Here is a 144,179-nt window from a genome sequence, read left to right as displayed (position 1 = left end):
CATCTCAAAACTCGCAATTGCGAAGTACCGCGAGACGTGATCTCGGCGTACTCGCGTTGACAAACGCTCGCTGCAAAAGTTGGCAAGCCGCGATTACGTAATCGCGCTTGCCAAATTCCCGCGGGATCCCGCAGCAAGATCCAAAATGGCGCAGCACTCGCAAAATATCGAGAAAAACAACTCGGCAAACGATGATAAACACCGCGCGCCGCAAAATTGTATCACCAAGAAAAAAAAAATCCGCTGCGTGCGAATTTGCGGATTTTGCGGGAAATTCGCAAATCTCGCGGATTGCGAATTTACCGAAAATCCGCAAAATCCGCGAGCGTAACGGATTTTCCGCCCATACTTAATAATAAACCTTCGGGATTTCTGACTTCTGCTTGAGATTAGATAACGTTCAAATGATACAAGGGCTAAATCACGTTAAAACACTTTGTACTAATTTGGACAAGCCAGAGCTATTTTATATTCCAGGATCATTTACTTGATCCATCAAAGGCATGGTTAAGACCCTTGTTATAAACTGGGTAGTGACGTTAGAGCTTGTACAGAATCCCCCAGGCCATTTTTCAGAGCGTATTCCAATATCAATAGGCAGAAAAACTCTGTCCTTCAGGGTCCCGCAGGGTCCATTCTTAGCGCACTGCTTTTTAACACCTATATGGCACCCTCTCATTGGTGTTGACACAGAATATTGAGTTGGAAATGTCGACTTACACAAATATTGAGTTGGAAATATCGTGATTCAGAAATATCGACAGCAAGAATATCGTGGTTAAGAATATCAAATTTAAGGTAAGAAATATTGTTTTTAAAAATATAGAAGTCATTAATATTGTTTGGAAAAATATAGTTGTTTAAAATATCGACTTTTTAAATTAGTGTTATGTATTTCGGTTTATATTTTAAATGTATGTGATGTATGTTTTTGTATAAGTATTGTTTTTTTTTAATATATGTGTTAGATTTTTAGTAGTTATGAATTTTATTTTAATAACATTTTGCATTTTTTAGTTCCATACCGGGTTGTGAGTTTATGGGGGAATAGGGTGGGAAGTAATTGAATTATAATAAATTAATGATTATTTTTTGTTTATTTCATTTAGATTTTATATGGTTAATTGTGGGAAGTAAGTTATTTGTAATTAAATATTAATTGGTTGTTAATTAATATTATTTAATTCATTGATAATTATGGTATTTGTGTAATTTCTTTTTTAGGCACAGGTTGTGGGGTCTATTGGGTTAAAGGGTGGGAAGTAATTTATATTTGATTAATTAATAATTAGTTGCTAATTTATATTAATTAATTGATTGGAAATTAATGATGAAATTGTGTAATTAATTTTAGGTGTGGGTTGTGGGGTTTATAGGTGTAAAGGGTGGGAAGTAATTTATGTTTAATTAATTAATAATTAGTTTGTTAACTTATATTAACTAATTATTTGATAATTAATTATGGTAATTGTGTGATTTTATTTTAGGTGTGCGTTGTGAGGTCTATGGGGTAAAGGATGGGAAGTAATTTATGTTTAATTAATTGATAATTAGTTGTTAATCAATATTAATTAATTAATTAAAAATGTAATATGGAAATTGTGTTATTAATTTAAGGTATGTGTTGTGGGATTTATAGGGGTAAAGGGTGGGAAGAAATGTATGTTTAAGTCATTAAAAATTAGTTGATCATTAATATTAATTCATTAATTGGTATTTAATTAGGCTCTATATATATATATATATATATATATATATATAATTTTGAGGTGTAAGTTTTACTGTTATGTAGGTACAGTGTGGGGAGTAAATTAATTTGACCTACTTTATAATTAGTTGTTAAATACTGATAGTTTTCAATTGAAAATAAGTTTTAATTGTATAATTAATTTCTTTACAGTTTAATTTTAACTGTGGTTTGTGGGGATTATAGGGGTAAACTGTGAGAAAATAATTTTTGAGTTTTAATTTGTTTTTTAATTAATAATATTTAATTGATAATTATGGTAATTAAGCAAGTACATTTAACTTTTAATGAAGGTGAAAAAGTACCAATTGCATACAAATCACCTTTGTGTACACAAGCCGAAATGCGCTTTACTTCAACAGAAAAAATTCTGAAAGCAGTTCAAACCGCTGTAGCAAAAGAAAGAGCTCTAGCTCTGGGGAAACAAATATTTGTCGTGACTCCAGTACCAGCCTTAGAGGCAGTTACAAAAGTGTGCATTCCGAATGCAAAAGCTTTACATCCAAGATGAATACAATGGGTTAATTCTCTTGCTGCAACAGATGTTGAATATGGTTTTGATCCTTATTTAAAACCACAAGCGTTCCTGCAATACGAACACAAATGTATTTTGCCTATTGAGATTCTCCCTCTTGATCAGTACGAATGTATAATTTATACTGACGGATCTGCACAACCCGTTATGGGAAGTAAGCAAGATTATAGTGCAGCATGCGCGATCGTTAAAGGTTTGTTGGACAGGCCACATGAAGGGCCGCTCTCCCCCGGCTCAACCAGGCCCGAGCCCGGTCCCGCAAGTACCACACACCACCATTGCACGTCCTCCGTCCCCTCAGGGACCCCTGCCCCCGAGCACGTTAACCTCGTGGATCCGATCCACTGCCGGCCCACGCGCCCAGCCCGGGCCGCCATCTTGGACACTTCACCACGAGGCCGCCTGGCCCCCGATCGACCTCAACCCGGGGCCTAGCCCGGCCTCAGACATTCCGGCACCACCCTCCACCCAGGAGGTGAGCGGGCTACTTGGCAAGTCAATGGGAGAAAGAGGTGCCGATGGCTCTCCCCCGCCAAGTGCCGCTCGCCCATCGCCTCCCCGGGCGCTGGCTCCACCCCCCTGCTGGGTGTCTGGACTCCCTCATCCCGGACCTCCCGACCTCCAAGTGCGAGGGTCCGGACATCAAAGCACACCAGCCCTATAACTGGGGCAGCTCCAGAGCAGGAAGGCAGTTGTATCTTGGAGTCGAGAGACGTAAAGAGGAACTCATCCTGGACGGACTACTGGCGCTGCCATAGCTCTGTCCTGTGCACCATCGTCCTGCCTGTTGGCGCTGCCACAGCCGTCGTAACCTTCATCCTTCATCGTCGTCGGGATCTGCTGGCGTGGCCGCGGACCGTTGTAACCGTCATCTTTCACCGGGACCTGCAGGCTCCGCCGCGGACCGTCGTCCTTCCTTCATCCATCTCGGGACCTGCTTGGCTCCTCCACGGCCCGATCATCTAGAACGCCGAGCTCGAGGATTGAGAGCTATTTTGTACTCATTGGTAACTAAGACTGTCCCGCTACCCCCTTTCCTCAACCAAAGACTAGAACCGAGGGGACCCCTGAGTCCAGACCTCCTTGTATCATACCACGTAACCTAAGAATTGCATATAAAGTCTCGTTAACCTTCAATCTTGTGTGGTGTCCGTCTGTGGGGGGGAAGTTACTTGTCTGTACAGTCGTTGGAGACGGCTCTCCCCGGAGACCTCTCCCCGTAATCTCGGCCGACCCTCCCGGTCCGTCTAACATTGGTGGCCAGCGGCGCGATCCGAATCACCGCATAACGTACAGAGAGTAGCTCACCCCACAACGAACCACAATGACAACTAAAGAGAGCGGATCAACTGAGAAGTTCCAAATGGAAAAACTAGAGGAGTACAGCCATCGTGAACTAAAGCAGTTCTGCATCGAACTAGGTATCGCTACCACCGGACTGAGTACCAAGGACGATTTTAAGCATGCCCTAGAATCTTGGGCAGAGACCGGGGCTGCCGGAACCCCTGATCAAAGCACCGCAGAAAAAACGACCACGGCCCCTGAAGGACAAAGAACGGGTCTCTCGCAAGACGAGATCCAGGAAAGAGAAAGAACCCGACTACACGAACTAGAAATGGCCCGACTCAAAATGGACGTTGAACTTAAATTGGCCGAACAAAAAATCAACTTAGAGCACCTGCGTCTCCGAGAAGAAAGAGAGGAGAAACAGAGACAAAGGGAGCTCGAGGAAAAGAAACTAGCGTACGAACACGAACGGAACCTAGCCGAGATCAACCTACGCAAGCAGAATAAAGAAGCAGGGGTGCCCGAGCGACCCCCCACCTCAGGGGCCACAGACAAAAAGGTACACATCCCCAAGGATGTTGTCCGAGAATATTTCAGAGAGGACGACATCCAGCAATGGTTTAAAGCCTATGAAATCGCTATGACTGCACACCGGATCGATAGAAGCGACTGGGGAGCCGGTCTCTGGGGAAGATTCCTCAATGAGGGCCGCGACACCCTGCTACAGCTCCCGGACCACCAGATGACCTCCTACGACCATATGAAAGCGGCACTCCTCACCCGCTATGGTCTCACACCCGAGATGTACCGTCAGAGGTTCCGAGACTGCACCCGCATCCCGGGTACAACTTGGGTGGACTATGTAACATACTTTAGCCGAGCCTTCGAGGGCTGGATCCGGGGAAGCAACGTCACGACCTACGAGCAACTATTTAATCTGATGGTATGGGAGCATCTGTCGAACAATTGCTTCATTGAACTCCGCCAGCACCTCCTCGACAGCAAGTTAACCGATCCCCGGCAGCTCGCAGCCGAAGCTGACCGGTGGGAGATCACCAGAGTGGGCCGGAATGGGTCCTACGAGCAGAACAGGAACCACAATGGTCACCACCGACCCAGAGGAGGAGGAGGGGGCCAAGGACGAGGAAGAGACAACACTCCGGCCGCCCCCGTTACCAGCACCACCCCCCCGGCCAACCGGGGCAGCACCCCGGCGCGACCGGGGTACAGAGCCAATGTCACGTGTCACCGATGCCAACGAGTCGGCCACTATGCAAACGACCCAAGCTGCCCGCAGTATCAGAGTCCAAAACCCCGCCATGTGGCCGCCGCGGCACTAGGGGAAGAACAGATCTCCGAGGAACAAGAAACAGACGAGCAAGAGTATCAAGAGTGGGAGCCAGCCGCCATGACTCTCGCGTGCTTAGGGGGAAGAGACATGGTCCCGCGGGTCCCCCTACCCGCTAACACCCAGAAGTACAGCCAATGGGTGAGCATCAATGGACAACGGGCCGAAGCCCTTCGGGACACCGGGGCCAGTGTGACAGCCGTCCGCTGTCACCTGGTGACCCCAGAACAATATCTACCGAACATTCTCTGCCCTGTGCGATCAGCCGACAACTCGGAAAGTCTGTGTCGGATGGCCTGCGTCCCCTTTGAATGGGGAGGGGTCTCCGGCATGTTGAAGGTGACGGTCCGAGACGACGCCCCCGTGGACTGCCTCCTCGGAAATGACCTGGAGAGCTCCCCGTGGGCAGCCGTGGAGCGAAAAGAACACTTGGGGATGTTGGGCGTCCCGGACTGGGCGTGCGTCACCACCCGGTCCATGGCCGCCCGTGCCAACCATCACCCGGAAGAACCAGAATGGCCGGCGCCACCACCTCCGGTCGCCCCAGCCGAGACCCCCGACCATGACACCCCCCTCGAACCTGCTCAACCTTCCGACCTCGCTAACCTTGACCAGTGGGCCCAAGAGGGGGGACCCACACAAGAACAATTTCGCCAGGAACAGAAGACCTGTCCCTCCCTCGAGGGACTCCGCCAACAAGCGCTCGCCCAAAGCGCAGGGGATACCTCCGGAACTCATTGGGTCTACTGGGACAATGATCTGTTGTACAGCGAGCAACGAATCGCCGAGCTGGGGGCCAACCGAGTACTAGTAGTGCCCCTCCGCTTTAGAGACTTCCTGCTAAACCTGGCCCACGATGTCCCCCTGGCAGGGCACCTGGGACAAGATAAAACCTACAGTCGCCTAGTGACCCACTTCTTCTGGCCAAAAATGAGAAACGATGTGCACCAGCACTGCCGATCTTGCCCCACGTGCCAAGCCAGTGGGAAGAGCGGCCGCAAACTAAAGGCCCCCTTGCAACCTTTTCCAGTAGTCACGACCCCATTTGAGAGGGTCGGAATAGACATTGTGGGACCCCTGGATCCGCGCACAAAACAAGGCCATCGCTTCATTCTGGTGCTAGTGGACCACGCCACCCGCTACCCTGAGGCTGTTCCTCTCCGGACCGTGACAGCCCCAGTGGTCGGCCGGGCCCTGATGGGGATCTTCTCCCGTGTAGGGTTCCCCCGAGAAGTCGTCAGCGACAGAGGCACGAACTTTATCTCTAAATACATGAGATCCCTCTGGCAACAGTGTGGGGTCACCTACCGATTCACGACCCCCTATCACCCCCAAGGGAACGGACTTGTTGAGCGGTTCAACCGCACGCTAAAAGGGATGATCGGGGGATTGGAAGAGCCCCTCCGTCGCCAGTGGGATGTGCTGCTGCCGTGCCTCCTCTTCGCCTACCGAGAGGTCCCACAGAAATCCCTAGGCTTCAGCCCATTCGAACTGCTATATGGGCACCCAGTGCGGGGGCCGCTCAGCCTGATCAAAGAAGGCTGGGAGATGCCTCCGGCCAAGAGCCCTCCAGATGTCTTCCGGTACCTCCTCACCCTCCGCAACCAGTCCCGGCGGTTCAGAGACCTAGCAAAAGCCAACCTAGAGGCCAGTCAAGAGGACATGAAAAAATGGTATGACCAGAACGCCTCATCCATTGAATTCGAGCCGGGGCAACAGGTATGGGTAATGTCCCCCACGGAGCCATGCGCTCTCCAAGACAAATGGACGGGACCCTTCAAGGTAATCGAGCGCAAGGGTCCTGCCACCTATCTGATCGATATGGAGTCCTCCCGGAACCCACTCCGAGTCCTCCACACCAACAGACTGAAACCCCACTTTGCACGAACAGAACTCAGCCTGCTGATGGCCACAGACAATGGGGTTGAAGACGACTCCGAGCCTCTCCCTGACCTCCTGCGGACCCAGGAGCAAGACGGCTCCGTGGATGGGGTCCGACTCTCGGAGACCCTCACCAGAGAACAACGCCAAGAGTGCCAAGCCCTCCTGTCACGGTTCGCCAGTCTGTTCTCCCTCACCCCAGGTGTCACTTCCTGGTGTGTGCACGATGTGGACACCGGAGACAGCCCTCCTATCCGCCACCGGGCCTACCGCGTACCTGATCGGGTACGGGCCTGCATCCAGGCGGAAGTGGCTAAGATGCTCACGCTCGGGGTCATCGAGCCATCAGACAGTCCATGGGCCAGCCCGGTCGTACTGGTCCCCAAAGCAGCCGCCCCCGGGACCACACCAGAACTCCGGTTCTGCGTCGACTACCGGGGCCTGAATGAAGTCACCAGAACGGACGCACATCCCATCCCCCGGGCAGATGAACTGGTCGACCGAATGGGAGCTGCCCGCTACCTCAGCATCTTCGACCTGACAGCAGGTTATTGGCAGATCGGCCTCACACCCCGAGCACAAGAACGTTCTGCCTTCTCCACCCCCGATGGCCACTACCATTTTACGGTCATGCCCTTCGGCATGAAGAATGCCCCAGCAACTTTCCAACGGCTCGTCAATCAGGTCCTGGCGGGGCTCGAAGGGTTCAGCGCCGCCTACCTAGACGACATCGCTGTGTACAGCCACCATTGGACCGAGCACCTCCACCACCTCCGAGCCGTACTGCAAGCCCTTCAGCGAGCTGGCCTCACGATCAAGGCCAGCAAGTGTCAAATTGGACAAGGGTCTGTGACCTACCTCGGACACCAGGTGGGAAGCGGCCTAGTGGCCCCTCTACAGCTGAAAATTGCCGCCATCCAGGACTGGCAGCCCCCTATCACCCAAACCGAGGTACGAGCCTTCCTGGGCCTCACGGGCTATTACCGAAGGTTCGTGAAAGACTATGGTACCATAGTGGGGCCTCTCACCGAACTCACATCAAAGAATCAGCCCAAAAAGGTGAACTGGACCCCAGAGTGTCAAGCGGCATTCGAACAGTTGAAGGCCGCCATGTGTTCCGCTCCTGTGCTCCAGGCCCCAGACTACAGCCGGGAGTTCGTCGTCCAGACGGACGCCTCCGACCAGGGCATTGGGGCGGTCCTGTCTCAAGTGAACACCGAAGGCCTTGATCAACCGGTGGCCTTCATCAGCCGGAGACTCCTACCACGGGAGCAACGCTGGAGCACCATAGAGAGGGAAGCCTTCGCTGTGGTATGGGCCCTCAAGAAGCTCCGGCCCTACCTTTTTGGCACCCACTTTCGGGTGCAGACCGACCACCGACCCCTGCAGTGGCTGATGCATATGCGGGGGGAAAACCCAAAGTTGCTACGCTGGTCCATCTCCTCGCGAGGTATGGACTTCACAGTCGAACACCGGCCTGGGTCAGACCACGCCAACGCGGATGGCCTGTCCCGGTTTTTCCGCCTCGACGAGGAGAGTCCCCAAGAGGATGGGTAACTCTCCCCGCCTTCAGCTGGGGGGGACGCATGTTGGACAGGCCACATGAAGGGCCGCTCTCCCCCGGCTCAACCAGGCCCGAGCCCGGTCCCGCAAGTACCACACACCACCATTGCACGTCCTCCGTCCCCTCAGGGACCCCTGCCCCCGAGCACGTTAACCTCGTGGATCCGATCCACTGCCGGCCCACGCGCCCAGCCCGGGCCGCCATCTTGGACACTTCACCACGAGGCCGCCTGGCCCCCGATCGACCTCAACCCGGGGCCTAGCCCGGCCTCAGACATTCCGGCACCACCCTCCACCCAGGAGGTGAGCGGGCTACTTGGCAAGTCAATGGGAGAAAGAGGTGCCGATGGCTCTCCCCCGCCAAGTGCCGCTCGCCCATCGCCTCCCCGGGCGCTGGCTCCACCCCCCTGCTGGGTGTCTGGACTCCCTCATCCCGGACCTCCCGACCTCCAAGTGCGAGGGTCCGGACATCAAAGCACACCAGCCCTATAACTGGGGCAGCTCCAGAGCAGGAAGGCAGTTGTATCTTGGAGTCGAGAGACGTAAAGAGGAACTCATCCTGGACGGACTACTGGCGCTGCCATAGCTCTGTCCTGTGCACCATCGTCCTGCCTGTTGGCGCTGCCACAGCCGTCGTAACCTTCATCCTTCATCGTCGTCGGGATCTGCTGGCGTGGCCGCGGACCGTTGTAACCGTCATCTTTCACCGGGACCTGCAGGCTCCGCCGCGGACCGTCGTCCTTCCTTCATCCATCTCGGGACCTGCTTGGCTCCTCCACGGCCCGATCATCTAGAACGCCGAGCTCGAGGATTGAGAGCTATTTTGTACTCATTGGTAACTAAGACTGTCCCGCTACCCCCTTTCCTCAACCAAAGACTAGAACCGAGGGGACCCCTGAGTCCAGACCTCCTTGTATCATACCACGTAACCTAAGAATTGCATATAAAGTCTCGTTAACCTTCAATCTTGTGTGGTGTCCGTCTGTGGGGGGGAAGTTACTTGTCTGTACAGTCGTTGGAGACGGCTCTCCCCGGAGACCTCTCCCCGTAATCTCGGCCGACCCTCCCGGTCCGTCTAACAAGGTTGTATGCGCGATTGTAAATTCCGACTTATGGTCACAAAAACTCAATGTCTAGGAGATTGTACAGCTCTGTGAGCTGAACTACAAGCATTCAAATTGGCACTTGAAAATAAGGTTCGCGAATTCCCCAAACTTATAGTGTGCGATTCTTTTTACTGTGTTCAGTCATATAATGAATATTTACAGAATTGGCTTCAAAATGGTTACAAAGATGCAAAAGGTGACACAATCAAGCATAAAATGCTTTGGGAACAAGTAGTTCAGTTGCACAACGGACTACAAAACACTCACGCGGTACACACGCTGAGTCATCAACATGATGGCGTTCACGTTGCTGGGAATTCATTGGCTGACAAAGCCGCGAAGGGGGCTGTGCAAACGGCTTTCGTAGCTGCGATCACTTTGTTATAACCACTATGGTCATCATTTTTTGCATAAATCTGCAACACCTAGTGTATAACCGATGGGAACATAGTCCTATACTACCAAGGGGTAGCCCAAAAAACGTTAGCAAAGAAATTTCCATATTTTTCAGGGTACAATATATCCAATCCAGAAGCCTTTTACTTTAAAAATGTGAAAACAACAGGAATGAAAAATATGTTAACCAATACAAAACAGAGTTATTCTGCAGCCTTTATTGCCCATCTGTCTAGAAAAGGATCCGACTTTTGGAAAGACACAATTGATACAAAATCTGTCTGGGGAACAAAACATTGGCAAGTGCTGGGGATAGAAGCTTTGTTTAGAGCCTGTATCATCCCACAGCTAATAATGTTTTTTAATGACACTCTCCAACAAACGTCTTGCCTTGGGTTAGCTAAGATCAAAGACATGAACACTCCACCTATACCCGCACCTGCAAGTAATAGCACTACACAGGGGGAGATCGACGTACACACTATTTTACAAAACAACAGATCAGATCCTGAATGGGAAAAATGTTTGCTCAGGCCTTCATAAACAAACATCTGTCAAGAACTATTCCTGAACAAAATACAGGGTTTCACTATCAATAGGCCAGACCTACGCTATGTCCAAAGACAGCATCCAGGGGTAGTAACAACATACAGTGTAGGAAAATGATGCCTTGATTGGCTACAGAAATCTACACTATAGGATGTGAAACAGCACTTCTCTTTACTTACAGAAGGCGCAGACCTTAGGGATTTCTTGCTAGGACCAAGAATAAAGCGGCAAAAATGTTTCATGTATGCCAGCATCTATGCTGCTTATAATGAAATATGTAAAGTTACAAAAGCAGACTCCACAGAAAAAATATGAGAAATTGATCGTATTAATTTAGAGAAATCTCTTGCTGTGGTCGACAATGGGTTAACGACTCCAGGGCACTGGGCACCATTGTATATTCTGCTATAGACATCATGGAACAAGACTTGGTCATGCTGCAACATGGTCAGTCTCAATTACATTCTATTATGCTACTAGGCTGGACGCTACATAACTTGCGTGCAGGCTATGTGCCATGGCGTTTCATCAACACGTCGTCTGTTTACAGAATACAATCTCACTGATAAACAGATCAAATTGGCGCAAAGGGAAGTGAGGTATACAGTGTTGAGCATTGAAAAAGTGGGAAAATTGCCATTTACGGTAGCAGAAAAAACAGCTACAGAATGGATCATTCTTGGCAAAATAACTGCCTGTTACAACTTTACATTTTCAGTATTGCCTCAAACAAATGCAAGCAGGAAAATATGAAAGGTTGGGTAAAGAATACATCAAAACATCCTGGGATTTACCTTACACACACAGATGTTGGAGTGGGGGGCGTTAAGTGTTTCTTAGCACACTGTACACACACACGGTACACACTGTGAAAATGCACTGAGCGGTTCTCTCCTATGTTGGGATATTAGTTTACACGGGCCTGTAGCGGTTCTACTGCAAACCTATCTTGAAACTTGCAAGGTTCATCGGCCGCTGTAATTAATCCAATGTTTGGACAACTTTCAAACGGAAGTTACCTCATGTTGAATGATCACAGCTGTTGTGGCATGTTGCCAGGCATCCCATATCTAGTAACTGTTACTTCCAGGGTCACTTGTTGTATGCAAGTTTTGTTCCCCCTAAGAATCACAGTCAGGGAGTCACCGTTACGGCCTTCACTGAACAGCTCTTCTATACGATTTGATACTTTAAGCAGAATGAAAGCCATTCTTTTATACCAAACCGTGCCTTTGACCTCGGCAAAAGAGACCTATGATCTAAAAATTGCAAGGACTTTGGCTGAGAAACAGGCTCTGTTAAGTACAAACTGCCCTACACATTTCACAGAAATGTTGGGACTTATCTTAAACATGTCTGAAACGAGCGGTATTGTGCATGTATTTAAGACCAAATGTTTAGGACTATTAACACCTTTTCAAGCAGGCCTCGGAATTATTCCAAACTTTGTGCACTCAGTGTTTGGTGGTCTGCTGTTAATTCCAGCATTCGTTTTACTCCTACTGCTATGCTACGGCAAGCCAACCCACCAGCGTCACTCCCAGACCCTTGGAGAAGGCTCTCCTGGAAAGGAAGTGGTGTGAGCGCATAGTACAACTTTTGGGTTTACCTCGTCTATGAGAAGTAAATACCACATGGTTTCTGTCATTCAGACCAATCTGGCAAGATTGCATCTTACCTGTTCTACGCTGCCTGCTTTGCGGTGAGGAATGCGTGCTAGACATCTGTCTAACACTCCCATCAGTCATGCCAACGGATATATCGATACTCTGCTGGACCCAATAATGGCCCATGCTCTGTGTTGTCCCCAGCGGCTACCAATCCTGATGATGGCATTCATTGAGCTCTCACAGATGCAAATTGCCACTGCTGAGGTACGAGAGGAATCAACGGGCACACAGGTAACATCGGAAACAAACATTGCTGTTGCTTCCAATGCTGAAGGCAACGATTCGCATCTATGTGCAGTTAATCTTCCAAACGAGGTATTCCAACTATCACATACATCGATAGATGACTTTTTGTCTACAGGAATAGAGGATTTTATGTTTTCTCCAGCCCCATACACTGACTTGTGATTCAGCACATAGTGTACTGGGAAAACTCTGATTTTGGCCTTCATTTTTCATAAACAAAGACAAAACCTTGGAACTTTTCCTATGATGAATTTTTTTTCCAAATTTGTATTTTTCTTTTTTATGGCAAAGTAATCTGCTTAGAGTAGAACTATTCATAGACAACAGACTTCTTTGAACACTTCAGAGACAAATTGTCATCTTTTCACACCAATTTCATTTATGTACCATGACATGAAATGGCTTTGAACTATTTCTTCTGTAATCATGCACCATTTCATCATATGTATATATATGTTCATTCATTTAGCATTCACTGTAAATATATGCTTAGAATGAAACATTGCTTTAATATGTACACCACCTTTGCATTTCATGTTTAGCAAAGACTTGTTTTTAGTATGCTTTTACAAATGTTTTAGCAACCTATGGTACTCACTAGTATATGTTTAGCATTAGCATGTTTAGCATTTAGTAATATCGATCATTCGAAATTGGAGTGGGTGATGTGTTTCGATTTAGATACCCGTACATGGGTTTCCAAATCATGTCCTTATATAGGCACAACTCACATTGTCCTTATTTAGACATAGAATCCCAGTCCTTATTTAGGCATCAGCCATGCTATCCAAATACAGACATGGTCACCTACATCCGTCCATCCCACGCCACAACTAGTTCTTAGAAACCAGACCCTTAAGCCTTTGGGATTTTCCCTGCTTGGATTACTGATTTACTGTTATCACATTTTTGGAACATATACATTTTGATTGGAGGTTTTCTAAAACACATTGTAACAGATAATGGTATTCAATTTTACTTCCAATGCATGTGTTCTACTGTCCATCGTCAAACAGTCTTGTGGAAAGCTATCATCGTTTTTTGAAGAAGAGTGTTTAGACTTCTTTGCCTGCTGGTCTTGATGTTAACAGTTATAAACAAAAAAATTGACCTAAATCACCTCTCACACTCTGTAACAGGTGCTTCACCTTTCAATTAAGAAGCTCAAAACCCAAAACCAAATTACTGCCCGAATGATTGAAGGTTCTTGTACGTCAGAATTAGGGTTACCTTCTAAAATCAATAAAGATAAAATGTGTACTAGAGTATAGACAAAAAGAAGAAATTGTGAAGGTCTATTTTGATACCAGGAGAAGAGCAAGAATCTGGAATCTGTGTTGGTGGTTGGGTACCCCCAAAAAACAAGCATTTGCAATGCAATAGGTCTCGCATTTGCGAGAGTTGAGGTAATGGCATTGTAAATTACAATGCCTTTTATTTATCTTTTTTGATAATAAACACATAAACAAAAGGCATTGCCATTTACAATGCCAACAGCTCAAACTCTTGAGACCCATCTCAAAGAAGCAGACGCCATTATCCCAGGCTGCTTGGCAAGTGAAAGTGCACATGGCGCGCTGAATGTTGCACTAGGAGAGACTCATTACAGAAACTAGTGCTTGCAGCCTAAATATGACATACTGTGTAACAACAGAAGTAAAAGGGCCAGTCCTCATGGGAGCTTACAAATGAAGACAAGGAGGTACTAATGAGGGACCAACAAGTCTTTTAACGAATCAGAAGCCAGCATTTACGAAGGACAATCACACAAACCAATGACAAATATGGGCTGAGAGTGGGCGGGGCTTCAAGCCCATACTCTAATTCAGCATGCCTCACAGCGCAGCGCATGCGCTTCGACCTAAAAAGGGATCAATCAATCAATCAAGGCATTTATATAGCGCGCTACACACCCGGAGGGTCTCAAGGCGCTTGGGGAAGGAGGGTCCGCTACTGCTCGAACAGCTAGGTCTTCAGTTGCTTCCTGAAGGCGAGGTGGTCCTGGGTCAGGCGGAGGTGGGTCGGGAGGGAGTTCCACGTCTTGGCGGCCAGGTAGGAGAAGGATCTTCCTCCTGTGGTGGCTCTTCGAATGCGAGGGCGTGGTTGGTTGATCGAAGCTGGCGTGTGGGAGTGTAGAAGTTGAGGCGGCTGTTGAGGTAGCTCGGGCCTTGGTCGTGTAGGGCTTTGTGTGCGTGGGTGAGGAGACGGAAGGTGATTCTCTTGTTGACCGGGAGCCAGTGCAGGTCTCTCAGGTGTCCGGAGATGTGGCTGCGACGGGGGATGTCCAGGATGAGTCGTGCTGAGGCGTTCTGGATCCGCTGGAGTCTCTTCTGGAGTTTGGCGGTGGTTCCTGCGTAGCGGGCGTTGCCGTAGTCCAGACGGCTGGTGACGAGGGCCTGGGTGACCGTCTTCCTGGTCTCGGTGGGGATCCACCGGAAGATCTTACGTAGCATGCGCAGGATGTTGAAGCACGACGAGGAGATGGCGTTGACTTGTTTGGTCATCGTGAGGGAGGAGTCCAGGATGAAGCCCAGGTTGCGTGCGTGGTCTGTCGGTTTGGGTGCGGTGCCCAGGGCAGGGGGGCCACCAGGAGTCATCCCAGGCGGAGGGCGAAGATCCCAGGATGATACTATTGCTTACAAAACCCAATCAATTCTGTTGCAAAATAGACCCTGTGGTAGGGGCTTGCACTCGTGGCTTTTAAAACAAACTGAACTGTGCTGGTAAAATCACTACAAATGTATCAAATCAGATGTCAGGCCAAGCAGATGCCTCCGCGCGCCTCGGAGTGGGATGTCCATAAACTGTAATCTGAGGGATGTGCCAATGCCTTCAATGGGATCTTCCATAAAGTGCAAATTGCACATACAGAATCTATGAAATTAGTCAATCCTATGCATCAAATTGTTATTTACGGAGAGAGAATCTACACATGTTTAAATGAGTGCTCAAACCCACCCAGACAATGAAGACACAACCTCGTGTTCACCAGTTGAAAGTGCCGCAGCTTCGAGGTGGGCGAGCCGGCAGATTAACAGGGAGAGCCCGAGCCGAGGGTCTGGCTCGGGCCTTAGAGCCCTGGAAATATTTGCTATGTAAATCATACAGCGAAGATCGCGTCAAAATATGACGGCCTCTTTAAAAAAAAGTGTCGTTCTTTAAAATGTGAAGGCTTGGTGTTAATACTGCACGTTATCGCTCTGCGCTGAGAAGTTTTTCTACAACTGGGAGCGCACATGTTTCAAAGTGTTTTCATACACAAAAATGGAAAAAAACGCGATTCTGAAATAAGATATTTGCCCAAGATCACACAATGTAATCGGGGAAGCCTAGATTTATACAATGTTTCTGGTTTCGTTTTGTACAAATCAGCAGTAAATAGACAACTATTTTGTCAAGGCTTTGTTTTGACCTCTTAGGGCATTTTCTGGTGTTTTTAAAGTATAATGTGAACTAGACACGAAGGCATCGGAGCACTTTATTTCTATAAGCACTAGAAACATTTCACAGGGTCACACGTGCATTGTTTGTAGGCTTTGCGGGATCAAGTGATTTGCCCGGAATCACAGGATGTTGTTGAGCCCCGGCTGAGACTTGAATCTGGTTCCCCAGTCAAGCAGTCTGGCCGTAACGCCACATCTTGTGGCAAGGAGCCAGCCAGGCAGAACCCACGTGAAGGCTCGGCTCGTTATGGGCTCAACGTTCCAACTGGACCTCGAGCCGAGCCAGAGCTGGGCTTCAGGCTCGGGTTTCCGGTGGCTCGCCAACCTCTCCCACAGATGGGAAGTGGGAAGTACCAGGAGCCTACATCTCACACAGGCATTACTAAGCGCTACAATTGACCCACATGTGAACGGGTTACGGGTGAGTTGCTGCTGGTCGCAGCATTGTGTGCGGAAGGAACCACACACATGCAGCGTTAGTATGTGTTAAAACGACAAAATAGTGAAGTGGCAGTGCCGCAGAAACAGAATGCGACCTACAATGCCGTATAATTTACTTTTAGTCAAGCCGGCCTTTATGTATCCGTGGTGTCTGCAAGGCGGTGTCCTGCCACCCTCCACTCTGCCCCCGGCGGTGCCCTTCTGTCCGTCCCGCCCCCTCGTGCTAAGGCTAGTGTGATCACCAGGACCAGGCGGACCTGTTCCGGGACAGGAATGTGCGCCCGGAGGGGCGGGTGCATCCTACCGGGAAGAGGGGGGAGGGGAGGACCTCCCTCTGTACCGGGAGGAGCTGGCAGGGTCCGGGGGCTCCTGCTCCAGGGCACACGGGCAGCACCTCCTGCGTCATGAGAGAGGGTTCCGCCTGGCACGGCCCAGTCTACCTCTCATCTTTCCGAAGTCGGTAATGTGGGTGCCATTAAAATGGAAAATAATAAGTGTTATATACAATGCCTAAAACCGGCAGAACGTGACTTCCGAGCGCTATATGAAACAAGTATCATGTGTGACATGATCGGGAAATCATTGAATTGAAATAAGATGGGCGCGTAACAGGAATCAAACTACATTGAGCTGGTTTCGGGAGAAGTCTGAAATCCTTTCTCAGCTAAGCTTTGAACGTGCACCAGCGTTGAACATGTTTGCAGCATACACCAACACATCATCCACCGAGGCCCCCACAGAAAACAAGCATTCACAATGCAATGGTTTCGCCTTTGGGAAAGTTAGAGCTATTGGCATTGTAAATGACAAAATGTATATTTATGTATTAGTTTTGGAAACAGATAAATAAATGGCATTGTCATTAGCTTAATCTCTCGCAAATGTGACTATTGTACCCTACGGACGAGCTCAGCAGACAGCAATTACTACCACACACACACACCCAGAGCCACACACACCCACACACCCAGAGCCCCCCACACACACACACACACACACACACACACACACACACAGAGCCACACACACACCCAGAGCCACACACGCACACACCCAGAGCCCCCCCACACACACACACACCCAGAGCCACACACACACACCCAGAGCCACACACACACACCAGAGCCCCACACACACACACACATCCAGAGCCACACACACACACCCAGAGCCACACACACACACACACACCCAGAGCCACACACACACACCCAGAGCCACACACACACCCCAGAGCCACACACACACACACACACACCCAGAGACACACACACACACCTAGAGCCACACACACACACCCAGAGCCACACACACAGAGCCACACACACACACCCAGAGCCACACACACACACCCACACACACCCAGAGACACACACACACACCTAGAGCCACACACACACACCCAGAGCCACACACACACACACACACCCAGAGACACACACACACACCTAGAGCCACACACACACACCCAGAGCCACACACACACCCTGAGCCACACACGCACACCCAGAGCCACACACACACACCCAGAGCCACACAAACAGAGCCACACACACACACCCAGAGCCACACACACACACCCAGAGCCACACACACACCCAGAGCCACACACACACACCCAGAGCCACACACACAGAGCCACACACACACACCCAGAGCCACACACACACACACCCAGAGCCACACACACACACCCAGAGCCACACACACACACCCAGAGCCACACACACACACCCAGAGCCACACATACACACACCCAGAGCCACACACACACACACACACACCCAGAGCCACACACACACACCTAGAGCCACACACACACACCCAGAGCCACATACACACACCCAGAGCCACACAAACAGAGCCACACACACACACCCAGAGCGACACACACACACACCCAGAGCCACACACACACACCCAGAGCCACACACACAGAGCCACACACACACCCAGAGCCACACACACACCCCCAGAGCCACACACACACACACACACACCCAGAGCCACACACACACACCTAGAGCCACACACACACCCCCAGAGCCACACACACACACACCTAGAGCCACACACACACACCCAGAGCCACACACACACACCCCCAGAGCCACACACACACACACCCAGAGCCACACACACACACCTAGAGCCACATACGCACACACCCAGAGCCCCCCCCCACACACACACACACCCAGAGCCACACACACACACCCAGAGCCACACACACACACACCCAGAGCCCCACACACACACACACACATCCAGAGCCACACACACACACCCAGAGCCACACACACACACCCAGAGCCACACACACACACCCGGAGCCACACACACCCACACACCCAGAGCCCCACACACACACACCCAGAGCCACACACACCCAGAGCCACACACGCACACACCCAGAGCCCCCCCCCCCCACACACACACACCCAGAGCCACACACACACACCCAGAGCCACACACACACACCCAGAGCCCCCCCACACACACACACATCCAGAGCCACACACACACACCCAGAGCCACACACACACACCCAGAGCCACACACACACACACACACACCCAGAGACACACACACACACCTAGAGCCACACACACACACCCAGAGCCACACACACAGAGCCACACACACACCCCCAGAGCCACACACACGCCCACACACACCCAGAGACACACACACACCTAGAGCCACACACACACACCCAGAGCCACACACACACACACACACACACACACCCAGACACACACACACACACCTAGAGCCACACACACACACCCAGAGACACACACACCCAGAGCCACACACACACACCCAGAGCCACACAAACAGAGCCACACACACACACCCAGAGCCACACACAAACACCCAGAGCCACACACACACACACACCCAGAGCCACACACACACACCCAGAGCCACACACACAGAGCCACACACACACACACCCAGAGCCAGACACACACCGCCAGAGCCACACGCACACACACACCCAGAGCCACACACACACCCACCCAGAGCCACACACACACACCCAGAGCCACACACCCAGAACCACACACACACACACCCAGAGCCACACACACACACACACACACACACACACACCCAGAGCCACACACACACACCTAGAGCCGCACACACACACACCCAGAGCCACACACACACACCCAGAGCCACACAAATAGAGCCACACACACACCCAGAGCCACACACACACACACACCCAGAGCCACACACACACACCCAAAGCCACACACACAGAGCCACACACACACCCAGAGCCACACACACACCCCCAGAGCCACACACACACACACCCAGAGCCACACACACACGCCTAGAGCCACACACACACACCCAGAGCCACACACACACACACACCCAGAGCCACACACACACACACACCTAGAGCCACACACACACACCCAGAGCCACACACACACCCCCAGAGCCACACACACACACACCCAGAGCCACACACACACACCTAGAGCCACACACACACACCCAGAGCCACACACACACCCAGAGCCACACAAACAGAGCCACACACACACACCCAGAGCCACACACACACCCAGAGCCACACACACACACACCCAGAGCCACACACACAGAGCCACACACACACACACCCAGAGCCAGACACACACCACCAGAGCCACACACACACACACCCAGAGCCACACACACACACCCAGAGCCACACACACACACACACCCAGAGCCACACACACACCCCCAGAGCCACACACACACACACACCCAGAGCCACACACACACACCTAGAGACACACACACACCCAGAGCCACACACACACACCCAGAGCCACACAAACAGAGCCACACACACACACCAAGAGCCACACACACACACACCCAGAGCCACACACACACACCCAGAGCCACACACACAGAGCCACACACACACACCCAGAGCCAGACACACACCGCCAGAGCCACACACACACCCAGAGCCACACACACACACCCAGAGCCACACACACACACCCAGAGCCACACACACACACACATACCCAGAGCCACACACACACACACACACACACACACAGAGCCACACACACACACACACACCCAGAGCCACACACACACACACCCACCAGAGCCACACACACCCACCAGAGCCACACACACCCACCCACAAATACTGTGTTTTCATCATGAAAGCAATGTATAGCACAAACAATACAATAAAATTACTAGTAAGTGGAAGACTGTGTGCAGCTTGTTACATATAGTGCTGGGCAGGAGGTCTCCTGCTAGTTGGAGAGGGACATTTTTGGGGAGGCACAGTTTTGTAAATGTAATTTTCTGTTTAAAAAGACTGTGTTGGACAGGCCACATGAAGGGCCGCCCCCCCTCTGCCCGACCAGGCCCGAGCCCGGTCACCCAAGTGTCACACACCACCACTTCACGTTTTCCGTCCCCTCCGGGACCCTTGCCTCTGAACTTATCGACCTAGTGGGCCCGATCCACTACTGGCCCGCGCGCCCAGCCTGGGCGCCATCTTGGACACTCCGCCACGAGGCCGCATGGCCCCCGATCGACCCCAACCCTGGGCCTGGCCAGGCCTCAGACATCCCGGCACCACCATCCACCCAGGAGGTGAGCGGACTACTTGGCAGGTCAATGGGAGAAAGAGGTGTCGATGGTTCTCCCCCGCCAGATGCCGCTCGCCCACAACCTCCCCGGGCGCTGGCTCCACCCCCCTGCTGGGTGTCTGGACTCCCTCATCCCGGACCTCCCGACCTCCAAGTGCGAGGGTCCGGACATCAAAGGGCACCAGCCCTATAACTGGGGCAGCTCCAGAGCAGGGAGGCAGTTGTATCCTGGAGTCGAGAGACGCAGAGAAGAACTCATCCTTGACGGACTACTGGCGCTGCCGTAGCTCTGCCTTGCGCACTATCGACCTGCCTGCTGGCGCTGCCGCAACCTTCGTAATCCTTCATCGTCATCGGGACCTGCTGGCGTGGCCGCGGACCGTTTGTAACTACCATCTTCATCGGGACCTGCTGGCTCCACCGCGGACCGTCGCTCCTTTCGTCCATCTCGGGACCTGCTGGCTCCGCCGCGGCCCGATCATCTAGAACGCCGAAGCTCGAGGATTGAGAGCTATTTCCAGCTATTGGTAACAAGACTGTCCTGCTACCCTTTTCCCAATCCAGAGACCAGAATCGAGGGGACCCCTGAGTCCAGACCTCCTTGTACCATTCTACCGTACTTAAAGAATTGCTTATAAAGTATCGTTGAACCTTATCCTTGTGTGGTGTACGTCTGTGGGGGGGAAGTTACTTGTCTGTACGATCGCTGGAGACGGCTCTCCCCGGAGACCTCTCCCCTTATACTCGGCCGACCCTCCCGGTCCGTCTAACATTGGTGGCCAGCGGCGCGATCCGAATCACCGCATAATCGTACAGAAAGTAGCTCACCCCACGACGAAATCACGATGACAACCAAAGAAAGCGGATCCACCGAGAAATTTCAGATGGAGAAATTGGACGAGTACAACCATCGTGAATTAAAACAATTCTGCATCGAACTAGGTATCGCTACCACCGGTCTAAGTACCAAAGACGATTTCAAGCATGCCCTAGAATCCTGGGCAGAAACCGGGGCCGTCGGAACCACCGACCAAAACATCGCAGCAGTAGAAAAAAACACCACGGCCCCCGAGGAGCGAAGAACGGGTCTCTCGCAGGACGAGATCCAGGAACGAGAAAGAACACGACTACATGAACTAGAAATGGCCCGGCTCAAAATGGATGTTGAACTTAAGTTGGCCGAACAAAAACTGAGCTTAGAGCACCTGCGTCTCCGAGAGGAAAGAGAGGAAAAACAGAGACAAAGGGAGCTCGAGGAAAAGAGACTGGCATATGAACACGAGCGCAAATTAGCTGAGATAGACTTACGCAAGCAGAACAAAGAATTAGGGGTGCCCGAGCAACCCCACACCCCAGGGGCAACGGAGAAAAAGGTACACATCCCCAAGGATGTCGTTCGAGAATACTTCCGAGAGGACGACATCCAGCAATGGTTCAAGGCCTACGAAATCGCTATGACCGCCCACCGGATCGATCGAAGCGACTGGGGAGCCGGTCTATGGGGGAGATTCCTCAATGAGGGCCGCGATGCCCTGCTACAGCTCCCGGACCACCAGATGACCTCCTATGACCACATGAAAGCTGCCCTCCTCACCCGCTATGGGCTCACACCCGAGATGTACCGTCAGAGGTTCCGAGACTGCACCCGCATCCCGGGTACAACTTGGGTGGACTACGTGAACTATTTTAGCCGAGCCTTCGAGGGCTGGATCAAAGGAAGCAATGTCACAACTTACGAACAACTCTTCAATCTCATGGTGTGGGAGCATCTATCAAACAATTGCTTCATTGAGCTCCGCCAGCATCTCCTCGACAGCAAATTGACTGATCCACGGCAGCTCGCAGCCGAGGCTGACCGGTGGGAAATCACCAGAGTGGGCCGAAATGGGTCCTATGAACAGAACCGGAACAACAACGGTCAGCACCGTCCCCGAGGAGGAGGAGGGGGCCAAGGACGCGGAAGAGACAACGCTCCGGTCGCCCCCGCTACCAACACCACCCCGCCGGCCAACCGGGGCAGCACCCCGGTGCGACCGGGATACCGAGCCAATGTCACGTGTCATCAATGCCAACGAGTCGGCCACTATGCAAACGACCCAAATTGCCCACAGTACCAGAGCCCAAGACCCCGCCAAGTGGCCGCTGCTGCTCTGGGGGAAGAACAGATCTCAGAGGAGCAAGAAGAATATGAGCAAGAGCATCAAGAATGGGAGCCAGCCGCCATGGCTCTAGCATGCTTAGGGGGGAAAGACATGGTCCCGCGGGTCCCCCTACCCGCTAACACCCGGAAGTACAGCCAATGGGTGAGCATCAATGGACGCCAGGCCGAAGCCCTCCGTGACACCGGGGCCAGTGTAACAGCCGTCCGCTGTCACTTGGTGACCCCAGAACAGTTCCTACCAAACATTCTCTGCCCTGTCCGTTCAGCCGATAACTCAGAAAGTCTGTGTCGGATGGCCTGCGTCCCTTTCGAGTGGGGAGGGGTCTCCGGCATGTTGAAAGTGACGGTCCGAGATGATGCCCCCGTAGACTGCCTCCTGGGAAATGACCTTGAAAGCTCTCCGTGGGCAGCCGTAGAACGAAGAGAACACCTGGGGATGTTAGGCATCCCGGACTGGGCGTGCGTCACCACCCGGTCCATGGCCACCCGTGCCAATCCCCGAACAGAGGAACCCGAATGGCCGGCGCCTCCGCCCCCGGTCGCCCCAGTCGAAACCACCGACCGTGCCGTCCCCCCAGAACCAGCTCAACCTCCAGACCTCGCTGGCCTCGACCAGTGGCATCAAGAGGGGGGGCCCACACAAGAGCAGTTTCGCCAAGAGCAGAAAACCTGTCCCTCCCTCGAGGGACTCCGCCAACAAGCCCTCGCCCAAAGCGCAGGGGATACCTCCGGAACACATTGGATCTACTGGGACAATGATCTGCTATACAGTGAACAAAGGATCGCGGAGTTGGGGGCCAGCCGAGTGCTAGTGGTGCCCCTCCGTTTTAGAGACTTCTTGCTAAACCTGGCCCACGATGTCCCCCTGGCTGGACACCTGGGTCAGGATAAAACCTACAGCCGCCTGGTGACCCACTTCTTCTGGCCCAAAATGAGGAACGATGTACTCCAGCATTGCCGATCTTGCCCCACGTGCCAAGCCAGTGGAAAGAGCGGCCGCAAACTAAAAGCCCCCCTGCAACCATTTCCCGTGGTCACCACCCCGTTCGAGAGGGTTGGGATAGACATTGTGGGGCCCCTGGACCCTCGTACAAAACAAGGACATCGGTTCATCCTGGTGCTAGTGGACCACGCCACCCGCTACCCCGAGGCTGTTCCCCTGCGAACTGTGACAGCCCCGGTAGTCGGCCGGGCCCTGATGGGGATCTTCTCCCGTGTGGGCTTCCCCCGAGAAGTCGTCAGCGACAGAGGCACGAACTTTATTTCCAAATATATGAAGTCCCTCTGGCAACAGTGTGGGGTCACTTACCGATTCACGACCCCCTATCACCCTCAAGGAAACGGACTCGTTGAGCGGTTCAACCGCACGCTCAAAGGGATGATTGGGGGGTTGGAAGAGCCCCTCCGTCGCCAGTGGGATGTGCTGCTGCCGTGCCTCCTCTTCGCATATCGAGAGGTCCCCCAGAAGTCCCTCGGCTTCAGCCCGTTTGAACTGTTGTATGGACATCCCGTACGGGGGCCGCTCAGTCTAGTCAAGGAAGGCTGGGAGATGCCCCCTCTAAAGAACCCTCCAGATGTCTTCAAATACCTCCTAACCCTCCGCAACCAGACCCGACGGTTCAGAGAGCTGGCAAAAGCAAACTTGGAGGCCAGTCAAGAGGACATGAAAAAGTGGTATGACCAGAATGCCTCCTCCATCGAATTTGAACCTGGGCAACAGGTATGGGTGATGTCCCCCACCGAACCCTGCGCCCTGCAAGACAAGTGGACGGGACCCTTCAAAGTAGTCGAGCGCAAGGGTCCTGTCACCTATCTCATCGACATGGAATCTTCACGGAACCCCCTCCGGGTCCTCCACGCTAATAGACTGAAACCCCACTTTGTGCGTTCAGAACTCAGCCTCCTGATGGCCACAGACAATGGAGCCGAAGAAGACTCCGAACCCCTCCCTGACCTCCTACGGACTCGGGAGAAAGATGGCTCCGTGGATGGGGTCCGACTCTCGGAGGCCCTCACCCGGGAACAACGCCAAGAGTGTCGAGACCTTCTGTTGCAGTTCGCCAGCCTGTTTTCCCTCACCCCAGGTGTCACTTCCTGGTGTGTGCACGACGTGGACACGGGGGACAGCCCCCCTATCCGCCACCGGGCCTACCGCGTACCAGATCGGGTACGGGCCTGCATCCAGGAAGAAGTAACCAAAATGCTCACGCTCGGGGTCATCGAGCCCTCAGACAGCCCCTGGGCCAGCCCAGTAGTACTGGTCCCCAAAGCAGCCACTCCCGGCACCACACCGGAACTCCGGTTCTGCATCGACTACCGGGGCTTGAATGCGGTCACCAGAACAGACGCACACCCCATCCCCCGGGCAGACGAACTAATCGACCGCATGGGAGCTGCCCGCTACCTCAGTATTTTCGACCTGACGGCGGGCTACTGGCAGATCGGCCTCACACCCCGGGCCCAAGAACGATCTGCATTTTCCACTCCTGATGGCCATTATCATTTCAAGGTCATGCCCTTCGGCATGAAGAATGCTCCAGCAACATTTCAGCGGCTCGTCAATCAGGTCTTGGCCGGGCTCGAAGGATTCAGCGCCGCCTACCTAGACGACATCGCTGTGTACAGCCACCATTGGTCCGAGCACCTCCACCACCTCCGAGCGGTGCTACAGGCCCTTCAGCGGGCTGGCCTCACGATCAAGGCCAGCAAATGCCAAATTGGTCAGGGGTCCGTAACCTACCTCGGACACCAGGTGGGAAGCGGCCTGGTGGCCCCTCTGCAGCTCAAGATTGCCGCCATCCAGTCCTGGCAGCCCCCCATCACCCAGACCGAGGTACGCGCCTTTCTGGGACTCACGGGCTATTACAGACGGTTCGTGAAAGACTATGGTACCATAGTGGGGCCCCTCACAGAACTCACGTCCAAAAATCAACCCAAGAAGGTCAACTGGACCCCAGATTGTCAAACAGCCTTCGAACAACTGAAGGCCGCCATGTGCTCCGCCCCTGTGCTCCAGGCCCCCGACTACAGCCGGGAATTCGTCGTCCAGACGGATGCCTCCGACCACGGCATTGGGGCGGTCCTGTCTCAAGTGGACACCGAAGGCCTTGATCAGCCAGTGGCCTTCATCAGCAGGCGACTCCTACCTCGAGAACAACGCTGGAGCACCATCGAGAGGGAGGCCTTCGCTGTGGTATGGGCCCTCAAAAAGCTCCGGCCCTACCTCTTTGGCACACACTTTCGGGTGCAGACCGACCATCGACCCCTGCAGTGGCTGATGCAGATGCGGGGGGAAAACCCGAAACTACTACGTTGGTCCATCTCCCTACAAGGGATGGACTTCACTGTTGAACACCGGCCTGGGCCAGATCATGCCAACGCGGATGGCCTGTCCCGCTTCTTCCGCCTCGACGAGGAGAGTCCCCAAGAGGATGGGTGACTCTCCCCGCCTTCAGCTGGGGGGGACGCATGTTGGACAGGCCACATGAAGGGCCGCCCCCCCTCTGCCCGACCAGGCCCGAGCCCGGTCACCCAAGTGTCACACACCACCACTTCACGTTTTCCGTCCCCTCCGGGACCCTTGCCTCTGAACTTATCGACCTCGTGGGCCCGATCCACTACTGGCCCGCGCGCCCAGCCTGGGCGCCATCTTGGACACTCCGCCACGAGGCCGCATGGCCCCCGATCGACCCCAACCCTGGGCCTGGCCAGGCCTCAGACATCCCGGCACCACCATCCACCCAGGAGGTGAGCGGACTACTTGGCAGGTCAATGGGAGAAAGAGGTGTCGATGGTTCTCCCCCGCCAGGTGCCGCTCGCCCACAACCTCCCCGGGCGCTGGCTCCACCCCCCTGCTGGGTGTCTGGACTCCCTCATCCCGGACCTCCCGACCTCCAAGTGCGAGGGTCCGGACATCAAAGGGTACCAGCCCTATAACTGGGGCAGCTCCAGAGCAGGGAGGCAGTTGTATCCTGGAGTCGAGAGACGCAGAGAAGAACTCATCCTTGACGGACTACTGGCGCTGCCGTAGCTCTGCCTTGCGCACTATCGACCTGCCTGCTGGCGCTGCCGCAACCTTCGTAATCCTTCATCGTCGTCGGGACCTGCTGGCGTGGCCGCGGACCGTTTGTAACTACCATCTTCATCGGGACCTGCTGGCTCCGCCGCGGACCGTCGCTCCTTTCGTCCATCTCGGGACCTGCTGGCTCCGCCGCGGCCCGATCATCTAGAACGCCGAAGCTCGAGGATTGAGAGCTATTTCCAGCTATTGGTAACAAGACTGTCCCGCTACCCTTTTCCCAATCCAGAGACCAGAATCGAGGGGACCCCTGAGTCCAGACCTCCTTGTACCATTCTACCGTACTTAAAGAATTGCTTATAAAGTATCGTTGAACCTTATCCTTGTGTGGTGTACGTCTGTGGGGGGGAAGTTACTTGTCTGTACGATCGCTGGAGACGGCTCTCCCCGGAGACCTCTCCCCTTATACTCGGCCGACCCTCCCGGTCCGTCTAACAGACTGAAATATAGCTTTTTTACAACACAACTAAGTGTATTGCGCAGCAAAATAAACATAAAAATAAAAATGTTAGGGGAAAAAAGCGAAGAACCTGGTGTGGGGGGGGGGGGCTTGTCGAGAGATACTTTATAGGGAAGTAAAGTTTGGGAGATTTTTTAGCAATTTACAAGGCATTGTATGAAAACATGGATGTATAGCAGAACATTAATTAAGGAACTGCTTATGATAGAGCGCGCAGGTCACCCGGCTCTGATTTTACCAGATTTTCACACACTTGGGCCCATGACGTGATTGAATTTCTATATTTTGCGAGTCGGGCAAGTTTACGCACTACTATCAGTATTTTGAGGGTGTACTCTGAAACCCTATTACCATGGCACCTGATTTACCGCAGGTACTTACTCTTCCTGATAGATCAGAAGCTATTAGAGTGTAGGTGACAAGATAATTCTAGACATATATTCTTTTCATTAAATACCACTTTGTAAGTCTTTCAAAAGACCACAGACACCTGAAGGGTTTTTAAGAGTTTATATAAGGAGTAAATTCAAAGTGACAAGAATACAAGGCAGATGCAAATCAAAACATCAATAATCAGGATTACAAGAATGATATAACTATGGATAAGGGCAAGCACCATTGAGTGCAAATGGGAATTCTATTGGGTAAGGGTAACAGGGAACATGCTATTAAATTTCAGGCTTATACTAGGGACGATAAGTTTATACCACATTAGTCAGTGAATTCTTCAAGGCCTACAAGTGATTCAAACCCTAATCTTAAACTGTCTAACTTAGATCCTAAACATCAATAATATTCATCACACTATTCAAGCAAAGCAGTTTCAATGTGCCCTATAGGAAGGGGAAAAATGGAACATACTAATAAACAGTTAACATAGGCAATTTTAGAGAGGTCAGAGAGAATATCATGGGCATAGAGGCTTTATTAAAGAGCAGGAAGGAAAGGATAGCATACGGACACCCACGGATATATTTACCTAGGACAGGAATGAGGACTAACCCTGGCCACGGGTCAGCTTCGGGAAAAGACAAGGACAAGGACCCTCAAGGATTTAGGACATCAGTAGGTGAGCAGGTACAGCTCACGGGAAATCAGGACAGGATACCCCTCAGGACTTTGGGTCAGGACTGGGCTCACCAAAGGGCACGACCAACACCTGCAGCTTTGGATGCAACGCCTGCGCTACCCCCTCTCTGCACGGAATCCACCAGTAACCCCGATTGGGTTCTCGAATCTCTCAGCAAAGTGCTTCGCCAGCACTTAAGACTCTTTCCACCCCTTGGAGTTTGTGGAAATTTGGACAGAGCGCTCCGCAGCCCTCTGTATCAATCACCTATAGTGTCGTGGGGTCGGTGACAGGTCAGCTATTCGGACAGGTCGGACAATTTTCCCTAACTAAACTAGGCTAGATATACCCTTTTTTGGGTCCCCAGACCACCAACAAATGTTGCAAGTGACAAGGTCCCAACTTACGATTGGTCAGGGGAGGTGGTTAGGTCATAGTCACCACCTAAAATTCTGGGTTCCCATATTAAATATTCAAATGACAGTACCCACCCCTTACATTCCAGTTCCCAGGGTATGAGAAAGGTGTAAAACAATAGAGTGCACTTAAGAATATACATTTGCATCAGTTTTAGGTACAGCCGAATTCTCTTCCCAGTGCATGGAAGATGTTCTCAGGCGCATCTCAGCTTCAGGAGCCAGCTGGCTTGGGCTTGCTTCTGCGCGGTTCGGCTTTTCCCTCATCACGTGACAGGGTAGTAGGAGGTTTCAAAGATGGCGCCGCTCCCCACTCCCAGGCCCCAAATACACGGTACATGAAAAGTAAGCGAAAACAAATTAATATGTTTAGTGTTCCAATTCATCCTGATAGTCAGTATCTCTTCGGATTCAGTTTAAATGGACGAAGCTTTAAATTTACGAGAGCTCCCCAAGGTTTTACAGAGAGTCCTAGCATTTACAGCCAAGCATTAAAAAGACAGCTAGACAGTATTCATATGCCTACCAACACTGCACTGCTCCAATATGTAGACGACATCCTAATTACAGCACGATCAGAACCAGACTGCGAAAATGCATCACGGACGGTTTTACACTTTCTGGCAGACAAGGGGCACAAAGTGTCCCCTTCGAAGTTGCAATTCTGTGCACAGCAAGTGATATACCTTGGACACTTGCTGTCCAAGAGGGGTAGACAGCTGACACAAGAACGTATTCAGTTAATTGCTAGCCTTTCACAGCCCAAGACACAAAAGGAAGTACGGGCCTTCATTGGCCTCACTTCATACTGCAGGCAGTGGATTCCCCAATATGCCTATCTAGCCAAACCACTCATACAATTGACAACACAGGAGGCAGCGTCTTCGACTGTCCTCCCTTGGACACAAGAACATACCTTGGCATTTGAGGAATTAAAAAGAGCATTATGTCAAGCGCCAGTTTTAGCGACTCCAAGTTACAGCAAACCCTTTATGCTTTTCGTAACTGAACGGGATGGAACAGCATTATCTGTCCTCACACAAGATCAAGCAGGAAAACACAAGCCTTGTGCTTATTTTTCTAGTACACTGGACCCAGTGGCCCAGGCTCTGCCTGCGTGCCTGAAATCGGTTGCAGCAACAGCCCTAGCCATAAGACAAAGTGACTCGATAGTGCTGGGACACCCCCTGACAGTACAGGTACCGCATGCAGTGGAAGTTCTCTTGAACAGGACACAGACACAACACTTGACCGTAGCGAGACTGACAGGATATGAACTGACGTTATTTCAACCACACATAGAGATCAGACGATGTAACATTCTGAACCCTGCTACACTTTTGCCCTCAAGTACAGTAGACACCGCACCACATGACTGTGTGGAAGTAATGAATATAGTGACGAAACCAAGACAAGACCTGACAGATGTTGCACTTCCAGACCCTGACCTAACACTCTATGTAGATGGATCATGCATGAGAACGAGTGCAGGAGAATTAGTGGCGGCATATGCCGTGACCACTGCTACTGAAGTCATAGAGACACAAAGAATAGACACACTGTCAGCACAAGCAGCAGAGCTCATCACTCTGACACAAGCCTGCATAAGAGCTAAGCACTTGAAAGTGAACATTTATACAGATTCACAATATGCTTTTGGCGTAGTTCATGACTTCGGAGTACTGTGGAGGGAGAGAGGTTTCTTGACCTCTCATGGGGCCAAAATTCAGCACGGCCCGCTTATTCAGGCCCTGTTGGAAGCAATACATTTACCTGCAGCCATAGCTATCCTGAAATGCAAAGCACACACCAAAGTTACAGACACCATTTCCCAGGGTAATGACCTGGCAGACCGAACTGCTAAACTTACAGCCCAGACACCAACAGACACGACAAGGACAGAGGTACAACTACTGACAAAAAGCATGACAGTCAGGGATCCTTCTCAAGATGTACTCGACATACAGACACATGCCACTTCAGATGAAATAAAGAAATGGACTGAACAAGGAGGGGTCCAGACTGACCAAGGTTGGATGACTAAGGGAAAAGCCACATGGTTTCTTCCAGATTCCATGGTACAAGTGATCATAAACACAACACACAGTCCAGCACACTTGGGAGAGAAGGCAATGATAGACAGCTTACAGAATATCTGGTTTAACAAGCACCTGCGTGCAGCAGCGAAACAAAAAGTAAGAACATGTATGATCTGTTGCCAGTTCAATACAGGTAAAGGCATTCCGGTGGAACAAGGCGGATTTCATCCTCCTGACCACCCTTTTGAGGTCCTCCAGATGGATTATATCCAAATGGACAGATGTAGAGGTTACAAGTATGTCCTGGTAGTTGTGTGTGCACTATCTAGATGGACAGAAGCGTATCCAGTCTCAGATTATACTGCTGTGACAACCGCCAGGCAATTGGTGCGCAAATTCTTCCCTAGATACGGATTGCCCCGTGTCGTTTACTCAGACAATGGTCAGCCTTTTTCCTCTGAATTAATGAAACAAGTGTCTCTTCTGTTAGGATATAACTGGAAGTTCCACTGTGTACGACACCCTGAAGCAGCAGGCCTTGTAGAAAGACATAATCAGACAATAAAGACGAAACTAGCAAAGATCTGTGCAGAAAAAGGCGTGGATTGGATGGTAGCCCTGCCGGTTGCCCTCTTTTACATGCGTATGGTAGCCCATTCCAGAACAGGCCTATCACCATATGAAGTGGTTTTCGGTAGACTGCCGAATATGTGGGGTACGCCTATGCCTAAGAAAATAACTGATGTTGACAGTAACATGCTTACAGATTACCTGGCTTCCTTGATGTCTGCACTACTCTCTTGTCGTTCACAGGTTGCCGCCGCCTTCCCTGACAACACCCAGGTCAAGGAGCACGCCATAGCACCAGGCGATTTCGTGTTCGTCAGGAACTTTGATCGATCAAGCCCCCTTGAACCGCGTTGGAAGGCGCCGAAGTTAGTGTTACTAACAACGAGGACAGCCATCAAAGTCGAAGGGTGAAAAGGATGGCTTCATGCCCATCATTGCAAAAAGTACTTTGGAGACTCTGGAACTTTGGTAAAGAATAAAGACATTACAGACTTTGAGCCCCCTTTGCTAGAAAAGACTCCACAGCAAGAGTACAGGTCCAAATTACGATCTAGAAAGCCAGACGACGTTTAATTGTTTAAGCCCACTAGGTGGTGAATCGGTTAAACAAGATTTCTGACGTGTATAAGATTGCGGACAATAATAGTAGAAAGAGCAAAATGAAAGAGAAATACTACAAGATATTACGTAGTAGATGTATAGTATCTTTGATTCTTCTTTCTCTTCTGTGCATCACTATAATCTGTGTCAGCTTAATACTACATGTTTTCTTTCCTCCTGTTGCCTCACATATACACTTTTCCATTAATGACACCGTAGAGCATACATTTAGTGAACTGCCACCCCATGAACTGTCATATCGACTAGCCCTGCGCAACAATACTTTCATTCGAATGTTGCACCGCTCTCATTAGACCAGCAATGCGACCGATTGCTGGGTATGTGGTCAACTCCCGCCTTATCAGAAGACGAAGGGAGTTCTGCCCTTCTTCCCTTTTCCGTTCTCCCACAATGGCTCGTGCGGAGCATGGTTTGCCTTAATGTCATCACTAGACAGAAAGTCCATAGTTTACCAGGGTGACTGGATATACGGAAACTTGAATAAAGTAATGAATGAGGCATGTTTTCCAGACGAAGACGGACTCCCCCAAAGGAAGGGGACCGATCTAGAAAATGAAGAGTACGAGCAAGGAAATGCTTCCCTCAGCTTTATAATGCTGAATGTTCAGCCCATGCAAAATGTAGGTCCACCGTTTATTTCAGTCCTACCAGTAAAAGGTGATTTGTGCGTTAGAAAGAAAGGATCAGTACATATGGGACACAGCGAGTGTAATGCTGTAGTAGAGTTTAATGATAAAGGAAAGTCTTCTTTCAAAGCATCTCGCCATACCTATTGCATTTGCGGTCAGACAGCCTATGTACATCTGCCCTCAGACTGGGGTGGGACATGCTATATAGCGTTCCTGCTGCCACCCATCTTTCTGGCCCCATCCCATTATCATCGAGATTCACGACTAGAGCATGTTAGACACAGGAGAGAGACCGATTCCTCCGAGATTGATCAGACTGAGACAGCTTGGGAGCAATATACAGATTTCAACAAAGGATTCTTTTTCTTCATAGGTCCCGTCCAAAACAGTAAACTCATACGCAGGTTAACAAGAACTCTGGAAGCAGTTGTGAATCAGACTGCATCTGCCCTGGCGAACTTGACCCAGGAGCAGTCTGCCATGAGACTTGTTGTTCTTCAGAACCGCCTTGTTCTTGACGTCATCCTGGCGGATAGGGGCGGGCCTGTAGGGTGATCGGCTCTAGTTGCTGCGTTTTCATACCTAATAACGTGCCATCTGTGTACGCAGCAATAACAAGGCTCCAAAAGATTGCTCATGATATACATCAAGACCCAGGCACATGGATTTTGTCCAGTTGGCTCTGGGGTGTAATATCGGCTTGGGGATGGAAAGTGTTGTCGTTCCTAGGAATAATACTGCTTATGATATTCGGCTGCTGTCTCTGTCTGCAGTGTGGCCCGGCCATTTGCGGCCTGTGTGCGAATGCCTGTGTTCCACACCCACGTATACAAAGGATCAAAGATGAACAAATGATGCTGTATGATCAAATATACGGTCTCATGAAAATAGATGTGTCCTGAAGGGAACAGTAGGGGACAAGGAGGGAATGAGGAAAAAGACATTTTACATGGCCAATGTGTCCCCTGCGTGTACCCCAACGTTTAGTGTATGTGCATGTCTCCCATGCATTTTCCCTTAGTGGCCTGAATAATGAGGCCTCTGCATTTACGTCCCACATTAGGATGCCAGTCACCAAGTCTTCCATAAAAGAAACGTTAATTTTGCATTGAGGCCCAAGTGGCCCATGTGTTTGCATTGTGCACTTTTAATATATCGTGAAGAACCCATTTTGTGACTCAGCCAGAGCTAGTCTCCGAATTAAGGTTTCATGGCTCCAGACACTCTGAGAGCTACAGCTCGTGTCCCTGAACTCGCATACCTTTGGCTAAGCCGAGTAGGGGCCCAGCACGGGGTGCCAAGACAGTATCTTGCACAACAGTTATCGGCTTGCTCTACAGAATCACATTCCTGCCTGGTGAAGGAGGTAAACTGAACCTGCAGAGATAGGGCCTAGCCTTTCTGTCTCCGTTTAAATGATTTGCAGAGCTCGCATCCATAGAAAGCCCAAAGCCCCACGCAATGAACGAAGAAATATATGCCCACACCGGCTCTTGGTGATGAGCGACCTTTGCTTCAGATAATACATCCCCGGACATAAGATATCAGATAATACCAGACGTGCTGGTCGCCCTGACACTGAAGGCCTCCCTACCAGACCAAAAGTCAGCTCCCCCCAGTTACACGTCAGTTGCACGTCATGATCAAGTTGTGCACAAAAGTAGGGCAAAGTTCTAGCTGGCCATGCAACCCCCCTCCATGTATCCACCCACCTATGACTCAACTATGACTCCTCAAGTGAACGCCCACAAGTACGCCCTCATGCACGCCCACATGTTTCTTATCTCTCTTTCTCTTGCTCTGCCTGGAGCGCTCCTCCCTATGTACGAATTGAATGTATAAATATTGTACTCTGTGAATAAAGTTTAGAAGACCCTTCCTGAACCTTAGTGGTGATGGAACCGATTCTCCCCTAACTCGAGTTATTGAAATAAAGCCCTTATGAATCGGACACCACGGACTCTGCCTCTCATTTTATGCATGACCCTTTGTTTAAGTATAGAAATTATGACAGGGTAATACTTTATTTACCACATTATGTGTGGCAACCATGATGCTCTTTCCACTGTTTGGTACGGAGCTGCATTGAAAGTGCTCCCAACTCTCATTGAAGATCGTTGAATACTTCAGAAAAGATCCAATCGAGAGAGGTCATCTGGATTGCATTGCATGCTCGGTTTAAGGCAAAAACTCTGGTGCATAGACCCAAGATTTTATTATCTCCTAGGTCTACCACCAACATGGTGAGGGGACACTTTCCAAGCGAGGACATACCTGCTGCCCCTGCTGACCTGCACAGTTGCTCCTGGGTCCCTCATGCTGTAAGTCTCCTCGCCGCTGTCCTACACCATCGTGCGGCAGGAGACTACAGCTCCCAGCGAGCTTCGCGGACACTTCCGGTTTTCCGCCCTCAGTGCGCCCGGAGGCGCTACTAAAGCACAGAAGCTCCCTCGGTGGAGCGGGGGGACACTTTCCAAGCGAGGACATACCTGCTGCCCCTGCTGACCTGCACAGTTGCTCCTGGTTCCCTCATGCTGTAAGTCTCCTCGCCGCTGTCCTACACCATCGTGCGGCAGGAGACTACAGCTCCCAGCGAGCTTCGCGGACACTTCCGGTTTTCCGCCCTCAGTGCTCCCGGAGGCGCTACGAAAGCACAGAAGCTCCCTCGGTGGAGCAGGGGGACACTTTCCAAGCGAGGACATACCTGCTGCCCCTGCTGACCTGCACAGTTGCTCCTGGGTCCCTCATGCTGTAAGACTCCTCGCCGCTGCCCTACACCATCGTGTGGCTGGAGACTACAGCTCCCAGCGAGGTTCGTGGACACTTCCGGTTTTCCGCCCTCAGTGCGCCCGGAAGCGCCACTAAAGCACCGACGCTCCCTCCGCGTCGCGGAACGCGCGCGGGACCAGCCGGGCTAAGCCCGGGCAAAGGGCGGGCCCTCTGTGGCCCTCAGAGGCACGAGGAGGACGGGACGGGGCCACCCCCTTGACTTCATCACAGCGCCAAGGCAATGACTTTCCGATTCCGCCTGACATTCTGGTAAGGGATTACCGCACTGGACATCAGTCGAAAACTCCCAAATATCCCCAGTTTGTCTTGTGGCCTTGCTATACTCTAACGTTAGTACACCCCATGATGCCTCGTAAGGGGGTGACCAATAAACCTACCAGCCAGAGAGGCTTACGTTCTGGGTCACAAGATCGTTGTAGATCATCTCCGCCCACCGCTATTACGAATGAACCTTGTAATAATACAGATAGCATATCCACCAACCTATCTCCTGACCCAACGAATGGTATAGCGCAACACCTCTCGCTGTTGGACGGGTTAAACTCCCTCTGTAAAACTAGTTATGCCACTGTGGAAGTTAGAAATGAAATCAAAAGTCCCCCACCCTGCTCCGCTAAACGAATCAATATATCAACACCTATTGCCAGCGCACTGGAACACCCTCTATTACCCAAAAACGCAAATACACAATTTAAAGTACTTCCCCAGTCCTTATCCAGCAAAAGGAAGTGGGAAGGGGTCAATCCGTTAGGGAATAAACCAAAACTACAAAAATGGGCGTTCTAGCCCCCATTGACTGCAACTAACCCTCCTCTAAACTTGGAAGAAAAATTAGACCAACTGGTAACTTCCTTCAATTCGAAATTTTTGTCCAAAATTGAACAAATGGTTAGATCGCTCTTCTCCCCACTGATTGACAAAATTACCACTCTTGAGGATAGGCTGCTGGGAATAGAGAAAAGTATTAAGGTCAACCTAACTCCCATTGCAAAATCTGTAACACCAATCTGTTCCAACCAACCTGGCACAAATAGTAACAATCAAACTCATCCCCTAGTCTCTAATTTACCACCCCCTACTGCCCCTAAAGTCTACCCCAAACCTGGTCCTTTACAATACACTGCTACAAGAGTTTAGCTTTATAATACAACTCGTATACAGCTACCTCCGGAGGCGGCACCCTTCGTGTGTGTTCTTGCGGGAGTCCCAGCACTCAAACATGGAAAAACTGAGTGGGAACAAGACCTACTAAATAAAGTTACGCATTGGCTAACTAAAAATAGGCCCCTGCCCCTAGATCTTGATGGTACAATCATGTCTGTTAGAAGGGTGGGTTGGCTAGGCCCCCTACAAAAAGATATTGACAGTGACCTAGTTCTAATAAAATTTAGAATCAGTCTAATCGTTCCCTACCTGCAAACTTTGTGTCCCCGTGAAGGTGATGGCCTTATATCCATCTGGGATCTACATGATTTTTATCCAAGCATGGCATACCCCCCTCGCCTAAAACTAAAGGCAGAGACAGCTTACTCGAGGGGTAGAAACATCCGTGCATTGAGCGGCCGTGGCTTCTCTGACTTCAATTACCCTGTAACAATGCACATTGGCCATAAGTATGGAAAACTATGAAGCTAAGGAACTTACTCCTGCAGCTTGGACAAATGTTTTTATCTTTATGTCATTTTGTGCTTTTGTATGTAACTTTTATTATGATTGCTGTTGTTGTTTTTTTAATTGTAGGCTTTTATGATTTTAAAACCAAAATCGAATAAAGCTAAAGAAAGAAAGAGGTTGTCAGAATTAGAAAAAACATTAGAGTTCTATATTACTAGAAAATGGGTTTCTCCGATGACCTTGAGGCAGAGAAAACTTAATGAGAACATAGAGATCTAGACCTTAAAGGCACTCCACTCCTGGCGACCCTAAACCTATTGTGCCCCATGCCCAAAAGCCATCAGAGGGGTCCAAGGTTAAAACACCTAGGCACCACCTAAGATGCCTAAGCACAAGTCCATAGAAAGTTCAGCCCTCTCCTCCCCAAAAAGTCAGCAGTTGGAGAAGCTCGAGAGTCCTTCCAGACGAGGCAAGAGCGATGTAGAGGATGCACTGAGGGTATCACCTGGACTTCAGATTATAGTCAAGTGTGAAAGGGTAAGGAGTGACAGGCTCTCTCCAAAGGGACAGTAAAACTTGGGACATTGTCTACGTCGAGGGAAAGAAAAGCCATTTGGGGGTGGAATTTGAAAGGCTAATTCGGGAAAAAAGAAATAATTAGAGGAAACGTTGGCCCTAAGGTGCTGGTTATTGAAAATCCAGCACATAGAAGGGGTGGAGTGCGCGGAGGTGTATTGGGGCGGGGGGAGAAATTCACTCTCACACATGGGCTTGACGACATGGGATTTCACATACGCAAGGACGAAACTTTGTTGGAGGATATTGAGGTAGAAGAAACAGACGCTACACCCCGAGGCCAACTCCCCAGATGACCTCACAAGGTACCACAGGGCAGGTAAGAAGGTAGCGGATACTTGTGGATTGAAGATGGAAATAGAAGAAGGCACGGTTTCTCCTGGAAACCTTAAATTCGGTGTAGAGAAAAAAAGTCTTACCCATGCTACCAAGTATAGTAAAGCGGGTAGAGATGTCTTTCGTTCTTGAAGAGCTTGACTATAATTCAACCAAAATATAGAGCCAACACAATGTATCCCAAATATATATATATATCCAGGGATAAGTTGAGGCAGACTCACTGATAGTAAGCACAGCAAGAAACAAGCATTTGCAATGCAATAGGTCTCGCATTATTTAAATTTGAGCTATTAGCATTGTAAATGGCAATTGTTTTTTGCTTTGTGCTATAGTTTTTTTTACATAAAAAGCTACATATAAAATATGTTTTATTAAAGTTATTTATGCAGTATCTAAATTTTGTTTGCATAAAAGAGTACAATAATATCTTAGTAAAAAAGTCAAATATTTTAATGGTAATTCACCAAATGTTCATTTATGTGTTGGTTTTGAAAATAGCTAAATTAATAGCTTTGTCATTTACAATGCCAATAGTTATAACTTTCGCAAATGTGACACCTATAGCATTTGTAATGCAACATTTGTATTTACGTGACTTAGATGTATTGATATTACAAATAACAATGGCTTTTCATTTTTTTTAATACTTAATAAAAGTGATTGTAATTTATAATGGCAATAGCTTAAACTTTTGTAAATAACTTTTGTGAAGATTATGTTCAGTGTATTTTATTGTAACGAAATCCAAGAACAGAAGTGAAATATTAACATCTTTTTGTGACATTTGTAATAAAGCTTGAAACATTGAGAGAACATATTTGTGCTGTGGTGGTGCTGAGTGATGCTGTGGTGGTGCTGAATGGGGCTGTGGTGGTGCTGAATGGGGCTGTGGTGGTGCTGAATGGGGCTGTGGTGATGCTGAGTGATGCTGTGGTGGTGCTATGGTGGTGCTATGGTGGTGCTGTGGTGGTGCTGAGTGATGCTGAATGATGCTGTGGTGGTGCTGAGTGGTGCTGTGGTGGTTCTGAGTGATGCTGTGGTGGTTCTGAGTGATAATATGGTGGTGCTGAGTGACTGTACTCACTGTCACTCTGCACTCACTGTCACTCTGCACGCACTCTGCACTCACTGTCACTCTGCACTCACTGTCACTCTGCACTCACTGTCACTCTGCACTCACTGTCACTCTGCACTCACTGTCACTCTGCACTCACTCTGCACTCACTGTCACTCTGCACGCACTCTGCACTCACTGTCACTCTGCACGCACTCTGCACTCACTGTCACTCTGCACTTACTGTCACTCTGCACTTACTGTCACTCTGCACTCACTCTGCACTCACTGTCACTCTGCACGCACTCTGCACTCACTGTCACTCTGCACGCACTCTGCACTCACTGTCACTCTGCACGCACTCTGCACTCACTGTCACTCTGCACTTACTGTCACTCTGCACTTACTGTCACTCTGCACTTACTGTCACTCTGCACGCACTCTGCACTTACTGTCACTCTGCACTTACTGTCACTCTGCACTCACTGTCACTCTGCACTCACTGTCACTCTGCACTCACTGTCACTCTGCACTCACTGTCACTGCACTCACTCTGCACTCACTGTCACTCTGCACTCACTCTGCACTCTGCACTCACCCTGCACTCACTGTCACTCTGCACGCACTCTGCACTCACTGTCACTCTGCACTCACTGTCACTCTGCACTCACTGTCACTCTGCACTCACTGTCACTCTGCAGTTACTCTGCACTCACTGTCACTCTGCACTCACTGTCACTCTGCACTCACTGTCACTCTGCACTCACTCTGCACTCACTGTCACTCTGCACTCACTCTGCACTCACTGTCACTCTGCACTCACTGTCACTCTGCACTCACTGTCACTCTGCACTCACTGTCACTCTGCACGCACTGTCACTCTGCATGCACTCTGCACTCACTGTCACTCTGCACTCACTGTCACTCTGCACTCTGTCACTCTGCACTCACTCTGCACTCACTGTCACTCTGCACTCACTGTCACTCTGCACTCACCCTGCACTCACTGTCACTCTGCACTCACTCTGCACTCACTGTCACTCTGCACTCACTGTCACTCTGCACTCACTGTCACTCACTGTCACTCTGCACTCACTCTGCACTCACTGTCACTCTGCACTCACTGTCACTCTGCACGCACTGTCACTCTGCACTCACTGTCACTCTGCACGCACTGTCACTCTGCACTCACTGTCACTCTGCACTCACTGTCACTCTGCACTCACTCTGCACTCACTGTCACTCTGCACTCACTGTCACTCTGCACTCACTGTCACTCTGCACTCACTGTCACTCTGCACGCACTGTCACTCTGCATGCACTCTGCACTCACTGTCACTCTGCACTCACTGTCACTCTGCACTCTGTCACTCTGCACTCACTCTGCACTCACTGTCACTCTGCACTCACTGTCACTCTGCACTCACCCTGCACTCACTGTCACTCTGCACTCACTCTGCACTCACTGTCCCTCTGCACTCACTGTCACTCTGCACTCACTGTCACTCACTGTCACTCTGCACTCACTGTCACTCTGCAGTCACTGTCACTCTGCACGCACTGTCACTCAACACGCACTCTGCACGCACTGTCACTCTGCACGCACTCTGCACGCACTGTCACTCTGCACGCACTGTCACTCTGCACGCACTGTCACTCTGCACTCACCCTGCACTCACTGTCACTCTGCACGCACTCTGCACTCACTGTTTCTGCACGCACTCTGCACTCACTGTCACTCTGCACTCATTGTCACTCTGCACTCACTGTCACTCTGCACTCACTGTCACTCTGCACTCACTGTCACTCTGCACTCACTGTCACTCCGCACTCACTGTCACTCCGCACTCACTGTCACTCCGCACTCTGCACTCACTGTCACTCTGCACTCACTGTCACTCTGCACTCACTGTCACTCTGCACTCACTGTCACTCTGCACTCACTGTCACTCCGCACTCACTGTCACTCCGCACTCACTGTCACTCTGCACTCACTGTCACTCTGCACGCACTCTGCACTCATTGTCACTCTGCAGTTACTCTGCACTCACTTTCACTCTGCACTCACTCTGCACTCACTGTCACTCTGCACTCACTGTCACTCTGCACTCACTCAGCACTCACTGTCACTCTGCACTCACTCTGCACTCACTGTCACTCTGCACTCACTGTCACTCTGCACGCACTGTCACTCTGCACGCACTGTCACTCCGCACGCACTGTCACTCCGCACTCACTGTCACTCTGCACTCACTGTCACTCTGCACTCACTCTGCACTCACTGTCACTCTGCATGCACTCTGCACTCACTGTCACTCTGCACGCACTCTGCACTCACTGTCACTCTGCACTCACTGTCACTCTGCACTCACTGTCACTCTGCACTCACTGTCACTGCAGTTACTCTGCACTCACTGTCACTCTGCACTCACTGTCACTCTGCACTCACTGTCACTCTGCACTCACTGTCACTCTGCACTCACTCTGCACTCACTGTCACTCTGCACTCACTGTCACTCTGCACGCACTGTCACTCTGCACGCACTGTCACTCTGCACGCACTCTGCACTCACTGTCACTCTGCACTCACTGTCACTCTGCACGCACTGTCACTCTGCACGCACTGTCACTCTGCACGCACTCTGCACTCACTGTCACTCTGCACTCACTGTCACTCTGCACTCACTCTGCACTCACTGTCACTCTGCATGCACTCTGCACTCACTGTCACTCTGCACGCACTCTGCACTCACTGTCACTCTGCACTCACTGTCACTCTGCACTCACTGTCACTCTGCACTCACTGTCACTGCAGTTACTCTGCACTCACTGTCACTCTGCACTCACTGTCACTCTGCACTCACTGTCACTCTGCACTCACTCTGCACTCACTGTCACTCTGCACGCACTGTCACTCTGCACGCACTGTCACTCTGCACGCACTCTGCACTCACTGTCACTCTGCACTCACTGTCACTCTGCACTCACCCTGCACTCACTGTTACTCTGCACGCACTCTGCACTCACTGTTTCTGCACGCACTCTGCACTCACTGTCTGCAGGTGCCTCAAGTCGGACTTTTGCTGGCACCTTCAGCATCATCTGTGCCCCTTAAACCTGGAACAGGTCCAGAGCCAACTCAATGCTGACCTCAGATCCATCATTCACAAACACATTTTCACCTCTGTGTCTTGCCCCGAGGCCATTGAATTCCAATTGCCTTCTAGGTTACTGCTCTCATGCTCTTTAGGACACAGTGGCACATGTTTTACCGGCTGTTCCAAACGACCTTTAGGCGTCTCTCATCCAGGCTATTCAAGATTGTTGCAGTGCGGTGAAGTTACTTGTACATTCTGGCATGAACACAGCTGACCTGCTTAGGGCGAGCAATGGGCATTAGTGTGACTCTTCGATGCAACGACGGGATGAGGTCTACAACCTTCCGCGCAGTTGTCCAGGTGAAATGCATTGGCTGTGTTGCACATTCCATTTTTTTCAAATGATGAATAAAAGGGTTCACGAGAAAGTTAAGGAAAACTTGCCTCTGCCATCGTGATTTTGTATTGACCTTTGAATTAACCCAAGGACTGTGTTTCAGAAGTCTTTGTATATGTGCCTCTCTTACTCTTTGTGTGTTGATTTCCCTCACAATGTACTTAACAGCCATCAGAAATGCATGTGGTCTAAATGCTACTTCCCTTGCTGATTCTGCGGCTATGGTGCGAGTCTGGTGGCCTTCCATAACGAGCCATCTGCACCCGAAGTTCGCGCCCATCCAGTACGGCTCCGTCCATGGCGTCCATCGCATCCTCGGCATCACGTTTGTCATAGAATCTTAAAAGGAAGTCAGGCAGGCCGGGGGCGGTACTGCGGGACACCTCTGTGACGTCATTCCCGGGCCGCGCTCTGATTGGCTGCTGGCCCGGGACCTGACGTGCAACCAGGAAGAGGAGCCGGCAGCAGGAAGTGGCGTGAGCATTGCGGCCCCGGGGCTCCCGTGACCAGGAAGGAGCCCTGGATACTGTTTCCCTTAAAGTCCCGGTCCCGAGATGGGGGACCGGGTGAAGACCCGCGGGGCGAAGCGGGCGCACTGAGGAGGCGGGGCTCCCATGTGGAGAGAGAGCCCCGCCGAGCGCTACCACCGCCCGGCCACAGAGAAGCCTTCTGTCCAGCAGCGGCCCCCGTGATGTGGGGAGAGCCTGCAGCTGCGGAGGAAGGGAAGGAGCCTGGAGACCCGGGGAGCGCCCGCCAGACACCGGTGAGTGGAGCCGGGAGGAGAGGGGCTGGTGTGTGTGGAGGGGTCTCTGTGTATGCGTGTAGGTGCGGCGGCGGCGACGGGGGTGTGCCTGTGTATGCGTGTATATGTGCGCATGCGTGAGTGCTGTGTATGCGTGTGGCTGTGATGTGCGCATGCGTGAATGTTGATGCGCGTGCATGCAGCTCAATCCAGCCAAGGATAAGCTCGTCACAGTTTCTTGTCCTTCATTCCCCTGTGTCAGACAGCTTTAAGTCTCCAGCCTGGACGCATCCTTCGGATGGGATTTCCAGGCGAGACCTAAAAAGGCTCGGTTTTCAGCGTCCATGGCGCCTCCGACAGTTAAAGAAATCAAGGGGCTACAGACAGTAGGAATGAAGCCTGCCACATAGTGGTGAATAACTACCTCTAATTCACTGTTTAGTAGATACGCATATCTGCACTACAAGTTCATGGAGGACCTTATGTCTCATTTCAGAGAAGAAATCCAGAAGAGAGTGAGGAACCTGGTGGAAGTAGAGGGAAAACATGGTCAACTGCTGTCTTAAGTCGTCATTCGATGCAGCTGATGCAGCTAGCAAACAATTCTAACAAGGCATGAGCGGCTTTGTATCTCCGGTTATAAACCACAGTTGCAAGTGGACATTACCATGCACCACTAGGAGCTCAGCTGTTTGGCTCAGGAGTAGGTAACCTCCTAGAGGCAATGCAGAAGGTGAATGAAATTGCAAAAGCCATGAGGTGGGCACTGAAGACCTTCAAACCATCTTTTAAAGAGAACTTCCCTCAGACAGAAGAGGGCAAAGGAGACTTTTTTGGTACACAACTACAAACGCAAACCGGTGGTTCCCAGCTCTCAGCTTCCAAACACTGGCAGCAGCAACCACACGAAAAACTGAGGTAGAAGAAAACAGTTGGGTGAAAACTCTAGGGCAGTTGTCTCCAAACAAGACATAAATATGCAAGCAACCTGTTCTAGACCTGAGATTTGTAAACCGGTCAATAGAAATGCAAAAGTATAAAGGACAACTTGACATGATGCCCTTCCATTGCTGGCGACAGCAGATATCAAAGACCATTACATTTCACAACCCATAAACCCCTCATGCAGACAAAACCTAAGGTGTCTGATGCAAGGAGAACATTGCCAGTTGAAGCTACTGCCATTCAACATGAGATCTGCACCCAGTTTTCACAAAGACACTAGCGGTGGTGGCAGCACACCTGAGGAGACAGACCCTACATGTCTACCTTAACCTGGATGAGTGGTTACTAAGGACAAACACCTACTACCGCTGTCAACAAAATCACACAAGGGTGGTAGCAGTGTTACACAAGTTAGGAGTCACTATCAATTGGAGGAAGTCATCTTCTATCTCGGGCAGAAGGAACACTTTTCTTGGAGTGGATCTCGACACAGCCAGTGCAATCGTTCACCCAACTGCAGAGAGTACCGCCAATCCTAGGGCAGGTCCGCGTTCATCAGAAGTCACGAGCTCTTGACTGTGGGTACAATCGGAAGTTATCAGGCATGATAGGATCTTGCTCTCACCTCATTCCAAACACAAGGCTATACACGTTATGAGTGGTTATCATCCAAAAGTCTCAGACAACAGGGAGTTGGGAAGATGGTTGTAACTACTAAGATCAGCGATAAAATCAACTGATGGAATACAACTAACATGTTGAAGGGGAGAACATTCACACCAAAGCCCATTATAACAGATGTAAATGTAAATGTATTGCGACTTATATAGCGCACGTATCACCCGAAGGCATCAAGGCGCTTGCCTTGGGAACCCGTCCTGGCTTTTTCCCTGTGAGATAGCCCCTACTGGGCATCCCCAAGGTGAAAGCCAGGCCTCCCGCAGCGGGTGGGCCACCGTAGTGGAGATTAGGCAAGCTATTGCCCAGAGTTACAGCGTGGGACCCCATGATTAGAGTAGGCACCGAGGCAAGAATTATCGAGTCCGTGGACATTTTTGGGCTCAGGACCCTGCCGCGTCGGGAATTGAACCCTGGTCCCGGGCCAGACCTCTGCATCGGGGTCTGCCGCTCTAATCAGTGAGCCACACTCCTCCACAGATGTCTCACACATAGGGTGGGAAGCACATATCAACTACCTGGCTTTGAAATCCATCCAGTTTCAGAAAATATTTTAAGAGCCAAATACAACACAAACCAACAGTATTATTCTACCGAGACAAACAGGCCCTCTGTCCCAACTGCTTCAGACCATCTGGAAAGGCACCACTATAAAAAAAGCACTTTGCTAATAGCAAAGTCTGTCCCAGGTGTAGAAAACACAGAGGCCCATGAGCAAAACAGAAGAACAAGCTGCGTTCATGACTTATAGTTGAAACTGTAGCAGATGCAGTCATCCAGCACTGGGAGTAGCTCAAGTAGACCTTTTGGCAAACAGAAAACAAAACATGTCAGTCCTCGCATCCAGACATTACCAACTGCAGTCTCTGGTCAATGTCCTTTCAGTCAGTTGGTGCAGGATACTTGTGTACCGTTGATTCCAACAATTTCATAGAGTAGTTAAGTGTCTCCCACAGGACTATGATCTGATAGCACAAACATTTCCGTGCCAGCCATGGTTTTCAAACCTACCACAACTGTCTGATCACAAATGTGTCCAAATCCCATTACAGAAGGACACTCTAACCAGGGCAAGAAGGGGGGATTCTTCGCTCCAATCTGGGATATCCACAGTTTAGGCTGTGGTTCCTGAAGTAGCTGAGTTTTGGCACTTACCCAAAGTGACATTACATATTATTACGAGGTAAGGAAACAAGCAACTTGAAGGCGATGCACCCTTAATGGGGAACAGCTACTTAGCATAGTGCAAAGATAAATTCCAATTCCTTTTTGCCTCATGACACTGCCCTAGTTCCATGTCTCCCACACCTCAATCAATATAAACTGTTTCACTGAGAGTAAATGTGTCAGCTATTGCTGGTTGTGAGAAGAATGCACACAAAACAATTCCTCACTGTGCCCTTCATGAAAAGATGCATAGAACAATCAAATGTACTTTTTCCTATGAGGACAGTACCTACCCTTCAGTGGAACCTTAGTTTGGTGTTAGCATGGTTAATGAAGGCCCTTTTTGAGCCCACACACAAAGCCACACTAAAAAACCTCACTTTAATAAGCCTTGGCAAAGCCCAATAGCTCTTGTCTATGCGCGAGCTATTGGCTTTTACAATTTGTTCTAGCTAATGTGAACACCAGCATGACTGCTGTTCAACACGGTAGATTGGGTTAGTGAGCAAAGATTGGGGTAGTAGAGTATATGGGAGTGTAGTGGGGTAAATTGGAGTGGGGTTTCTGGTGTGGAGTGCGTGGCACATATTGGAGTGGCAGCAGCGTCGAAGCGTGTGGTGGAGTGTTGTGGAATGGAGTGGCAAGGCATAGAGTGGGAGGACATTGAATGAGCGGCATAGTGTGTTGTTTGCACAATGTGGTAGTGCACTGCCATTACAGGCACCAAAACACGTTTTCAATTGAAATGACCATTACATTTGCACCGAAATACGGTTTAACTGCACACAATGTGTGCAAACGTCATATCTTAGTGTATTGATGTGTTTTGATCATATTCTTTTTTTTTTGAAAATTCTTTATTGTCAGGAGTTTAGAAGAGATATTCATATCGACATTTTATAGTTGCAACGACATATCATCATTATGGTCCCCCAGTGGGGAAAGGATTGAACACAATTTGCATCAACAGTTATCATTTCCATTAAAGGCCAAGTAGTTGAAAAGTGAATAAACAGTCATATGCATTACAAGGCCTAATTTTACCCCTTCTTCTTAACACCCATCCCGTCCCTACTATTTCGATTCAGTAGGCTGACTTCTCCCATACGTGGTATTAGCGGGAACATATAAGAATAAAGAAAACAAGTCTAAAAACCCAACATCGGTCATCAATATACCAATAAGTGTGTACGTTCACATATATTACCCTACAGGCATATACATTCAGCATTCCGTCTGCAGTAGTGGTGCACACCCTCCGCCTCCCGGCCCCTCCTCTGTTTACGCTAGCACATCCTTAGCTACTAGTCCTCGTCTTCCTCCGATTCCGAGTCCTCACCCTCTGGCAATGCCTCACATGGGTCACCCCTATATGCGTTCCATGGCATCCACACCCGATTCCATTTGCGGGGGCAGGCTCTTAATACATATACTGCTCTCTCCTTTACCATGAGGAGGTCCATGTTTCTTATCCACCCTGCCACCGTCGGCAACTCTGGAGCGCCCCACCTTTGTGCAATGTCTCGTTTGGCCACTGTCACTGCTAGGGTGACCCACAGTTGTCCATACCTGTTTAAGTCTGTAGGGTCCCAGATGTTCAACAGGCATTTACGAGGTTCCGGTAGGACAGAGACATTGATGGCCTGAGAGACTGTGCGCATAATCTGTCGCCATAGTTCCCTGATTTGTGGACATTCCCATAACGTGTGTAGGAGAGTCCCTTCCTCCCCGCACCCCCTGAGGCAGTATGGGTGTGGCGCTCTTTGTATTTTGTGGAGTAGTGTGCGAGTGTAGTAGGTGCGGTGTAACACCTTGAGCTGTACCAGGCGGAATCTGGCTGATATGCCCACTTCCTTCGGCGAGGCCAATGCCTCATTCCACTCCGCTTCATCCATGTCGCCCAATTCTTCCACCCACTTCTCTTTAAGTTTGTGTGTGGGATCTGGCATGTTGTTAATCAATTTTTTGTACGTGAGTGAGGTCGCTTTTTGCTCCATGAATTCGGTGAGTAGCCTATCCTCAAGTGGCGATGATTCTGGGAGTGTGGTGTCTGGTGGGATCGCTTGCAGTAGTGCATGCCGGATTTGTACATATCGGTACGTTTCAGTGGGCCCCAGGCCGTATTGTTGCTGGAGGTGCTGGAAGGGAATAACCGTGCCTTTGTCCCAGAGGTCTCCCACTACCGAGATCCCTATGTCGTCCCATCTCGCAAATCCCTTACAAGTCCGTAGGTTACCCAGTGTTTTAGTGTCCCATAGCGGTGTTAGCCTGGTGATTTTACCCTTCCACCCTAGGCGTGATTGCGCCGTATGCCAGATTGTCGCTGTGTGGAATGTTGGGCCAAGCAGGGTTTTCACCTGCGGGTAGTTGTACAGCACCGAGAGCATGCCCTCAGTCCCCAGTTGCGACCAGTCCGCCTTATATGCGTGGTCTTCCCGTGAGGCGTGGATCCAATAATTAATAACCTTAAGCTGTGACGCCCAGTAATATAGTTGGAGATTGGGTAATGCAATACCCCCCTCGTACCAGCTCTTCACCAGTTTTGCCTGCGCTATCCGCGCCGGACCATTACTCCACAACAGGCTGGAGACCAACGCCGCTACCCGTCTAAAGTACTGTGGGTTAACCACATATGGGGAGTTTTCTAGCACATACAGAAATCTCGGGAGAGCCATCATTTTATAGAGCGCCGCGCGCCCTAGGAGGGTCAGCGGCAGTGCCGCCCAGTATTTGACATCAGCACGCAATCTTTGCAGAGGCGGCAGCAGGTTTTCGGTATAGAACTGTTTAGAGTCCTTCGTCACATAGATACCCAAGTACTTAAAGGAGGAGGTGGTTACTGTGAGAGGACAGTCAGCCGACAGCACCGGAGCCGGGCCCTTAAGGACATAGAGTACAGATTTGGACCAGTTCAGGGTATATCCCGAGGCCCTGCCATGTTCATCGCAAACTGCCAACAGGGCGGGGACCCCTTCAGTTGGGCCGGTCATGTATACTAACATGTCGTCGGCGTATAGGGAGACCTTGTCCTCCCACCCGTCGCTCCAAGTGATTCCCCTGAACAACGGCGTCGATCTAAGCAGGATTGCCAGTGGCTCCAGCACTAACGCAAACAACAGGGGCGACAGCGGGCACCCCTGCCTAGTTCCCCTCCCCAGTGGAAAGGCCGAAGATATGCGACCATTTGCAACCACCTGTGCCATCGGTTGGGTGTATAGTAGTCGCACCCATGCCAGATATTGGGGCCCGAAACCCATGCGGGTTAGGACAGCAAAAAGGTATTCCCACTCTACCAAATCAAATGCCATTTTAGCATCTAGGGAAAGTATCACAGCCTGCTCCGCAAGAAGATGCGCCTTCGCCAGTACCCCCTGGACCCTCCGTAGATTCAGCGCTGTGCTTCTGTGTGGCATAACGCCCGATTGGTCAGGGTGTATCAGGGTACTCAGATGTTTGGTTAGGCGACTGGCCAGGAGTTTTGCCAGGACCTTTGCTTCTGTGTTGAGCAGGGAAATGGGTCGGTATGAGGCACTGTCCGTCGGTGGCTTGGTTGGTTTGGGGATGGCCACAATGGTGGCCGTGCGTTGGTCGAGCGGGAAGCAGCGCCTTTTTTGCGCTGTCTTTATACATGTCTAAGAGGGGCTTGGCCAGCACAGAGTCCATCGTCTTATACCATTCCACAGGAATTCCGTTTGGGCCTAGGGCCTTGCCTGACTGCAGCGCCTGTATTGTCAACTGGACCTCTCCCTCGGTCAGGTCTGCATCAAGTTCCTGCTGTGCTTCAGGTGTGAGTACGGGGACAGGAATGTGACTAAGTGATTCTGTGGCCTCCCGCTCAGTGACTGGCCGTGTCGGTGTGTAGATCCCCTGGAAGTGGCGAGCTAGAGCCTGGATTATTTGTTCCGGGTGAGTTTGCAGCACGCCGGCTGCATCGTAGAGCCCGTGTATCCCCTTGTTACTGCCACCTCGTTTGTCCAGCCATGCCAGCATCTTCCCCGCCTTATCGCCCACATCATAGATTCTGTGCGCAGTGTTCGCGAGGTGCCCTTTGGTGATCACAGTGAGGTGTGCCTGGTGTTGCTGCTGACGGAGCTGTAGTTCATGGACCGTCTCAGGGGTGGGGTTTGCCATATGCGCAGTGTTCGCCGTGTGTAATGCTAATTCCAAATTGGCCAGTGTAGCCCTAGACTCCCTTTTATACCCAGTAATGGCTGATATGGACGCCCCTCTGAGGACCGTCTTGTAAGCCTCCCACAGGACTGAGGGTGAGGTGACCGACCCTGTGTTCTCAGTGAAATAGTGTGTGGTGGTTAACTTGAGTTTTTTCCTAATGTTAGGTACCTGCAGATAGTTGGGATAGATCGAGTACAGCCTAGCTCGTTTACAATCTTTGGTAGAAAGGTGAAGGGAGACCGGGGAGTGATCGGAAATGCCTCGTGGCAGGATATCAAGGCTATCCACAAAGCTCAGTCCAACCCCTAGAAAGAAGAAGTAGTCAATACGCGAGAGGCTATTGTGGGGTGCCGAGTAGTGTGTGTATTGCTGCGCTGTGGGGTTCAGGTGACGCCAGACGTCTGTGAGGCCCATAGCTGACAAGAATCCCGGAAGTGCGGCTGTCCCTCTCTGACGACCCCGCAGGGGAAAGGTGTCTAGTAGGGGGTCTGTGATGGCATTGAAGTCTCCCCCCAAGATCATGTCCCCTTCTGGGAGATCAATAAGGAATCGGCTAAGTGCTGGCAAGGCTGTAGTGTGCAGTGCTGGGGGGATGTATACAGATATCACATTTAGGGCCCTCCCCTCCCACTGGCCTGAGAGTGCTGCGAACCGCCCCTGATCATCTGTCTTGTGGCCAGTGACCAAGAAGGGGGAATTGTTTCTGAGGAGTATCCCGGTGCCCCTGGAACCCGAGGTAAACTCGGAGTGGACTGCCATGGTGTACCCACGCCTGTTCAGAGCCTTACAGGCGGTCCCTGCTAGATGTGATTCCTGCAGCAGCACTAGGTCTGACCGATTACGTTTAATAGTTTGCAGCACCAGTCCCCGTTTAATTTTGTCCCCCAACCCTCTGACATTCCATATAAGGAGCTTCAATGGGGGCACTTTTGTCGTTACAGGGGTACCTACAGCGGGTGTATCTCGATCATGTTGTGCCATTTGAGTGTATGAACCGTGTACACCATGTGCAGCAGGATAAGGAAGCCAGAATGCGGAGGCGGCGCATGCCGCCCGTAGTGAGCAATGTTCCTGTGCCTTGTAAGATCGCAATGATGATGACCAAAAAACTTAACTTTAACTTGAACCTCGCAACTCCCATCCCTCCACCCCCTCCCTGCTCTCCTGCACCACGGACGAATTCCCGCCCGCATCCCCAACTTGGCAGAGTGCTTTTGTCCCCCCCCTATCTAGTCTTACTTGCTTGTGGGGTTGGTGAGTCCCCTACAGGCTCCGGCCATAACCGGCCCTACTCAGTTCCATCGGCCCAAGGTCCCAAGGGCTGTGTCCAGATCTTGTCGCTCCCATTGTAGTCATTCAGCCCCTGCTAGGCTGACCAGAATCAAACGGGTCCCTCTCAAGGTCGGATTCCAGGCCCCCGGCCGCGCCCTGCTCAGTGGCCGGGCTGGCCGCACGGTGTTCCGGCGTCCTCTCACTACGGCGGTCCTGGCGGTCTTTGTGCGGGCGTTGAGGCTTGCCCGCCGGTCTCCAGCCATCCAGCCATTCTCGTGCCACCTCAGGGTTGTCGAAGAACCATGTCCTCCCCTCAGCCACAATCCGCAGTTTGGCGGGGAAGAGCATTGAATAGGGTAGCCCCCTGTCTCGCAGCGTCTTCTTGACTTCAGTGAAAGATTTTCGACGCCTGGCCACCTCGGCTGTGTAGTCTGGGAAGAATGCCAGAGCGGAGTTCAGGATTTTCACCGGCGGCGCCACCCTGGCTGCCTGCAAAATGGCGTCCCTGTCCCTAAAGTTGAAGAGTCTGGCCAGCACCGGTCTCGGCGTGGCCCCTGGTTTGGGCGCACCCCCCGGGACCCGATGAGCCCTCTCGACGGAGAAGAAGGCGGACAGGCCTTTAGGCTGCAGTTTGGTCTTAATAAGGTCTTCGATGTACAGGTCCATGGCCCCCCTCCCCTCTGATTCCGGAAGGCCTAGGATGCGGACGTTATTTCTTCTCGAGCGACCTTCCTGGTCATCCAATTTTTCTTGTAGTTGTTTAGTGGTCCTTTCCAGTCGCTCCATCGCCACCTGAAGATCTGAAGTGTCTTCAACGAGGGATTTCGTGACTACCTCCACTTGCGACACCCTCTCCGACATTTTCTTAAAATCTGCTCGCAGCAGGTTCACCTCGGTGGAGATGGTGCCTACCGGTTCTCATTATGGCTTCCAGTGTGACTTTTCCAGTGCCATTGGCGTCAGAGGAGGCACCGACGGAAGCACCGGCGGAGTGTCGTCCAGGCCCCTGTGAGTGGCCGCTCTGGGCATAGGCAAATTTATCAAGCTTTGCTTGCGTCGTTGTCGTGCTCCTCGTGTTTTTGCCCGTCATGTTGTTATGCTTGGATCTGCAGTGTCCGGTCTTTCAATTGGTTCCGGCCCGGCCACCTACCGTGTATGCCTTCCCATTGGCGTTCGCCGTCGAAGTAGCCGGTATAGGAGCGGGTACCGCAGGGCCCAGGTCGATCCCCGCCTGAAGTTTTTAGCCTTACAGTGGCTGCCGTTGGAGTCAGCAGAAGGGTTCTCGTTGTGTTGTTGGCTGCGTGTGCACCACTCGCATACCGTTACGTTTCCCCGCTCCACGTGGGCCGCGCCGCCGCCTTCTAGGGCTGCAATGGGTGGCCGGAGACTGGCGCCACCACGGTGTATTCGGCCCTTCTGCCCAACGGCGGTCCGGAGTAATGTTCAGAGCTGCGGGGGGACCGCGCCGACCCAGGCGTCCTCCGCTCTACCTTGCCGCATGTGGCTGGGCGTTCGCCCGGCAGCGCAGATCCAGAATTGCTTCAACGCCGTGCGGGGCCTCGCCCGCCCTTGATGTCATCGAAGTCTTGGCTCAGGGGGACCGGAGGTCGTTCCCAGGTGTAGCGTTATTTGAGCGCCTTGGTGGGACTTGGCGCCAGGCGGGGAGGTGCGGGCGCCGGCTGAGGTTGACTTCTTCCGGCCGGGCAAGGTGCGCTTCCGGCCGGCCTGCTCCCGTACTTTAGGCCGGTGCTGCTGAGCTGTCGCAGGCCTCGCCTCGCTGCTGGCGGATGGAGCACTTCCCGGCGTCGGATTTGCGCCGGGGGCGGCTTGATGGGCGCCGCTTGGTTCCCGGCGCCGATTTCACCCCTTCGGGCAGGTCAGTAGGCGGATGTGCATGCGGATTATTGCGCGGGCCGGATTGCCTTGCGGAGCTCCCGAGTTAAGCTGCCGCCATGTTCGGCAGTTGGCCACGCCCCCCTGTTTTGATCATATTCAAATGTTTCCCTCACACTTCAGAATTAGAAAACAAACCTGCTTCATTTGTATTCATTCTGGTGCATCGGCACAATTCATTTGTTTTTGTGTGCTTGGAAAAAAAAGCATCCTACACACTCTCCTCCTGCAATGTGAAGTCAGAGAAAGAAAGGTAAACGGCAAGCCCCCATGGAGGAGGGGGATTGACATTTGACCTCTGCCTTTGAAATGCACAGCAAATGTGACCAGATAAGAGCAAGATTTACAGACCTGTTTACAGAAAGTGAGTTTGTGGAAAAATATAGTAAACAAGGTTTGGGCAACGGGAGGGACAAGCCCATGCTGGACAGCCTAAAGCAAATGAAGCCAGCAAATAAAAAGCAAGAAATGTGAGCTACAAACCACAAAGCCAATGGTAACAACAGGTGAAATGCATTCCGTGGTCAGCTTTCTGCATGTCCCCAAGATGTCTTTAGCAAACGAGACAGCTGTGCTGATACCTAAAAACAGTCTATTTAGTGGCCGATACCTCATTAAGAAGAGTGAGTTTTGTTAGTCTTATCTGTACATGGACAAGGTAGTAGTGAGAAATCGCCCAAAATTTCTACCAAGATCATATCTCCTTTCCTCATGAATCCTACTACTTCACTACCTGGTGTTTTTTTTTATCTCCAGAAGCCATCAAACTCCACTGAGAGACCCTGCACAATTTGGATGTCGTGAGGGCCGTTATGCATTACATAGAAGTTACCAAAGACATCAGAAAGACCAATTCGTTCTTTGTAGGACACTCTCCGCATGCTTTAGAGACTTCAGTGACACACAATATTATTGCTAAATGGATTGTTCAAACTATTGAAATGTTATTCACTAGTTAATAATTCCTTGTGCGCCAAACCAGGGGTGCATTCAACTAGGAAGAAAGGAGCTGCTATGGCCCTTCTAGCTAATGTGTCCATGCAAGAAATCTGCAGCGCCAACACACAGTCCTCCAAACACACCTTCACAAGGCACAACTGTATCGACTGAGTCGCTGCAGGAGGAAGCAATGGGTCAAGCAGTTTTACTTTCACTCCCTCTTCATACTGACCTCCCGAGAGGAGGTAATACCGCAACGTGTTCTGTGTAAAGCTAGAAGAGATTTCATACTGTAAAAGAAATGAGTAACTTACTTATCTGTAATTATACACATGCGACACTCCTGCCTCACTTTCGAGGAGGTTCGTAGAAGGAAAAAGTGGAGGAAGAAAAAAATGTAACATGGTCGGTATGTACAAGGGCATTGTGGGAAAACAGTTGGCGTCATTATATCATCTGGCACTCACTAATCAAGAAAGTTTTACAAGGCCGTACACTCATAGACCCAACTACTAGGTGCATTTGAAGGTGAGTTTCAAGCTGCAAAACAAAAATTACAGGTAGTAACTGGTTTTTAGGTCGAAGCCTAGCGTAAGACTGCACACATGCGCAGTCTAGCTGGCGAGATTTAGTGATATTGGTCAGATTCACTTTCGGGCTTTAAGCCCCGCCCCGCTTTTCCATTGGCTGGCATCACCGTTTATGCTAAACGGTGGCCAGCCATTGGAAAAGCGCTTCCAGTGACGTACACTATTCTCTTTTAGTGCCGTCCCCAGACTTCCTACTGGCGTAAAAGTTTTGTTATCTTCTTTATGGGTCCAAACAGATGGCCCCATAAAGAAGATAATAAACCTTGTCCGGCCGAGCCCGTCCAAGTGGGACAGCAGAAACAGAAAAGTCGTGGTGAGCGCTTCTCTTGGTCAGTTCTGCTGTGCCTCTGAAAAACTGTGCCTCTGTCATCTCAGGCTTCCGTGTATCATGCATCAGACAGCACAGCCTCGGCCTCCTGCTCGCTCTGTCATCTTGCCTCCTCCGGGCGCTCTGGATTGTGTTTCAGGGCTGGAGAGACCTGTGGAAGTGTGTCTTCAAGATCCCTGGCTATGAACACAGGCCGATGATGGTTCTGTATGCCGGGGGTGCCCTGCGGAAGGGGTGATGTATTCAGGCCGCCTGCAGGTTAGGATTCTCGTTTCAATACCAGTTCCATGAACTCTTCCAGAGCAACATGGCCCTCACATCAGTGTTTTTTCCCAAGACTGCAACTGTGTGCAGGGCTGTGGCGAAGGGCTGTCCTTGCTGTGCTGGCGCGTTACCCCTCCCAGTTTGGTCTTAATTCACTTTCATGCAATTATGTGAAAGTTTGGGAGAAGTGCATGAAATTGAACACAATTACGCCTAATCATGTGAAATGCTTTTTTTCCCACATTCGGGTTTGGCAAATGGCGAAGTCAGACGCGTGTTTATTTTCCCATCGCGCTTTTACTTAAATCTCTATGCGAAAATAAATATTCGGCTGCGGTATCGCGCTTGTTTGTCTTTGTTCCGTGCCCACTACGAACTCAGCCATTTCTGGGAACAGCCTCCCTCTACATCCTTTCCAAATCCTGTCTAAAGCTGCCCGCGCACCAGGGTGGAAGCTGCCACTGCCAACGGTGCTTTAATCTGAATTTATCCTCTCTAAATAAAGCCTCTTGGCGGTACCACTGCCCGGGACCACTACTAGGGGGCCGAAGTGGCCTCATGTGGGCTAGCGCGACGTCCTGAAGTGTGCAGCGGGGGGAGTGGCGCACGCCCAGGTTTTTAGGGCTGAGAGTGAGTGAGGGTGAGAGGGAACTCTGCCAGTTTGGCTCCGTGCTTTGAAAATGTAGCCTGTTTATCCAGCAACGGATGCATAGCGTTGAATTAATCTCTGTGCCCCTCAATGGAGCGGTCAAACTCTCTTCATTCCAGTCGGTGCGTGCCCCTTTCCCATCCTGAGTCCCACCTCACGCCACCCCCAACCTTTCCACCTCCAGCCCCACTTTGCCATCTTTTATCTCCCGCGACCTGGTTGTGTGTTGCGGTCTCGGTGTTAGGGGGGTTCCCAGCCCCTCGCGCATATGTTTCAGCCGGGCTGACCATCGTTGGCCTCACCTCATCCCACGGTGTCTGTGCAGAGAAAGTTGAGAATTGATCACCTGCCTTGCCGTTGAGCAGAGAGAACAACTTATCGATTCGAAATGCCTGTAAAGCGTATATCAAGCTGACGAACGCCTCGTGTCCAGAGCGCGCCTAGTGTGTTTTATGCCACATCATTTGGACTGTGACTGCTTTTGGGGGCATCTCCTGGTTGTCATAGGCTGCAGAAAGGTAAATTCAGTGAGCTCGGACCCCACTCTTCGCACTCTTTCTTTCCCCTTATCAGAGCAAGCAGTCGCTTTGCGAAATGCGAAGCAAGCGCCAGATCTTCAGTTTGCACCAGAAGGCGGAAAAAACTTCAGACTGTACATGGTTCTCACCATAAAAGGAAACATTCATATTTCATATCTGAAACGGAGGGTTTTTGGGCGAATACAGAGATACTCTTAAATGGCGTCAAATGCAGATTCGAGGAATCCTTTCACGAAATCCGAAATGTTTGTGGTAATGTTGGGGAAATAAGCAGTAAAACTGGCCCACTAGGCCATACAAAAGCCCACAAACAGCCACAATTGCCATATATTGGCGTGTCAGACCAGAGCTCTGGCACAAACATTACCTGTAGCAAGCACAAATACACACAGTCTATCAAAGCTTGCAAATCTCTTATATGCAGCATATCTTTGCGCACTTAAAAGCGCCTTGCTTTGTAACTATGGGAACTTTTTTTAGCTCTCTTAATTCTCTAATGGGGCACTTTTATTTCAACGCCACAGACAATTTTCTGTCTCAGTCTAACCCTGCAGGTGTTGGAACTCAGTTATAAGCGGATGAATTTATTTACCCAAGATCAATCTGGTGGTCATATGGAAGCTGGGATTGGAGCGTGCAACTCCTAGTTAAACAGCTCCGATTGCTGGTACAACACGCAGTATAATGCTTTCTTAGCGCTCTTCTTTTAGTTCATCAGTTGCCCAAAAAATATATATCTGACTGTAAACAAACGAGAATGTTGTGCATCCTCCGACCCACCGCACCCCCCACCCCGCGTCTCTCCAACTTTGCTCTATGGCCCACTGCGTTTTCTAGAAGGTCTCAGACCCTGCGAGATCTCAACCCATCTCCGGCCCTGATGGCTTATTGTGCAATGTGCCCCATTCAGAAATGACCCCTCCTTGACGTCTGCCATCTTGTGAGGGGGGTCCTTGAACCCCGGTTCATGGCATGGACGTGAGTGAAGCCTGCTGCGCCTCCAGTCTTCTCACGGATCCTTTCTGTGGGCTGCACTTCCGCCGTTACCACTAGGAGTGCCCTGGTCATAAGAAAAAAGAATGTGAACGTCCCCATTATATCATTACCCAACTGTATGCTTTGATGTTGATGACGTATTAATGTATGTGGGGTTTTTGATTCATGAGCAGCTGGTAGAGTGCAACAACTCCATCGAAGTGGCATTGTGGCACTTTGTTCATTTTTGTTATGTAAAAAAAAGAAATGTCCCTCCAAAGGATGTAAGGCTCGGCCCCTGCAGGTGTGATATCTGAGCTCTCCGGTTACTATAGCAACCAGCCCCCGCCTGGCTGGCTGCATCCATTGGCTGAACCAAAGAGCAATCGGGTGTCAAGAGGCTGCACATGTGCGCGCCTGGTCTGTGCGGGTGATTTGAAATGATCGTTCTGTTGATTTGTGTGCGGTCCACACAACGTACAGTATCTTGAATCTCGAAAGGCTAAACCCGTTACTAATAGGACTTGCGCCGCACGCTACGTGTTCTGTGAGCCTTGCAGGAAAGGTTGAAAGGCTGAGTTTGCCCTGCGTGTGAACTGCAGGTGACCATCAGGGATGTGTTTTGCTCAGTCTCGTCTGAAGAGCCGTGGTCGGGCCCTCCACAAGGCCGGGAAGCAGGAGTCGGCCCAATGCCCTCACCCCGCGGAACGCCCATTGCTCGGTTTGATTCAGCGGTTGTGGTGGGACAGGGTGAGGGAGTTGTTACTATATAGAAACCTCAGTTTACCATATTGTCTTAAATGTCAATACAAATGTATACATAAAAGAAAGGTACTGATGCACGCTGCTCATGTGGCCTGGGCAAGGTTTCAAGCTGCGCAAGAACATCGGCATCTCCGGGATCGATCGGGCTCCGGTTCCGGATCTATCGGGATCCGCAATCTCCCGGATCGATCGGGCTCCGGTTCCGGATCTATCGGGATCCGCGGATCCGGGCTCCGGTTCTGGATCTATCGGGATCCGCAATCTCCCGGATCGATCGGGCTCCGGTTCCGGATCTATCGGGATCCGCGGATCCGGGCTCCGGTTCTGGATCTATCGGGATCCGCAATCTCCCGGATCGATCGGGCTCCGGTTCCGGATCTATCGGGATCCGCAATCTCCCGGATCGATCGGGCTCCGGTTCCGGATCTATCGGGATCCGCGGATCCGGGCTCCGGTTCTGGATCTATCGGGATCCGCAATCTCCCGGATCGATCGGGCTCCGGTGTGCGCTTTGCTGCAGCATTGTGTGTGTGTTTGAATGAGCGCTGGCTAAAAGTTGCTTTCAGTAAGACTAATTATGTAAGCAAGCTGTCAATAAGTCGGTAAATACCGTGTTTGGCATCGAATTCCAGCGAGAAGCACCAACATGCCCAAGAGCACAGGGTTTGTTCGTCCGTTGTGCCCATCTCTGAAGCCAGTGGACGTCACCTCCTCGTTCTTAGCTTCATCTGTCTCCGGGGCGAGGGGGGGAGCGTCTTCCATGAAGCGCACAGTTCTCGCCCCCCTCCCCTCGCCCCCCCACACACTCCTGCAGAGATGCGTCCATATCCAAGCGGCCCACTGTGAGGGCCCAGGCCATCGGGGCGTCGTGTGGGGGCGGGGAGGGGGAGGGGCACAGTCTCACCAGTCCCCCCTGCAAGGTTATCTTCACCCTGGCCCAGTGGTTCCCAAACTTTTGTGGCCCGCGGCTCCCTTGACCGGGTTGGCGGTTGGCCGTGGCTCCCTTGACCGGGTTGGCAGTTGCCCGTGGCTCCCTTGACTGGGTTGGCAGTTGCCCGTGGCTCCCTTGACCGGGTTGGCGGTTGCCCGTGGCTCCCTTGACCGGGTTGGCAGTTGCCCGTGGCTCCCTTGACTGGGTTGGCAGTTGCCCGTGGCTCCCTTGACCGGGTTGGCGGTTGCCCGTGGCTCCCTTGACTGGGTTGGCAGTTGCCCGTGGCTCCCTTGACCGGGTTGGCGGTTGCCCGTGGCTCCCTTGACCGGGTTGGCGGTTGGCCGTGGCTCCCCAGCATTTTTTTGCCGGTGGGTCAGGCAGTGCACTGTGCTAGGCACGGATTTTTGGCTTGAGTGTTTTAGGCCACGCCCTTTGTTGCATCGGTCACGCCCCCTTAAGACCCCCCCCCCTTTTTTATCCAACTTGGGGCCCTGCATTTGAATGTGTGTAGGATGCTTCACCCGTCCTGCTCCCAGCTGCATGGGTTTTTCCTCCAGGCCTCAAAGATCCACCCAAATGCACAGGGTACAAGGGAGCAAACTCAAAAGCTGCGAGGGAGGAGTGAGGAAGGAGTTCCAAGCCCTGCATAATGAGTAAGCAAGTCCTGCAACACTATATTAACAGGAATACAACTTAAACTGCTTGATCTGCTTACAAACAACTTTTAGGTTTAATCAAATGCAGAACTAGAAAGTGAAACTATGTCTCTGACACATGCTGAGTCGTTCCATACGACCGGTCGTTCCGCAGCCAGACCCATACCCAGACCCTGGCTCCTCTGTGTCTGTGACTTTGGTAGCTTGCCCACCCCTGGATCAGGACGCCGTTGACAGGCTGCAGGTGTTGTGTTCTCTTTCAGCCTTGCCCCCCTTCTCTCCGAGCCCAGCCGCCTCTGCTCCTGCAGTCAGCGTGTTGGACAGGCCACGTGAAGGGCCGCTCCCCCCTCTGCCCGACCAGGCCCGAGCCCGGTCCCTCAAGTGTCACACACCACCCCTTCACGTTTTCCGTCCCCTCCGGGACCCTTGCCTCTGAACATATCGACCTCGTGGGCCCGATCCATTACTGGCCCGCGCGCCCAGCCTGGGCGCCATCTTGGACACTCCGCCACGAGGCCGCGTGGCCCCCGATCGACCCAACCCTGGGCCTGGCTAGGCCTCAGACATCCTGGCACCACCATCCACCCAGGAGGTGAGCGGACTACTTGGCAGGTCAATGGGAGAAAGAGGTGTCGATGGTTCTCCCTCGCCAGGTGCCGCTCGCCACAACCTCCCCGGGCGCTGGCTCCACCCCCCTGCTGGGTGTCTGGACCCCTTCATCCCGGACCCCCCGACCTCCAAGTGCGAGGGTCCGGACATCAAAGGGCACTAGCCCTATAACTGGGACAGCTCCAGAGCAGGAAGGCAGTTGTATCCTGGAGTCGAGAGACGCAGTGAAGAACTCATCCTTGTCGGACTACTGGCGCTGCCGTAGCCCTGCCTTGCGAACCTTCGTCCTGCCTGCTGGCGCTGCCGTAACCTTCGTAACCTTCATCGTCGTCGGGACCTGCTGGCGTGGCCGCGGACCGTTTGTAACCACCATCTTCATCGGGACCTGCTGGCTCCGCCGCGGACCGTCGCTTCCTTCATCCATCTCGGGACCTGCTGGCTCCGCCGCGGCCCGATCATCTAGAACGCCGAGCTCGAGGATTGAGAGCTATTTTCATCTATTGGTAACAAGACTGTCCCGCTACCCTTTTCCCAATCCAGAGACCAGAATCGAGGGGACCCCTGAGTCCAGACCTCCTTGTATACTTCTACCGTACCTAAAGAATTGCTGATAAAGTATCGTTGAACCTTATCCTGGTGTGGTGTCCGTCTGTGGGGGGGAAGTTACTTGTCTGTACGATCGCTGGAGACGGCTCTCCCCGGAGACCTCTCCCCTTGTCCTCGGCCGACCCTCCCGGTCCGTCTAACATTGGTGGCCAGCGGCGCGATCCGAATCACCGCATAATCGTACAGAGAGTAGCTCACCCCACGACGAAATCACAATGACAACCAAAGAAAGCGGATCCACCGAGAAATTTCAAATGGAGAAATTGAACGAGTACAGCCATCGTGAACTAAAACAATTCTGCATCGAACTAGGTATCGCTACCACCGGTCTAAGTACCAAAGACGATTTCAAGCAGGCCCTAGAGTCCTGGGCAGAAACCGGGGCCGTGGGAACCACCGACCAAAACATCGCAGCAGTAGCAAAAAACACCACGGCCCCCGAGGAGCAAAGAACGGGTCTCTCGCAAGACGAGATCCAGGAACGAGAAAGAACACGACTACATGAACTAGAAATGGCCCGGCTCAAAATGGATATTGAACTTAAACTGGCCGAACAAAAAATGAGCTTAGAGCACCTGCGTCTCCGCGAAGAAAGAGAGGAAAAACAGAGACAAAGGGAGCTCGAGGAAAAGAGGCTGGCGTATGAACACGAGCGCAAACTAGCTGAGATAGACTTACGCAAGCAGAACAGAGAATTAGGGGTGCCCGAGCAACCCCGCGACCCAGGGGCAACAGAGAAAAAGGTACACATCCCTAAGGATGTCGTTCGAGAATACTTCCGAGAGGACGACATCCAGCAATGGTTCAAGGCCTACGAAATCGCTATGACCGCCCACCGGATCGACCGAAGCGATTGGGGAGCCGGTCTATGGGGGAGATTCCTCAATGAGGGCCGCGATGCCCTGCTACAGCTCCCTGACCATCAGATGACCTCCTATGACCACATGAAAGCTGCCCTCCTCACCCGCTATGGGCTCACACCCGAGATGTACCGTCAGAGGTTCCGAGACTGCACCCGCATCCCGGGTACAACTTGGGTGGACTACGTGAACTACTTTAGCCGAGCCTTCGAGGGCTGGATCAAAGGAAGCAATGTCACAACGTACGAACAACTCTTCAACCTCATGGTGTGGGAGCATCTATCAAACAATTGCTTCATTGAGCTCCGGCAGCACCTCCTCGACAGCAAATTGACTGATCCACGGCAGCTCGCAGCCGAGGCTGACCGGTGGGAAATCACCAGAGTGGGCCGAAATGGGTCCTATGAACAGAACCGGAACAACAACGGTCAACACCGTCCCCGAGGAGGAGGGGGGGGCCAAGGGCGAGGAAAAGACAACGCTCCGGTCACCCCCGCTACCAGCACCACCCCCCCGGCCAACCGGGGCAGCACCCCGGCGCGACCAGGATACAGAGCCAATGTCACGTGTCACCGATGCCAACGAGTCGGCCACTATGCAAACGACCCAAATTGCCCGCAGTACCAGAGCCCAAGACCCCGCCAAGTGGCCGCTGCTGCCCTAGGGGAAGAACAGATCGCCGAGGAGCAGGAAGAATACGAACAAGAGCATCAAGAATGGGAGCCAGCCGCCATGACTTTAGCATGCTTAGGGGGGAAAGACATGGTCCCGCGGGTCCCCCTACCCGCTAACACCCGGAAGTACAGCCAATGGGTGAGCATCAATGGACGCCAGGCCGAAGCCCTCCGTGACACCGGGGCCAGTGTAACAGCCGTCCGCTGTCACCTGGTGACCCCAGAACAGTTCATACCAAACATTCTCTGCCCTGTCCGTTCAGCCGATAACTCGGAAAGTCTGTGTCGGATGGCCTGCGTCCCTTTCGAATGGGGAGGGGTCTCCGGCATGTTGAAAGTAACGGTCCGAGATGATGCTCCCGTGGACTGTCTCCTGGGGAATGACCTTGAAAGCTCTACCTGGGCAGCCGTAGAACTAAGAGAACACCTGGGGATGTTGGGCGTCCCGGACTGGGCGTGCGTCACCACCCGGTCCATGGCCGCCCGTGCCAATCCCCGACAAGAAGAACCCGAATGGCCGGCGCCTCCTCCCCCGGTCGCCCCAGTCGAAGACACCGACCGTGCCGTCCCCCCAGAACCAGCTCAACCTCCGGACCTCGCTGGCCTCGACCAGTGGCATCAAGAGGGGGGACCCACACAGGAACAGTTTCGCCAAGAGCAAAAGACCTGTCCCTCCCTCGAGGGACTCCGCCAACAAGCCCTCGCCCAGAGCGCAGGGGATACCTCCGGAACACATTGGATCTACTGGGACAATGATCTGCTATACAGTGAACAAAGGATCGCGGAGTTGGGGGCCAGCCGAGTGCTAGTGGTGCCCCTCCGTTTTAGAGACTTCTTGCTAAACCTAGCCCACGATGTCCCCCTGGCTGGACACCTGGGTCAGGATAAAGCCTACAGCCGCCTAGTAACCCACTTCTTCTGGCCCAAAATGAGGAATGATGTACTCCAGCATTGCCGATCTTGCCCCACGTGCCAAGCCAGTGGAAAGAGCGGCCGCAAACTAAAGGCCCCCCTGCAACCATTTCCCGTGGTCACCACCCCGTTCGAGAGGGTCGGGATAGACATTGTGGGGCCCCTGGACTAAGCATGAGCGAATTTTGCGGATCTCGCGTTCGCGAATTTTGCGGATTTGCGGATTCGCAATCCGCAAAATCCGCGAATTCCCGCGAATTTGCGGATTTTTTTTTTTTTGTGTTCGCCCGTGTTTCTGCCAGTTCGCGAGGGTTTTGTACACTTTAGCAAATTGCGAACTTACCTGTCGGGTCGCAAGTTTCGCGAACTTGTTGTTTCTACGTGTCCAGCCTGTTTGGGACACTCTTCTTCATCACTGCCACTCTCTGTCACCACTGCCACTCTCTGACTACTCATGCCACCCTCTGGCCCACCCATGCCACCCTCTGGTTCATCACCACACCCTCTGGTTGTCCAGTGTACATTATTTTCGGCAAAGCAAAGCACACCTTCCTTGCCTCAAGTGACCTGAATTAATTTGGGGCTGATTAATGTGTCACAGAATATTTTTTTAGCTGGCACCTGCTTCCTTAGTGCGCCCTGATTAGTGATCTTTTGCACTTGCTAAGTGCTTTCATTGTTGCAAAATTAGTTACAACACCTGCCCTGCCCCAACTGACAATAATGAATTAGGGGCTGATTAATGGATTTTAACTTCCAGCCTGGCTCCTGCTTGTCTCCCTTAGCTGTAATTCAGGACCTTTGTGGCATATGTGTAACTATTCTGAGGTTCAGAGCAGGGTCACATAATAGTTTCAACTGGCAACTGAACTCTGGAGGGGCCCCTCAGGAAGCACTACAGGAAATGGCTACTAATGATGAGCCTGAACTTTTGAACCTGGTAAGTAGTTACTTTCAGTTTTGCTAAGATCGTATTTCTGCAATTTTGCACTTATTCGCGGGGCGCGAACTCACGCGAACTCACGCGAACAGTGCGAGCAGTGCGAGCAAAATCCGCTGCTCGCGGATTTGCGGATTTTGCGGGAGATTCGCAAATCTCGCGGATTGCGGATTTCCCGAAAATCCGCAAAATCCGCGAGCGGAACGGATTTTCCGCCCATGCCTACCCTGGACCCCCGTACAAAACAAGGACATCGGTTCATCCTGGTACTAGTGGACCACGCCACCCGCTACCCCGAGGCTGTTCCCCTGCGAACTGTGACAGCCCCGGTGGTCGGCCGGGCTCTGATGGGGATCTTCTCCCGTGTGGGCTTCCCCAGAGAAGTCGTCAGCGACAGGGGCACAAACTTTATTTCCAAATATATGAAGTCCCTCTGGCAACAGTGTGGGGTCACCTACCAATTCACGACCCCCTATCACCCTCAAGGAAACGGACTCGTTGAGCGGTTCAACCGCACGCTCAAAGGGATGATTGGGGGGTTGGAAGAGCCCCTCCGTCGCCAGTGGGATGTGCTGCTGCCGTGCCTCCTCTTCGCATATCGAGAGGTCCCCCAGAAGTCCCTCGGCTTCAGCCCGTTTGAGTTATTGTATGGACACCCCGTACGGGGGCCTCTCAGTCTAGTCAAGGAAGGCTGGGAAATGCCCCCTCTAAAGAACCCCCCAGATGTCTTCAAATACCTACTAACCCTCCGCAACCAGACCCGACGGTTCAGAGAGCTGGCAAAAGCAAACTTGGAGGCCAGTCAAGAGGACATGAAAAAGTGGTATGACCGAAATGCCTCCTCCATCGAATTTGAACCCGGACAACAGGTATGGGTGATGTCCCCCACCGAGCCCTGCGCTCTGCAAGACAAGTGGACGGGGCCCTTCAAAGTAGTCGAGCGTAAGGGTCCTGTCACCTATCTCATCGACATGGAGTCTTCACGGAACCCCCTCCGAGTCCTCCACGCTAATAGGCTGAAACCCCACTTTGTGCGTTCAGAACTCAGCCTCCTGATGGCCACAGACAATGGAGCTGAAGAAGACTCCGAACCCCTCCCTGACCTCCTACGGACTCGGGAGAAAGACGGCTCCGTGGACGGGGTCCGACTCTCGGAGGCCCTCACTCTGGAACAACGCCAAGAATGTCGAGACCTTCTGTTGCAGTTCGCCGACCTGTTTTCCCTCACCCCAGGTGTCACTTCCTGGTGTGTGCACGACGTGGACACGGGGGACAGCACCCCTATCCGCCACCGGGCCTACCGCGTACCAGATCCCGCGTACCGCGATCCAGATCCAGATCCAGATCGTACCGCGTCCCAGCGCTGCGAGGCCTCCGGGCAGTTATGCGCTATATAAGTGGAATTTTTCATTTCATTTCATTTCATTTCAGATCAGGTACGGGCTTGCATCCAGGAAGAAGTAACCAAAATGCTCACCCTCGGGGTCATTGAGCCCTCAGACAGCCCCTGGGCCAGCCCAGTAGTACTGGTCCCCAAAGCAGCCGCTCCCGGCACCACACCGGAACTCCGGTTCTGCGTCGACTACCGGGGCTTGAATGCGGTCACCAGGACAGACGCACATCCCATCCCCCGGGCGGATGAACTAATCGACCGCATGGGAGCTGCCCGCTACCTCAGCATTTTCGACTTGACGGCGGGCTACTGGCAGATCGGCCTCACACCCCGGGCCCAAGAGCGATCTGCATTTTCCACTCCTGATGGCCATTATCATTTCAAGGTCATGCCCTTCGGCATGAAGAATGCCCCCGCAACATTTCAGCGGCTAGTCAACCAGGTCTTGGCCGGGCTCGAAGGATTCAGCGCCGCCTACCTAGACGACATCGCTGTGTACAGCCACCACTGGTCCGACCACCTCCACCACCTCCGAGCGGTGCTACAGGCCCTTCAGCAAGCTGGCCTCACGATCAAGGCCAGCAAATGCCAAATTGGTCAGGGGTCCGTAACCTACCTCGGACACCAGGTGGGAAGCGGCCTGGTGGCCCCTCTGCAGCTCAAGATTGCCGCCATCCAGTCCTGGCAGCCCCCCATCACCCAGACCGAGGTCCGCGCCTTTTTGGGACTCACGGGCTATTACAGACGGTTCGTGAAAGACTATGGTACCATGGTGGGGCCCCTCACAGAGCTCACGTCCAAAAATCAGCCCAAGAAGGTCAACTGGACCCCAGATTGTCAAACAGCCTTCGAACAACTGAAGGCCGCCATGTGCTCCGCCCCTGTGCTCCAGGCCCCCGACTACAGCCGGGAATTCGTCGTCCAGACGGATGCCTCCGACCACGGCATTGGGGCGGTCCTGTCTCAATTGAACACCGAAGGCCTTGATCAGCCAGTGGCCTTCATCAGCAGGCGACTCCTACCTCGAGAACAACGCTGGAGCACCATCGAGAGGGAGGCCTTCGCCGTGGTATGGGCCCTCAAAAAGCTCCGGCCCTACCTCTTTGGCACACACTTCCGGGTGCAGACCGACCATCGACCCCTGCAGTGGCTGATGCAGATGCGGGGGGAAAACCCAAAACTTCTACGTTGGTCCATCTCCCTACAAGGGATGGACTTCACTGTTGAACACCGGCCTGGGCCAGATCACACCAACGCAGATGGCCTGTCCCGGTTTTTCCGCCTCGACGAGGAGAGTCCCCAAGAGGATGGGTGACTCTCCCCGCCTTCAGCTGGGGGGGACGCATATTGGACAGGCCACGTGAAGGGCCGCTCCCCCCTCTGCCCGACCAGGCCCGAGCCCGGTCCCTCAAGTGTCACACACCACCCCTTCATGTTTTCCGTCCCCTCCGGGACCCTTGCCTCTGAACATATCGACCTCGTGGGCCCGATCCATTACTGGCCCGCGCGCCCAGCCTGGGCGCCATCTTGGACACTCCGCCACGAGGCCGCGTGGCCCCCGATCGACCCAACCCTGGGCCTGGCTAGGCCTCAGACATCCTGGCACCACCATCCACCCAGGAGGTGAGCGGACTACTTGGCAGGTCAATGGGAGAAAGAGGTGTCGATGGTTCTCCCTCGCCAGGTGCCGCTCGCCACAACCTCCCCGGGCGCTGGCTCCACCCCCCTGCTGGGTGTCTGGACCCCTTCATCCCGGACCCCCCGACCTCCAAGTGCGAGGGTCCGGACATCAAAGGGCACTAGCCCCATAACTGGGGCAGCTCCAGAGCAGGAAGGCAGTTGTATCCTGGAGTCGAGAGACGCAGTGAAGAACTCATCCTTGTCGGACTACTGGCGCTGCCGTAGCCCTGCCTTGCGAACCTTCGTCCAGCCTGCTGGCGCTGCCGTAACCTTCGTAACCTTCATCTTCGTCGGGACCTGCTGGCGTGGCCGCGGACCGTTTGTAACCACCATCTTCATCGGGACCTGCTGGCTCCGCCGCGGACCGTCGCTTCCTTCATCCATCTCGGGACCTGCTGGCTCCGCCGCGGCCCGATCATCTAGAACGCCGAGCTCGAGGATTGAGAGCTATTTTCATCTATTGGTAACAAGACTGTCCCGCTACCCTTTTCCCAATCCAGAGACCAGAATCGAGGGGACCCCTGAGTCCAGACCTCCTTGTATACTTCTACCGTACCTAAAGAATTGCTGATAAAGTATAGTTGAACCTTATCCTGGTGTGGTGTCCGTCTGTGGGGGGGAAGTTACTTGTCTGTACGATCGCTGGAGACGGCTCTCCCCGGAGACCTCTCCCCTTGTCCTCGGCCGACCCTCCCGGTCCGTCTAACACAGCGGGTGCCTGGGGAACGCTGCTCCCCTCTGGTCCTAGCCCGGCAGGCAGGTAAAACTAGCCTCCGAGCCGGGCCGGCCTTAGGCATGTGCAAGCTGTGCACCTGCCCAGGGCCGCCAAACCACAGGGGGCCGCCACGTCAATATATATCCTTAGATACATACTTGCGTGGCCCTTGGCAGGGATTTTGCCGCCTCGGGCCCACTACCTATGCTCCCTGCCCAGGGCCGCCATGAGCCTAGAGCCGCCCCTGCTCCGAGCCCCCCAAACAAGAATCTCAGCTTTTAAAATGTTTTGGGTTTCCGTGTGTAACTCATTTATCTCCTTGGATCATACAGGCGACGTGACTGACTGGCCTCGTTTCAGGAAAGGGCAAGTGCTGGGAAGAGTGTGTGGTGGGTGTGAGAAGTTGGCCTGGTATATGATGCTCACTAATTCTAGTGATCACTTTGTACCATGCCAAGCAACCCTTATGATGATTGGTTGTAAGTCAACCTTATAGACCAGTTATCCTAGTGGTAACGTGGACAAAGCAGTCTTAGGCTAAACTCTGAAAGGCATGTGAAGCCAGCTGTATTACCATACACAACCCCCTTGAATACTAAATGAAAGGACACCACACAGATATATATTGAAAATATATATTGATTTATTAACTAAAAGTATCCCCTGGACTCTCTATGAGCACAGAAGCACAAGCGTTAAACACAAGACAGTTTAAAATACAAAAAAATTGCACAATATGGATGAGCCCTAGGGGCCACCTAAACCATATACTAAGAAAGTGGTATAAGAGATACCAATCGGAAAGGAAACAGGCCTAGGGCCTTGGGAATCGCTGGAGCTATTCGAGAATAGCAGTGACTAAGTCGGGAAAGGCCCGCGGGACTCGGGTGCAGTGTTTAAAGTGCACGCACTCACCAATGCAAAGTCTATGGTGCGTAAAAAGTACAAAGTTAGTTAGTTCGGAACCTTCCGAGTGACCTAGAAGCTGAAACTTGAGACACAGGCCCTAGAGGTGTGTACCAGTGTAGGATCACCGGCGGAGCTGAGTTACCTCACCCACAGGAAGCGGGTGCATAGGGTCGAAGTAGTGTCGGGTTTCGTCACGCTGGTCGATGGTGCTTGGAGCTGAAGATGCTGCAGGCGGCTCGAGGTGAAGAGTTCCGGTGGATCCAAGGGTGGATCTGAAGATGTGAAGACCTGAAAGCAGAGGGGACAATGTTCAAAGTCACTATCCAGTGACTACCATGGAACCAGATTGGAACCAGGCGATGTCGGGTGCAAACAGGCGTTGAGGTGTAGCTTCTCTCTGCAGCCACGTGGACACCGGGGGTCGAGAACGTCCAGGAGTCGGTCACAAGCTGTCCCACGCAGGCTTCTCGCTGTTGGCGGTGTCGGCAACTTGATTGTAGCAAACAGGCCTTGGCTAGTGCAAGCCACGCAGGAATCAAGAAGGGCTTAATACTTGGACCAGCAAGGTCAGAGCGGGTGCTCCTTTTTACAGGAGCTGGGGCAAGTCTGGAGCAGCCATACCCGCAGTGTAGTTTGTAGTTGTAGTCGCCAAGATGGCCGCTGACCACGTGGCTAGTGGCCGGGATAGCGCGTTGAGTGGCACAATTCAAAAGGGCCCCACGCAGATCGTGGAGATGCTGGGGGGCTGATTTTCGGTGCAAGGGCTGCTCGGTGGTGGGGGTTCTCTGTCCCCAAAGCACAACGTCGAGGATGCCTCTGGTGCTGCGCTGTCAGCTCTTCGGGTGTCTTCCAAGAAGTCCGGTCCCACGTCTCTCGGTGCCTCCACGGGACCCTTCTTTGCAGGGACTGTGGATCAGGCTGTGAGAAGTCTGGGAGTCTGGGTCTTGTTGGGCTCTAGGCTCGGGCTCCGGCGGGAGGCGGCGGCAAAGCAGATGTTGATTCGCTGGTTGGTGCCAGTGTTCACAGGGTGGCCACTCCTAGGCCACAAGGGAGATTCTCTTCAGTCTTCTGAGCAGCAGAATGTCGAAATCCAGTCTTCTTCTTTGTTTAAAGTTGATTTCAGGATGATCTGCTGTGCAATGGCACTGCTCCCACTCTTATTCCCAATCTGAGGGGTGGATCACCTACTAGGTCCCTCCTCTGGGTGGGACCAGGAAGGGGGGCGGTTACACCCCCTTTCCTTTGTCCAGCTCCTCACCAGGCCTGGGTCTGGAAAGTCCCAGGACCGGTTTGGACTGGCTTATGCACGGGGACACCTTGTGTGCCCCGGGCATGTCTTAATCTATTTAGCCCTGTCCTACCCAATACACAAAACCCTGTCTGGGGTGGTGCTCGCACCTCCCAAGGCAGGAAACCCTTTGTCCAAGCCTCCCTCGCTGGAAGGACTCCCAGCAGCAGGAGGTCAGACTTGTGTCTGTGGTGGCAGCATCCATTTTGTGATGCTGAGGCTCTGGTTAACTTTAACCGGGGTTAAGGCTACACACATGTCGTGTCCCTCTAGAAGGGTGGAATACTATCCCCGTCGACAGAACTGTCGAGGGGATAGTATTCCAATTCGTAAGACACCTTACTCGACATGTTTTGATAAAGCCAAACCAAAGATAGCATATTACCGCGAGGATTATAATTCACTTAACCCCTTCCAGGCTGATGACGAGCTGGGCTCGTCATGGCGTAGCCTCCTCGCACGCTGATGACAAGCCCAGCTCGTCACGTAAAGTGCGATTTAAAAAATCTCAGCGCAGGAGCGGAATTCCGCTAGCGCGCTCGAGGTTAAGAGTATATGCTATGGCAATATCCCGGAACAGCTAAGGGAGTGGTTCCCGACAGCTGCAGACAGGCTCAGCTCATGCTAGAGCACCATCTCACATATTTCCAAGCACTCTGCCTCCAGGATTGATGAGGCCTTCCATAGGAGTGGCTGATAGTTAAGTCAAGTCAAGTCAATGAATTTATATAGCGTGCTACATACCCAGAGGGTCTCAAGGCGCTTGAGGAAGGGTGGGGAATTACTTGTCGAATATCCAGGTTTTAAGTTGCTTTCTGAATGCTAGGTGGTTCTGAGTGAGGCGAAGGTGAATGGGAAGTGAGTTCCAGGTTTTAGCTGCCAGGTAGGAGAAGGATCTTCCTCCCATGGTGGTTTTGTTGATGCGAGGTACAGCAGCAAGGGCTTGATTGGAAGAGCGTAGCTGGCGGGGGGGGGGGGTGTAGAAGGAAAGTCGTGTGTTGAGGCATTCGGGTCCAAGGTCGTAAAGTGCTTTGTGTGCGTGAGTTAGGAGGCGGAATGTTATCCTCTTATTGACAGGGAGCCAATGGAGGTCATTCAGGTGACCAGAAATGTGGTCTTTACGCGGGATGTCTAGTATGAGTCTGGCTGATGCGTTCTGGATGCGTTGGAGTTTTTTCTGAAGTTTTGCGGTGGTACTGGCGTATAGGGTGTTTCCGTAGTCCAGGCGGCTTGTAACCAGTGCGTGGGTGACCGTTTTTCTAGTTTCGGTGGGGATCCAGCGAAATGTTTTTTTGAGCATGCGAAGAATGTTGAAGCAAGACGATGAAACGGCGTTGACTTGTCTGGTCTCGAGAGTGAGGAGTCCAGAATGACGCCCAGGTTCCGTGCGTGGTCCGTCGGGATGGGTGCTTTTCCAAGGGCCTCTGGCCACCAAGAGTCGTCCCAGGCGGAGGGGGAGGTACCTAAGATAAGGACTTCTGTTTTGTCTGAATTCAGTTTCAGACGGCTGTGCTTCATCCACTCGGCTACTTCTTTCATTCCTTCATGTAGGTTGGTTTTGGCGGTGTTAGGGTCTTTGGTGAGTGAGAGGATCAGTTGAGTGTCATCAGCGTAGGAGATGATGTTGAGGTTGTGTTGGCGTGCGATGGCCGCAAGGGGGCTCATGTATACGTTGAAGAGGGTGGGGCTGAGTGAAGATCCTTGTGGCACGCCGCAGATGACTTCAGTAGCCTCCGACTTGAATGGTGGGAGGCGGACTCTCTGAGTTCTTCCGGCAAGGAACGAGGTGATCCATTCCAGTGCTTTTCCTTGGATTCCGATGTTTCTGAGGCGTTGTAACAGGGTGCTATGACAGACTGTGTCGAAGGCTGCCGAGAGGTCGAGGAGGATGAGGGCGACTGTGTCTCCATTGTCCAGTAGAGTTCGAATGTCGTCTGTTGCAGCGATGAGTGCGGTCTCAGTGCTGTGTTTGGCTCGGAAGCCGGACTGTGAGGAGTCGAGGGATTTGCTGGTTTCGAGGAAGGCGGCGAGCTGGTTGTTGACAGCTTTCTCGATCACTTTGGCCGGGAATGGAAGGAGCGAGATGGGGCGTTAGTTTTTGAGTTCGGTGGGATCAGCTGTGGGTTTTTTCAGAAGGGAGCTGAGTTCGGCGTGTTTCCAGCTTTCCGGGAAGGTGGCGGAGTTGAGGGAGCAGTTGATGACGTCTCGGAGGTGGGGTGCTGTGATGGAGTCTGCTTTGTTGAAGATGTGGTGGGGACATGGGTCTGTGGGGGATCCTGAGTGGATGGAGTTCATCAGGCGAATGGTGTCCTCGGTGGAGATTGGGTTCCAGTCATAAAGGATGTTCAAGGGGGGTTTAGGTTTGGAGGTGGGTTGTGTGGGTTGGTCTCCGGGTTGGTTGTCGAAGCTGTTGTGGATGTCTGCGATTTTGTCGTGGAAGAAGGAAGCTAGGGAGTGGCAAAGGGTTTGAGAGGGAGTGATGTCGTTGGAGTTGGCAGTGGGGTTGGTAAACTCTTTGACGATGTTGAATAATTCCTTGCTGTTGTGGGCGTTGTTGTCTAGTCGGTCTTTGAATGCTGCTTTCTTGGCAGTCCAGATCAGTTGGTGGTGTATGCGGGTGGCGTTTTTGAAGGCGTCCCTGGTGTTGGTGTTTGGGTCTTTTTTCCAGGCCTTCTCAAGGGAGCGACAGAGTTTCTTGGATTTCTTAAGCTCATCGTTGAACCAGGAGGCGTTTTTGCTGCCTAGTTTGATTTGACGTTTTTTCAGAGGTGCTAGGTTGTCGGCGCTGTTGGTATGTGTCCAGTTTAAGGTCAGGCATAGGGATACTATACCTAAGTAAGAGGTGATTACACCACCTTGCCCCAGCTGTCGTGCAGCCAGTTGTGTCAGATTTAGATGGCCAGCCAGGGGTGGCACAATACATGCTGCAGCCCCTGGTAGGCCTTGGCTACACCTATGCCCTGGGTACCTAGGGTACACTGTTACAGGGGCCAATAAAGTGAACCAGTTCCAATTGTGTTATGCACCTAAGGTACATGGAGTCCATTTTAAGGAGAGAGCAATTAGCCTGGGGCCCTGAATGGCAGGATCCCTGGCCAACTAAGTCAAAAACCAGCTAAACATCAGGCAAAAAGTTTGGGGGTAACCATAGTCAGATGTCCACCTTCCTACACAACCCCCCCAAATGAAAGGAGATAAGGCTATCCTTGACCAGGTAAGCCTATATTGCCTAAGTGCCCATATAAGGAAGTACCAGCTCTGGCTTGGTAACCCCCTGTCTCATGGTCCACTAAGCAATTCCTCACCCTAAGGGCATCTGAGGGTCTCCACCATAGGGAATCTCTACCTGTGGTGTGTTTTGGCAAAGTTAAAGGCTGGTTTTGAGATGGAGTACTGAAGTGAGATTCCTCTGTAGGACTCAGCTTCCTCCAATCACTCTCCACCAGGTGTGCCTTTCTTTCCATGACTGAGTTGCACTGTGCTCTCAGGGTCAACCTCTGGCTGCCTACAGCTGGAGGCTGGGTCCCTTTGTTTGGCTTACTGGAGGGACAGTTCAGGTTTGGGCCCTTAGGGTCCCAGGTTTGGCTGTGCCCAACAATATCCATCTGGGGGAGGTCCCTAACTACTTTTAAGGGGGGTCCCTCAGGAGTTTTTAAAGTTTGCACCTCACTAGGGCTACTAGTTTCGGTGCCCCTAATCTGTTGATGGGGGTGCTTTATTTGACAGGGGGCCCTTTGGGGTTCACTGTCCTTCTTGTCCTATGCAGCCCTGGGCTGAGTAGGGCAAGGTAGAGAGGGGCAGGTTACCTGCTCCAGACTGGGTCCCACCTGAGAAGGGTCCACTGCCATCAGAGGCTCTGTCAGGCCAGGCCTAACAACCTCTGGGGCAGTTCCTTCATCAGGGGTAAGATCAGTTCCCTGAGGAGGCTGATCCTTTCCTAAAGTCTGGTGGGAGGGAGATTTCTCTTCCTCCTCAATGCTCTCAGTTTGGGTGGAGTGATCCATCATTTCAGGCTTCACTACCCATGTATCAGTTTGAGTTTGGGCTGTGGCCATCACAGCCCCACCAACCTTTTCAGCAGGAGACTCAGTTTGGGTATGAGCTGTTACCATCACAGCCCTGCTACTCTTTTCAGGAGGGAAGTTAGCTAAAAATGGGGCTGAGGTTTGCTCAGCCCTACCAACCTTTTCAGGAAGGACATCTTGGATTGGGGCTGTAGCCATCACAGCCCCACTAACCTTTCCATGGAGATTTACCATTCTAGAATGGGGTTGCTGTTCAACCTCAGCCCAGGCTGAGATTTCCAAATCATTACCCAGTAGGCAATCTACAGGCAAGTTTGCTGACACTGCCACTCTCTTTGGGCCAGTGACACCTCCCCAGCTAAGATTGACTACTGCCATGGGATGATTGGTTTCTATGCCATAAATGTTTGTCACCTGATATCTGGCATCAGGTAAAAGTTGCCTTGAGGGGACTAGACATTCAGCCACCATGGTGATGCTAGCCCCTGTGTCTCTGAAGGCCTCAACTTTCAAGCCATTGATGAGGGGCTCCTGTCTATACTTGCTCAAAGTGTTTGGGCAAGCAGTGAAATTGGCAAACCCCATGCCAGTCTCATAGACAAGAGTATCTGAGTTAGGGGACCTGGATAGGCCAGAGTCCACCTGTCCTCCAAAAGTAAACCCACCCAAATTCTTGGGGGTGCTCCCACCACCTGGGGGACCACTGTTAACAGTGACAGGAGGGGTTGGAGCCTTACCTGGAGGTATATTCTCTTTATTGCCATTCTTGGGACAACAGCTGTCTGTTTTGTAATGCCCAACCCGTTTACAGGTATGACAATAAGGCTTTTTCTGGGTTGAAGAAGTGTCTTGGGACCCACCCCCATTCTTGGAGTTTTGGGGCCCTGGGGAAGTCTTTTCCTTACTTTTATCCCCACCCTTCTCTTGAGGCTTGGTAGTCTCTTTCTTTTGGTCACCACCCTGGTTCTTAGGCCTGATCCTGGTTCTGACCCATTTGTCTGCCCTCCTACCCAATTCTTGTGGGGAGGTCAGATCAGAGTCAACCAGGTGCTGATGTAGAAGCTGATTTTGACAATTACTTAAGATTTGCTCTCTCATAATTAAATTATACAATCCTGTATAGTCAGTAACCTTACTTCCCAGCAACCAGCCCTCCAGAGCCCCAGTGGCACATTCAACAAATTCAGACCAGTTCTGAGTCTGTGTCTTCTGGGTGTCTCTGAACATTACCCTGTACTGTGGTGGCAGCATCCATTTTGTGATGCTGAGGCTCTGGTTAACTTTAACCGGGGTTAAGGCTACACACATGTCGTGTCCCTCTAGAAGGGTGGAATGCTATCCCCGTCGACAGAACTGTCGAGGGGATAGTATTCCAATTCATATGACACCTTACTCGACATGTTTTGATAAAGCCAAACCAAAGATAGCATATAACCGCGAGGATTATAATTCACTTAAGAGTATATGGTATGGCAATATCCCGGAACAGCTAAGGGAGTGGTTCCCGACAGCTGCAGACAGGCTCAGCTCATGCTAGAGCACCATCTCACATATTTCCAAGCACTCTGCCTCCAGGATTGATGAGGCCTTCCATAGGAGTGGCTGATAGGAACATATGTGTCCAGTTTAAGGTCAGGCATAGGGATACTATACCTAAGTAAAGGTGATTACACCAACTTACCCCAGCTGAGTGATCAGCCAGTTGTGTCAAAATATGGAGGCCAGGCCAGGGGTGGCACAATACATGCTGCAGTCGCTGGTAGGCCTTGGATGCACCTATGCCCTGGGTACCTATGGTACACTGTTACAGGGGCCTATAAGGTGAACCAGTTCCAATTGTGTATGCACCTAAGGTACATGGAGCCCATTTTAAGGAGAGAGCAATTAGCCTGGGGCCCTGAATGGCAGGATCCCAGGCCAACTAAGTAAAAAACCAGCTAAACATCAGGCAAAAAGTTTGGGGGTAACCATAGTCAGATATCCACCTTCCTACAGTGGGGATGAGCTTGTCGCAGCCTGTGATTGGAGGAATGGGGGCGGGAGGTGGAATGAGGGTGCTCTTCCATCCTGCGTGGCGCCGCGGAGCCCCTGACTTCTCATCACGGTGCACCAGGGTGCCGCGGCGCACACTTTAGGAACCACTGCCCTAGCCTTTCCACAGGGCCCCCCTGCGCGCATGTGTGCCCCAAAGGCTGCTTTGCGACGCCAACACATTGCAGTTTGCTCATTGGTCTGCTGTTTATCGGGCTCTGCCATTGGTGCTGTGCTTAGCTTGAAGATTAACGCAGGGCTAGTGCATAGCACGACCAGTGGCTCTATTTGTGCAATGTGTGTGCTGGTGCTTGTTATCTCAGTGCATTGCACAGTGCGATGAAAGTGGTGCCACCCCAAGTCTTTACCCAACCCAGTGTTTTGGATCGACCTCTCCGAGCTTCCACACCTCATAGAACCAAAGAACACCCCTACAGAGCCACCCCCCTTCTCCCATGTTCCGCTGCCCATATATCTGTACCACGAACCAACACTGGGGCGCAGCTTCCATTGTTGCAGCATGTGAAAGCGTTTCACCTTAGTGCATCCGATAATATCAATGTATTGAGAGGTATTTATTTGAAGCGATAGTTTTTTAAAAACTTGAACTTAGAAACATTTATGCGTTTCTCCACCCTCATGAGGATGCCATTAGTAAACTAAGAGGCAAGTCAGTAGTCATGTGCATAGATTCTTATTGCGTTTGGAGAAACATTAATATTCTATTAAATCATGCACGCAAGAGGTATTTGTACAGAGCACATTCTGAACTCATGTATTGCTATCCTATGCAATAATAAAGAACAAGCATTGAAAATGCAATAGGTCTCGCCTTTGAGTTAAAGCCATTTGCTTTGCTAATGGTATTCTAAAGCAAAGCAAATGGCTTTAATTTAATCAAAGGCGAGACTTATTGCATTTTTACTGCTTGTTTTAGGTATCGCCTGGCGTTAGCAGCGCTCATGCGCTGTTCTAGCTATGCGAGGGTGTTAGAACTGGCTATTTCTGGTAGGCTAAGGCTGACGCCAAAGCAAGGCAGAAACCACCAATCTAGTCAGGGCAAGGAAGTCACACGCCAAGATAACCCCTGCTCACCCCCTTGGTAGCTTGGCACGAGCAATCTAGGCTAAACTCGGAGGCAATGTGTAAAGCATTTGCGTCAGCGCACAATAGCAACAACATACTAGGTACACCACAAAAGAGACTCCACACAAGGTTATTATAAAAATAACTTTTGTATTGTAAAAACACATATCAGATAAACATCACACATGTACATTGTGCCCATTGGCACGGCAACATTCATAAGGGATTATTTACAAGACAGGGCCACATAGGCCACTGTCATCATCAGCACTTTTAGAAATAGCACTTAGAAATTAAAATAAGTGTATAAAATCACTGTAGCACAAAGTAACAGTTATCAATCAATCCAGTAACTACTGGGAACAGGTAAGTACACACTACGCAACCCTAAACACCTTAGGAGCATGTCACGCAGGTAACCAGGACCTCCCTAGGACCACCTGTACTAGAAAGAACAACCACCTAAGGATAAAATCCACTTAGGGGTATAAATCAGAACACATTACCCATGATGCATGAATATACATTCAGAGGAGTAGTAAAGAAAGAAAACACATGATGTATAGACCTACACATTCAGCTGTGTTAAGGACAGAGCACATGATGCAATCAAAATACATTCAGGGGTGCAGCGCAAGAAGACACATGATGACTAAAACATTCAGAGGTGCAGCGCATGAAAAGAAAGACACATAACGCATAAAACATCCAGAGGTGTCACAGTAAAGCAATAGCGCAAAAAATCACATGAGGCCTAAAAACCTTCAGAGGTGCAGGAATAACACATGATGCAAGAGATCACATTCAGAGGTGCCATAACCATATACTTGCGCACAAACTCACATAAGCCACCACCTGTGGCAGTCCCTAGGCCATCGGCCTTGTTGGGGCTCAGACGCCCTGAGTCTCAGTGTCAGGGGTGCGCTGCCATGCAGCGCCAGTCTCAGTACAAAAAGCCTAAACGTAGCAGGTGCCCACAAAGTGCTGGGCAACTGGGGAATCATCAAAACTGTGGCAGGGCCTTCAGTAGCCCTTCTAGCGAATTGCGCCACAAATGGTGGAGCCACACAGGCTCTGCAACAAATCCCCTCTCACCAAAATGCCCCCTCTGAGCCTAGCAGGCTCTTAAACAACTGTGGGGTCTTTGGAGCCCCCCTCTGGGGCTCGGGACAACGTTGGGGCGGCCCATTGCCATCCGGGGCCGCCCTATCTCACAAATGCGGCCAGGGACCTCTCAGGGCGAAATTATCAAACTGCCCCCGATGTCGCAAGAGCTTCGACAGGCTCTTCACCACGTTGGGGCGGCCCACTGCCATACGGGGCCGCCCTATCTTTTGCCCCCATCTTGTGCCTTGCACCGGCACCACAGCAGCCTCATGGACCTTCCGACTCACCGGGCTGTTCTGCGGGCAGGGGCTCCGACTCTCTCTCCTCCTGCAGCGGGCGGCTCTGCTCTTCTCTGCTACAGCTGCGGGCAGACTCCGGGAATCCTCCTGTCGCGGCGGAAGGCGGGGCTCTCCCTGACGCACGGGAGCCTGCGGGACAGCCGCTCCTTCGCCCGGGTCCCTCCTGGGACCTCGGGCCTTACTGCCCACCAGCAGGGCTCCCTCCAAGACACGGGATCCCTGCACACACCGGGGCCGCCATGTTCCTTCGCCGCACAGCTCCCCGGGGGAAGCTAACCAATCGGAGCGCGGCTCCTCGACTCAGGCCCACAGCAGCGGCCCAATCGGAGCGCGGCTTCTCAGCTGAGCCCTCGAGGATGCACCAACTGCAACGCGGCTTCGCTGAGGGGGCTCGTCTTCTGTGAGCCAATCAGGGCTCGGCTGCTTCGATTTCCTTCTCCGCGGCAATCACAAAGAGGTAGGCGGCCCTGACGCGGGACGGCACCCGCAAAGTCAATATAAATACGGCACAGCCAGTAAAAATGCAGGGAAAAGCGCCCCAGGCGCTAAGGCAATAATAAAGCGCTTCGAAGGTGATCTGGGACTTACAGCGCTCCCAGCGCTATGCAAATAAAGCGCTCCCTGCGCTGGATCACAGCTAAAGCGCTCCCAGGCGCTAAGGCAGGAATGAAGAGCTAAAGGTTAATAAAGCTCCAGCAGAGAGTCCTTCAGGCACTTCCAGGCTGTAATAAGCCTTGGCAAAAGCAAGCAAAAGTCCTCAGCAGTCTGCAGCAGGGGACCACAGGCAAAGGGTCCCCCAGGGGTCCAGGAAGGTCCATCAGGTGCCCAGGGCTGGGCAGAGCCAGGGATTCCCCTGAGCTCAAGCAGCAACAGCCCCTGGCAGATTCAAGTTGAAGACAAGAACAAGAACAACCTGGAAGGAGACACAGCCCCTTCTTATACCCAGGAATGCCTTTGAAGTACTTCGTGCAAGGGGCCCCGAGTACTGGAATGTTTCTGGCTTTCGTCTTCCTGACAGCTTCAGGGCCAGAGGTGACAGTGGGCCGTCAGGATGGAGAGCCAGCAGGGTGGGCGACAGGCACGGCCCGGCACCACCAGACGCTCTTTCCTCCCATCCCTGACAGCAGAGGGGCCTTCCATCCACGGCTGACTCAGACCCCCTCCTCTGGGGCCTTGCAGACCCTGCAGACCCTGTCCTACTCAAACCGGACAGTCCATCCACCAGCAGGTCCAGGCACTCCTGGGCAGACTCACCAGCCAATCACACGCCAGAACCAACTTACACAAATATACCAACTTCCAAAAGTAGTACTTCCAGACTAGGCACAGTCATGCTGCATACATCATTTTGCAGCATTCATTCTCACGAGTTTATACATACCAAACTCGACCCCTGCACTCCCCACACAACAGGAACTACCATGGGCATACATATTCCCCATTCATTCCTATGGGAGGGCAGGTCACTCACCCACCTATACAGAGAGCTCAAGCACTTTACACTGTACCACAGTGAAAAAGTGCGCAGAGGCCTAAAATCACCAACACCAGATTCCAGAAAGAGGCTAGGAAAAAGCAAAAAGTCTAGGGGTGACCCTGCCTAATGGGCCGGGTCCAACAGAGGGCCTCTTGGAATCAATACGGATTTGTGTCTCGTGTCTCTGATCTACCTGTACTTTTGATTGGCGAGCGTCGTTTCTCGTCACTGTTTGTTAAACCCAGTTTGTTGGTGCACCATAGTGTCTTTGGCCTGTCCTGGTTGCTATCCTGTTGACTTTAGGCCACGCCAACCTAGACTGGATGTTTTACTTGCGGAGTGATACTCTCTCCTTACTTAGTGGGAGAGAACTTTTTTTTGGTCATTCCGGCTATGAAGTGTGATGTTTTAAGTTGTATGTTGACACCGCGCTTCATTTATTTAGTTATTGTTTTGCTTTCATTCAGAGCGCGGCGCCCGAATTAAGGGTAAGCACTTTTTTGGTTGTTATTATTCACCTAACTCCTCATGGGGTGCGTTTTATTTGCATTTAGTAACCGCAACGCAGTGATATACACACCTCACTTTCACTGCCGTAAACGTTTGCAAACATTAAATCTTACTTTTCAGCAGCACACACCTGCACTTTCACTGCTGTGACGTTTGCGCTGTTGAAAAGTAAGAATTAATGTTTGAAAACGTCACAGCAGTGAAAGTGCGGTGTGTGCGCTGTTAAAAAGTAAGACACACACAGCGCTTTCACTTTATTAAAGAGCTGGAGGGGTGAGATGCATGGGGCAAGGCGGACTGGTTCTTGTCTCTGCTACACGTTGTTTGGTAGCTGGCAGCTCTGTGTTGTGGGTGTGACTTGTTGGGGTGTATGTATGTGTGTGTGTAGTTGTCCCTACCACTTGCAGAAGCGCACATTGTCAGTGCAGCTCCTATTTGTGCCTCCCTGCCCGGACCTACACCCCGCCCTCCGCCTCCCAGCTGACCCTCCCTCACCCCTCCCCCTCCACCATCCATTAATGACAGATGCATTTCCACGCAGCGTTCACGCGTAGCGGTCGCGCCCCACGCGAGCCGAAGGTGCGCCAAAGGTAAGCCCGTCTACGCCCGTCCGCGCCTGGACCGCGCCCAGCGCCAGACTCCCTGGCCCCCACCGTACCCAGCCCACTAGAGTCACATATGACGCCGCAACTCTCCTCGCCCTCAACCCCGGACGCTCACCACAATGCTCCGAAGCCACCCCAGGACGTACCCACGGTCCATTCGCCTGCCACACCTGCAAGTTCACCTGCTTCAGAACCCTTTCCAAACCCACTTCCTCCAAACACAGCTCCGACTCTAAACACCTCAAGTGCATCCTGCTGAACACCCGCTCGGTCCACAGACACGCAACTGAACTCTGGGACTTACTCGACACTGCGTCACCGGACATCGCCTTCCTTACAGAAACATGGATGAACACATCATCAGCACCCGACATCGCCATAGCCATACCGGACGCTTGCAAGATTATCCGAAAAGACCGCATCAATCAAACAGGAGGAGGCATCATCATCATCCACAGGAACACCATCAAAATCACGACCAGCTCCGACGATAAACTTGCACCCGCCGAACATCTCCACTTTCAGATCCACACCGACCCTAGGACCACACTTAGAGGCACCCTCATCTACAGGCCTCCAGGTACCCGCACTCAATTCAGCGATGACATCACGGATTTCATCAGCCCACATGCCCTCGCCTCCGAGAACTACATTCTTTTAGGAGACATCAACTACCACCTTGAAAACAAACACGACAGCAACACCACCACCCTTCTAGACAACCTGGCCAACCTCAGACTCAAACAACTTGTTGACACCCCCACCCATGCAGCCGGACACACGCTCGACCCTATCTTCACCTCCAGCAAGCATATCTCCTTCGATCGCACCACAGCTCTCCACTGGATGGATCACAGCTGTGTTCACTTCAGCTACAAAACCACCTTGACCCACAACCCCCCACAACCTATTCCTCGGAGAAACTGGAACAGAGTCACCCCCGACCAACTCCTCACATCACTCAACCAAAACCCTCCCACCCTCTCATTGGACCCAAACCAAGCGCCCACCAAACTCAAGCAATGGATCACCCACAGCGCTGACGAATTAGCACCCCTGAAAAAGCACCAGATCAAATCAGGCAGCAAAAAGGCTCCCTGGTTCAATGATGACCTTAAAAAATCCAAGAAGCTATGCCGCACCCTAGAGAAAACATGGAGAAAAAACCCAACCACCGACAACATGGCCACCCACAAGGCAGCCACCTGCAAACACCACCAACTGATTCGATCAGTTTTCAGTTTATCGTCTCGACATCAACGCCCACAACAGCAAGGAACTTTTCAACATCGTCAAAGAATTCACCAACCCCACCGCAGCATCTAACGACATCACTCCCTCCCAAGACCTCTGCGATGCGTTATCCTCCTTCTTCTACAACAAAATTGCCGACATTCACAACAGCTTCGAGAACACTCCCTGCGAACAACCCTCCCCACCCCTCTCAGATCCTACACCGCCAACTAACAACCTCAGCGCCTGGAACCCAATCACCACTGAAGACACCATCTGCCTAATGAACTCAATCCACTCTGGCTCGCCAACCGACCCCTGCCCCCACCACATCTTCAACAAAGCTGACTCCATCATCGCACCCCATCTCCGCGATGTCATCAACTGCTCGTTCATATCTGCCACCTTCCCAGAAAGCTGGAAACACGTCGAACTGAGCGCCCTCTTGAAGAAACCCACGGCAGACCCCTCTGAACTTAAAAACTACCCACCCATATCCCTCCTCCCTTTCCCCGCCAAAGTCATTGAGAAAGCTGTCAACAGCCAGCTCGCCGCCTTCCTTGAATCCAACAACTCCCTCGATCCCTCTCAGTCCGGATTTCGAGCCAAACACAGCACCGAAACCGCCCTCATTGCAGCGACAGACGACATCCGAACACTACTGGACAACGGAGAAACAGCGGCCCTCATACTACTCGACCTCTCCGCCGCTTTCGACACAGTCTGCCACAGCACCCTTATACAACGCCTCAGCAACATCGGCATACAAGGAAAAGCCCTGGGCTGGATCATCTCATTCCTCACCGGGAGAACTCAAAGAGTCCGTCTTCCCCCATTCATCTCAGAGGTAACTGAAGTCATCTGTGGCATACCACAAGGATCATCACTCAGTCCCACCCTCTTCAACGTATACATGAGCCCACTCGCATCCATCGCGCGCCAACACAACCTTAACATCATCTCTTACGCCGGTGACACCCAGTTAATCCTTTCCCTCACCAAAGACCCTAACACCGCCAAAACCAATCTTCACGAAGGCATGAAAGAAGTAGCTGAATGGATGAAACATAGCCGCCTAAAACTCAACTCAGACAAAACGGAAGTGCTCATCCTAGGATCTTCCCCCTCTGCCTGGGACGACTCTTGGTGGCCTTCCGCTGAAGGCACAGCACCCATACCCACAGACCACGCACGAAACCTTGGCTTCATCCTTGACTCCTCTCTCTCGATGTCCAGACAATTCAACGCAGTCTCATCCTCCTGCTTCAACGTACTTCGTATTCTCAAAAAGATCTTCCGCTGGATCCCCCTCGAGACAAGAAAGACTGTCACCCACGCACTGGTCACGAGTCGACTGGATTATGGTAACACACTATACGCCGGAATCACAGCAAAATTACAGAAAAAACTCCAACGCATCCAAAACGCATCAGCAAGACTCATATTGGACATCCCTCGCCAAGATCACATCACCGGACACCTAAAAGACCTCCACTGGCTTCCCGTCAACAAGAGAATTACGTTCCGTCTTCTCACCCACGCACACGAGGCCCTCCACAAACTAGGACCCGAGTGCCTCAACACTCGACTGTCCTTCTACACACCCACCCGCCAACTAAGATCGTCCAATCAAGCCCTCGCCGCAGTCCCGCGCATCCGAAAATCCACCATGGGTGGCAGATCCTTCTCCTTCCTGGCGGCCAAGACCTGGCACTCACTCCCCACTCACCTACGCCTTACTCAAAACCATATCTCCTTCAGAAAAGAACTCAAAACCTGGCTTTTCGACATAAAATGAACCCCCCCCCCAAGCGCCTTGAGACCCTCTGGGTGAGTAGTGCGCTATACAAATCCCTGAACTTGAACTTGAACTATTTGTGTATGTTGTGTGCTGGTTGGTTGTAGGAAGATCAGGGTCGGTGACTGCACACAACGGATGTATGATGTCTCCCAGCGCCGGCGCAAACAGAATTCTCTCCTTTGTTCCCTTCCTGCTTGTGTTGTTCAACTTGCAGTATGACGGTAAGAATGCTGGGGGAGCAATAGGTTGTGCGTCTACATGAAAATTATTATGCTAAAATCAGGTGGGGGGCGCAGGGAGAAGTGATGGAGCCATTCCCAGTAGAGCGGGGAGTGCGACAAGGGTGTGTCCTGGCCCCAACATTATTCTCCATTTATATTAACGGTATTGTGGATTACCTGAACAAATCTCCAAGTGATGCCCCCAAAATTGCAGGCTCATATTTCCCCGTCCTCATGTTTGCGGGTGATACGCTTATACTGTCACGCACCCCAAGCGGTCTCCAAAAGTCTGTAAATGCATTTGGCGATTTTTGTGATTGCCGGGGCCTTGAGCGGAACACTACTAAGACAAAGTTTATGTGTTTGAACCGTCAGCCCACATTTAAAGGTGTAATCACCTATAAGGGCACTCCTTTAGAGAAAGTTGAGGCTTTTTCCTATCTAGGAATTACATTACAGGATAATATGAATTGGAAGTCTCACATCAACATGGCAGTATTAAAGTTTAGCCAGCTTGCAGGAGCAGTTGCACTTAAACATAGAGCCTCGCTGACAAAGCCAATAAATTGTGCCATCGAAATTTACAAAATGAAAGTTCTGAGTGCTTGTATGTATGGCTCCGAACTTTGGGGTCTCTCAAATTTAGCAGACCTAGGTTCAGCGGAAAACAGGTTCTTGTGTCTGCTGGTAACGGTCCCGCAAAGTACACCAACAATCCCATTGAAACTGGACCTTGGACTGAGAAGCATTGAGGACATAGCACGATTGCGCCCATTGTTGTACTGGAGGCGCCTGATGGTGACGCCGGAACTAGCCCACTATGCATCAGCATTGTTAGATGTTGTCAAGTTTGATCAATTTCACTGTATTGTTTGGCTGAAAGATCTGAGGGGTCTACTGACAAAGTTAAAGCTGGACCATCTTTGGGGTAATATGGATGTGACAAAGTTCCCAACTAAAGCAAAACTGAAAGAAATATATTGGGAGATGGTGTATTCCTCAATCTATTGTGCTGGGTCAAGAGCTAATCTAACAGGCCGCTTTTTGGATATTAAAATGGTTCCATCCTGCAAAGCTTATTGGGACATAATTGAAAGACCGCGAGACAGGAAGTTATACTTCCAATTCAGAGTCGGAACACTCCCAGTGAATGCTTTTAAAAAACATTGGTTTCCATCACGGGATGAGAACTGTTATTATTGCAAAGACCAAATAGAGCATATCTCCCACTTGTTGTTTTGCTGTCCACTATATGCTAGCCCAAGGCGCAAACCTATAGTTCCGAAACAATTGCAATAATTGTTCAGGATTTCTGAACAGATGGCATTCTTGTTTTTTTCAGTTGGAAGGAGAATGTCTTTCAAACCTTATGTAAGAAAGCAATCTGCTGAAGTTCAAATTAAAATAATTAAGAGATTCGATATGTAGGAACGGGAATATCTGCGTCTTCATAAGATTTCATCCAAACCAATCAAATGTAATCACATGATCCATAATTCCAAATTAAATTGTATACGTTTATTCAAAATTAAGACCGGATGCAAAACTTGGTTAGTTAATAAATATAAATAACGGTTTCAATAGTATCTTTTTAATGAATTTTAGACAGAAAAGTAGCACCCATTCAGTAGAGTGCAATGTATCATTCTAGTGCACCAATGAATATTGAAAGAGAGAACCTGCCTAGGAGCAAGACTGAACAAAACAAATGCAAAGGCTCACACCAGACAACAAAGGATACACGCTATCCACCACCAAACATCCCTTTACACAGGGATCAGTCTCTGACATGAAACCAACGGGCGTGATGGCATCATTGTTCCCACTTATCCTTCACGCTCGCCTACACATGCGCCCATTCCTAGAATGTCTCAATCCACAGGAGGTTGGGAGGATCTAGTGGTTGTTGCACAAAGGGTGCAAGCACAGATACAATGGTGGGCATCCAACAACAGAGCACAGGGGAGACCTTTCAGGAACCCAACGGGGGAGACCTTTCAGGAACCCAACATCATCTGTGACAATCACCGCGGATGCATCAGTCAACGGTTGGGGTTCACACTTCAACCAGCTAAAAGTTTGTGGTCAATGGAGCGAACAGGAACTTTTACACATCCCTGAACGCTAAAAATATTTTATGACTCCATCCTTTGCTTACTTGCGATGTAAATACCAAAACAACCCTGTTTCGTACTTAAACTGTGTAGTAAAGGCATGTGTGGTAACGGTCCTCGGGGATAGTCAGCATATCTATGTAACCTCTAAAGGAGTGCGTTAGGCCCATGATTTGCAAGGCTTCATATATGGCTTAGGACGAGGAACGAGGAAATTGGGTGTTGTTACATGACAATCTATTAACATACATTGCCAACCTGGTCTAATCCAGCACCAATGTAGACGAAATACTGTCTTGTCAAATGTGCAGGACTCAACGTAAACTGCTCAGAGTTTAGGGTTGTTCCCACGCAGAGGCTAGCCAAGTTGGTAGAACAGGAAGGAGCCTCAGGTTTACTGGTGGTGATAGTCTGGTCTTTGAATCAATACCTTGGTATCTGGATCTCAAATTTCGAGATTCAAACAGGATTACTCCGCTACATGATCAACTGAAAAGCGATTTGCAACTTTGCCCCTCCTTACCCCTATCTTTAATTGTCTGACTGGCTTTAATAGGAATAGGAATACGCCTGAAGGTCTTCTACAAAATGTAGAACTTCTCTTGCAGGCTGAATCCACAATGTTTTTGCTATGTGGCCTTCTGACTGACCTGCTCAGAATTCACGGCATATGAGTGTTGTTCTGCACCTTTAGTAGTGGGCAGTGTCACTTTCACCCTCTGCCTAGTCTTCGTTCTACATCCATTTGATGGATGGATGCCAGACATATGTTGCAATTATCTGTGCAGGTAATTATTTATAAGTCCATCAGTTATCATGCTAAAGGTACAACAAATATTGATACATTTGTTGTGCCTCTCAACTCCATTGTACAGTATTTTGAGCGGTTTCATTGATCACCCTAGTCCATTGTTACTTTCTATAAATGTTGTTTTTAGCACAATGATTATATATGCAAATTATGTGATCAAGACCACATTGTTTTAGACAAACAAACTCCCTACTTACAGCATTTACCGAAAATAGTAAATAACCAACAGTATATCTAGTCAAATGTTGCAAGTCAGCCTTCAATGGTGGTCTGGGTGTGGCAGATATTGTGACACGTTACCTGGCCTTTCTTCCCAGTTTGATAAACAACTGGCTGTTTGATCTGAATCTTGACCCAGCATACTGCAACAAATTATAGATGCTAGGGCAGCGATTTACTTCACTTAGTATGAAAAGACAGACAGCTGGCTGAACGTCCCCATGCATCAACGACAGTGCTAGCTGCTTTGAAGGATACATTCGGCACCATGGAAAAGATTGGTAGATTGACTTCTTTATCGGTGGGTGAAGTTCTCCCAAAGGTGACATCCCAGGCTTGATTTGACGTATGCGACAATCTAAGGATTTCCTCAACTGAACGGATGTTGAGATTATCTGAATCTTTGCAGACATACAAGCAGAAGGTGGGCACTATCCTTCCCAGTTCATCCGCTATTAGCAACTGGGTCATCCATTGCAGCCATATCTCAGCACTTCAAGACTCAAACTAGACTTTAACCTTTTCTATGCTCATGACGAGCTGAGCTCGTCATGAGGCCGGTGTTCATAACGAGCTCAGCTCATCATGAGCCTTGGAACGCTCGCATGCGGGGATAATTCCTCTGCTGTGCTGAGCGTTCCACGGGAGCCGGTGCACCTGTGACGAGCTCAGCTCGTGATGAGCACAGGAGCGCCGTGCCTCATGACGAGCTGAGCTGAGGAATTACCCCCGCAGCGAAGGGGCTAACCCTTTGGAGGCCAAATGCACACTTAAACAACTTTAGATAAGATGATCTCTAGGGTATAGAAATCGTGGCAATACACACCCCTGAGACAGTTCCAGCAGTAAAGGCGGCATGGAAGACAGACATTGGTTTCTTTGACGACACTGACTGGACGAGGCTGATGCCCCCACCTCAAGTGGTGATCTTCCCAAACTGCATTTTGTAGTACGTTTTGTAACACCACCACACTTAATGTAACATGCTATTAACGAACCTACGCTGGGAGTTTACACCTTCATCTCTCCTTTTAATAATTCATAATACAAAAAAAGGGGGGGGGGGAACCCTCTATACAACTCCCGTTCTCATCTTGATTTCAATATGTTCCGAAATGTTCTCTTCTTTTTGCTGCCAGATCTCAATAAATCTAACTTTGAAATCGCCAAGACAGAGGACTGCCAGTCTAGACAAGTAGGAGGGACAGGATCTGTCCATTTTATGCAAATTTGTCTCCTAGCTAGGAGCATAGCATAAAAAAGTAGTGATCTTACAGGGCCACAAACATTATCCTTCAAGCCAAAGATGATCAAAGGCAGGCCAATAGTAACCAGGCTTCCTATTGTATCCAACAGGAATGTTCCAATACTGTCCCAAAAAGAGGCCAAGGCTGGGCACTCTTTAAACATATGAATGTGGGAGGCCGAGGCCAATCCACATTTCTTACAGCATACAGGCAACTCTTTATTGATTTTCACAGTCTCAATGGGGTGAAGTAAGCCCTATTAACAGTGAACAGATGGTTCCTTTTTAACCAAGACGGTTTTACAATTTCGTATAAGATTTTAAACGAGTTCTGCCCCAATGTATCACAGTCTTGAGCAGGTAGAGAGCTTCCCCACAGTTCCTCGGCAAGTTTAAAGTCACCGTCCAAGATAGCCTGGTACCAGAAGGAGACTTCCTTCTTCCCTTGGGGTCTGGTCACAAGCTGGTGTTCCAGGTGATTGCCTCCACCTAATAAGCTACCATAAGTTGTTTGTAGGTGTGACTGGACCCAACTGGCCAGCTACAGATATTTAAATTTAGAAAGACCAGTCCCAATCCTATCCCTAAGTTGTTGCCATGTAACTAAGGTGCCATCTGAGATCAGGTCCCCCAAACTACAAGACCGGCTTCCCTCAAAGGGGTTGCCAATCTATCCCTCAAACATTCTGGGCCGCCGGGGGAATCCCATAGGGGAGCCAAGCTAGAGAAATATCCAAGAGTGACTGACCTCCTCAATTCAGCCCATGTTTTACCAAGGCCCTGCAAAACCTTAAGCCTAACTTTTTTTTTTTAAACTTAGGATCGCCATATTTAAACAGAAAGCCCTCCACCGAAAAGTGTGCACCCTGAAGCATAGCTAAAAACATCCCTCCTGCTCCGGTATTGACCAGCATTTTCAGAAGCATGTGTGCATGAGAGAGTTGGAAGGCCCAAACATAAAGCTGAATATCCTGCAAAGCCGGAACTCTCTTCTCCCTCCTGCGGCTTAGCTTTTTCCAAGCTATCCTGGAGAGTTTATATCCCCAGACAAAAGAATTTATATCCCTCTGAGTTTTATCAATTTGTCATTTCTCAAAATTAAGGGGGATACTATTAAAGAAAAATAATTTTTGGGAGTATTGACATTTTTACTAAGTTGACTCTGCTAATAATTGAAATGGCGAGCGAAGCCCAAGATTTCATTAGCTTCACGCACTCTTTCCCCACGTGGTCAAATTAGTTTTGGCGATCTTAGTAATATCTTGCAAGATATTTACCCCCAGGTCTCTCCTTCTAGGGCTTATCTGGTGCGATAATGATTTGCCGCCTAATTCCAGACCATAACCTCTGTCTTTGCAGCATTAATTTCGTAGCCTGAGACTAGCCCAAACTCCTGGGCTTGGCTAATAACGGCTGTGTGTGCCGTAACTAGATTAGCTGTAAAAAATTCCAATATCATCAGCATAGAGGGCTACCTTTCTCTCCCACTCCCCATATTTAAAAGACTGGATGTTGGAGTCCTCGCTGAGCCGTTGAGCGAATGGCTCAATATGTAAATCAAAAAGGAGAGGAGAGTGGGCAGCCCATATCTAGTCCCCCTAGAGATATTAAAATGACCAGTGAGGTTGCCATTTGCAAGAAGTCTAGCCGTTGGTCTCCGGTAGATGGATTGTATGATATGGCGAAATGTCTCCCCAAGATTTAATTTTTCCAAGACCTCCGACAGGTATATCCAATTCACCCTGTCACAGGCCTTAGTGGCATCCAAGGTCGTAGCTGATAGGGGAATAGAGTATGTAGAGGTCAGGTCAATCGCTCCGATTAGATCACATGTAAGGTGAAAAAGCTGGCGACCCTTTACGAAACCCTTCTGGTCTGAATGCAAAATATCTCCTGCCACTATACCACATCTCGCTGCCAATATAGAGGTAAAGATTTATAGTCTGCTTCAGGAGAGATATGAGTCTATAAAACCCACAATTAGATGCCGCTTTCCCTTGTTTCAGGATCAGGACTATAGTGGCGTTGTTCCAGGAATCTGGTGGATTTAGTCCTTCTTGCAAGATTTGATTAAAGAGGTTCATCATAGTGGGGACTCCCTGATCGCTTATTATTCTGTAAATCTCGGCAGGAAGCCCATCCGGACCGGCAGCCTTTCCGTTCTTGCCATCAGAGATAGCATCCTTAAACTCAGCAAAGGAAAAGGCCCTGTCTAGGTGTTGCTGTTGTTCTAAATTAAGGCAGGGGAGAGGGATACCTCCAAGCCACCTCTGTGCACCATGGCTATCTACACTGCCATCCTCCCGATAAATAGATTGAAAAAAAGTCTGAAAGGAATCACAAATTTCCTCGTCGGTAGTTAAAGTGCCATTCTCATTTTTTATCTCCTTGATATAGCTCCTCGCTCGGTCAGCTTTTTTTTTCGGGTCCTATGATTATGCTGCCTCAATACTCTATGGGCCATGTCTGACACTTTCAGTCGAGGGCTGGAAGTTTTAAGACGAGGGTCATCTACCTCCTGGAGCTTGTTAACAGAGTTATCTCAGTTGGTGTCTTCATTTGCACACAAGCAAGTCCAAGTACCAGTAGGCGGGTCTTTCCAACTCCAGACGCTTACGCCTCTTAGCTTGCTGAGTGTGGGTACGGACTACCCGCGTGTGTATTTGAAGTGAGATTGGTGGCGAATGAGGAAAATACATAAATAAATCAAAATAATTCATAATACACTTTTTTAAAATACTTCAGCTGGTAATATATTTTCTAATTTACACAGTTGAACTATAGTTGTAAATATTTTCAAGTTATTTTAAAATGTAGTTTAATGCTTTAGCATTTTTTACTCTTTGTTTTTTGTTTTTTTTTTACCATTGGGAGACTTTGCAGTCGGCCTGGAGTTTACTGTATGGTATAGTACAGGGAAAATACTTTATACTTGCCATGGACAGATCTCAATAGTCCGGGGAGGTAGGACATCTCTGTATGGTGAAGTATAGGGAAAAGTAAATTTATTTATTAAACTTAGATAAAGTTTGCAAAATATTTTTATTTTAATGTAAATTCATTTTAAATACTTATGTTAAATGTAGAAATAATGAAAGAAAATGCTACAGATCTGAAAGTTTGAATAATAATTGTAATGGTTTACTATGTATTACATTGAAATTGCTTTTCTCAAGTTTAAATTAAAAATAAATCCCCTAATGTAAAAAAGTTTTTTATTATACATTAGTAATCAAGTGATGTTTAGAATTGAAATAATTTAATAATATTTTAATACAATTTATTGGCACATTGATTTTAAAGTGCAAAGTTATTAAAATATAAAATAAAGTACTCTTCATATGTTTTTCAACATTAAAATATAATTGTACACATTTTTAAGTGTCTTAAATAGTTGAATTTAAATTAATAATCTTTCCTATGGAGTTTACAAGTGAGTCCCGGTCTCCATTATTTTCTGTTAGAGGATGTTGCAGTAGGAGGTTTGGCTATGTGTATTGCCAGACTGTATAACTATTTTTTGTTGCGTAACTTACATTCATGACTTAGGTTCCACCCCCTTTTTCAGGGATGAAGATATGTCTACACTTTTGAGTAACTTTATATGATTTTATGCATAACCAAAAGTAGCTGACTTACTTAAAAGTGTAAGAATAAAGTTGCACTTGTAAATAACAAATAGTAACTTACCTTTGTGAACAGACCCAATCTAATTTCATCATTTGCATCATACCTACAGACTACGACCATAGGAACTAATACCGGATCTGCTTGATTTGAAAAATGTAAGAGGGTGACTTCATATACACACTATGGGGATACACTATCATTCAGAGATTCTGCAATGGACCTCTCAGAAATAATGTGTGCCACAATAACGTCAACACCACAGATGGCGGCATTAAATGTTTTAAATGATATATGAGTGTTAGTAGATACCACCCCTAGTTTGCGATATTGAGCCTAGTCATTCCAAAAGGTGATATTGTGCAGAAGTGGAAGGCAGAAGAGGTGCTGAGCCAGCTAAAGTAGGAGGTAGGATTGGACCATTAAATAATTATGCCCTCTCTAACGTCTAAACATCTGGGGTGCATGGGTGCACTATTAAGGAGTAGTGAACTATTAAGTGAACATGATGAGAACGGCCAGCCCAGCGTCACAGAAGGAAAATAGGAGGTGAGCCATGCAACAGTCTGATTTAATGGGCATAGTATTATCGTGGACTCAGGGCAACTGAATGCTTCTGATGTCATTGTCAGAAGTCCAGTCATTGTGTTGATGCCAAGAAAATATCTTATGATAAAAAAGAAAAGTTGTGTGCAGGTCTGGAAGAAAGCTCGGTCTTCAGTGTAACTTTTATTCCATTTTAATTGAAGTTGTAATCCATAAAGTTTTTTGCCTAAATACAGCCAGCATTTGATATAATTTAGAAAAAGTATTTAATATAAATATTTTGGCAGCTTACATATCAATTTCTTGTAATGTATTTATTTTCTTCAGAATCTTGATTCTCCATCAGTAAGTGATTCAGAATCTGACCAGTTTAGCATCGAGTTTGATGTGGAGTCTCTGTACTCTGAAGAGTACAATGTAGACGATGATCAGGAAATCACAGATGATGATGATGATGAGGTGCGTGCTCGAACGTTCTGTTAAGAATATATTGTTACTTCATTTTATTTTTGGTTGTAATTTGGTGTTTAATGTTGGTTTCCCAAAGCTATGACATACTACATTGTTGGAATATTTTAAAACTGAAGAACTATTTTCCTACAGGGGCATTCATTTTTAAGCATTGATTGCAACTTTAACTGTTCTCTGATCTCCAAAAAGGACGGGTCCTTAAGACCTATTCTGGATTTCAGAGTTAAACCAATATATACTGCCAGAGCACTTTCACGTGGTAACACTTCAACCGGTTATTCCACCTTTACAGACGTGAGATTTTATGTCTGCTCTAGACTTGAAAGACACATATTTTCATGTTCAAATTCATCCAGCTCATCGCAACTACCTCAGATTTGTGATAGCAGGCAAACATTACCAATTCAAAGTACTCCCGTTTGGAGTGACTACTGCTCCCAGAGTATTTAACAAATGCTTGGCAATAGTCGCAGCTCATGCCGGAAGGCAACATACTCCCGTCTTGCCCTACCTAGACGAATGGCTCTTCAAAGCCAGCACTTACCAAAACGGTCTACGACCCACTCAGACCACAATACCCCTTCATCAACTGGGCTTTATGGTCAATGCACTGAAATCTCAACTGCGTCCTTCACAGGTGCAATGTTACCAAGGGGCCAGTCTAGACACGATCAAAGCTCTAGCCTCTCCCAATGTACCCTGAATTCACAGCATTCAGTCTATGTTGTACAATTTCAATCCAACCACTCATTACCAGCCGGAGTGTTCATGCAACTGCTGAGAGTGATGGTTTCTTGCATTGCAATTGTTCCCCATGCAAGACTCCACATGCGTCCCCTACAATCAGCCGCAGGGTCAATTATCCGATCTTGTGCCCTTTACTGTGTATTGTGTATTCATGCTTTGTTTGATGTTTTGTTTTATTATGCAAAATAAAAATAATGAATAAAAAAAAATATCCTATCTAGTGTTGGTAGCCGGCCGCACCCATCGCTCTCTGCAGTGTTGGAACCCAGAAATGTATCAAAAGGACGGAATTTCATCAAACCTATTCCACAGGTCGCGCTCACAGCAGACGCGTCTCTGACCGGATGGGGTGCCCATCTCCAAGATTACACAATACAAGGCCTGTGGAGCAACAAGCACACTAGCCTCCACATCAACTATCTAGAGCTTCTAGCAGTCTTTCTAGTTCTCAAAGCTTTTCAGACTCATCTCATAGGTAAAGCGGTCCTTGTCCGGATGGACAACATGACAGCAATGTACTATGTACAAAAACGGGGGCGGGGACACACTCTACAACTGTCACACCTCTCTTGTGCCATTTGGAATTGGGCAATCCATCACAAAATGTATCTTCTGGCAGAACACCTTCCAGGGGTAGAAAATCAAATTGCCGACCTTCTCAGCAGAAAGAGGCAGCAAATTCACGAGTGGGAACTTCATCCCCAGGTTCTCCTTCCATACTTCCAACAATGGGGATTCCTGCAAATAGACCTGTTTGCCACAGTCGACAACGCAAAATGCTAAACTCCGCCTCCAGGTTCCCACCCCCACTCTCCAAAGGCAATGCCCTATGGATAATCTGGTCAGGGATATTTGCCTATGCTTTTCCGCCTCTCCCGCTCATTCCATTTCTGCTTTGGAGGCTCAGGCAAACATCCCTCACACTGATTCTAGTAGCTCCCACATGGGCCCGTCTACCATGGTACACCACCCTGTTGGAGCTGCCAGTACTTGAAAATCAAAAGGTGCATCTCACCTCCAGGCTCCTCACTAAGAACCTTGGAGAAATAAGGCATCCGAATCCCAAGGAACTAAAGCTAGCGATCTGGCTCCTGAAGTCCTAGAGTTTGGTTATTTAAATCTACCACCAGACTGTATGACTTTTCTGAAAGAAGCAAGAACGCCTATTACCAGAGCATGTTATGCAGCAAAGTGAAAAAGATGTGTTGCCTGTTGTAATAACAATAAAATCAATCCTCTAAATGCTTTTGTACAATACTTTGTTACCTGTTGCACTTACAGCAAACTGGACTGGCTTATACATCTATTTGTTTGCACCTTGCAGCAGTAGCTGCATATTTGCAGAAGACATTTGTCTCTATTCAAAGTTCCCGTAATCAAAGCTTTCATGGATGGCTTGAAAAGTGTAATACCACCAAGAATCCCACTTGCACAGATGTGGAATCTTAACATTGTCCTTACCAGGCTTATGGGTCCACCTTTTGAATCTTTGCATAATTGTCCTTTACAGCTTCTTTCATGGAAGGTTGTTTTCCTCATTGCATTCACTTCATTGAGGAGAGTTGGTGAGCTATAGGCATTAACCTTGGAGGACCCCGTCTTTCAACCCCATAAAGACAGGGTAGCTCTTCGCACCAATCCAAAATTCCTTCCCTAAGTAGTTTATGCTTTTCATACTAACCAATCAGTTGAGTTGCCTGTGTTTTTTTCTCAACCTGATTCAGTAGCTGAACAAGCTCTTCGCACGCTTGATGTTAAAACAGCCTTATTGTATCACTACCTGTTGCATTTGCTCCACCTCACAAAGGCAATCCCATCTCTAAATCTGGTATTTCAAGATGGAGTGTTAAGTACATGTAAACATGCTATGCGAAAACTAAAAGAACTTTATCCATACCCCCAAGAGCGCATTCCACTTGCAAAATAGGGGCTACTATGGCCTTTTAGGCAACATTCCTCTAGCTGACATATGCAATGCAGCTACATTGTCTACACCACACATATTTACCAAACACGTGTGTAGATGCTTTAGCTCGCCAAAAAGCTAAAGTAGGCCAAGCAGTGCTCAAAACACTGTTTCAAAACAACTGCAATATCTACCTGTTCGCTACTGCTTTGGGAGTGTACTGCTTCTAAGTCTATGCAAAGCATGTGTATCTACAGCACACATGCTTTGAATGGATCATGTTACTTACCCTGTAAGCATCTGTTCTTGGCATGTAAAGCTGTAGATTCACATGCGCCCACCTGCCTCCTCGGGCACCTATAGTTGTTGCAGTTGTTCATTATACATTCATACGCATGGACATCTATATCCCTCACTTACTTACGCCATTTTCTACCTGTTGCGTGAAAACAATCTTAACAATGGTGCTGATGCTCAGGCGCACTATCACTGAAAGGAGGAGTCACCTTCCATCGTGACTGGAAAGACTTCTTCGAAGAAAGATTTGCATGCATGGACCGTGAGCCAACACTAGATGGCAGCAACATGCAAAGCATGTGAATCAACAGCTCTGCATGCCAAAAACAAATGCTTACTGGGTAAGTAACATCATCATTCCCTTTTTTTAACAACAACAAAAAAGAATTGCCCTTTTCCCTGGTGCTGTCTGCAGGTTGCTCTCTTCAGCAGCAGCAGCAGATGAATGTAGGTAGAGCCCTTCTATGTCAGACAGAGGAAAGCTAGCCATAGAGAAGCTGCTGAAAGAGACCTGGTGGGAGAGGAGGGCGGCCTGACATGAGTATGTGGCATTACTCTCAGAACAGTCCTGACCCCAAAATCACTATAGAGGAGGATTCCCTTGAACAGTATTGAGTGGAGTGGCAAGTTGATAATACCCTACACAGCTACTGTTGTAAAGCCCACCCACCCTTTGTCCCACTGCAGTCTTTCAGAAGGAGAAGCCCCTGGGGGTGAAAGTAGAGAACATTTTTCATTGATGGAACATAATGCAATGTGGACAGAAGTTCTCTTCCTGCTTCAGCTATTTTCATTCACCGACACCTCGTTAAAGCTTTGGAACACTTCCGGTTTGCAGCGCAACACAAAGCTGTTTTGATGAAACTTAGGGCACACTAGTCTATAGCAGACGGGAGGGCACACACACAAAGCACCTTGACATCTCTACGCTGCTCTCTCACACTCCCAACATCACTCCTTCATCTCACAGACTAGCAGTTTCACAGCGTTCACTCAAACTACAAACCGCCCCTGCAGTCCTGGCAGAGGAGCATCCTCCCACTTCCGGCAGCACCACTCACAAAATAGCAGAGGCACACTGTCAGAAGTACGCAGGCACCCTTCAGATCAGTACTGACTCTACCTTACAGTCCTCGCAGAATCGCAGATCAACAGTTTGACACTAGACAGCACTCTCATTCCTTACAGAGCACACTTACATCTCTCAATGCCATGAGCATCCTCTCACAATAGCTGTATCACATTACAAGGACTCTCCCTCCCCTCAGACGGCCAACCTCACATCAGCAACAGAGCGTTTCCCGCAGAGTATTATTCTGATATACACTCCTCACATGACTGAAAAACTCACTTCCATCACAGGCGTAACGTTCTTCACTACTGACAACAGTCTCACACCCCACGGTGTAGCAGTGACACACAGCCAATAGCGTTCTTTCACCCCTCATTGGCTGGCAGCCTCACAGTTAAACTGTCTTGTACTGGTACGAGTATGTTCACATCCATCAAGCACTAGAAATCACTCTCACGTCACTCAGAGTAGCATTGTCACACTTGACAGCAATTTAATATCTAATACATTAACATTACGCACCAACAGCACACATTCTGCACAGAGCTAGAGTTACACCACAGATGGCACTTTTACACCCCTCAAAACGGTGGACTCCTGATACCAACAGCACTCGCATCCTTCACACACCAGCACTCTCACCCCGACAATCTACCTGTGTGGCAGCCTGATAAGTATTTGGTTGTAAAAACGGACGTTATAAGGGCATAGCTGTTGCTCTGCTGGCATTGTGAAAGCTCTTGTTGTAAAGGCTTCCGTCCGTTATTCTGTCGTCAGTCCAGCACAGACAGCACTCCCGCCACTCGCAGGCTAGCAGTCGTACACTATTGACCCCACACACACACTCGCACACACTCGCACCCCTCACGTCCCAGCAGTCTCACACTGCCAGCATCACCCCTCACAGACGAGCGGTCACACACCAACGGAAGCCTTCTCACTCCACTCACAAACTAGCAGCAAAACCAATATGTTCTGAAAATGCTTTTTCATTGATTAGTGAGTTCCTGTGTGGTTTTGTCGACGTATGGATTTAATAATGAGACAATGAGCGGACGAATAGATGCATAAATGCAAGAATTCAATGACTGTGCTTGGTAATGGGTGAAACAGTGACTTAATGTATGCTTTCACCTTTAGCTTTGCCAATAAGCCGGCAGCTTCTCCAATAATATTTAGTGAGAATATAACTAAGCGAGCATTTGCAAACCGAAAAGGCGGTAGAGAAGCCAATGGCAGAATTATTGGCTTTGCCAATGCTCGTTTGTCGAATGCTTGGCTTTGTAGATTCTACAGAGCAGCTTGAACTGTATATGTTCTGGACGGGGTTTGTGCTTGGAGTGATGAGTGAACTTGTGAAGATGTGGTTGGGAGGGTGCTACCCGTATCATTATGTATGGTGAATGGGGCGTGTCTTATGCAGTGATCGGTGCAGCAATTCATTCTGCAAAAGGAACCCGATCTGGGGTTTTTTATGATGTGCTTTCTGAAGGCTGAACAGGTTAGCGCTGATGTTTGTAAAGCCCTAGAGCAGAGGTCTTCAAACTTTTTGATGCCAAGACCCCCTTGTAAAACCTTTTTAGGCGTAAGGACCCCCTTCCAACAAAAGTTTCTAGAAACTGGTACTCCTCATCATCAACTTTTGACAACCATAAATGCGCCTGTTAGACCTCATCACATCCAAAAAAAAAAATAAATAAATAAATTCATCCACCCACACTTTCACACATCCATCCATCCACCCTTTCATCCTTCCATCCATACATCCATCCTTCATCCATCCACCCTTTCATCCTTCCATCCATACATCCATCCTTCATCCATCCACCCTTTCATCCTTCCATCCATACATCCATCCTTTACCCATCCACCCTTCCTTCCATCCACCCATCATTCATCCACCCACCTTTTCACACATTCATCCATCATTCATCCACCCACCTTTTCACACATTCATCCATGCAAAATTTTATCCATTCATACATCCATCCACCCTTTCATCTTCCCATCCATACATCCATCCTTCATCCATCCACCCTTTCATCCTCCCATCCATACATCCATCCTTCATCCATCCACCCTTTCATCCATCCATCCACCCACCCTTTCATCCATCCATCTACCCATCATTCATCCCCCCACCTTTTCACACATCCATCCATACATCCTTCATCCGTCCACCCTTTCATCCTTCTAGCCATACATCTATCCTTCACCAATCTATCCTTCATCCATCCACCCTTTCATCCTTCCATCCATACATCTATCATTCATCCATCCACCCTTTCATCCATCCATTCACCCATCATTCATCCACCCATCTTTTTACACATCCATCCATCCATCATTCATCCATCCACCCTTTCATCCATCCATCCTTCATCCGTCCACCCTTTCATTCTTCCATCCATACATCTATCCTTCACCAATCTATCCTTCATCCATCCACCCTTTCATCCTTCCATCCATACATCAGTCATTCATCCATCCACCCTTTCATTCATCCATCCACTCATCATTCAGTCACCCACCTTTTCTGTGCCTCTCTCATGGGGGGTGGGGGGATCAGTATCTCTCTGCGTCATCGTCCTTCTTCTTTCCGGCTCACGGGAGGGCATCTCTGTGCCTCCCTGCTGGGGGCGGGGGACGTGTCACGGGACCCACAGCTCCAGGTGCGCAAAATCCATTGAACTCAAAGGGCTACACTACAGCCACTCCCCCAGCCCCCCCCCGCCCCCCCAGCTCGTGTATGTGAGCCCGGCTGTAACAGCTTCAAGGACACACACACAGGCACACCCAAGTACTTGACAGGTCTTTAAAAGACTTTTTACTTGTTAATGAGGCATTGATGTTTTTCACACCTCGGTGTAAATTAGGCCTCCGCCGTGAGCACCCTCGTTCAGCCCGACGCCAGAAACTGCACTCTGCAGAATTTGTCTGCGACCCCCTTCCCAGGACTCCACGACCCCCCTGGGGGTCGCGCCCCACAGATTGAAGACCGCTGCCCTAGAGCCTTGACATCGGCGAGGCTGAAAGAGGAGCTATCCTTCATACTGTTCTGGAGCCATGCTGATATTCATGTGACTGAATTCTGCCTGGTGGGATTTACCTTGAGATAGAACATATACATCCGTGATTGGTTTGTTCTTAGAAAAATGTAGCATGCTGGTTGGTATTGATAACCCAGTAGTAGAAAAGTGTCGTTGGTGTACAAATGTACTCTCCGCAGTGGACAGTAATATTGAAGGGGGAAGAGGTGGTTGGATGGAGACTGTTTTGAATATGTCTTAGTCGTTCTAGCGACACAGCGATCGACTGTGCTTACGCCACGGGGTCATCACCGTCTTACATTTTCAGGAAGAATGATTACAATATTGTTTGTATCTAGGAATTTGATGCACACATCAGTGGAATCGAGTTCTGACTTATTGGGGCCGAGTTAATGCTATCATTTCGAAATAACCCCATAAAATAAAACTATCCCTAAAACCTGTGTAAAGGAATCGAACTTATAGAATAAGTGGGTATTCTGAAAAACTGCCGTGGTCCTTGCCTTCCTGTAGGTGTGTTGGAGCCCCTAACCTGTTTGTGAAGTTGCTGGGTTATTCATTTTTCAAGGTTAAGGATCTTACCAAGCAAGGGCTAGAGCAGGGGTCTCCAAACCGGTCCTGGAGGGCCGGATCCATGCCAGATTCTTTGGATATCCCCATTGAGATACATGTAGTAATTTTAAAAATCTGGCATGGACCCAGCCCTCCAGGACCGGTTTGGAGACCCCTGGGCTAGAGGGTTAAGAGTTGGTAGTTTGTTTTTGTTGAGTTTTTTTTGGTGGGGGTGTTGAGTTGTCCTGTCTCTTCCGAGCTGAAGAGAACATACTTACGTTAGAGAGTTATGCATCACTGATCTCCAGCTAGTGAGCAGTGGTTCCATGGAGCCGGGTAAGATAAGACAGCAACTCACATGTTAACCAGGTCTTTGATAAGAATGTTACGAGGAACTTTGGGGGACGCTGAAAGGGGGCGGGTGGTTTCTAGTATGTTGTGGAGGTTTGTGAGGTGAATCAAGCATATTTTACTGATAGTTTTTTGGCCAATCCTTTCAGTTATGCGAGATGCTGAAGAGGGGGTGGGGGAGTATGTTCATGCAACGCTTAACAACCCTTTTTGTGTTCTGCCTCTCACATGGCTTTGTTATGAATAGTAATCTCCCACTATTTTCATCAGCTGGTGTGAACTTGGATGATGTCTAGTGTCTTATGCCCATTGTCTCATTGCTACTTAAGTCAAGTCAAGTCAAGTCAAATGATTTATAGAGCGCGCTACATACCCAGAGGGTCTCAAGGCGCATGAAGAAAGGAGGGGAGTTACTTGTCGAATATCCAAGTTTTAAGTTGTTTTCTGAATGCTAGGTGGTTCTGAGTGAGGCGAAGGTGAGTGGGAAGTGAGTTCCAGGTTTTAGCTGCCAGGTAGGAGAAGGATCTTCCTCCCATGGTGGTTTTGTTGATGCGAGGAACAGTGGCAAGGGCTTGGTTGGAGGATCGTAGCTGACGGGAGGGGGTGTAGAAGGACAGTCGTGTGTTGAGGCATTCGGGTCCAAGTTCGTAAAGTGCTTTGTGTGCGTGGGTTAGGAGGCGGAAAGTAATTCTCTTATTGACGGGGAGCCAGTGGAGGTTTTTCAGGTGACCAGAGATGTGGTCTTTACGCGGGATGTCTAGTATGAGTCTGGCTGAAGCGTTCTGGATGCGTTGGAGTTTTGTCTGGAGTTTTGCGGTGGTACCGGCGTATAGGGTGTTTCCGTAGTCCAGGCGACTTGTGACCAGTGCGTGGGTGACCGTTTTTCTAGTTTCGGTGGGGATCCAGCGAAATGTTTTTTTGAGCAGGCGAAGAATGTTGAAGCAAGATGATGAAACGGCGTTGACTTGTCTGTTCATAGAGAGTGAGGAGTCCAGGATGACGCCCAGGTTACGTGCATGGTCCGTCGGGATGGGTGCTTTTCCAAGGGCCTCTGGCCACCAAGAGTCATCCCAGGCGGAGGGGGAGGTACCCAGGATAAGGACTTCTGTTTTGTCTGAGTTCAGTTTCAGACAGCTGTGCTTCATCCACTCGGCTACTTCTTTCATTCCTTGATGTAGGTTGGTTTTGGCAGTGTTAGGGTCTCTGGTGAGTGATAGGATCAGTTGAGTGTCGTCAGCGTAGGAGATGATGTTGAGGTTGTGTTGGCGTGCGATGGCCGCGAGGGGGCTCATGTATACGTTGAAGAGGGTGGGGCTGAGTGAAGATCCTTGTGGCACGCCGCAGATGACTTCAGTGGCCTCTGACTTGAATGGTGGGAGGCGGACTCTCTGGGTTCTTCCGGTGAGGAACGATGTGATCCATTCCAGTGCTTTTCCTTGGATTCCGATGTTATTGAGGCGCTGTAACAAGATGCTATGACAGACTGTGTCGAAGGCTGCGGAGAGGTCGAGTAGGATGAGGGCGACTGTGTCTCCATTGTCCAGTAGAGTTCGAATGTCGTCTGTTGCTGAGATGAGGGCGGTCTCAGTGCTGTGTTTGGCTCGGAAGCCGGACTGTGAGGAGTCGAGGGATTTGTTGGTTTCGAGGAAGGCGGCGAGCTGGTTGTTGACAGCTTTCTCGATGACTTTGGCCGGGAATGGAAGGAGCGAGATGGGGCGGTAGTTTTTGAGTTCGGTGGGGTCAGCTGTGGGTTTTTTCAGAAGGGCGCTGAGTTCTGCGTGTTTCCAGCTTTCCGGGAAGGTGGCGGAGTTGAGGGAGCAGTTGATGACGTCTCGGAGGTGTGGTGCTATGATGGAGTCTGCTTTGTTGAAGATGTGGTGAGGGCATGGGTCTGTGGGGGATCCTGAGTGGATGGAGTTCATCAGGCGGATGGTGTCCTCAGTGGAGATTGTTTTCCTGTCATTAAGGATGTTCAGGGGGGTGGAGGTGTGGCAGAAGGATGGGTGGGTTGGTCTCCGGGTTGGTTGTCGAAGCTGTTATGGATGTCTGCGATTTTGTTGTGGAAGAATGAGGCTAGGGAGTCGCAGAGGTCTTGGGAAGGGGTGATGTCATTGGAGTTGGCAGTGGGGTTGGTAAATTCTTTGACGATGTTGAATAACTCCTTACTGTTGTGGGCGTTGTTGTCTAGTCGATCTTTGAATGCGGCTTTCTTGGCAGACCAGATAAGTTGGTGGTGTATGCGGGTGGCGTTTTTGAAGGCGTCCTTGGTGCTGGTGGTTGGGTCTTTTTTCCAGGCCTTCTCGAGGGAGCGACAGAGTTTCTTAGATTTCTTAAGATCATCGTTGAACCAGGGGGCGTTTTTGCTGCCTAGTTTGATTTGACGTTTTTTCAATGGTGCTAGGGTGTCGGTGCTGTTGGATAGCCATTGGGAGAGGTTAATGGCTGCTTGGTCGGGGTTTGAGGAGTGGGCAGGAGGGTTTTGAAGAAGCGATGAGGAGATCTGGTCGATGGTGATTTTGTTCCAGTTTCTTCGCAGAGTGGGTTGAGGATGGTTGTGAGTTGTGGTCTTATTGTAGGTAAAGTGAACGCAGCTGTGGTCCGTCCAATGGAGAGCTGTGGTGTGACTGAAGGAGATATGTTTGCTAGAGGTGAAGATAGGGTCGAGTGTGTGACCTGCAATGTGGGTGGGGGTAGTGACAAGCTGTCTGAGTCCGAGGTTAGCGAGGTTGTCCAGAAGGGTGGCGGCGTTGCTGTCATTGCTCTTTTCCAGGTGAAAGTTGAGGTCTCCCAGTAGAATGTATTCTTCGGAGGGGAGGGCATGTGGGGTGATAAAATCAGAGATGTCGTCACTGAATTGTGCACGGGGTCCTGGAGGTCGGTAGAGGAGGGTGCCTCTGAGTGTGGTCTTGGGGTCGGTGTGGACCTGGAAGGGAAGGTGTTCGGTGTTGGCAAGGTTGACGTCTGAACTGGTTGAGATGCGGATCATGTTCTGTTCGTAACTGACTCAACCCTTTTTTTCCTTGAAGATCCCACTGCCCAGTGTTTCTTTTGAAATGACACTGACTCTGAATGTACCTGTATGGGGCCCTTTATTCCCTGTTTGACCGCCCCTCCGAGAGGACAGACCCTGGATATATCAATCAGACTCGCGAGTCGCATTTAACATGGTCCCCCAATGGTAAGTAGTATCCAAGATGGAATACCCCCAATGGTAAATGTCTTTGTTTCCAAATGATGCTACTTTGCTACCATGCATTATTTCATTTTTGCACAATAGTTCTTGACATTTTTTTCTGTCTTGATAAGATTGCAGATTGAGGCTGACCCAGAGTTGCTAAAAGCTTCCCTTGGAGTGTGCCCTCCAGGACCGGTTTGGAGACCCCTGCCTTAGAGTGTGCCCTCCACCGGTTCTGAATCTGGAAAATGGCATATTTTTTTGTCCCACTAGTTTGTATGTATATCATTCTTAACACGTCTGCTCTGGGATGTTGTAATGATGGATTCCTGTTGCAAGTCACTTCGGTTTTGTAGATATTTGACAGTTTTGAGTCCTAGATTCCTTTGCCTCAACTAGAATGAACCTTGCTGCCTCAGCATTAATCTAGATACTAAAGCTTGGCCCTTTGAACATGTATGTGGCAGATTTTTTTGCAAGAGTCTTAAAATAAAATGCATGCAGGATTGACACACAAGTCGAGCCAAACGCGACACAAGTTCCGCCACAGGAAATTGCTTAAATCCCGTAGTCTGAATTGATTAAAGTAGCTACTGTCCTCTTCAGGTTTGTCTGTGAAAAGTGCAAAACTGGAGAAACAAAACACTGGACAAGACATTTGCCGTCTTTCTGTACAAAGGTCATTGCATAATGTGGATTCTATATGTGTGTGATTCCTAGGGCGGCTGGCCTAACCCTTTATCCAAAGAAGATTGTTGGGTAGTAATTACACGGGTTTTCTTGAGCGATACAAAAGGGCAAGATTATAGAGGAAGATTGTTGTCCAATAATAGCCACTTTTGACAGAATACATGATATCTGGGTCTGGATTCCTGCAGGCCTCTGATTTTGCCTCCTTTCCAGCAAGTCTATTCAGTATTTTATCCTTCTGAGGTTGAGACAAACTTTCCTGTTTAAGGGTAACCACCAACTCCTCCACATTCTCTACCCACCCTGGAAAAGGTTGCACATTTACCCGAGAAGGGCAGGCTCAAACAGTTTTCCAGGCTGTTTGTATAATAAGGTGGAGCAGATTACCCATGGGGGAAATTAGTTTGCCCCTGGAGAATATAAATTTTAACAAGGAAATTTGCAGTTGCTGAACTTGTGCCAAAATGTATGTTTATATTCACTCCTGTGAAAATGGAATTCACATACGTTTGCTTCTCTAATCTTGTATGATTCGCGGTTAGTTATAAATCTTCATCAATGCAAGATCATGTTCATGAGGTATGCATGAACTGTTTTATTCCTTCCCTTTCTCAATCGACTTCTGTCAAACACAGTGATTTCATGCAACGGAGGTGCAGAACATGTTCATATCCTTTATCTTAATGATTTATTTAAAAATAATTTTTTTTATTGAATTTCTTAGTGTCATATTGTTCACATTTGTCACATTGTAAGAAAGCAATATCAATGCCTTAACTGAATACTGACATTATAATAAGGTTAAAGTATACTGCGACGTCCCTTCATCTGGAAAAAAAATTGCGACACCTATAAAACAAGCTGAACAACCCCCCCTCCCTCCCATGAACCCCAGTACAATTAAAGGCAATGTATACTGAACACATCCCGCTCGAGTGCAGGCTGGAACATGAGTAATTACAGACAGCCATACAATGTCGCATTACATAGTCCATTATTGTCACATCTTGGACATATAAATACATTACAGTGTACCTAGGTTCTGTATACCAGTATCATGCCTATGATAATCGAGTCACTGTAAATTCTTCCAATATCAAATTTCATTCCAGTGGGATATGCTTTTTGTGTAACCCTCTATGCTCTTCCCTCTTCAGCTCCGCACTCTCAGCTTTCCCCCATCTCACCACCTCTGCATGCCATTCCGCTATCGCTGGTGCTGTTTTGTCTTTCCAGCGTTTAGTTATCTCTCTTTTAGCTAGTAATAGTGCCATTTTGATAAATCGATATGTAGGATTTCCACTTTTGTCTTTGAGCCCTAATCCCAGTATGGAGATTCCATTAATACACCTCTTCGCCCTGGGGTCACCGGCAATATTTTGTGTACTTCATTCCAGTGATGCTTCAGTCTCTCGCAGGGCCGTATCATATGTAATAAGTCAGCATTAGTTTCAGTACACCTTGGACATACATCTGACTTGTTCGGGAACATGGCGTGTAATCTACGCGGGGTAAAACACGCTCTGTGTACTATCATCAGTTGGATACATTTAAACTTTGCGTTTCTCGATACCTTCCGTGGCTATTCTAAAATAGAAGCCCATTCCTTATCCGGAAGTTCCCTATCTAAATCCGTGTTCCATTTATCTCTGAGGGTCTGTGACCGAATACCATTACATAGCCATCTAGTAAGATGACTGCCATTTCCCATTAAATATTGTATGTGTCGAGGGCTCATCAACAGTGGGGGCTCAGGTGGATCTAATATATCGTACAATGTTTGCATGTAATATAAACCGCGTATTTGGTACCCCTTTCGCCCACAAAGGTGTCATGAGTCATTAGGATGCGATCTGCAAAGAGCATACCAACAGTGTCCACTCCCTCTACCACCCACGCAGATATCTGCCGTACTGTTATTATACCTGTCGGCATTCGTATGCCAACCAGTGGGATTTTGGATGCGTATGGAGTCTGTTTCCTGGTCTAGGACAGTGCCCTTCTCCAATAGAGGAGTGCCACTCTCAATAATGGAGGTGTAGTGGGTGTCATTTTGCTATTGGGCAAGAGAAGCACGTGCAAATTACCCCTGTTCCAGTCATTCCTGGACATTTCTATTTCTTGTAACTTGCGCCCTATAATCCAATATGCCATCCACTGGAGCTGCCCCGCATAACAATATGATCTGAAATCTGGAGCACTTAGCCGTCCATGTTTAGTGGCTAACTGCAGTTTGGACAATCCGATCAACTCTATTAATAAGGTATCTAGTAGTTTGAACACCTGCGTTGGGATCACATTCAGTAAGTTTGTAAAATATTAAAGTAATCGTGGCAACATCACCATTTTAGCAATGGCTACTCTACCAGCCACCGAAAGCGGCCGGGGCGACTTTTGTCTTAATGATAATGTCTCTAACTTAACGTAGTGAGCTTTGGTCAACCAGATCACGCTATGAATGTAGAATCCGAGTGCATTTCAGACCAAATGTTTTCAGCCACTTTTGTATGGATTGTTATGGTTCCAGGCCCTTTACCCCCTATTCCAAAACTTACTCCGAATTAGATTAGCCTCTCTGCAGAACCTATTTAATTAATTCTGTATCCTTTTCTATTACCTTGCTTCTTATCCAGATGGGCTTGGTATTCTTAAAAATATTTATGAATGTTAATGAGAATGAAAGGTTATTTTGTAATTCGAATTCTATACATTATAATATCCATTTTCTGTTTGCCCAATAGACATTACAGAAATAAGGAAGGTTTCTGGTTTAGTGCCCACATGCATCAAACTCCCGTTTTGCGTTTCCAAATTTGCGAATTTTACCGAATCGCAAATATGGATTCGCAAAACGGGATGCATCATGGAAAGTGCAAAATATTTCCGATTCGGTAAAATTCGCAATTTTTACCGACTCGCAAATATTTTGTGACTTCAAAATTGCGAATTCGCAATTCCCATTGATTCCTATGGGCCAAAAGGCCCATAGGAATCAATGGAAATTGCGAATGGCACTTAGAAAATTTCATGGGTGCAGGGGGGGGTCCAAAGGACCCCCCCCTGCACCCCCGAAATGTAATTTGAAATGGATGTTTCACACACACATGTCCTAAGGACATGTGTGTCTGTAACATGACATCGTTTAAAATGTAAATTAGTACATTTTAAAAAATTTTCGCAATTTACCACGAGGGTCAACCTCGTGGTAATTTGCACTTCCAAACCTTGTTCTCGCAATTTCATTTCTGAATGATGCATTGCATTTAAGGAATCGCAAATTTGCGATTCCTTAAATGCATTCGCATTCTGGAAAGTCGCAAAATCAGCGAATTCCATTCAGAAATGATGATGCATCTGAAAAAGCACTTTTGCATTCGCAAACGGCCGATTTTAAGAAATCGCACCGTTTGCGAATGCAAAAGTGCTTGATGCATGTGGGCATTAGATTCTACATACTTCAATAGGTCATCAACATTAACTGATTGACCAACTGCTTCAATGCTGCATTTTGGGATAGTTGAGGTCCTTGGTTCATTAAAGTGGCAGTTTAGTTTATCATCTATAATGCAGTATATCATGTGATTAACTTTCATTTTTATGTTGGTTAAAAAAAAAGAGGGATATCAAAGGATTTTGACAATAGTGTTGGTTTGTGTAGCTTTAGATCCCAATTTTAATGGGATACAGGCATTTATGTATAATAGTGTGTATAATAGTTTTTATATTACATTACTGAAAAACATTTCTTTATTTCACACGCAACACACCCACACTTATTTGTTTAGTATTCTAGAAGCATACAGGTAGATGGTGAAAGTCTGTATTAATTGAAAACCTGTGTAACTGGTAAGTAACTCTTCCTTACTTACTGGATTATGGGCAAAGTGCCATTTACTGATGTACTAAATGAACTTCCTGAACTAGCTAAGCCACTGTTTGCTTTTTATATGCTCCATTGTGAAAATTAATTTACATTTTTAGATTTGTTTTTTCCAAAGGTATATCAAGTGACCATATTCAAAGCTGAAGACACCGATACAGACTCATTTGATGCAGACCCAGCCATTTCTGAGGCAGTAAGTTCATTTCTTTCTAAAGTGTGCAAGTTTTTTTTTTGTTTTTTTAAAAAGAGAAATATTTAGTATTGTTCTTGCTCAACTCAAGTGAGATTCACTGTTCTCAGTCTGTTTTAAAATGATGTACCTTTCGGTGAGGTACTTGTATGTAAAAATCTAATTCAGACGCAGCAATGTTTTTAGATAAACAGGATACAATGAAAACCTTTGCTCTGTTCTCTCTCGTTTCTGCAGTTGTACAAGTGTACTTTAAAAGACTGCTTTAGACATAAAGACTGACTGGTCAAGGATGTAAAATGAACATGTTAGGGTATTACAGTATCTTATGTTTTAGAGTTATTGGTTGCTTGTCTTCTAGACACACATACCCATAATAATTAACAACACCAATAAACTTTTCTGCATCGTAGAATCTTCATAGATGAACGCGTGCTGGCTGTCAATGGTGAGTTTGGTCACAGGGACCAACCATGCCCTGCGGCTAAGCCCCGCTGCCCGTGCCAGGTTGAGCGCATGCTCTGGACGGCAGCCAAGTCTGGCGGGCAACTCCAGGGTTGGCAGACTATGGTGGTTGAGGGCAGGGCCCAGCTCATCAGTTCTGGCTCCAACACAACACATCTCTGAAATTTACCAGTTATGGTGACCACTGTTCCCAACACACTTATTAGCACAACCCAATGGTTAAGCTGTGCTTGATTACCCATCTTCCAATGCTATGTACAGATCGGCATTTTGGACATGGTGCTAGTTCTTGCTCGCGGTGTATGTTGGTAACCATAACTGGGGAATTTCAGGGATTTGTCGCTTTTCAGCAAAAAACAAAGCTCATCTTAGAATTGTTTTTTCATTAAATAAATCTATTTCTGTGTATATATGTATGTGTGTATATTTCCATCTGATATAGCTATATAGAACATTTAATTCCATATATTAGTAGAAAGAGTGAAGAATCCAACACATCTAAAAGTTTAGCACCCTCAAAATGTTATACTGCAATACTACAAACAATCCCATTTTCAAAACTGCACTGCAGCACCTATGGTACAAATTGCAGAGTGCGTGGCTAACTAACGAGCAAAACTGCATCCTGATAGGCTTAAGCACCATGCCCATTAAGGCTCCAGGAACTTTCTAAGACTTCAGGGGCTTCCACTATCCATGACGCCTTGCACCGGAAGTGACCTCATTGCCAGCCCTTTTTTCCAGCTTTTGGGAGTGGAAGCCAGGAACACTTTAGGTGTGCTCACACCTGGTTATGATAAATTCCTGTCAAAATTCAAGCTGTTTGTTTTTCACTCAATGTTGTGAACATCTAGCAGGAAACCTGTCAACGTAGTTCGCACTTGCTATTGAAGATGTCGTCCCCAACCTGCTCTTCGTCGAGAACCAGCTGAAGCAGTACGTCTTCACAGTCCAAGAACTTGAGGTGCACACCAGCATCTCCCTCAAGCGGATTCTCTGCTTGATGTCGATCCATCATTCATCTGTGCCATTGAAACACAAGTTGACTTCTCTCAAATCGACCCCAAATCCTTTAACCTTTGCACTGGAAGCAGAGTTTTCCCCAAACAGGAGTCTGAGGTTGCCGCTAACTGCCAAGTCAACTCCACAGTTGTTGGGAACCCCAAGATTTGTCATTCTGGCAGAAGAGCCTTCACAAGCTCCTCTGCAGCCCATGAATCCCCTGCCTCCACCAAGTATGGTATTAAAGCAGACATCAACATCTTTATTTAGGAAGTTAGCTTTGACTCCTAGAAGGTATCCCGGTGGCATTTCCCATCACAAGACATCTCAATCTCCAATCAGTAGTTCAGAGTCTCCAAACACACCCAGGAACCATAAAAGAAGCAGGTCACCATCATCCTCTTCATCTTCTTGCTCCTTGGACGCGGGTTCTTCACAGACACCCCCTGACCACCCCATCCTGCCGGCCCCTTTTCTGCCAGGTTTGCTATCAAGTTGATCTCCAGTTGATGGTATTACAACTTTTCATGATGTTTTGGTAAAATGGCCATCTAACTTAAATAACTCGCTGGATGACTCCCAGACAAGTCCATAGCATCCCCTGTTCAGGTACTTTCTTAACTGGAAACGGCGCTAGACACAATGCAATGAAACAATTCCCTTTGCAGGAAAGCCTTTTATCAAAGTGGGAGACCTTTCATCGTATTCTGAAGGCTCTCAACCCCAAAGCCAGGGAAATGTACTCCGTTTTAGGATCCATGACATTTTTCATTTCCTTTATTCCTATTGTGAGAATATATATATATATATATAAAACCTTTCTTGTAGTGTCTAGGTCCGTGGTTTCAAAAGAAAGCTATTGAGATGAAACACTGTGCATGCCAATGGACACAAGGCAATATCTATCATGGTGAGCAAATCTACTTCAACCAGTCCCTTTCCAGTGGAACATCAGACACAACTATTGTGCCAGATGTTTGTCTTTCAGGATTGGAAGCTTAGTTAATGCAGGGCTGTGGTTGGGGAGGAAGAGCTCCCCTTAAATCAGTTCACCTGGGTTCATGACAGTCCATCTAATCTATACGGCTTTCCAATCGTCTGACGACAAGCCTGAATTCTTATTCAAAAGGACAACACAACAACCATGTTCTGCCAAGACGCACAAAATACAGACTGGAGTTGCAAAGCATACAGTTGCGGGTCTTGTCCCAGTAGTCTTTCCGTGAAGAAGAAGTCGAGGAATCCTAATTCAACAAGAGTATTTCCTAATCTGATTTTAAGAAGATCACGATTGGGACATGTCATTCTTCGTTGAAACTGTGCTATTTAATGGTGGATCTCATCTTCATATCTCAAAAGAAAAAATAATAAGACGTGTCCTGTGTTAAAGAACCAATGTTCGTTGGGCAATGTCCTTTTGATGAGCTCTGTGATTGCCAAGCAACAATGGTTATAATTGCTGGAGATTGGCAGAGGCGGTGGTAATATCCAGATCTGTTGCAGAGGTCTGTCAAGCCACACAAGAGACTGCTATGCAAACCAAAGCCATTACCCAAATCACAGCTTGAGTGATGCCACTCCTGAGATCAGACATGACAAACATCTGAATATTACTCAGTCTATTGACTATTGTCTACTATTCCTTCAAATGGAACAGGATTTTGTTGATGGTGACAACAGAAAGCCTACCATCTGATCACCAGCCAGGAGGGTGCTGTTTACTTCTTGCTCTGTCAAATGTGTGACTCCTTTCCATGAAAGTGCATCTCACAGGAAAAGGCCAAATCTAGCATCTTTTTTCAAAATTCCCAGTATCCGATACTTTATTTGAAGGCCTGAAAAAGTCTTCTTTTCCCTGGAAGACCCCCTTTCTAATAGCAATAACCCCTGCTCTCCGGGTTAGTGAAATTCAAGCCCACTCACTTATTGAGCCTTTTACATTTTTCACGCACATTGGGTTGTGATAAGAATTCATCCTTTTCTCCTGAAGGTAGTATCAGAGGTTCATATTCATCAGACACCAGCGTTTCACTTTTGTTTTGACACCAGTCCTCTGGCTGAGCGTTCTTTGCCCTCGCCAGGTGAGAGGGGAGTTTCTAGAGAAAGCCAAGCCCACATACATGTCTCCCCAAGACTTATTTAAATGTGGTCACAATCGCCGATATATAATCAGATATATGTAGTGCAGTGGCTTAGAAATAAATCTATACTTTCACGAAACATTATGGTCTTAGTTCCAGTACAAAAGCTCATTAATGTCCGTCAAGCTGCTGTGAGGAACCATTGGTTAACCCCCTGGCTGCGGCCGGAATTCTGCGCCTGTGCGGCACATTCCGATCGCGCGCGTGGTCATGATGGCTCCCGGCCGTCATCAGCACACGCCCACCGTAACTGATGACGACCGAAAGCCGTCATCGCACCGAAGAGGTTAGGACGATGACACTTTCTGGCTTGGTACACTATGTTAATGTTTATGACCATCATTGGAGATCCTATGATGCAACTAAAATCATTAACATTTTTGTAGTCTTGCTTCTGCATCGCAGGAATCTTCACTGAAATCATAAACGATATTCCCTGCTCTCTGGCCTCTTTTCTTGTACATTTCAAATAAAAGCCTCTGAAATATTTTTATTTGCCACCCTATTTGCTCTAGAAAGAAATGCATCTTCCGTCATGCGTAGTGGAAGCTCTCGCAGCCTTACCAGGTTGGGGAGTTTGTTTTTGTTTTTTAACTCCACTAATGTAAACCTATCAGGCTGCGCTTTCCCTCATTACTTTGTCATGTACAGTGCAGTTTGTATTACAGGTGATGCAATATGCTTGTGGAAATGTGATCTTTTGTATTATCTTGCCTTTGATTAACATTTGGAGGGTGTTTTACATTTGGACCTTTGCATTTTTCACCCTTTCCACCGATACATGGGAATAAATAAATGTGTGTTATTTTGATTTGAAAATTTCCGGGGTCCCCACATCCGGCGTGATTTATTCTAACATTTATGACTCTAATGAACTTTGGTTCAATGCAGAACCAAGATGACATGCAAGTAACCATTTCTTATTCATTTAAGGAGTGCTCGCCTATGTCCGGTTTTGCAACTGAAATTCTTGCAACACTTGGCATGATTCTTTAGGTGCCTTGTGTCCCTGGTGTAGGGTTTCTAGGGTTGTTGGTCATTGGAGTGGCATATTTACATTTTTGTCAGCCACTCAATCTGTGGAGTAGTAGGCTTTTTGTCTGGCTGCAGAGCAAGATAATGCCCTTTCCTTTGAAGCAATTCTACTTTACCAACCTCCTATGTTATATTCTATCAAGTAGGGTGTCTTGTTTCTCATGGCAACTGAGAAGCAAGAAAATCAGTAACAATTCTGCCTCGGCTAGCTTTGCTTTTGTCACCACAAAGTAGCTTTGTCATGTTAAGTGACCATATTCCCAGTAGTGTCATTGGGGGTTCACTTGTGTGAGTAATTCTATAAAGACAGTGGAGAGCAAACCAGAGGGGAGGCTTCCAGATCTTCACTCAATTCTTGCTAAATTAGAATAACAAAACGCCTTCATTTACTTACAATAGATGTTCACCTGATGAATTCACTACGTTTGGACTTTCAGATATCTCTCACAAGATGAGGGAGCGCTGCGGACTCTTTGCCGCATGCCCATCTGTGAATATGCAGAGCTTGGGATGGAATGCGTGCCCTTTGCAGTGGAATCTGATCTTTTTGTTATGCACCACTCGGCAGTCCCTCTCCCCTGTCTTCAAACGCAGACAGTAGGCCACAGCTTCACTTCCCTTAGAATCAATGGCTCAGACATTAGCGGTTGGCTAAATGCCCACTGGTGTTTAGACCATTCCCAAACCTAATTACCCCTAAAACAGGCCCTTTGAAGGGATTCAGATGCCTTCATTTGAAAGGTGATGTGTCTGGAACCTGTGAGATTATTCCTGACTCTGTTTTGCCTTCAGACCCAGTCAATATGCCAAGAGCAGTTGGGTTCTGCATAGTGAGATAACAATTGTTATTCAGAACTTTTAGGCCACCGTAGCTGGTCGTAAGAACACCTACCAATCAATATTATTGAGAATGGTCGCATTATTGTCAATGTGCTCAATATGGCAAACCATGGTTACAGGAATAGCAGAACTTTATTTTGTATTTTTATGAATCTTTCTAGTAAGAGATTCCTTTTGCCGCCATCGTTCACAGAATGGCTGCGAATCAGAAAATGGCTTTATTGTGGAGGAGCATCTATCTGGCTCCTTGGAGTTTATTATGCACGTTTTGTGGGCAGGATAGCGATGCGATGTACACGCTTAGCTCCTAATATGACTAATAGTGAATCAATCTGGATTTGAGACCCTAACAGAACAACACCTAGAAAGAAGAATTCTGAAAAAAAACACTGATAAATCTGCATTGTAATGAACTTTCTCTCTTATTGTACTTCAGGATTATTGGAAATGCACAAAGTGTGAGGAAATGAACCCTCCAATTCCTCGACAGTGTCATCGGTGTTGGGAACTTCGCAAGGATTGGCTTCCCGATGAGAAGAACTTCAAAGTAAAGACGCAAAACGTAAAACGATTGGCAGAACTAGATGAAGAATTGGGCGTTGATGTTCCTGACTGTAAGAAAGTCAAGTTGGTTGAATCAAAAGATTCTAGTGAAGATGATGACATAGGGGCAGAAGCATCCCAGTCCCAAGAAACAGAGGATTACTCTCAGCCATCCACATCTGGTAGAATCATGAGCAACAGTCGGGAGGGTCCCACAGAAATGAAGGGAGAAGAAACACACGTCAAAGGAGGTGTAATGGAATCTACTCTTCCTCTTACCAGCCTGGAACCTTGTGGCATTCGCCAGACTAGGCCTAAAAATGGCTGCATTGTTCATGGAAGGACAGGACATCTAATGGCTTGCTTTACATGTGCTAAGAAGCTCAAAAGACGGGATAAACCCTGTCCACTCTGCAGACAGCCCACACAAATGATTGTATTGACTGACTTCAGTTAGTGACAAGACCTTATATTAACTGTGTACCATGACTGAGATCACCCATGTCCAATTAAAACGCTACACATTTAGGTGTACCAGCATGATACAAAATGTAGGCCCTCTGAAGAAAAATGCTAAGGTGTTATCAAAGCTGAAGGGTGAATGGCAAGTCGTGACATACCATTTATGTCAGTTCAAAATACAGTGTGATTGTGGGCTGGTGCCAGAACCAAGAGTCTCCTATTTTCACCCGCATATCACTCATTGGGTTTAGTCTTCTTTTGGGTGGACACTGGGGGACAAAAAGTTTAGGAGCAATTGTGGTAAGTGGACAGTGGCAGTGTCCCTGCCGCTTTTACAACACGGTTAGCTGGCGCATTGGTGATTTAATACCATTTTAATCTGCAAGAGCGTGTGAGCTAATTTTTTATTTATCAGGGGCACTGTGTGAGTGTGAGTGTGAGCGTGTACGCTCCCCCGTATGCTGTTGACCTGCATATTTACTGCTGCTCACCGGTCTGGGAAACTTTGCACTCCGCTCTGCTCTGCCGAGGTTCTCACCTGAAGGCAGGCAGTAGCAGCAACGGCACGAACAGCGCTGGACTCGTCCCTCCTTCCCGACTCATTTTGACGCCGGTGACTAGCACAGTTCGAGCAGAGGGCGTGGAAGGTCCGAGCCAGCTACTTCCGGTAGCATTGTGCAGCGCTCTAGTTGTTGGGACGCTGGGGGGCTGCAAGGCGGATGTCTTATCGACAGCGCAGCGGGCGAGCGCAGCGGGCGCGACGAAGGCGCACCGAAGTTGCGCCTAAGTTAAGCCCATCTGCGCCCGTCCGCGGCCGGGCGCGGGCCAGGGCCATGTCCCCTGTTGTACATGTTGGAGCAGAGATGACCTGCTGTCCTTCCGTAACTCGTGCGCTAGCAGCTCCTGTCTGCATAGCGTAAGAGTTGATGAGAATATGGGTTGCAGACACTGCCAGTTTACTTTTGACCTGTCTAAGTCAGTTAAAATAGAGCATCACAAGCTGGTTTGTGGTTTGCTTAATGTCCGGTCGCTGCGTAAGCATAGACTGGATATTCATGATCTCCTTAGCGAAAAACAATGGGATCTAGTCTTCTTTACAGAGGCATGGCTGGACTGTGACTCTTCCCCAGAGGCCCTCGAAGCCATTCCGGAGGGCTATACCCTGGTAAGGCAAGATAGACCGAAGGGGAAAGGTGGAGGGATAGCCATTGCTGCCAGGCAGGGCTTACACTGCCATTTTGAGCCGACGGCTATCACTGACAGTGAGACGGGTGAGTTCTCCATTCAGGTCAATGGGAGGTACAGTGTGTAGGGCCTCCTGATATACAGTCTATGCGGGAAAAAAAACCTAGGCCATCAGTGAAGTAAGTGAACAATTTGTCAATGACATATATCAGATCATTGATATACTATTCAACAATTTTCATATTAGCATAACTGTGCATATAAAAATACAAAAAAGAAATCATATATCATAAAACAGGTTAACATCACAAACATCAGATTCGAAAGTCTTCGCTACCTGGCAGGTCTAGACTGAGAATTTGGTCACTTATTGTCTAATGATAGACAAATGTTTTCATAAAGATTGTACAGTACTTAGCTAGCAAGCGTTTTAATTATAGTTCATATATTAGGCGCGATATTGATCCTCCTTTGATGATGAGATGTTAAAAAGAGGCCATGCACCAAAAAGATAACAGCACTAAACTTATCTTAATATTGATACAAAGTTCATGGGTACATAGGAATCAACTTACATTGACAATACTGTATTTCTATGCAGTACATCGAAAGTAGATGGTATCTTCTTATATTTAATAGTTAGAGCCACTTGATAAAGGCTAATTCCTAATCAATAATAGAGAAATACAGTCATATAATATAACCATGATGATATCACCTTGAACACAAAGAGCCACATTGATTACGGGGCCAATTATCTAGATAGTCACATTAGTGAAAACACGTGACCGGAAGCGAAAGAGGGTGTCGCTACTTGGCTAGACAAAAAGAGATTCCATAAAAAATGAAGATAATTTTATCAGAAGTAATCCTATGGTAGAGATATATAGGGATGTAGTGGGACTGGATATAGAGATCGAGGGTCTGAAACAGGCCTGGGCGGAGTTGGCGGAGTGGGGCTTCGCGGAGCTACGCGAAGTGGGCGAGAAACTACGCCCACCTCCGCACTCCGCGTAGCCCCACTCCGCAAACACCACCCGGCCGCCAGCCCCGCCACCCGCCTCCCGCCTCCCTCCCGCCCTCCCGAAATACATTAAATTAAAGGAATAAATTAATTTAAAACACACTTACCTTGCCGGCCGCTGCCCGCCGCGTCCCCGGGGCTCGCTATCTTCCGGCTTCTTTCGTAATGCGCATGCGCGGGCGGCCGCGCATGCGCATTTCTCACGAGAAAATGCGCATGCGCGGCCGCCCGCGCATGCGCATTACGAAAGAAGACGGAAGACGGAAGATAGCGAGCCCCGGGGACGCGGCGGGCAGCGGCCGGCAAGGTAAGTGTGTTTTAAATTAATTTATTCCTTTAATTTAATGTATTTAGGGAGGGCGGGAGGGAGGTGGTGGCGGCCAGCTACGCTCCGTCTGCGGAGCGTGCGTAGTGCCGCCTGGCTCCGCCGGCTCCGCAAAATGCGGAGTAGGCGGCACTACGCACACTCCGCAGACGGAGCGTAGCTGGCCGCCCACCCCTAGTCTGAAATATCCTACTTCACAAAAATCACAATTGAGAAACAACGAGCGGTATTTATAACAAAGTAACGTCCCTCCTTGTACATGCTCAAAGCAACCTAACAGCGAGGATATCATCCAAACACATAAAAGGTTCTTCCCTAATCGCTGTTTGCTACTACCTGACTCTAAAAGTATGCAGTCATTCTGGTCGTGAAGTTACCTGATGTACTCTGTCGTTTTCTAGTCAAAGGTAACAATATGTTAGGATCGTACACGGTGATTGTGTAAAGCCGCGAGGTAAGTCTTCAAAAAATTATTGTTGTTATATAGCGCCACAGATATCGACGTGGAGAAAGGAACTGTAAGAGTGAAAACGGGGAAGGGATAATGGAAAAATAAACGGAAGGCATATTAGCAGATGGCGCTATAAAAATACTATAAGTAGTAATGCTAAACTAAATATGCTGAGTAATTGGCTAGCGGGCCTCATGTATTATAAAGGACACAAATACCTTATATGTTCAGATGAACGTTATAAATTCATATGGTCTAAACTGCGTCAGTAGATAAAAACGTCTGGTTATGACCAATGATTCATGGCTGCAATAATAGATAGACAGAGGATATCCTAAGTAAAAAAGTCCACTAAAAATTCTAAGCTAGCTGTAGGAGACTCACCAGCAACCAGCTTGTGTGAGTAACGACAGTTCAATGACATAACATATACACAATATTAAACGAAACATTATATATTTAGATGGAGCTTCTCAAGTTGAAATATATGTGCTATTTTAGTCAATGGGACCGTCTGATTCTGCGGGATATTTCAAGGCTGCAGTGAAATATAAGAAAGGACACCCTACATGATTAGCATGAAAGCCAGAGTTGGCTAGTTGTGGGTCGCCTGCACAAAATAATATGCATAGCGACATCTCGGGTAATTTTTAACATTACGACACAAGTGTAAAGAAAATTTGTTATGGTTTTAATTAACTGAACAATAAAGTTTTACTTACTTACTTAAAACTCGGGTACGTTAGTGCTCGCTAGCTCTTACCTAGAGTGGATGAAATACGAACAGGCAGCAAGATGGTGCTGTTCCAGGGAGCGGAAAGTGGGTAAAAGTACCTCGCCGGCTGAGAAGGTAAACGCTGTGACGGAGGCAAACATTTAAAGCCCCAGAAACGGCGCGAAAAGCTCCAAATAGAATAATCAGGTACTCGAAAGAAATGACGGACTAGTAACGTTCTGATAATGAACAAAAGACCCATTCCAAGATGGCACGCAATGCAAGATACAGAGCGCCGTGGGTGATGGATTTGCGATGGTGACAGACTAGTAACATTCTGGTAATGTTCTGATATTACACAGAAGCCCCATTCCAAGATGGCGCGCATAGATAGATAGATACAAAGCGCAGTGAGTGATGGATTTGCGATGGTAAAAAAAAGGTGCTGCGTTCATGGGCAAATGTCGGACTCTAGAACGGATAATTACGTTCTGAACCGGGGTTTATGAAAACATTTGTCTATCATTAGACAATAAGTGACCAAATTCTCAGTCTAGACCTGCCAGGTAGCGAAGACTTTCGAATCTGATGTTTGTGATGTTAACCTGTTTTATGATATATGATTTCTTTTTTGTATTTTTATATGCACAGTTATGCTAATATGAAAATTGTTGAATAGTATATCAATGATCTGATATATGTCTTTCTTGTAAATGTATTTCCAGAGTTTTCAACAGTGACTCCTGAGGAAGGCGTTTTTCCAGCCGAAACGCGCGTCGAGTTTTAATACATATTTCTTCAGCACCTTTTATGCTCATGACAACTTTGTATGAATTGTTTTAATTGTAACTTGTACGATTAACTTGTATGATTTATATGTTATGTACCTATTGTTGATATAACCTGCTGATGTTTCTTTATGAATCATATTTTTATCTTATCATATAGTTTGACTTTTGCTGAGTCTCTATATGATTTTTATTTATGCTGATTAAACATATAATTTTAATATAAAATTCACATTCGATTGTTCTTTTCACCACTGGTTTCTAGACAAATTGTTCACTTACTTCACTGATGGCCTAGGTTTTTTTCCCGCATAGGTTATTACCCTGCCCTAGGAGTCTGTATATTACTGCTACCCAGTTTATGTGTTTTATGTTTTAAAATTTATAATGCGCAGACAATAACCCGAAGGTATCAAGTCGCCTAACAGAACAACTCAGAAAGAAATTCGCTACATCGCTACAGGTACGCTTGCCTAAAAAGGTGAGTTTTCAGGGCCCTTTTGAAAGCCTGAACGGTGGGCAATGATCTTATTTCCAGAGGAAGAGCATTCCACCACGCAGGGGCCAGGGTGGAAAAGGCCCTGCCACCCCATTTCGCTCTCCTGAAACGGGGGGTCGCTAGCAGAAGTCTGCCGGAGGACCGTAGATTCCTAGTGGGAGAATAGCGGGACAGGATAGAACCTAGACCAGAGGGGCTATTTCTGGCCAGAGCCTTGTATGTCAGGCATACGATCTTAAAACGGATCCGTGCCTCTACAGGGAGCCAGTGTAGCAGCTTTCTAGCCGCTGTGGCTGAGGAGCGCTTGGGAAGGTCCAGGACGAACCAGGCAGCGGCATTTTGGACTACCTGCAAGCGCTGCAGTAGGCTCTTTTTCAGGCCCGCATACAACGCATTGCAGTAGTCTATTCTTGAGCCTATAAGGGCAACTGCTAGTTGTTTCTTGGCCTGACGGGAGAGGTAGTAAGCATGGGCGGAAAATCCGTTACGCTCGCGGATTTTGCGGATTTTCGGTAAATTCGCAATCCGCAAGATTCGCGAATTTCCCGCAAAATCCGCAAATTCGCACGCAGCGGATTTTTTTTCTTTGCTGTGTAAGTTCGCAATTGCGAACATGTAGGTGCGGCGGGCAGCAACAATCTCGCACTCGCGAAATTACAAAAATTGCAATTCCGCACAAGAAATCTACTAGCAAGCAGCATAGACCTTCTGAAAATGATTATTTTTATCAGAATAACTCCTCAGGTTGACATTTGCCTGCACTTTTTTAGATTTGAGGCCTTTTGATTTTCTTTGGATAAATTTTGGATTAGAAATCAACTTTCTCATATAAGCTTGGTGGGGCATTAAAGTTGCTGTAATGCTGCTCTGCAGAAAAACGAGTTTTGCAAAAGTGAAAGCAGGTTCAAAAGTTCAAACTCATCATTAGTAACTGTTCCCTGTAGTGCTTCCTGACAAGGGCCCCTCCAAAGTTCAGTTGCTAGTTGCAACAATTGTTCAGTTGCTAGTTGCAACAATTGTATGACCCTGCTCTGACCCTCACAGCAGGCTCATAGAATAGCTACAAGTAGGCCACAAAGGTCCTGGAAAAAAAAATTGCACTGCAACAGATAGCAAATTACAGATAAGGATGCAGGTGCCAGACTGGAATTTTAAAACAGTGACACATTAATAAATCAACCCCAAATTAATTCATGTCAGTTGAAGCAGGCAGGTGTGCTTGCTTTTTCCCCCCATAATCTACAGTGATGATGAACCAGAGGGTGGCATAAGGCATTGATGTACCAGAGGGTGGCATGGGTAAAACAGAGGGTGGCAAGGGTGAAACAGAGGGTGCTGGGAACCTATGATGATGAACCAGACGTAGAAACAACATAATCGTGACCGTTGCGAGCCGACATGTAAGTTCGCGATTGCGAACTGTTACAAAACCCTCGCGAACTGTCAGAAATCCTTGCGAACTGTCAGAAATCCTTGCAAACACAAAAAAAAAAAATTCGCGAGAATTCGCGGATTTTGCGGATTGCGAGTTCGCAAATTCGCAAAATTCGCGAACGCCAGATTCGCAAAATTCGCCCATGCTTAAGAGGTAGTTCCTAATCCTTCTCAGGATATGGATAATGCCCCAGCAGGTAGAGATGGTATGACTAACCTGCTTGCTCATGTCAAGGGCAGGGTCTATCATGACCCCCAGATTTTTGGCGGAGGCAGTAGGGGTGGGACAGGCTCCTAGTGAGTCTGGCCACCAGCTGGAAGACCATATTTCCTCTTTCCCTCCGAACACCATCACCTCTGTCTTCTCTCCATTTAGTTTAAGCGAGTTTGTGATCATCCATTTACCGACCGCCTCCATACAGGATCTAAAATTGGAGGCAGTCGGGGCGCTGGCATGGGAGAGAGAGACAAGGATCTGGGTGTCATCTGCATAGGAAACTATCTCCATCCCATAAGATCTAATAAGCCTGGCAAGTGGGGTCACATAAATGTTAAATATGGTCGGACTTAGAGCCGACCCCTGAGGGACCCCACATTGCACAGGGAGGGATGGAGATAGATACTCCCCCAGCTTCACTCTTTGTACTCGGTGGGTGAGAAAAGACGTGAGAAGATCCAGGGCTGCTCCACGCACCCCAATCTCCCTCAGCCGAGTTGTTAGTACTGAGCGAGAGAGGGTATCGAAAGCCGCTGTCAGATCTAGGAGGATCAGGAGGGTGGTCTGGCCCTCATCAACCCGTGTGCATATGTTATCCAACACAATGGTGAGGGCTGACTCAGTGCTGTGATCCCTCCTGAAGTCGTGTTGGGCGAAATCGAGGCATTCCGAGCTTTCAATGAAAGCGGCAAGGTGCGAGTTGAGGTGCGCCTCTAGCATCTTTGCTGGGGCAGGGAGTAGGGAGATTGGCCGGAAATTTTTTAAGACCGACGGATCCTGGGAGGCCTTTTTTAGGAGGGGTTTTACAACCGCTCTTTTCCACTGAGTGGGAAAAACCCCATCTCTCATGGCTCTGTTCATGATGTCCACCAGAGGAGGCAGGAGGGTTTCCCTGCACTGTTTAAGGATCCTTAGGGGACATACATCCAGAGGAGAGCCAGACTTGGTTTTATTTAGTAGACAATCAAGCGTGTCCGCGGAGAGAGGGGGAAAAGAGTCATGGGTACTCGAGAGAGTTGATACTGTCGGGGCGGGGTCTATAGGCCCTAGAGAGGGGGGCCCACTCATAAGCGATTTTTGTAATTCCAGAGCTGAGTATATATCAGATATTTTGGTCTGAAAGAAAGAGGCAATGTTATTGCAGAGCTCTTGGGACGCTATTACAGGATCAGGGGATTGAAGGGTTATGAGGGAGTCTACAACCCTAAAGAGCTCTTTAGGGGAGGACAATGAGGTGGTCAGAGTCGTGAAGTGTTCTTGTTTGGCTTTGATAATTTCGGCCTTGTATTTTCTAAGCAAGATCTTATGAGCTTCCTTATCTTTTAGGTTCCATCCTGTATGCCAGAGCCGCTCCTGTCTCCTGACCTCCTGTCTGAGGAGTCTCAGATGTTCCGAGAACCAAGGAGCTGAGGGCCTTTTTCTGGTACGTCGGCAGAGTTGTAGGGGGGCTAGTTCGTCTAGAGCTTCTGTCAGGGTACTATCAAACTGCGTTGCGGCTGAGGGGGCACTTTCTTCCTGAGAGGGGCACCATTTAGATGCCCACTTGGAGAGGGAGCTATTCGAAATGGCTTTATAGTTCCTACGAAGTTCCTGTTTGCTCGGAATGCTAGGGGGCAGAGGTGTACTGGGAAGCCTAAGTAGGAATGGGACGGCCATATGATCAGACCAAGACAGATGGATGGATTCCTCAATCGATATCCTCTCATCGTTGGTAAAAATGCCGTCGAGCATATGACCCGCTTGGTGAGTGGTGCCTTTGACCAACTGGTTAAAGCCGCAAGCTGACATAGTATCCAGCAGTGAAATGGTATCTTTATTGTCGGACCTTTCTAAGTGAAAGTTAAAGTCTCTTAGTATGGTGAAATCTTTTCGGCCGAAAAAGGGTTCAAGGACATGAAACAGCTGTTGTCCGAAATTGGTACGGGGGCCTGGGGGGCGGTATACCAAAATACCATTTAGGAGGGTTCTGTGGACACTTTTTATGGCAAAAGAGAGGACCTGAAAGCTGTCTTTAGGGTCGGTGATGGCGACCGTGTGACAGTGGAGATGGTCCCTACATAGAATGGCGAGACCTCCACCTACCGACCAGATCTGTCGTAACGGGACAGGCAATAACCTTCAGGTATTGCTTCGATAAGATCCGGACCAGAGGATTCCTTGGCCCAAGTTTCGGTGATGAAGACCATAGAGGGCTTTCTAAGGGAAACGAATTCTCTAAATATAACATTATTTTTAATAAATGAGCAGGCATTCAGAAGGACACCCCTTTCTGTCTCGAACGGGTTTACCGGCTTAGTATTAAATGTTTTGGGTCGGAACCTAGGTGGAAAAGGGATAGGGCTAGCCGCGTTAAGAGTCCTACAGCTACAGGTGAATGGACGTAGCAGGTCCTCAGGGGAGTAGATGTGCGAGCATATGCGACTCGGGGGTTTCAATGCGAGTAGAGTCTGAGGGGCATATTTCAGATATGGGGGATTGGAGGTAGCTTGGCCAGACGTCCAGCTGTCCAGCCCATCCTCAGCGCGGATGGGCGCAGACGGGCTGGACTCTGGCGTGACTCCGGCGGGCATCCGGCGCGTCCACAAATGCGTCCGCTATGCGGAGTAAGCCCGTCCCCTTTTGTAGTCAGCTAGAGCGCGTCAGGGCGGACCCACATCCAATATGGCCGCTGTCACACCCTCGCCTCCCCGGGACCAACTCTCAGCGTCAGCACTCAGCTGAGAGTGGCCCAGGCGGTAGAGGGAGGTAGGAGGAGTCGATTCGCTATTCAAACGCTTATTTAGATCAAGCGAAAACTATTACACGAGTAACTATAAAAACAATTTTAAAATGCCCTTTTTAGTCAAGCGTAGGTCTGCTGGCAGTATAGGGAAAAGACAAAGCGAGAGAACCTCCGGCTTCCACCTCAGAGGGTGAAAAGTAGAGTTCAGCGCGCGTGAAACAAGCCCCCTTTTGTAGGCAGCTAGAGCGCGTCCGGGCGGACCCACATCCAATATGGCCGCTGTCACACCCTCGCCTCCCCCGGACCAACTCTCAGCGTCAACACTCAGCTGAGAGTGGCCCAGGCGCTAGAGGGAGGTAGGAGGAGTCGATTCGCTATTCAAACGCTTATTTAGATCAAGCGAAAACTATTACACGAGTAACTATAAAAACTATTTTAAAATGCCCTTTTTAGTCAAGCTTAGGTCTGCTGGCAGTATAGGGAAAAGACAAAGCGAGAGAACCTCCGGCTTCCGCCTCAGAGGGTGAAAAGTAGAGTTCAGCGCGCGTGAAACAAGCCCCCTTTTGTAGGCAGCTAGAGCGCGTCAGGGCGGACCCACATCCAATATGGCCGCTGTCACACCCTCGCCTCCCCGGGACCAACTCTCAGCGTCAACACTCAGTTGAGAGTGGCCCAGGCGGTAGAGGGAGGTAGGAGGAGTCGATTCGCTATTCAAACGCTTATTTAGATCAAGCGAAAACTATTACACGAGTAACTATAAAAACAATTTTAAAATGCCCTTTTTAGTCAAGCGTAGGTCTGCTGGCAGTATGGGGAAAAGACAAAGCGAGAGAACCTCCGGCTTCCGCCTCAGAGGGTGAAAAGTAGAGTTCAGCGCGCGTGAAACAAGCCCCCTTTTGTAGGCAGCTAGAGCGCGTCAGGGCGGACCCACATCCAATATGGCCGCTGTCACACCCTCGCCTCCCCGGGACCAACTCTCAGCGTCAACACTCAGCTGAGAGAGGCCCAGGCGGTAGAGGGAGGTAGGAGGAGTCGATTCGCTATTCAAACGCTTATTTAGATCAAGCGAAAACTATTACACGAGTAACTATAAAAACAATTTTAAAATGCCCTTTTTAGTCAAGCGTAGGTCTGCTGGCAGTATAGGGAAAAGACAAAGCGAGAGAACCTCCGGCTTCCGCCTCAGAGGGTGAAAAGTAGAGTTCAGCGCGCGTGAAACCCGGGGGGTCCTTTCTCACCTCCTGATATACAGGCCACCTGACCCAGCTGCCGGATTCGTTGATAGCCTGGTCGAAGGCATCACAGAGGTAGCCCTGCGCACGGATAGGTTCCTGGTGTTGGGTGATCTCAACCTACACCTGGACGACCCTGCGTATAAGATGGCTGGGGACCTCTGTAAAGCGATGAGTGCGCTTCAGCTTGAGCTGATAGGCAAACTTCCCACCCACTTGTGGGGCCACTTATTGGACCCCATTTTTGCCAACTGGGAACAGGTGGAGGCTGCAACCCCCGTACCCATTCCCTGGTCGGACCACTACCTGCTGCCCTTTTCGATCTACACTCCGGGAGCTAGAGTACCGGAACAGGTAGTATTACATCATCCAAGACTGAGATGGGCTAACTTCTCCCATGCCAGGTTTTTTGAGGCACTTATGACGGGGGGTGACCCGGGGGGTGAGGATGTGGAGAAAGCTAACAATAACTTGAACAAGCGCATTATGGCTGCCCTGGACCAGGTTGCCCCGCTCGCCCTGATTAGAACGGAGGGACGTGCCCTGAAAACGGCATCTTGGTATACAGAAGAGGTGCGAATGGCCAAGAGCGCATGCAAACGCGCAGAAAGGCAGTGGAGATTAGATTTTGCCGCTCAAACTAGAATGGACTATGTTGTAAGTAGGCGCAACTACCATAGACTAATCAGAAAGGCTAAAAAGGTGTATTTTGACACCAGGATCAAGGAAGCAGAAAATTCCTCGAAGGAACTGTTTTTAATTTACAAATCTCTCTTTGGTCGGGAAGCCTGCAGCAGTCCCAGAATAATTCTGTACGGTGGATAGTTGTAACCGAGTAGCAGAGTTTTTTGCTAACAATGTGGCAACTATTTATTCGGCCTTTCCTAGTCAAGCCACCATAGACTCTGAGACTGTAGAAGAATGTGGGGTAAGGGGAGGGTACCAGATGTTAACTACATTTGTCACCCCGCCTACTGAAAAACTCATTCAGATCTGTGGCCCGATAAAATCAGGCTCCCCAAGAGATCCCACTACTCCTAGGCTCCTGATGGGCAGTTTGCATATTCTGGAGCCGTACATCCGCCACCTCCTGAACATCTCTTTTGGGACCCATACTGTCCCTGAGGCCTGGAAGCGGGCGGTAGTCCTTCCTCTTCAAAAGAAGCCCAATATCAGATATGACAGGCTAGACAATCTTCGCCCTATTTCTCTTTTGCCATACATGGCAAAGGTTGCTGAAAAAATTGCAAACCTCCAGCTGATGGGCTTTGTAGAAGAAGCCTCCCTACTCCATGACTCTCAGTTCGGCTTCCACCCACGGCATTCGACGGAGTCAGCATTGCTAATGGCAGTAGAGTCCTTACGGCAGGGAGTGGACGAGGGCCAGACTATGGCTCTGATCCTCTTGGACCTAAGCGCAGCATTCGGCACTGTAGCTAATTCCACCTTGCTACAGTCTCTGAATGATGGAGGAGTTTCAGGGGCTGCGCTTGGGTGGATCCAGTCTTTCCTAACAGGCAGATGCTTTCAGGTCCGCCAGGGAGAGTGCTACTCTAGGAATATTGGGTTGGGCCAGGGCGTGCCGCTGGGCTTGTCCCTGAGCCCAACCCTGTTCAATCTGTATGTCTCCCCGCTGGCGGCCATAGTTGAAAGCTATGGACTACGCCTGGTGTCCTACGCCAACGACACGCAGCTGGTCATCTCCCTCTCACGCGTACCTGGTCTGATGGCGGACAATTTCAGAGTGTGCATGCAAGAACTGGCAACCTGGATGTCCGCCAATTGCCTGAAACTCAATGGCAGTAAGACCGAGGTGCTCGTGGTGGGGGGATGCCCATCTGTATGGTCGTCGGCTTGGTGGCCGCCCTGCCTAGGAGAGACACCTGTTCCCTGCCAGGAAGTAAGGAATCTTGGGGTGTGGTTGGACGTTGACCTTGCCTTTGGCCCCCCAGATTGGCCGAGTGGTGGGGGCATGCTTCGGAGTTCTAAGAACTCTGAGAAAGGTCTTTGATATTCTGCCCATTACTGCTCGTCGGACGCTGGTGCACACCTTAGTCACCTCACGCCTGGATTACCCCAATTTGCTGTATCTGGGAGCCACGGGAAAGGTTCTCAATCGCCTCCAGGTGCTGCAAAATGCTGCCGCTCGCCTTATTCTGAGGCTTCCAAGAAGATCTTCCTCAAAGGCAGCATCCCGAGCCTTGCACTGGCTTCCTGTTAGGAGCAGGGTGGATTTCAGAGCCCTTGCCACGTGTCATCGCATCCTGGATGGCAAAGCCCCTGCCCCGTTACAGAGTCTGGTCACCAGGTATGAGCCCACAAGGACTCTGCGCTCCTCCTGCACAGGTCTCCTGAAAATTCCAAAAATCAAGAAAGCGCGTATGGGGGGAAGGTCGTTCAGATATCTGGCGGCGAAGCAGTGGAATGACCTACAGTCAGAGTTACGTTTGGAGTCCTCAGAATCCATGTTTAGAAGAAAACTTAAGACTCACTTATTCAGATGGTAGACGGTTGTGCTGGCTGCTTGGACTTCTCACCCCACTTCTCATAGCGCGGGGACACGCCAGTAGGCGTAAACCAGGCGCTTTACAAATCTCCCTAATAATAATAATGATGGCACTAATAAGTGTAAAGGTTTATTTCACTGCATTAAGTATCTGCACTGTTGTATAGTGTTGGACCCGGCCTCGTGGCGTGGCCCTCGCTGACCCCCCATAACCCCAACCGACGGACAGAACTAATTTCCGTCCACCCAGAACTATACCCGAGACTCCTACATCAGACCTGAAACGACCTCCAGACCGCGTGCCTGCCCCATGCATGTGACCGGCAGACTCCATGTTTGGCCACCCCGGCCAGCCGGCCGCCTTCTTCCCTTTCGGCAGCATCTGGTCGCTCCCGGCCGCAGCCAGGCGGGCGCATCCGGCGCGCCCCGACCCGCCCGGGGGGTGAACGACTCACCATGTACCCGAAACCAAGGCTTCCATCACACCTCCGGCCCCCTCCCGAGGAGCTGGTTGACCTCACACCTCCGAGCCATCCCTGGGTGCTGGTTTCGATCGCAACTTTTGGCTTCCTAGTGAGCTGGCTCCAGGCCTTAATGGGCATCTGGGATCCCCTGGACGCATGGTCCAAAGCATCAAAGATCCAACCGCCCAGACAATCAGGCGCCTGGCCCTCGGACCTCCGGCCTCCTGCCTCTGAGGGTCCGGACATCAAAGAGCTCCTGGACTATAAGACAGCCTGCCTTCCATCTAGCCAGCAGTTGTATCTTGGACAAGAAAGCCCTGCTGATCTGATCGTGGCTGACCTTGAGGAGAACAGACTCTGACCCACCGAGCCCTGCTGACGTCGTCGCGGCTCATCCTCAAATCTACGGAACTGAACCATCGGAGCCCTGCTGACGCTGTCGCGGCTCCCTCTCGAAGCGCAAGACCTGAACAATCGGAGCCCTGCTGATGCTGTCGCGGCTCCCCCTCGAATTACGAGACCTGAACCATCCAGAGCCCTGCGGACGCTGTCGCGGCTTCACCTGCCTACGAGTACGACGGAGTACTCCTGACCATGCCCTGCTGACCTTGTCGCGGCTTGAAGAACTCTCTGGTCCGGCTGGACCATCAACGCTACCCTCACGACCATCTGAACTAGAAGTGAGTAGGACAGCAAGTCCCATCGCCAGCCCCCATACTCCCCAGTTCGAGGATTGAGAACTGTGCGCAGGGTACGTGGTGTGCCAGCTGGCCCTTTAAGACTGTCCCGCTTCCCCGTTCCCTTATTACGATACTTTCGCGATCCCTCGATCGCTGTGTATTGCTCCCTACTTTTATCTTGATAAAGTTCATACTTGATAAAGATTCACGGTGTGGTGTCCGTTCGTAAGTGTGGTGTGTCGACAGTGTGTACGATCAGTCCTCCCCGGTGGGGACTCCCCCCTCGATAAGACTCGGCAGTAACTGTGGGAGAGGAGGGTCCGGGTGGTTAGGAGAGTCCTCTTGACCCCTGGGGTCACCGCCTTCCAACATTGAGTTTGAGTTTGAGTTTAAAAGCACTTTTAAAGCGCACGTATACCGGCGGTTTCTTGGCGCTGTAGCTAGTGGGGACTGAGGGTTAGGAGCAGGGAGAGAGGAATGGGCATTTATTCAAAGGATTTAGTGAATAGGTAGGTTTTGAGACTTTTGCGGAATTGGGGATAGAGGGTGATGGCACGGAGATGAAGGGGAAGGGAATTCCAAAGGGTTGGTGCTAGGGTGGCAAATTTGGAGCCGCCCCACTTCTTTCTCCGGAAGCGAGGGATGGTGAGGAGAGACTGAGAAGAAGAGCGTAGGTCCCTGGAGGGGACATAGGGAACAATCTCAGAGGAGATGAAGGCCGGTGCAAGGTCCAATCGAGCCAGGAAAGTGATGGACGCGAGCTTGAATTGAATTCTAGCCCGCACTGGGAGCCAGTGGAGAGATTTCAGGAGTGGGGTGGAGTGGTGAAATTTGGGAAGGTTGAAGGCTAGGCGGGCCGCCTGGTTTTGGATCTGTTGTAGGCGGCGCAAACTGTATGCAGGAATACCGGCATACAGAGCGTTCCCGTAGTCCAGGCGGGACACCACCATGGCCAGAATGATAAGTTTGAGAGCGGTAAAAGTAAAGAAGCGGGACACCTTGCGAATAGTACGCAGAGAAAGGAAAGAAGAAGAGACCACAGAGCTAACCTGGGAGTGGAGGGTGAGTTGGGAATTGAGCTTAATGCCTAGTGTTTTAACTGAGGAGGAGGGGACAGGAGGAGAACCAAGAGAGAGAGGCCAGAAAAGGGGGGACCAGGGGCTGGATGAACCGCCCGTCAATACCAATTCGGTTTTGTCCGGGTTAAGTTTGAGGTGATTGTGGCTCATCCAGTCCCTGATGTGAAACATGACAGTTTGAAAGTTGAGGACAGCAGAAGGAGAGGAAAGATCAAAGACCAGCTGGAGGTCATCCGCATAATTAAATACGGCGACCTCCATCTGTTGGAGAGAAAAGATAAGAGGGGCGATATATAGATTAAACAAAAGAGGGGAGAGAGATGAACCTTGAGGGACCCCGCACTGGACTTTCCGGAAGTCCGCTGTGAAGTCACCCAGGCGAACAGCCTGGGTGCGGTCGCTCAGGAAGGAGGACAACCAGACCAGGGCAGTCCCCTCGATCCCCGCCGCCCTGACACGGGAGAGTAAGATGTTGTGGTCCACCGTATCAAAGGCGGCTGAGAGGTCGAGGAGCACAAGGGCCTGGTGATGATTGGTATCCATACCCTCCCTGAGGGTGTCGAGGACCGACATGACCACGGACTCCGTGGAGTGTGCGGGGCGGAAACCAGCTTGGCGGGGGGCAAGGGCTCCATGTTTCTCCACAAAGGAGCTCAGAGCGCAGGTGACGTGGCGCTCGAGCACCTTAGCTAGAAATGGCAGGAGGGAGATGGGGCGGAAATTGGCAGGGACAGAAGGATCTGCCCCAGGTTTTTTCAAGATGGGCACAATTACCGCAGATTTCAAGGAGCTAGGAACTATGCCTTGCGCGAGGGAGCTGTTGAGGAGGTGAAGGGGAGGATCTGGGCAGGAGACAAAGATGTGGCGGAGGATATGGGCAGGACAGGGGTCAAGAGGGGAGCCAGATTTGATCAAAGGCACCAGTGAAGTCAGATTTTCCCGAGTGATAGGGGGAAAGGTGGTTAGTTTGCCTTTGGGAGGGGGACATTGGGGGTCCACAAAAGAAGGGGGAGGTGGGGGGATGTTGGCCTTGATGGTGATAATTTTCTGGATGAAATAATTGTTAAGAGAAAGACAAAGGTCATTTGACGGGGCAGGTTTAAGCGTAGTTCTGTCCGAAAAAGCCAGGTTGTGAATGATGGAGAAGATCTCTTTAGACTGGTTCTCCGCTGCTAAAATTTTGGAGGAGAAATAAGCTGTTTTGGCCTCCAGGATGCTTTTTTTGTACTGGTTAAGGATATTGATATATTCCAGTTTCAAAGTGGGGCAGTAGTTTCTCCTCCAGGCCCGCTCTGCGCGGCGAACTGTTAGTTTGGTGGCTTTAAGCTCTTGGTTAAACCACCGGTTGGCGTCTTTGTCGCGTTTAGAGGTAATGCGCTTGAGCGGGGCGACGGAGTCGCAGCTGCGGGAGAGCCACTGGTCTATAGAGTCAGCCTGGGAGACGGTGGTGAGGCCCTGAAGAGGCGGGAGAGAACCAGCGAGGAGAGAGGAGAGATTCTCAAGATTGACCCGGCCCCATGATCGGACCCAGGTGTTTTTGGGTCGGGGGGGCATAGCTGGGGGAAGAATAGGAAGGAGAAATGAAATCAAATGATGGTCGGACCAGGTGCAAGGGGAGATAGATAAGGATTCCACAGGGCGGTTCAGGGACCAGATTTGGTCAAGCTGGTGACCCTTGATGTGAGTGGGGGAGTGAACATGAGGCGTGAAGTTAAGGGAGTGGAGGGTTTCGGAAAAATCCTTAGATGACAGACATTCGGCAGGATCGGAAGGCCAGAAATTAAAGTCGCCGAGGAGCAGGATGGAGGAGTTGTTGATTGCAATGGTAGCCAAGACCTCCAGAAAATCTGGAAGAAACTGCAGGGGGGACTGAGGAGGACGATAAGTAAGGAAACAGGTAAGAGGAGGGGAGGTGGATACTGTGCGAATCACCAGGAATTCGGTGGTAGCAATGTTAGGTAAAAGGAGAATTTGAAAAGGGAAATCGGTACGTGCGATGACTGCCACACCGCCCCCGGCTCTGCCTGAAGGGCGGTCAGCCCTGAGGGCGTAGTAGGAGGCTGGAAGGGTGGATAGGAGTGCAGGGAGGGAGTCATCGCAAAACCAGGTCTCGGTTAAGAAGAGGAGATCTGGGGCCTGTGAGTCCAGCAAGACCGAGAGTTCGTGCGAGTGGGCAACAGCAGAACGGGTGTTGAGGTAGAGAGCTGTGATGGGTTTAGGGTTTGGCGGATGAGCAGGCCTACAGGCCGTAGGCGGGGTATCCAGAATGGGAGGAGGGTGAGGGAGGGGAGAGAGGGAGGCTATGCCGAGAGCAGAGATGCGAGAGCTGGTACTGGTCATGATAGGCCGGGGGCCCTGGTAGCTGCGAAGTAGGTCCGGGCTGTAGGTGATGAGTGGGGCGGAGTGTAAGGCCCCTAGTCCCGGCCGGTCGCGGACGGGCGCAGACGGGCTTGCCTTAGGCGCGTCTTCGGCGCGCAATCGTCGCGCCCGCTGCGCTCGTCCGCTGCGCTTCCTACCAAGACACATATTTATGGTCGTGAGGCGGGGAGTTGAAAGGGGCGTGGCCAACAGAGTGGGCGTGTCTGTGGCGCGCCTCACGCTCGAGAATGGCGTCTGTAGGTGAGGGATCGTTGCAGCGTTGAGCGCTGTTTAAAGTGAAGCCAAGAAGTGCAGGTAGGAGGGGAGGTGATAGAAACACGTTATCACAGTATTAAAATTTAAAAAAAACAAGGTTATGCATTCTCCCGGCTTCCCCCTCAGGAGTCCAATAGCTAATGAAGCGCCTCGTTCCAGCGCTCGCTATTTATACAAGAGGTCGAGGGGGCGTGGCCAACAGAGTGGGCGTGTCTGTGGCGCGCCTCGCGCTCGAGAATGGCGTCTGTAGGTGAGGGATCGTTGCAGCGTGGAGCGCTGTTTAAAGTGAAGCCAAGAAGTGCAGGTAGGAGGGGAGGTGATAGAAACACGTTATCACAGTATTAAAATTTTAAAAAAACAAGGTTATGCATTCTCCCGGCTTCCGCCTCAGGAGTCCAATAGCTAATGAAGCGCCTCGTTCCAGCGCTCGCTATTTATACAAGAGGTCGAGGGGGCGTGGCCAACAGAGTGGGCTTGTCTGTGGCGCGCCTCGCGCTCGAGAATGGCGTCTGTAGGTGAGGGATCGTTGCAGCGTGGAGCGCTGTTTAAAGTGAAGCCAAGAAGTGCAGGTAGGAGGGGAGGTGATAGAAACACGTTATCACAGTATTAAAATTTTTAAAAAACAAGGTTATGCATTCTCCCGGCTTCCGCCTCAGGAGTCCAATAGCTAATGAAGCGCCTCGTTCCAGCGCTCGCTATTTATACAAGAGGTCGAGGGGGCGTGGCCAACAGAGTGGGCGTGTCTGTGGCGCGCCTCGCGCTCGAGAATGGCGTCTGTAGGTGAGGGATCGTTGCAGCGTGGAGCGCTGTTTAAAGTGAAGCCAAGAAGTGCAGGTAGGAGGGGAGGTGATAGAAACACGTTATCACAGTATTAAAATTTTAAAAAAACAAGGTTATGCATTCTCCCGGCTTCCGCCTCAGGAGTCCAATAGCTAATGAAGCGCCTCGTTCCAGCGCTCGCTATTTATACAAGAGGTCGAGGGGGCGTGGCCAACAGAGTGGGCGTGTCTGTGGCGCGCCTCGCGCTCGAGAATGGCCTCTGTAGGTGAGGGATCGTTGCAGCGTGGAGCGCTGTTTAAAGTGAAGCCAAGAAGTGCAGGTAGGAGGGGAGGTGATAGAAACACGTTATCACAGTATTAAAATTTTTAAAAAACAAGGTTATGCATTCTCCCGGCTTCCGCCTCAGGAGTCCAATAGCTAATGAAGCGCCTCGTTCCAGCGCTCGCTATTTATACAAGAGGTCGAGGGGGCGTGGCCAACAGAGTGGGCGTGTCTGTGGCGCGCCTCGCGCTCGAGAATGGCGTCTGTAGGTGAGGGATCGTTGCAGCGTGGAGCGCTGTTTAAAGTGAAGCCAAGAAGTGCAGGTAGGAGGGGAGGTGATAGAAACACGTTATCACAGTATTAAAATTTTAAAAAAACAAGGTTATGCATTCTCCCGGCTTCCGCCTCAGGAGTCCAATAGCTAAAGACAGTGGTGGCAGTGACGCGATACAAACCTACGTCTAAAGATCGTACCACTGACACACTACCTGAACCCACACGAAGCAAACGCACAAGAAAAGAAGAGCAACAATGACGACTACAGAATCTGGTGTAAAGACAACCTTCGACAAAGACCTCCTGGAGGACTACACCCATAGAGAGCTAAAGCAGTTCTGCAGAGAACTGAGTATCCAGAGTACCGGACTAAGTACTAAGGAAGATTTCCAGAAAGCGCTAACCGCTTGGGTAGAGTTCGGAGCACCTCTTCCCCCGACCGAAGACGAGGGAGGGAGGCCACAGACCGAACCCGGTACACTGGCCGGTGAGAGAAACCAGCAACCGACCCGGAGCCCAGCAATGGGGAGAGATCGGTCATCGGAAGAGATGGCCGACCGAGAACGTGACCGAAACCATGAGCTTGAGTTGGCGCGCCTCAAATTGGAGGGCGAACTCAAACTGGCAGAGAAGAAGTTGGCAGTTGAGCAGTTGGGACTCCAGGGAGAGCTGGAGGAAAAGAAGCTCCAGAGGGAGCATGAAGGTCGGAAACTTCAGCTCGAGCACGAGCGCAGCCTCAAAGAACTCGAATTGAAAGCCAGAGCAGAAACAACCGGATCACCGGGACTTGGAGAGCAGGTGATCCCCAAAGAAACGAAGGTGCACATCCCCAAAGATGTCGTGAAAGAGTTTTACAAAGGAGACGACATCCAGCAGTGGTTCAAGGCCTACGAGGTTGCCATGTCCGCCCACCGGGTCCCCGAGAAGGACTGGGGGGCCGGCCTGTGGAGCCGCTTCCTCAGCGAGGCAAGAGACACCCTGCTGGACCTACCGACTGCACACATGAACGCCTACCCCCACATGAAAGACGCTCTCCTATTCCGCTACGGCCTGATGCCCGAAATGTATTGCCAGCGGTTTAGGGAGTGCAAGAAGATTCCTGGCACCACCTGGGTAGACTACGTGAACTACTACACCCGGGCCCTAGATGGGTGGATCAAGGGCAGCAATGTGACCACCTTCGAAGGCCTAGTCGACCTAATCGCTTACGAACGCCTGTCCGCCAATTGCTTTGTGGAACTAAGACAGCATCTCCTGGACAGCAAGCTCGCCAACCCACGGAAACTGGCTGTTGAAGCCGATCGCTGGGTGGCTACCCGAGTCCAGAAGGGGCCCGGGGGGGACCCCCCACGGAATGACCAAGGATCTTCCCGCCAGCGAGGTGGGGGAGGTCGAGGCAAGCAGCAAGGTTCCCAGTCAGGACCCCAGCGTAGTCCCCCCAGAAACCAGATCCCACGCTCTCCTCCCGCGACGAGAGCCGCCCCAAGTGCAGGACCCCTGGGGCCCCGCCCCAGTTCCACATGCTACAAGTGTCAGCAACCCGGGCACTATGCCGGTGATCCCTGATGTCCCATGACACCGAAATCCACTCCCACTGGCCCCTCCACCAGACAGATATCCTCAGTGGCCTTAGAAGAGGAAGAGATAGAAGAACAGGGGGAGTGGGAGCCTGCAGCCATGGTCTTAGCCTCCCTGGGGAATAGCGAGATGATCCCAGGAGATTACCTGCCCGACAACACAGAAAAGTACCGCCAAACAGTGAAGGTCAACGGGCGCAGCATAGGAGCCCTTCGGGACACAGGAGCCAGCATCATGTCTGTTAGATACACGCTAGTTCCTGAGTCCATGATCATCCCCCACACCTCCTGTAGGGTGATAGCAGCCGATAATTCTGTCCGCACCTGCAGGATAGCACAGGTTCCGTTTGAGTGGGAGGGAGTTTCGGGCGATCTGCGGGTAGCGGTCCGCACGGACATACCTGTAGACTGCCTCCTGGGGAATGACTTAGAGAGTTCCCAGTGGAAAGAGGTAGAGAGAAGGACCCATTTAGCAATGCTGGGACTGCCCCAATGGGCCTGTGTGAGCACCCGAGCCATGACCGCCAGAATGTCCAACCCCGGGAACGAAGAGCCCGAGTTCCCCAGTTCAGCCCCCGATGTCCCTGAGGGTGGCGAGCACCCCACGGTCCTCGACCAGCCCTCCATCAAAGAAAACGCCTCCGACGAGGGTCCCCTTGGACCCGCCGTCGAACCCGTCCCGACCCTAGCCGATCTCCCCGAGTTGGCCCAGTGGCGCCAAGAGGGAGGACCGTCCTGAGAGGAGTTCTGCCAGGAGCAGACCTCCTGCCCTGCCCTTGAGGGGCTCCGGCGACAGGCCGCAGCCCAGGCCGCTGGAGACCAGTCCGGTTCCCATTACCTTTACTGGGAAAACGGCCTACTGTACAGTGAACAGAAGACCTCTGAACTAGGGTCAGCCCGCGTGCTGGTGGTACCCCTACGTTTCCGCGGTCTCCTCCTCAACCTGGCCCACGATGTGCCCCTGGCGGGACATCTGGGCCAAGATAAGACATTCCAACGACTAGTGACCCATTTCTACTGGCCCCACATGCGGGCCGATGTGGAACACCACTGTAAGTCCTGCCCCACGTGTCAGGCTAGCGGCAAAAGCGGAGGCAAGCGTAAGGCTCCCCTCCAGCCCTTTTCCCATTGTCAGCACCCCCTTTGAGAGGGTGGGGATCGACATCGTCGGACCTCTGGACCCCCGGACCTCCTTAGGCCACCGGTTCATTTTGGTTCTGGTCGATCACGCCACCCGATACCCCGAAGCCATCCCCCTCCGGACCGTGACGGCCCCGGTCGTGGGCCGGGCCCTCATGGGGATCTTCTCCCGGGTGGGTTTCCCGCGAGAAGTAGTGAGCGACCGAGGCACAAACTTCATCTCCCGGTATATGAAGTCCCTTTGGCAACAGTGTGGGGTGTTGTACTGGTTCACCACCCCATACCATCCCCAGGGTAACGGCCTGGTCGAGCGGTTCAACCGCACCCTGAAAGGGATGATCATGGGTCTCGAGGAGCCCCTGCGACGCAAGTGGGACGTCCTCCTGCCCTGCCTCCTGTTCGCATACTGAGAGGTCCCCCAGAAATCCTTTGGGTTCAGTCCCTTCGAGCTGCTCTATGGGCACCCCGTCCGGGGTCCCCTCAGCCTGGTCAAGGAAAGCCTGGAGACAGCCTCCCCGAACACCCCCCCCCGATGTGTTCTCCTACGTCCTGGCCCTCCGGAACCAGACGCGGCTCAGTACCTCAGTACCTTCGATCTCACCAGTGGCTACTGGCAGATCGGCCTCACGGAGAGGGCCCAAAAAAGGTCTGCTTTCTCCACTCCGGATGGCCATTTTCACTTCAGGGTGATGCCCTTTGGCATGAAAAACGCCCCCGCCACCTTCCAGCGACAGGTCAATCAGGTCCTGGCCGGGTTGGAAAGCTTTAGCGCAGCGTATCTTGATGACATTGCGGTGTTCAGTGCCCACTGGCCCGAGCACCTGCACCACCTCTGGGAGGTGTTGGACGCCCTGCGTCGAGCCGGGCTCACCATTTAAGCTAGCAAGTGCCAAATAGGACAAAGCTCCGTGGTATACCTTGGCCACCAGGTCGGGAGCGGTCTCGTAGCCCCCCTCCAACCCAAGATAGACGCTATCAATGCCTGGGAGACCCCGACGACCCAGACCGAGGTGCGGGCATTCCTAGGCCTCACAGGGTACTACCGTAGATTCATCAAGGGGTACAGGAGTATTGTAGGCCCCCTCACCGAGTTGACAGCCAAGGCCAACCCCAAGAAGGTTAGTTGGACCCCCGCCTGCCAGAAGGCATTCGACGAATTGAAGCAAGCCATGTGCACCGTTCCAGTACTACAGGCCCCTGATTACTCCAGAGAATTCGTGGTCCAGACGGACGCCTCTGAACATGGCATCGGATCCGTGCTCTCCCAGGTGGACGACCAGGGGATTGATCATCCAGTGGCCTTTATCAGCCGGAGGCTACTACCCCGGTAGCAGAGATGGAGCACCAACGAGCAAGAGGCCTTCGCCGTAGTCTGGGCCTTGAAGAAGCTGAGGCCCTACCTGTTCGGTACCCACTTCCGGGTCCAGACCGACCACCGTCCTCTCCGGTGGCTCATGCAGATGAGAGGAGAGAACCCTAAACTGCTACGCTGGTCCATCTCCCTCCAAGGGATGGATTTTACTGTGGAACACAGGCCTGGTGCAGACCACGCCAACGCCGACGGCCTGTCCCGCTTCTTCCGCCTCAGCGAGGAGAACCCCCAAGAGGATTGGTAGTTCTCCTTGTCTTTCAGCTGGAGGGGACGCATGTTGGACCCGGCCTCGTGGCGTGGCCCTCGCTGACCCCCAATAACCCCGACCGATGGACAGAACTAATTTCCGTCCACCCAGAACTATACCCGAGACTCCTACATCAGACCTGAAACGACCTTCAGACTGCGTGCCTGCACCCATGCACGTGACCGGCAGACTCCATGTTTGGCCACCCTGGCCAGCCGGCCGCCTTCTTCCCTTTCGGCAGCCTCTGGTCGCTCCCGGCCGCAGCCAGGCGGGCGCGTACGGCACGCCCCGACTCACCCAGGGGGGTGAACGACTCACCAAGTACCCGAAACCAAGGCTTCCATCACACCTCCGGCCCCCTCCCGAGGAGCTGGTTGACCTCACACCTCCGAGCCATCCCTGGGGGCTGGTTTTGATCGCACCTTTTGGCTTCCTAGTGAGCTCTGCTCCAGGCCTTGATGGGCGTCTGGGATCCCCTGGACGCATGGTCCAAAGTATCAAAGATCCAAACGCCCAGACAATCAGGCGCCTGGCCCTCGGACCTCCGGCCTCCTGCCTCTGAGGGTACGGACATCAAAGAGCTCCTGGACTATAAGACAGCCTGCCTTCCATCTACCCAGCAGTTGTATCTTGGACAAGAAAGCCCTGCTGATCTGATCGCGGCTGACCTTGAGGAGAACAGACTCTGACCCACCGAGCCCTGCTGACGTCGTCGCGGCTCATCCTCGAATCTACGGAACTGAACCATCTGAGCCCTGCTGACGCTGTCGCGGCTCCCTCTCGAAGCGCAAGACCTGAACCATCGGAGCCCTGCTGATGCTGTCGCGGCTCCCCCTCGAAGTACGAGACCTGAACCATCCAGAGCCCTGCGGACGCTGTCGCGGCTTCACCTGCCTACGAGTACGACGGAGTACTCCTGACCAAGCCCTGCTGACATCGTCGCGGCTTGAAGAACTCTCTGGTCCGGCTGGACCATCAACGCTACCCTCACGACCATCTGAACTAGAAGTGAGTAGGACAGCAAGTCCCATCGCCAGCCCCCGTACCCCCCAGTTCGAGGATTGAGAACTGTGCGCAGGGTACGTGGTGTGCCAGCTGGCCCTTTAAGACTGTCCCGCTTCCCAGTTCCCTTGTTACGAGACTTTCGCGATCCCTCGATCGCTGTGTATTGCTCCCTACTTTTATCTTGATTAAAGTTCATACTTGATAAAGATTCACGGTGTGGTGTCCGTTCGTAAGTGTGGTGTGTCGACAGTGTGTACGATCAGTCCTCCCCGGTGGGGACTCCCCCCTCGATAAGACTCGGCAGTAATTGTGGGAGAGGAGGTTCCGGGTGGTTAGGAGAGTCCTCTTGACCCCTGGGGTCACCGCCTTCCAACATATAGCTACTATTTTCGGTTGGTAATTTATTTATTTAAAAAAATAAAGGACATGTATTTATTTAAAAAAGAAAAATGCACAGAGCTCCATTTCCTTGCATACTTTTCAAAGTGCCTAGTTTTTTTTGTCCCACGTTCATTTGCCGAAATACTGTGAGACGCGACCGGCGTTTTCAAAGAAGGTGGAATTCAAACGCTGCACAATAAGGATAACACACGGGCAAACATTTCTGCAGCCCCACAGAGCCCGGTATTTTGCCTCTATTGACCAAAGAGTGTGACTACGGAAATTGAAGGTTTTCTACTAAAAACGAACTGGGCTACTGACCGTATTTACAAGAAAATGTTGGTCCTGATGAGAACCCCGCCATCAGGGGGTTTGAAACGCGTCGACCTGTACTGACTTGGCTGGGCTCTTTGTCAACCACGAATATTTAAAAAGCGCTATGTTTGATTTCAAAATAAGAATTTGTATTCAACATATATAGTTGTAAATAGTTTAGAACCAGGAAAATAATACCATTTATAGGCTCTATTACTTAGACTTTTTGTTGACAAAGGGCCTCATTGGTGTGTTTTTGTATTGTTGTGTGAGTGAAGTATGAGTGTTGTTGGTAGGATGTGTATAAATTGTAAATATGTATAAAATTGCCGGTTTGATATGTCTAGCCTTATAATTGTTTGTACATGCAGATATTATCTTTGATATGGTTTAAAATTGCAATGCTCAACTAGTGAAGAAAATAGAAATGTAACTAGTGACGCACAACGGACCGTTATGCTTCATTCATCAGACCAGTGTGAATCAAATCCAGTATTGGCTTCTGTTTTGTTCTTGAGTTTTTTTGACCCACAGCATCTCAACTGTTGACCATGTTTACAACGACAGTACAGGGATGCACTGACTGTACAGCAATATGCTGACAGTGCACCCTGTGTATTCTTCTAAGTAAGTGACGTTTTATGGCACTGTTATGTCTTTTTCTGGACACGATTGGAGAGGGTCATGTCATGTAGAGTTTAAATAAGTGCCTGTTTGTGTTTCAGCTCTAGGACAAGTTTAGAGCGAAAATGACTGTGTAAAAAGTCAGTCTGCTGGGGTCTTGGAGATGGCAGTCTGAGTCCTCCTTACTTGCTTAGATTGGTTGGTGGTTTATTTATGTTAAATGTTTTATCTGGACTCTGATAGTTGCAGTTGGTACTAATTTTGCTACAAATCCATCCCTATGGTTTCCTGGGTGAGGATAACATTGTCCCTTCCAAAAGTAGCAGATTTTCAGCAGACTGACAGAATTATACTGACTATAGAGTGAGATGCCCGAGCCCAAAACAAAACCCTTCTAGGACCAGGCCAGGGGATTGAGTGAACATCTCGTGTCCTCTCCTCTTCTTGGTATAAGCAACTACAAATATCAGATCATTGTGCCGATTCCGACCCCACTTGTGTGCAACCTGTAGCCCTAGATTTTAATTCATTCTAGAGTGCATTCTGTCTCGTTTAATACCAGCAAGAACAATGTACAAATGTCATTTTACATCTGTGTACTGTATTTGGTGCTGTTCGTCCTCTCTGCTCGAGCCATCATTCCCTTTCATACATTTCTTCATAGTGGCATCATGTTTTATTTTTGCATAGGGAAATTATCTCTTTTTTGCAGTGCCACAGAACAATTTTAACGAAGAGAACTGTGACAATTATGTAAAAAAGCATGGTTTTTGTTTATTATGAGGTTTCCAAGTGAAACATGGTAAGAGCAAGTTCCCGAGCAGTGGTTCTTTTAGAGACTCCCTTAATTTACATCCTGTTGCGAAATAGGGCATTGCCAGTAAAAATGTTGAAGAAGCAGTAACCGAAATGCACATGTTTTTCATAGTTTTCTGTCAAATGTCAAAACCAAAAAGTCAAAAGGGAAAAAAGGGTGGGTGTTTGCCCGCTCTCAATAGGTCTCAGGTGACACCCTCCCCTGTCCCCACCATGGAAATGTATTTATTTTTTATTTTTTAAACATCTAAATTTGGAAAGTAAAGGGGATAAATGTGTAAGCAGCAAGCAATGGTAAGGGCATGTTAACAAGCATTGGATCCTGAAGAGGCTATTCTTCCAAGCTTGAAATTGTTGTTAACTAAGCGGAGTCAGAAAGGCACTTTTTTTAGAGTGCTTTATGAAATGTCAAAACTCAAAAGTTAGTCAAATAAAAAGAGAGTTGGTGTTTACCTGCTCTCGGTGGTTCTCACACTTCATGTAATCCTACTGTGAATGACACGGCCATCCACTAATGTCCTCTGTAATGCAAGTTCATTGTGAACAGTACTGCTCATGAATAGCGCTTCCACTGCCACCGACCTGCTGGAGAGGAAACATTGATATCAGCATCATTCGCGACTGTCAGACTGTCTCTGGAGATCCATTCTTTAGAGTTCTCCCACACTAAATCTACCTGCTGACCCACTATTGCGCAATAGTGGGTTGTCTACATTGAAGGGATCTTGACCCAATGGCATTGTACAGC

At 49.8% G+C, this 144,179-nt stretch overlaps 1 protein-coding gene across 1 annotated transcript; it reads left to right on the top strand.

Annotated features, from left to right (window-relative positions):
- Window positions 1-37,677: 37,677 nt before the first annotated feature.
- Window positions 37,678-116,677, top strand: LOC147737473 (E3 ubiquitin-protein ligase Mdm2-like). The gene is made up of 4 exons (XM_086924161.1): window positions 37,678-37,833; window positions 94,138-94,269; window positions 110,120-110,197; window positions 116,114-116,677. Exons 1-4 carry the CDS (start codon window positions 37,678-37,680, stop codon window positions 116,675-116,677), a joined length of 930 nt encoding a protein of 309 aa, XP_086780287.1.
- Window positions 116,678-144,179: the final 27,502 nt, after the last annotated feature.

The sequence above is a fragment of the Lissotriton vulgaris genome, chromosome 1_1 (genome assembly GCF_964263255.1).
Source record: "Lissotriton vulgaris chromosome 1_1, aLisVul1.2, whole genome shotgun sequence".
Classification (NCBI taxonomy): Eukaryota; Metazoa; Chordata; class Amphibia; order Caudata; family Salamandridae; genus Lissotriton; species Lissotriton vulgaris.
The sequence above is the reverse complement of the archived record's forward strand: the minus strand, read 5'-3'. Positions and strand labels throughout refer to the sequence as shown.

Bases quoted from the DNA above. Each gene is read 5' to 3' on its own strand.
- LOC147737473 (XM_086924161.1), top strand. From the start codon at position 37,678: ATGCCTAAGCACAAGTCCATAGAAAGTTCAGCCCTCTCCTCCCCAAAA. The intron at 94,270-110,119 runs GTGCGTGCTCGA...TTTTTTCCAAAG, and splicing joins CAGATGATGATGATGATGAG to GTATATCAAGTGACCATATT. The intron at 110,198-116,113 runs GTAAGTTCATTT...ATTGTACTTCAG, and splicing joins ACCCAGCCATTTCTGAGGCA to GATTATTGGAAATGCACAAA.